General features: G+C 39.7%; 2 protein-coding genes across 5 annotated transcripts; one reads left to right on the forward strand and one right to left on the reverse strand.

Annotated features, from left to right (window-relative positions):
- Positions 1-6,585: 6,585 nt before the first annotated feature.
- Positions 6,586-100,245, reverse strand: IKZF3 (IKAROS family zinc finger 3). Of its 4 annotated transcripts, none has more exons than XM_049860400.1 (8): positions 99,832-100,245; positions 79,296-79,349; positions 74,423-74,521; positions 38,416-38,676; positions 37,354-37,521; positions 35,131-35,247; positions 23,278-23,394; positions 6,586-13,071 (listed from the first exon to the last, which is right to left on the reverse strand). In XM_049860400.1, the coding sequence occupies exons 1-8, from the start codon at positions 99,836-99,838 to the stop codon at positions 12,368-12,370; spliced, it is 1,527 nt and encodes a 508-aa protein (XP_049716357.1). In that variant the 5' UTR covers positions 99,839-100,245; the 3' UTR covers positions 6,586-12,367. The 4 variants fall into 4 exon arrangements, with proteins under 4 accessions (XP_049716357.1, XP_049716356.1, XP_049716358.1 ...); XM_049860399.1 differs by having other exon boundaries at positions 74,423-74,524; XM_049860401.1 differs by lacking the exon at positions 79,296-79,349 and having other exon boundaries at positions 74,423-74,524.
- Positions 100,246-103,808: 3,563 nt separating this feature from the next.
- ZPBP2 (zona pellucida binding protein 2) lies at positions 103,809-110,743 on the forward strand. The gene is made up of 8 exons (XM_049860045.1): positions 103,809-103,998; positions 104,144-104,209; positions 105,370-105,495; positions 106,150-106,311; positions 107,908-108,126; positions 108,694-108,776; positions 109,797-109,977; positions 110,516-110,743. The coding sequence occupies exons 1-8, from the start codon at positions 103,950-103,952 to the stop codon at positions 110,608-110,610; spliced, it is 981 nt and encodes a 326-aa protein (XP_049716002.1). The 5' UTR covers positions 103,809-103,949; the 3' UTR covers positions 110,611-110,743.
- The last annotated feature ends 5,759 nt before the right edge of the window (positions 110,744-116,502 follow it).

Below are 116,502 nucleotides of genomic sequence, written 5' to 3' on the forward strand. Positions count from 1 at the left end.
TTCTAGGTATAGGTGCCCAGGTTCCAGGCTGCGGTGGGAGTTAAGGGGTCAGAATGAGTTGTCTCTTAAGCATATCCAGGAGTTTAGGCTGCACAAGAACGGGACCCAGTGTATCCTCACAGCCTAAGCACCAGGCAGGGATCAAAGCCCTTTTATGTCAATCAGCTAATTGGAATGTCTGTTACAGGTACTGTTCCCATTTTAGAGATGGGGCTCAAAAAGAAAGAGTGACTTACCTGAGGTCACAAGGGGAGTTAGGAAAAGAGGTCAGACAGCCTAGTTTGCTGGTGGTGGAATGCAGCCATTCTCTGCCCTGCCCTTTATTCCCTGCCTTCTCCATTCTCAGTACCGGCCACTGTGAGGGGCCTGGGACACTGGGGGCCCTTAGAGGTGGTGGCTGGTTTGGCTCTGAGCTGGATGTGGATCTGTGATGATGACTCCATTGGCCAGTGCCTGGGAGCCTCTCGGGGGACTGTGTGGTCATTCTTGATGATTGGCTGAGATCTCTGGCTTCTTGGAGGAGAGGAAGCAGCGAAGAACTGAAAATTTGGGGATAAAGGAGCCCTCAGAGTTAGCCTAAAGATTCCCCAGCTCAGAGGATGAGGGAGAAGGCTGCTGCTCCACATCCAAAGGAACTGTAGCATTATTCACAGAGGCCGGACACCAGAAGGGACTGTCAAGGATAGCTGCACTGCTGGATAGTGGCGGCTTGTGGTTAAGAGGATATCTGGGTGGCAGAGAGGCAGGTGCATTGCAGAGAAGGTAGGGGCTGGGGCCTCAGGTATCGTGTTTTCAACAGTACTGGGTTTGATTATAAAAAACGATACATGTTTATTGGAGCCCTGGTGGTGCAGTGGTTAAGAACTCAGCTGCTAACCAAAAGGTCAGCAGTTCAAATCCACCAGCTGTTCCTTGGAAACCCTATGGGGTAGTTCTACTCTGTCCTATAGGGTCACTATGAGTTGGAATCAAATCAATGGCAACAGGTTTTTTTTTTTTAATATACACATATTTATTAAGGAAAATTTCAGGGAAAAAAAAAAAAAAAGATTTTGAAAAAATGGGAATTCCCCATAATCTCCTCACACTGAGGAGGGTCCAGGCACTGAAAGGGTGACGTCAAGGAAGTTCCAGGCACCTGATGGGTGGAGGCTCCCTAAGGCCTCTGACTGTGGCCCAGGCACGGGAACCTTGCCCTACACAGCCTGCTACATGTCATAGACACCAACTTTCAGGGCTAGTATGGCTGGTGTGGGCACTGCAGCCCAGCCCCAAGGCCTGGCACCAGGGCACCTCACAGTCCTTGGCAACACCATGGGCCTTCAGGGTAGGGGCTCTTCAGAAGGTATGGCTGCAGGGTTGGCCTCCTTGCCTGCTCAAGGGTGGAAGGTAGGGAGGGCTGGTACCAACTTTCTGGACCCTGGGAATGGGGGTGAGACATGATTCTAGAGGAACCCACCAAAGTTCCAGCCAGTTACCAATCTCCCTCCTCCCCAGGCATCCTGTTCAATGACATCCAAGTTCAAGGGTGGAGGGGCTCCTGGTGCTGGTCGGAGGGGTCAACAATGAGTCAGTGAGCCCTGCCTGGTTCCTCCCTTCATGCCCAAGTGCCAGGCACCCTGGGAAGGAGGGAGAGAGGGAGGAAGGCAGGGGAGCTCAAGGCCACTGGAAGGATCCTTTCTTCTGAACTGTCCACATAAGCAGTTTTCTAACTCCTTCTTGGAGTCCAAGGGTCATAGGAGGGACCTGGGGCCAGGAGGGATAGGGGTGGGGGGAAATAACCACTTTATTACATGGGGTTTTGGTCTTATGGTGCATTTGGGAAGATTTCCACTACTGAAACACTAGACTGGCCTACCAGACACAAAAGGGGCCCAGAGAAGGCAGGGGTTGATCCAGCTTGCATAGTGGTCAGAGGTCTGTGGCACAACCCACTTTCTTGGCCTGTGCTGCTGGCAGAACCTCAGCTTCTGGGTTTGGGAGGGGAGCTGGGCAGCAGTTTAGGACAGAGGACCCTGAGCCTCCAGCTGGGGCAGGGGTTGGGAGAGGAGACAAGAGAGAATTGAATCCTGGGGAGCTGAATGCCACAGATTGGAGTTCAGAGCCACAGAGAGTGGGGAATCCTGGGGGCTAAGGCTGGTCCCCAGGCGCTCCCAGGATCCCCATAGAGGGGGAGCTGTTGAGAGGTGGCAGTATTTATTACCTGGGCTGCTGAGTAGATCTGTGCTCTACCAGGTTTATCTTGAGGTGCTTTTGTAGGACTGACGGAGGCTGGGAGGCTGAAATCACCTCTTAAAGCCACCAGAGTTGATCCCCCTAGGGTCTTGATGGTGGAGTTGGGCCTGGGTCCTTGGAGCTGGAAGGGACGCTGGATGCGGGACTGAATGGGCCGCCTGCATTGGCACGGACCCAGTGACTGACAGACACATTCGCCAGCATCTACCTGCCCACCCCCTGCGTCCCAAGTCAGATCCTCCAGGATGTGGCAGAGGTGGGCATTCCTACAGGGCAGTGCCCCCATTTTCATGGCCTGTGGGATTCCTTTCTACCCAGCTTTGCCCACCCTGGCCAGCTCTCTTACACCCATCAGCCCCAGATACAGGTTTCCTACCTTCAGGTTCCCTCCTCACCAAGCTGAGCCACCCCAGCCCACACATCTAGGCGACAAGCTCCGAGGGGGCTAGGTGAGTAGGGGGCTAGGTGAGTAGGGGGCTAGGTGAGTAGGGGGCTAGGTGAGTAGGGTGTGACCCACGAGCCGCCAGACGAGGCTGCAGTAGAAGTGAGGTTGTACCTGGGGACCCACCTCCGCATCGCTATGCCTCCACCGCACGTGCGGAAGGTGACTGTGCGCCGGCCGTCCACCCTGCCGCCATCCGAAAAACCGGCCTACGCGTAGGAGGAGCTGGCAAGCGCCGGGTCCACAGAGCTACCTCTGGTTGGTCGGGGCACGCTCCTCGCGCCTCTGCTGCGGGAAGGCCCGCCCGCTTCGCCAGGGGGCGCGCGTCCTGGCCTGGCGCACCTTGAACCCGGTCCCGCGGCGCCGTCGGTCCCAAGGGCCAATGAGTCCACGTGCTCCGCTGCCGGGCGAGTTCTTCGTCGTGTGTGGGTGGGATGCGCAGGAGCCTCCAGAGACTAGGCGGGTGGCGTGAGGTCTGAGCGCCGCATTCAAGCTGCGCGGGGCCTCAAGGTGCGCGGGCCAGGCAGGCCCTGCGAGGGGCGGCCAGCGGGCTCCGCTTCTCGCGTCCCGGCCTCCCAACGGCGCCGAGCCGGCTCAGCCGCGCGGCTGCAGTGACACCCAGCGGCCGCCGTGGGAAGTGCCGGCGCCGCTCGCTCAGCTCCGGGTACTGAGGCCTGCGCGTCTCGAGGTTCCCACTGGTGGTTACGAGCGGGCACCCCCGAGGCGAGGAGGCCGCGCTCCGGAGACTGCCCCGCGGGGCACTTCCCCTTTCCCTCCCCCAGCTTCCTCCCCTGTAGTCGCCTGAGCGCTGGGGGATCCTGCAAGCTTGCAATGCCCGGAAGGGCGGGGCGAGGCGGAGCGACGGCGCTGGGTTGTGACCCCGGCCAGTTTCACTTCTGGATCCCGCTGCGGGTGTAAAGGGAGAGTACCTGGAGGGTAGGGACACGTGGGCAAGCCGAGGTCCAGCGCCCGGGACCCCGAGTGAGCGATGGTCTTTACTCCTAGGGTGTCACACGACCCACACCTTCCTCCATTTTCCACCTCCCCTCCGCATCGGTTCCGCTCCGCTGTCCCCTGGAGCTGCCGCTCCTCCTCAGCAGCAGCCGCCTCCGCTGGGGCTGCCGACCCCCGGAGAGGCCCCGAGCGGCGTGGGCGGCAGGAGGAGCGAGCTGTGAAGCCGCAGGCAGGGGGTTAGGCTGCGGGCTGCTGAGACGCCGAGCTGTTTCTCAGAAGTGCAGCTGCCCCTCCCCTCACACCCCCCTCAACTCCCACCTCACACCGCACCCCTTCCCCCACCCACACTCCCGCCCGGCCTTTGCCGTCTTCTCCCTGGCACCCCAAGCCGGGAATCTGGTGTCTGGGTCTACGCAGAATTATGAGGAGAACCTGAGAGGGCAGAGAGTTCAGACCCAGCCTCAGGGCCCATATTCAAAGCCTCCCACAATTCCACAGGTGAGGGGACAGGAATCTGTCACCTCCCTGCCTCCCCACCTTTGTGGACCAGTACTGGACCGAGATAGAATGGTTAAAAAAAATGGCCACTTGGAAAAATCGTTAGCCACCATCACCCAAGCTCCAGCGCCCCTTCCCCACATTCCTGTTTCTGAAGTTAGACGAGAGGGCTGGAGCAATGGGGTTTGGACCAGGCTTACAGTCCCAGCTGGAAGGAACTTTAGAGATCCTTGACGCCAGGGAAAATTAAGTAAGGCCCAGAGAGGAAAGCAAAGTGCCCACTGTTACCCAGAGAGCGGCAGGGCTGGGATTGGACCCCAGAACTCCAAGTACTCAGCTGGAGTCTCCATCAGGCTGCCTCTTGCTCATTCAGACTTCGGAGCTGGCCTGGATTCACTGGCTCTGTCCATCCATTTTGTCCAAACACACACCACACACACACACACACACACATACACACACACACCCCCTCCCGGAGTCTGGGAGGGGCAGCTAAAGTCTGCGTGTGAGAAGAAGGTGGAGGTGCTGAGAATGTAATTCCAGTGGGGGTGGGATGGGGATTGAGCTGGTGGAAGGACAAGCCTGGGGGAGGAGGCGACATCTGCCCCCCTAGTTCCCATCGCCGCCCCCAGGGCTGTGGTTTATTTGACTAGGCAGCTCTTCTGGGCCAGGGGGCCAGAGGGTTGAGGGGGGAGGTGAGGTGATGGGAAAAGACTGTTCTGGGGCTTCCTGCCCCCTCACTCCTAGGGAAGGGGGGCAGTTTACATCACCCACAGGCCTTCTAACCTCCATTCTTTCCACTGTAGCGCGCTTTCCTAGGGTCTGTGCATGTTATTATGGGGGAAGGTCTGTTATTTTGGGGGAAGGGAGGCAGCTGCCTACTTCACAGGTCAAGACAGAGTTAAAACAAAACCGCAGTGAATTCAACACCCCGTGTCCTTCAGGGACTTTCCATGACACCTTCCTTCCCCCCTCTCCCCCAAGCCAGGGAGTACCTCCCCAGGGGGCCTTCTCACACCAGGTGCAGTGGCTTTTGGCTTTTATGCAAACAACTGTCTGAGCCAGGAATGCTCTGCAGCCAGAACTTGTGGCCTGGGCCTATGTGCTAGCACTCCCTCTGGCCAGTATTCTCAGCCTTCTTAGGGCTCCCACCTCTGCTCTTCTTCAGAATCTTAATTCTAGGGGATGGGAGAAGAGAGAAGGGAGCTAGGTCCTTTTCCTCATGCCTGCACTTGGGTGGCAGTTGCCTGCAGGTGGAGGTTTAGGCCTTTGTGAAGGATCTGGTGTGTTGAGTGATGGGGGAAGGGAGGAGGAGGGTGCAGGTGTGGGTGGCCTCCATTGCCAGGCCCACCACACTCTAAAGCATCAAATTAATTCCCAAGAATTGGGAAAAGAAACTATCCTCAGGATGGAAGGAAGCCCATTCAGCCCTAACCCCAGCACAAGTCATCCACAGAGGCTCTCCCCATTGCTTACTGGCAAAGGGGACAAGTGTCTCCTTATCTCCTTTGTGAGCAGCTTCTGCTTTGGGAAGGGAATGGGACAGGGAAGGCCACATGCCACTCTATCCAAGGCTGAAAACCAACTACCAAAAGGCCATTTTTAAATGCATTTAATGTCAAAATACAAAGTCAGACCCCCATACCCTTCCTCTCTCCGTGTCCTTTGTGTTGAGACTGAAAACTTGCTGGAGATCCTCAGAGCAGCTTGGGTAGCAGTGAAGGGAGGGGGATGAGGAGCCAGCAAAAGCTGCCACCAAACCTGGCCCCACATTTCCTAATGCTTGAAGTTCAGAAACATCCTCCTGCCTCTTCAACAGAAGAGGGGAAAGGCAAGGGAAGGTGAGGTGCTTTGGATGTGGCTGAGCAGAAAGCCAGACCACCTCTTAAAACCTGTTTTCTGACATTTTCAAAGAGAGAACACAAGATATCAGAACAAGGAGAAAGCTGCCCAATCGGTAATGCCACGTTCTTAGGAGTTTCCCCCAACACCCTAGGTTTGGGCCTCCAATTATCTAAAAATTGTATTTAAACGTTCTGCCAACTTGAGTTTCCCCGATGTGGATGAACAAGTCAAGACTTGCCTGGCTTCCAGGAAATCTCTGCTGGGAGGAAGGGAGGATGAAGCTGTGGCTTGGACTGGAGATGCTGTGCTTAGTGCGTGGATCCTGCTAAGTTCAAGCCCCCAAACCCTTAGTGTACTGAGGACCAGTGGAACCAGAATCCCATTCTAGGGGCTGGGGGTCAGCAGTAGCATACCAGTGGCAAACTCAGCAAGGTGTCAGGTGAGATGCTTTATTTAGGTGACAATTCCATTTATCTTGATACTTGGACTTTATGAAATAGCCAGAGGGGCTAAATTAAGACAATATTCCTAGGGGCAGAATGAAACCCTCCCATTCTCTGACAGCAGCAACTACAAATGACAGGCATGAACAATGACTGATTTTAAGCACACCAGTATTTTTTTTATTTTTCACTGTAAAAATCAAATTCTATTAAAAAAAACCAAAATCTTGAAAACTATCAGCAGGGTTGCTTTTGATGCTTTTATGGTTCTGGCAAGGGTGAGCATTGCTACATTTCACAAGCGGTCTTTTTTTTAAAGTCTTTACAGAGGAGTGGGGCACCTGGCGGTGCTCCACATTGTTGGACTTCAGGTAAAATTCCAGAGTCAAGAGAGAAGTTCACTGCAGGTAGGGAAGACATTTCTGAGAACCCAGATAGGAGGGAGTGTGAGGACAGACTGTCAAAACCCTTTGCAAGGGCTCCCTCCCTCACTCCTGGTGGGAAAGCCATCCTGAGCCACAAACCCCTTTCCATTCTCAATGCCTCCCCCACCATTCTGCAGCCGAGGGTCATCCACAGACTACACTTGTGGCGGCTCGGCTCTGGCAGCCAGAAATTAAAAATAAGCTTTGGTTTTTCCAGTAGCCAAAATGATCCCTCACCGAAGCTCACAGACGGAGAGCCTGAACATGCAAAACCACAGTCTGGGTGAAGGGATGTCTGCTTTTCAAATGACCTGCTCATTCTTTGCAACCCACAGTAATTTGGTTTCTGTGAACCCACAGAAGCAGGCCCACCGAAAAAAGCCTTGTCTGCTAACCTGGAAAAGTCCTTGTGTAAATGAGTCACTGGAAATGGGATCAGTCATTTTTACAGCTGCCCCATTTTCCTAACATGTTAAAATATTTGCCCTCAGTCTTTTCAGGAGAGGAAGAAGCAAAGCTGCACTTATATTTGGAATATGAAGTAGCCCCCACAGATGTGTGGTAAAGGATTGGAAAGGAAAAGGTGGGTGGCACTGTGGGGCTGTTCTCCAGGCTTTCTGGAGTGGGGCTGGTGGAGAGATAGATGGTGAGGACCATGTGAGGAAACTTGCTTGGGGGAACTAATGGTTGAAGGCTCATGAGAAGGTGAGGGAGCAAAGCTTTTCTACTTTACTGAAGTGCGATGCCATGAAGTGTCTGTAGCGTGGGGTTAACTTACACTAGTTCCAAGATTCACCACATTCTCTACCCTTATGTATTAAAACAATGTGAAGGCAATTGTGCGGTAGAGATCAGTTGCCTCCAATAACAACTGACTTACAATTATGGTCCTAGTATGGTCTTTGAGTATTTTTCATGTCTTTAAATCTAGACACAGTACACATAGTGGAATATCTGCAATCACCCAATATAATACACTGCCCAAAGTGACATTATCTTGTAGACAAAATTACATAAAAAACCTCACAACATCCTTGGGAGGTAGGTATTGTTATATCCTTACATTTTTAATCCTAACATTAACATTTCAAGAAGCAACTCAATCAATAAATGTGTAAGATAATCCACTATCGAAATAGAGAAAACTTGCATCTAACTGCTTCAAAGTGCAAAAACCTGTTTATCGTACTGATGGCATTGCAGGGTGCAAACTATATATACAGCTTGGGTAAGTCCGAGGTACATCTTGGGTAACTTTATGAGCTCACACAAGTTTATAGCCCACAGGTCTCTTCTAGGTTCTGCTACGTCCACAGTCAGGAGTCCCCAACCCTGGTTCACTTATCATCCTCAGAACTATTCAGTCCTTCAGTCTTAGAGAACACAGTCCTTTTCCTAGAATGGCCCGGATCTAGCCTTTGGGTTCAGGTCAACATTGTCCTCTTTACAGTCACTTAAATCCCAAATTGTTCTAGTTTTCTGAAGCCTGCCCATAGAAATCTTCTGAACTATACTTTTACCACAAAAAATAGCTTCCAATTCTCTAAAAGGTATCACTGTATATCTAATTCTTCTGCTTCTGATGCTATTTTCCAGGACTAAATTTTCACCCCTCTCCTTTCTTTCCTCTTGAGCTCGCAAGTCCTCGTTCTGAGTCTGAATCCTCAGAGAAGTTCAGGCTCTTTTACAAATCTGGAGTGGTCTGGAGTTTCTAAACTTCCCCTAGAGGCCAACATACCTCCTCTCAGTGGGGTACACTTTAAAGTTAGAACTTTAAAGAAACATTTCCATTACAGTCTTATCGTCTGCCCTGGGATGTATATCACAAATACTGCTTTTTCCCTTAAAACATTCTAAACCTCACATTCTTCAGGGGACAAAAAAAAAACCAAAAAACAAAAAACAGGAGAGCATAAGAATAGTGATGTTATTTGTAAAACTCTATGCTCATGAAATTTGTTAACACGGTGTTACAAATGAGTAAAAATTTTGTTTTTAGAAATTTCTCTTTGCAAAAGCAATCTGAGGTCATTTTTATATCTGGGCTAGTCTAAGTATGGACCTAGCAAAATGGTAAGCACCACATTTAAAAGGTGAGAAATTTTGTCACTGAGAAAGAAGCTGAGTCAATAACTGCTCTGACTGGGTAACAAAACATCAGATTAGCTAGCTTATCTCTACCAAAGCAAACGTCTTTTTGGAAGAATGACTTAAATCTAAAGACTGGTGAATTTATTAGTTATCTTTTGTTGTTTCTCTTTTTTTCTGGTGATAGTGGCAGAGGGCCATGGGGAGACACTTTTATTTAGTTCTCTGCCAGTAGGAAGTAAATGTGCAACGATCCAAAAAGTGACAGGGGAACATTTGGTGAGCTGATTTTCTTCCTTTTCCACCCTCATCCCCATTCTGTTACCTTGGCTGCAAGGGATGTTCCAGTGGGTTTGACTGTTCCTCAGATTTTGGCCTCCTGGGTGTGTGGTGGGAGGGCTAGCTAACAAGAGGGCTGATGAGAAAGAAGACGACCTACAGAACTCTGTGTTCAGAGGGACTGAGAAAGTCAATGTGCTACCTGAAGCTGCTACAGGACTTCACTGCCCAACAGGGTCAGATGCTAGCCCTGAATCCACTCTTCTCTGTAGCCATCTTCCTAGGATCCTCTTCCCAGTCCCAGCAAGAGTGGGGAGGAGAGTGGCTATTAATTAGTACAAAGAGTAAGTACAGAAGAAGTGTTTGCCTGTGTGGTGGAAGCCACTGCATACCATCCTGGCTCAATTTTAAGACTTGAGAACATGGAGTTCCATATAGAAACTTTCTTTGGAATGTTTGTGTCCCAATCTAAGCTCAGAATGCTACAATGACAGGGCAGCCTTTGTGAATGGTCGCCCCACTCAGAAAACTGACCTCAGAAGAACGGAAACCACTTAGCAACTCCATTAGTCACAGGAAAAAGGAGGGTTATAGCTACAAAAAGTGTCCCCAGGTTGGTGGGATGGGCCTTAGGTTTACCATTTTGAGATGCAGAGGTTGGTTTCTTCAGCAAAAGTTTTCTACTAATCTAGGAGAAATACTCCCTTCCCCAAGCTTTCTCTCCTACTAATCCCTGCTTCCAAATTCTCTTTCTCTTGACTCTCAAAGAGTCAGCAGGATGTATGATATTTCAAGAATATAATAAGCAGCTCCTCTTTCACAATGGGTATAAGCAATCTGGCATATCTTGGGATCTAGTATTACGGAAATACAGTGATACGCTGAAGACTATGCACCAAAATACATCTAGGCCTTTAGGTGAAATCTCAAACATGTTGGGACTGTTGCCATGGTATCTCATAAAACCTTTTTCCCTGAGACAGACACCATGCTTCAAAGAAGGATAAGCCATTTGTGCAGGCTGAGGTGGAATGTTTTAATTACTGGCAGCACATAAACGAGTTGAGTGTGAGCCTAATGCATAAGCCCTTTAGAAATATCAAGGCAGATACATAAAGCACTAAACTACTGGGAATTTGGGTTTCTTGGCTCTGGTAGAAATATTCACAAAGCTGACTCTAATTTGTAAATTGGGTCCACGAAGTTGTTCCTGGAACAGAATTTATTTTCCCTAACACAAGTTCTGACCCCTGGTGGCACAGTGGTCAAAGGACTAGGCTGCTAACCAAAAGGTTGGCAGTTCGAACCCACCAGCCGTTCCATGGGAGAAAGATAGTAGCAGTCTGCTTCTGTAAAGATTTAGAGCCTTGGAACTCTATGGGGCAGTTCTACTCTGTCCTATAGGGTCACTATGAGGTGGGATCGACTTGACCGTAGTCGGTTTGGAATAAAAGTTCTTAAGAAGGAAAAAAAAAAAAAAAAAAAGGCTTTGGCAAGCGGCTGCAGGTGCCAGTCTGTATGTACACTTTGGGGCAAGCTGAAAATACCTTCCTGTTTTTTGTTCCTCCCCACCATTCTCTTCATATTCACAACTCAATGGTTAAAGGAAAAATCAAACGCACTACCATTTTCACACTAAAGCAATGTGAAACATATAGTCATACACTCTTCTGCTTAATACCCATAAATTAAAAGGTTTAAAAAATAACTTGTGCTTACTGCATGATCACATTAGTTTAAAGCTGGAAGAGATCTTAGCAATCATCTAAATCCAACTCTTATTTTATGGTTGAGGAAACTTATTTTTCAGAGTTAAGAGATTCACCCAAAGTCACAGAGCTAATTAGTGGCAAATATGGAATTAACAGTTTTTGTGACGCCCCCCTCCCCCCCGCCTGCTGCTAATTTTACGATTATCACAGCATTTCTCGTAGATAGCATGTCCCTCATTATTACTAACGGTAAAGATGATCGATACATCTGCAGACCCAAGATCAGACTTTCGAGAATCTTCTTAGAATACAGCAGCTTCATTTAAAATGGGGGAAAATTGTCTGATCAAGGAGAACCTTCAGCAGAGGCGTCCCCTCACCCCATCGTGAAGCTCAGTTATGATCTAACAACACTCATGGCATCTACCCCCAATTCCTCCCCTATGGGGAGGGGGAGACTAAACCACGCCCTTTGAATTATTTGAAAAAAGTCATTGGCAAGTTTGCTTTGGCTCTGTATGCCAGCACTCCATGAAGGAGACCAGGTCCTTTTAGGCAGCTTGTTTTTTCTTCTCCAGTTGGAATGGCTAAACCGTTTCCCCCCTCAGGCCCCTACTCTGTCAATCTTGATCAAAGGAAGTGGATGCCGTCACCCACAGTGAACAACTTTCTAGTTTCAATGACAGTCTATATTTAAGACCACTGGCTCTTCTGGTATAAAACTTCTCCTACAGACATTTGGTTTAACCCAAAGCAGCCTTTAATTGGAGATGGGAGGGTAAAGGGTGGAAGTATAAGTATCATCAGATGACTTGTTCTTTTACCTGTGCATTGACAGCGAATGGATCTGAGGCTTGAAGGATAGGGTCTTCAGCTACCAGTAACAGACACTTATTTTGTGATTGTTCTTTTCCTTAGACTATAATTTGGGATGGGGAGATTATATCACAACCCTTCAGATTTGTGTTAAGTGCAGAAGGGCAAGGCTTCCAGCAAGGTCAGCTGGTCAGCTTTTTGTCTCTGTGGATTTGGGCATTTGACCAAAAGGCTTTTCCACATATGACGGATGTATCTGAGAAAGAATGTCTCATGCAGTATAACTGGAGGACTGTTCTGACTGGCAACAAACTTCAATGGATGCCTGGCCTTTCTATTGCTGCAAGAGGTAATGACCAAATACTTCAATGGCTTTTAAATATCATAAGATTCAAGTCTCTGACGGGAAAACAAAGGTTTCACAAAAGTAATAACATGATTGACTTGCAAACAATTTCTGAATGAAGACAGCGTTTCTCTGGCTGCCCTTGTGAAACTGACCCTTTAGATCCTAAAAATGGTATGGAAAGGAGTTTGGAACTGAGTTAGTTCTGACAGTGATTGTTATGTAGCAGGTATCAGTTCTTAAAAATGATGTTGAATACTCAGGAGCATTCTCTAGGATGATGTTCACTTCAGCATGGCTCTGTGTTCTCCTCTGGCTATGTGAGATGAGAACTCATACCGATCATGGCTTCGATACCCACACATATTACACTCAAAAGGGTCGCGGAAGCCATGGCAACCCATGTGAATAGTGAACATCACATAATCCAGAAACAGGACGCGACAGTGGTCACACCGATACACATCCATCACCTCCCCTTCTTTGTTGATCACTTTGATGGAGTCTCTTGGGCAGATGGGTGGGGGCTTGAGGAGTTCATAAGAGCGGGGGACCTCCTTCAAGAGTGGCATCCCATTGCGAGCCCGAGGAAGGACCATGTGATTTTGCTGGTAAATGTGATTTTGGCGTTCTTCATGGTTGCTGTCAGTGTCCGTGGAGTCGTGGCCACTGTTGTTGGGGGACAGACCTCTCTCAGAAGGCATGTTCTTCTCTGACAGGTGGATGTTCTTCTTCTCCAGGTCCTGGGGGGCACCGTTTGGCATCTCAGCACGGGTGAGGGCAATGGGATACATGCTGCTGATAACTGGAACCATCTCTGAGGTGGGAGCAGGTGGTGTCTGGACTAAGGGGCGCAGGGCTTCAGCGCCAAGATAGCTGATGGCGTTATTGATGGCTTGGTCCATCATTCGGCTCTGTATTATCTCACTCTCCTTCTCATACATATAGCTGGAATTATAGTTGACGTCAAAGCAATGGCGCTTCTCACCTAGAACAGGTGAAAGAAAGGGTTACAAAGGCAGAGACTTTAAAAAATTACTTCCCAGAGTTTTCAAAAAGTGAAGAAGGAAAAAAAAAAAAGCAAAGAAGGATATTTTGCCTTTTCAAGAACACTTATCCCAAGCAGTTCCATATGGTGCTGAAGTCTCAGGAGATGCTGGCTGGTAGCAACACATTTATACAAAATAAATTAAGCCAACAGGCATTAGGTTGGGACCACAAAGTACAGTGTGTCCATTGCACATATCAGAGGGGAACCCTAGAGAAATGAGGAGAAAAAGAAGCAAAGGCATAGTAAGGAGGGGTTTAAAGGGATAAGGGAACTTCCACTGCGTACAGGAGCATGAATGCCTCACACATCGTTCGTGAACTCTTAAAACACAGTCAGCTTCCAACCTCTTATTTTCTGCTTGCTATTTTTTATTTTTTATACTAGATAGCCAGAGGGACGGAAGTGCTACAAAAGTGGGGATTCTCAGTGACTGGCCTCAGCAGGTTTTTAAATAGCTAGAGGTAGAGAAAATAACCCCAAAACTCCAACCTACCACTTGCAAAACACACCAGTCACCAGACTAACAGAGATTTCAGTAAAAGAGCTTCAAATGCAGAAAGTTTTAGAAAAGGTCTCTCGATGAGAGATGATGATCTTTGTCCCTTTCATCATGTATTACTCCTCTTTTGCTTAAAAAATATGTCATCGCTATGTATGTGATCATACAGGTGTGAGATTGGCCATTAGGCCCACCTCACACTTCACTGACTGACAAAAATTTATTTGTGGTCACCCTCTCCTACTTCTTATGTCAAACTGCTGAGAAATGCTGAAAATAGTTTAGCCACCTTCTGGGTGTGTAGGTGTTGTGTGTTAGAAAACAGAGGCTCTCTGGCCACAGGAAAGGCAGGAACGGGTCTGCAGTGATGACAGATGAGCTCCGTGGTGAGTGGCTGGTGGAGAGAAGAGAAAGCATGGAAGATGTATCAAGTGATGCTAAAGTTATTCCTGACGCTTTTTTATTCCCTTCACCTTGGATTCTAGAGATATTTGCTGAACCACATCCTCTTCTACGCCTTTCTAGGCAGGTTGTAGTTCCAAAATTTGTTGCTGCCATACAGTAAAGGGCTCATTAATGAAAACAAACAAATATACAAGAAAACAAGAATAACTCGTTCCTATTTTTGAGGTTTCTCCAACCTAGTGGGAGAGAAATAAGACCTGCATATATACAATTGGAGAAAAATTATATGCTAAAAGTTGTGAATGGGCTGCTTTGCTATATGAAAGCCTTTGCTTTTATTTTAAATTTCACAGTTGAAGCATTTAAGCAGAGTAACATGTCTTTTGTAAAAAGAATTATAAGGCAACATATACAAAAGAGCAAGACAGTTTGGAACAAACTGTATATTTAAGTGTAAGGGAATGCAAAGAAATTCAAGAGTAGTTGAGGTCCCAGACAGAGCTAGAGAAAAATGCAGAACAAAATTCTAGCTCATAAAGAAAGATTAGACTTGCTGGCTTGACAGAGACTGGAGAAACCCTGAGAGTTTGGCCCCCGGACACTTTTTCAGCTCAGTAATGAGGTCACTTCTGAGGTTCACCCTTCAGTGAAAAATGGAACAGGCCCATGGAACAAAACAAGACTAAAGGGGCGCACCAGCCCTGGGGCAGGGACTGGAAGCCAGGAAGGAACAGGAAAGCTCGGTAATAGGGAATCCAGGGTTGAGAAGGAGAGTGTTGACGTGTTGTGGGGTTGTTCACCAATGTCATACAACAATGTGTGTACTGTTTGATGAGAAAACTAGTTTGTTCCATAAACCTTCATCTAGAGTTCAATTAAAAAAAAAAAGAGTAGTTGAGGAAGCGAAAGCATTTTGGGAAAATCTAGATGAACTGATGAGCTGGTCTTGATGAACTGGTTAGGATTTAGATTTTAGACATTCTAATGAGAGAGGGAGAGGCAGTGGTGATTCAGTGGTAGAATCTCGTCTTCCACATTGGAGACCTGTGTTCAGTTTCTAGCCAATGTACCTCATGCGCAGACACCACCCATCTGTCAGTGGGGGCCTGCGTTTTGCTATGACGGCGAACAGGTTTCAGCAGAGCTTCCAGACTAACATGGACTAGGAGGAAAGGTCTGGCTATCAACTTCTGAAAATCAGCCAATGAAAACCCTATGGTTTATAACAGTCTGATCTGCAACCAATCAAGGGGATGGTGCAAGACTGGCAATGTTTCATTTCGTTGTGCGTGGGGTTGCCCTAAGTTGGGGGCTGACTCGACAGCATCTAACAACAGTAAGATTTAGAGAGGAGCATGAATGAAAGCAGAGAGGTGGAAATACACAGAACATGAGCAGGGAAGAGTAAGAGAGTCTGGCTAAGGTTATATCAAGGAGTGTGAAATAAAGTATTTCTAAAACTTCACTTACCCACTTCTTCACATTCTAACATATCCACATGCCAGGGAATTGGGGTCGAGAGCATGAGCTCCAGAATCAGGCTGGGTTTGATGCTAGCTCTACCAGTTACTAAAGGAGTGACCTTGGGCAAGTTACTTAATCTGTCCATTGCCACCAAGTCCTCATATAAAATGGGGATAAAAATCCTATCTACCTTGAGGGATCATTGGAAAGCACTGAGAATTGTGCCTGGCACATAGAAAGCACTTAGTAAATGTCAGGGGTATTTTGTTGTTGTTTAAATCAGCTCACTTTTTTTTTCTGGCTAAGATTAAAAAAAAAAAAATTTAAGGAAACTTTATATCATCAACACAGAAACCAGAATCACTTGCCATAAATAGAAGGTAATTATGAAAAATAAAGACAACAGAGTAATTTATTAAATTCTGATCAGGTACTACCATGAGTAGAAAACTTTTAGACTAAGATCCCCATCTTCCTTGTTAATAACAGAGATTAGCAAGTGTGAAATTAGTGTTAGAAGCAACTAGCATCAAATTAAGTCTTAACCTTTCTCCTTGGTATAATCAGTAAGACTGAAAAAGGACTTTAAAAAAATAATTTTCTTACTATGTGAACCAAGTTTTTTTTAATGTCCTGTGTGCCTCCTGGCAGTCTGCATCCCACATTTTGGGAAACATTGAAAAAAGATAAATATGGTAGGACCGAATAATGGGCATTCTGAATGACCAACCATAGGGTGTGGATTTGAACAAACATGGCCTTGAGCAAAAGAGACTTGTGGTCAAATGTTATTTTCAGGATATTAATGTAACAGCAATGAGTAAAATGGAACAGAACTGACAGAAATTGGAGCCACAGAGACCAGCACCCCCTGCATCCCTACTACCTTAAGGCCATGGTGATAGTTTCCAGATAAATACCTGGGGGAGAGGAAAAATATGCAAAGAGAAACACCCTGCTTTGGCAACTCAACAGTAAGCAACAGAAAAGTAGACCTTTGCCAAAGTAACCAGTGGTTCTTATTCAACTTCTAGATTGGAGACATCTTTGATCAAGACTGTCTGGAAAAATGAGACTGAGAACCTAAAAATCAGCTAACATCACAAACACTCATTCCTCTGAAAAGGCCCAAGAAATGATGAACTTTGGTGTCTTGGTCTTTTCAAGGTTATTGATAGTTTTCAAATGTGACCAGCTGTACTCAACTCCCCAGATACCTAGGACCCGTTTTTATCTTCTCACCTAATGGAGATGGTCCAGAAAGTATCTGGGGTAGGGCAGGCAATCACAAACTGCTTTTACCCTTTCTCCCAAGAGCTTGCTTTACTTAACTAGGCCTACAGTTTCACAGTCTTTACCACCTGCAGCACATGTCAGAAAACAGCTGAATGCTGAAGTTGTCAGAGACAAAACATTAAGAGGAAGATAAACCCCTGGATGAGTGGAAATAGGTGACAAGAGTTCTGTGGTTAGCGCAGAATACTGTTCATTGTTAAGAAGATGGGAGAGCCTTAGAGCTTCACGTGCACACAACCTGCAATCATCAGATCCCCTCATCTCCGAGTTACGGTAACTTGAGCGGTACAGATGATTATCAGTCACCTGTAGACACGATGACTCAATGTGTATGAAACTCAGCAGGGGTAAGCTACAGTAATTGAAAAGCCAAGAGCTCACGTTTCTTTAGTAACACACTCATAAAAAAGGTTAGTCAAACCACAAGAGTGTAACTGCTTCCAAACTTGCACAGAGCCTCTAGTCCAGCTTCTAGTCAAAATCGCACCACATCTTTGAATGATTCACGATACCAGCTGCAGGCTGAATTAGAAGGTTTCTTCCAATGAAAATACAAATGGCAACAGCAAGTCCTAAGTTTAGAAACCAAGACTGCCTGGTTGGTATTCCCTACCTATGATTCTTTTTAAAAGTGTCAATCTCTAGTATCTACACTTTGGTAATTCTAAACTGGCCAACCCCCTGACCTGAATGGCTGCCACATGGTGAGGGCATATGGTTGTTCGCTTCTAACCGCCAAACTGGAAATATAGAATCACAGACCAGAGCTAGAAGGGACCTTAGCTGAGTATGTGGATTCAGATCTCTGCCTTAAGAGTTGGGAGACAGGATCCACCACCCTGTTCCCTTCTGGTCATTATATTTCACAGTACCTACCAAAAAAAAAAAAAAAAAAAAATTTTTTTTTTTTTACCACTGTCTCTGTAGTAACACTACTACTGACAGCTACTTTGTACTGAGCTCCTACTGTATGTCCAGGGCTGTCCCAGCTACTTCATATATTATCTCGTTTTATCATCACATCAGTCCTAAAAGGTGAGAAGTATCATCTCTTAGATGAAGAACCTAAGGCACAAACAGGCTGATCAACTTTCCAAGGTCACCCAGCTGGTAAACAGAGAACAAGGAAGCAATCCAAAGGCCCATATATCTCAGTAAATTTTTGAGCTTAACTGCTGTTTCCCTGCTGCTGCCTTGCCCATGGCTGCACAGCCCCACCACTGAGGTGGCTTCACATTCTCAGCTGGGGTGACTCCCATGAGCAGAGGAAAAAGAGGCTTAGCGGCAGCAACTGTGCTTTGTTCCACATGGACCAGCACATGCATTCAAGGAGTATGATGCAGAGAGTTATTGTGATGTTTATAAAGTGTCTAACAGAGTGCCTGGTATAAGTAAGCAGTCACGAAGTAGTAGATCTATTATTATTATTACAATTTGCATAGCACCATGTCAGATGTTTTGAGGAATACAAACATAAGTTTGCAATTCAATAGGTGAGATGCAGCATTTACACAATTTTATTACAAATTAGTGTCCTTAAGTGCTACATGACGGAACAAAGCATAGAGTAGCCAAGAGAACGGAGAGAAAATTATGGACCACTTCTTAAATATGACACACCTAACCTCGGACAAATGTTCCTCTATTCTTTTCTTTAAAGTCTCCTTGTATTCTGAGAGGTTGTAGTGGTGTTGGTAGTAGTGACAGTCATAGACATAACAAAAAGCAGACTATTAAACTTGAGTGCAGAGGGAGAACAGAACAGAGAGAGAATTCAGCGTATGGGGATGTAAACAATGTGTCCTTAAAAGACCTTTAACAGAGGATGTGAAGGAGGGTATTCCAGACAGAGCACAAAAAGACCAATTACATAGGGGTGGGATAAGTAGTTCACTGTGGCCGAAGTAAAGGATTAGTTCACTGAAACGATGAAATTAAAAAGCTAAGTTGGAGACAGATTGTGGGAGGCTTGGAAAGCCTGACTGACTGGTCTGGATTTTATCTCAATGGGGAGCCAATGAAAGGTTTCTGAAGCGGGGTGTTGGGGGAGGGGGTGATTAGAGCTATAGAAAAATAACACAATTCCAACATTACAGGCACCTTGTTGGGGTTTTCTTTAAGTTCCTTCAAGTCACTTAAGTGCTTTTGTCGCTACATTCACTCTACTTCTCCCATGTATTACGAAGTACTCTTACTGCAAGTCCACACACAAAACAAGCAAACAAAAAAGAAGTCAGGATAATAGGGTAAACGGAGTATCTGATGATCATCACGGCTCTGATCTTATTCTAAATGAGACTAAAATCACTAACACGTCTTCCACTAGGAGTAAAACAGAGGGTAGCCACAGAACAAGAAGCAGGAAGGAAGGGAGAGAAGAGAGAGAGAGCTGTCGGGGCAGTGGTGAGGGAAACTGAGCTGGAGATCATATTTTGTTGCTGCAGAAGCCTTTGTCCTCTGTGAGACACTGCGAAGAGCCATGTGGATGTTATCTGTCCTGAGGAGTTACCAGAAGACAATTCGTTTCTCAAGGAAACATATCCTTGCAGGAGAATGACTGCCTTTCTTCAGGGGGCGTTCTTCCACTAGTTCCCAATGACCAGACTCTTCCCTGTCAAAGCCCGTGTGTGGCACCATAACATGCACGGCTCTAGATGCCTCCTGGGGAAGGAAGGCCTAGATTGCAACACCTTATGGACGCACATTCTGGTCTGGCTCTGTCACATCCTGCTATGTCTCTTCATCTCTCTGGTCCTCCTTCCCTCTTTGGTAAAAGATCTTTGCTATATGGTCTCTAATAGCCCTTCAAGCTCTAAAATGCTATGACTGTAATGCTTAGAGGATTATGGACTTGTGGTCTTTGGGAAGGGGTGGGAGAAAATAATTTTTGCTCTTAGAAACAAGTATTAAAAACTGCTTCCTGTCACTCTGTTAACCAAAGCAGATGATTTCTCATTAGTTACTTCACAGGGAGAACTGATGGTGTTTGCTGAAGTGTCAAAACCTCACTAACATGTTTACCACGAGTGAGTGAGATCTTTTTTCATGTTCTTTTCAACATGAAAACTTCCTTTAATAAAGTAATACACAAGAAAATAAGGAGATGCTATAATAGCTACTTTGGTCTGAATAACACATCTGTTTTTGGGAAAATAATGAAAATCAGGAAATAGAAATACACAGATACAGTCATTTTTCTCCTCCTTCCAGGAGAGAAATCTGGGCTCCATCTTGAGTCAACTGTTTGAAGATGGCCTAGTTAGACATATAGTCAAATACGTTTATACTAGGAGGACAAGATTCAGAGAAAGGAAAACCCCTAAAAGGGTTAAGATGCCAAAAATCAAGTCTTCTTGTCTGAAAAGAACAGCTAAGAAGTATTTTGATGATGTAAAGATGCTGATTTGATGGATGGTGTGTCCGTTTATTTCTTATTTTACAGAAAGTGACAGCACATTTCATGGAGAATTAGACAAAAATTTGTTTTACTTTTCTCCTACTTGGGCAATTTAATTTTACTCTTCCTCTTCAACAGAGGCATGCTCTGTGTTTCTAAATGCATTCAGACTTAATCCAATCCCCCTTCCTCAGTTCATCTCTAATGGAGAAAAATGCTCCTTTTGGTAATACCTCTAGCCTGCCAGGAAAGTAACAAGCTGACCTGATGGTATAATTTCCCTTTACTCTCACAGTTCAAGAGGTCAGGGAAGCCAGGGTTGGTCTGAGTGCTGTGCACAACTGTCAGCAAAGGATTAAAGGGAATGACTCATTCTTCCTTCACACCTCACCCATTGCCATTTCCCTGGCAGCTGAATCTGTTCAGAAACTGGTGTCTTAGAGAGGATTTTAAACACAGGAGAAGAGGGAAAACATTAGCCCTAAATCTTTATATCACTTCATCTCATACCCTGGATAGTGTCACAGATAACTTTCCCTTTCCCGCCCCCCTTGATATTACTATTTCCTATCACAAAGGTTGAGTCAGTTAAATGATTCCAGCAGTTTCTTTTATTAAATGTTCCCCCTCCCCAAAAACATAGATGCAGGATATAAGTTACCACTAGAAGATTAGAACATGGCCTATGAACAAGAATATCACCTATATCATAGAAGCTCTACGACCATTTGGATGTAGTGCCAGCCTAAGCAAAATTTATGAATGTTGAGCAAATACAACTGTATTACAGATTCTCAGGGTTAACATCTTCCTCAAAAAAAAAAAAAACTTTAAAACACATAATATGGTTTATAATAAGCCATATATAATAATAAACAATATCTACACAACTCTGAGAAAAAAGTTACCTGAAGTTCTACACACGGACTTTAGAAACACAAAGTGGTAGCCGCAATTGCTGCCTTAGATTTCTTATTCATCTCACAGACTCGCAGAATGTTAGCGCTGGAAGGGACCTTCCAGATCACTTCATCACCTATCCAGTCTCCTCATTTCACAGATGAGTCAATAGAGGCCCAGAAAGGTTACGTGATTTGTCTAAGCACACACAGTAAAGAAATGACTGAGCTAGAATCGGAACCTGGGTCTTCTGACTTCTGATCCAGGGCTCTTTCAGTCCAGCACTTTTTCTACTGCATGATACCACAATTTACCAAAAAAATTTCCCCCAGTTATTCTGAGCCATGAAGCCCTGAGGTTGCTATCTCAGCTCAAATTATGAACTAACTCTACCGGGGTTCCTGATTCCAGCACAGAGAGAACATGATGGTTGATGAGAGAAATCAGTACCTACAAAATCAGCATCTCTCATGAGTCTGGAAATGGAGGAGCGAAGACTCTCTGGTAGAAATGATAACAAACAAACAGAACAGATCCCCGAGGCCCTGCGGCAAGAGGCAAAATGGCATGGGTTTGGCCACATGAAACGTTGTTTTAAACCCAGGAAAATACCAAAGTGACTTTTATTATATTGAATAGGGCTTCAACTCAACTATAGGTTTAAGGCAGCTGTAAGAACTAGGTACCTTCTCTTATCTGTAGTTCTCTTAGACTAAAATGCACAGACCATAACTCTACTTCTTTCTTTTTTCCTTACCCATCTCTCCCCATGTTCCTAATCTGCTTCAGCCATTTCTAGAGTCAAAACTTTCCCCAAATTAAAACATACTTGCAGCACAGAATAACTATCCAAGCTTTCTTTTGTACTCTAGTCACAACCTCATCACATAAGCAAAGCTCGAAAGATAGAGGGGCAATGTTTTAAGACAGCTTCTTGGAATCACAATCGGTCCACTGTACCTGAACTCTGTCACTACCTGGCCCCCTGACATGTCTCACTGAGGGGAGAGAAGAGGGGAAGGAGGAGGGAATGTGTCTAAACTGAAATGCACCAACCTCAGTCTGACACATTTATTCTTAAAAGTGACTAAAAGTATACAAAAACTTTTCAACTCATAAAAATAAAGAAGCAGAAATAAATACTACATTAATTAGGTAATCCCAAAATATATATGGGCTCTTTCAATCTACTTCTGTGATTCACAGAGAATGTCTGCATGTACAAAATTATCTAGACTAGAATAAAATTTAGTCAGATGTAAAAACCGAGCAAGCACTTAATACCTGTAAAAGTTACTGAAAAGAATAAACAAAAAAGGGCTGAAGTGAAAAACAGCAGCAAGCAGCTTTGGAAAAAGAGACTGATGGGTTTCTAAAATATTAGTGGTGTGGAGGGAGTTCTATCTTTGTTTGATAACGATTTTTGTTCAGTATCACTGACCAACTATCCATTTGTAGCAAAAGTGATGCATTCAATTCAGCTGCCTACTTCAAATATACAAATCTATTTCAATTACCATGATCACATTTATGTAAACATCTGCAAAAGTTTAGAAAAATATCTCTGCCATTCAGCAATCCTAACACTTTAATGAACATAATTATTTCTCAGCCATCTCATTCTGCTGTATCTTTTGACAATGTGAAAACCAGTGGCATAAAAAGTAACTCCAGTAAGACAAATGACTAACTCAAACCTTGTTATTTAAATCTGTTTTCCCAACCACTTTCCCTTAAAGCCAATTCTCAAACTAAACAATACACGGCAATACATTATAAACCATGAAAAAAGTTTGAGCCTGCTAACAGAATCAACTTGTAAAATATAATTACAAAAGATTACAAAAATGCTCTCTCCAAAATCTTACTGGTGTAAATTGCACGCAATGCTCTCATGCAACAGATATCATTCAGAATAAAGAGGAAGATGCAGCATTTTTAGCACCAACTCCATTTAGGAAATTGGACACAAAATACTCCCATCATCTGTAGTTAAGATTTTTTAGTTAATATCTTTTATTCTATTTGCTCTAGTTATCAAAATGAACCATGAAGAACAAAAGCAGACAATGGAAAGCCAATTACCTTATTTAAACAGAGATTAAGCTAGGAAGGGCCTGTCCTGTGTTATCTCATTCAACCTATCTGCTAAGAGCAGCAGGAAAAAGGTTTGTATTCTTACCAATGAACTTCTGAGGCATTGAGCTTTTTCGTTTTGCCACATTGCTTGCTAATCTGTCCAGAACGAGAGCTCTTTCAGTTCCCATCTCTGCTTTGATGTGTCTTGCCTCCACACTTGCTGGTTCGGAAAAATGTAAAAAGAAGAAGGAAAAGAACACGGTAAATAGAAAGAAAAGGAAATAAGGAAAAGCATCAGCGGTCTGATCCACACTCTGCTGTTGTTACCTGTTATTACTGCTCAGAGTCTTCCTTGGGGTACCTACTGTGGTCAGTGAAGCCGGCACAAGGGCACATTCAAATCTTGTAGTCTTATGCTGAGATGGGAAAGCCCGACCCATCCCCAACCAGTACCTTCATTAGCAAGAGGAAGTATTAAATAAACAGCCTGGACGTGGTTGGTTGCAAAAAGATAGATAGATGGGGATCTTCTAACCCCTGATCAGCCTTCTTTCTGATTCTGAGTAACTCTGCGTGTGACACCTGCAGACTGATATAATTCTTCTTAACAACTCTGAAAAAAAGCATGGTGCCCTAGATTTATTGCTCTGTTTATGTTAATAGCACTGTTGAAAATAGATACACTTACCCAGATAGCAAGAAATCTACTCAGTGATTTGTGTACTGAAATTCTCAGTGTTTTCTGATTCCCAGCGTGCTCCTCTCAGTGTCTATCTTTTAAATACTATTTCTCTGGGCTCTGCATTATCTGTTTCATATGCTCTTCACATTTCAAAATTGTCTCAGCTAATATTTCCCTGAGTAACACTTCTGTCTTGAAATTAAAGAACAATCAGTATAATGCAGCTCTATTGTATCTGTAATGAAAAATGTGAATAAAAACTGCCTAGAATAGGGGCTCATTGTCAACACGTGAACAGACCTCTGAATGGTGTAGGCTTGTGGTTCTCAGATCTGGATGAATATCAGAATGACCTGGAGAGCATCTAAGAGATACCTATGCCCAGGCCCCACTTTAAAAAAAAAAGACCAATTAAATTAGGATCTCTGGTTTAGGGGACTGGTCAACAGTATATTCAAGCCTCCTCAGATGATTTTTAAAATGCAGCCAGAACTGAGAACCACTAGAAGAATATATACAAAGAGTGCCCACATAACAATCAACTAAAATAGTATGTTGGGATAAACATAGTATAACTTACCTTGGGACAGCAGGCAGTACCCAACAAGAGTTTATGTCTAAAGTCTAAAGAGATTCTAGCTGCTCAAATATGAGGCTTTAAACTTTAACACATGGTACTACCCTAGATTTCAGGAAACTTTTTTCTGTAAAGGGTCAGATAATAAATGATTTAAACTCTGTGGCACCCATATGGAAGGAGCCCTGGTGGTACAGTGGTTAAGTGCTCGACTGCTAACTGAAAGGTTGGCTGCTTGAACCCATCAGCCACCCCACGAGAGAAAATGTGGCAGTCTGCTTTCAAAAAGATTACAGCCTGGGAAACCTATGGGACAGTTCTACTCTGCCCTACAGGGTCGCTATGAGTCGGAATCAACTTGACAGCAATAGGCTGGACAAACCTCAATGGGAAGGCGTACAACAACAAACCGAATCAAACATATTGTGATGCTATAATTTCTCTCTGCTGTATCATAATCATTTCAGAAGTCCTGGTGGCACGATGGTTAAGTGCATGCCTGCTAACTGATAGGTCAGCAGTTAAAACTCACACTCCATGGGAGAAAAAACCTGGTGATCTGCTCCAGTAAAGATTACAACCTAGGAGACCCTATGGGATGGTTTGACTCTGTCACACTGAGTCACTATGAGTTGGAATTGACTTGACGGCACACAACAACAACAAACTGAAATCAAGTATTCATACATTTCTAATCTGCCCATGGAAGAAGTAATTAAAGTAAATTTAAGAGACCAGAGTAAAAACCAAAACCAGTTGCTGTTGAGTGGACTCTAACTCATGGCAACCCCATGTATGTCAGAGTAGAACTGTGTTCCATAAGGTTTTCAATGGCTAATTTCTGGGAAGTATATTGCCAAGCCTTCCTTCTGAGGCACCTCTGAGTGGACTCGAACTGCCAGCCTTTCTGTTAGCAGCCAAGCAGATTAACTGTTTGCATCACCCAGGGACAAAAACAAGTGATGATTGCAGAATGATTTTTTTTCCCCAAATATAAATACAGATTTGGGACTTGTCAAAATTTATTCTGTATTTGAAGAATATGTTGTGTTTGCTACCTGAAGGGGTTCTACTATACAGAAATAATGTTACAAATTCCATAGTCTCTCAGACTTTTACCGCAAATGGAGATGCCCACAGAGAAGAAAGCTGACCATCCCTGCAGTAAATGCAAGATTGGGAAACACTTCCAAGGCGAGACTACAAACTGTGGCCAGAGTGAGAGAACGAATACCAGTTTAGAAAAGTATTTAATGCAAAGTATTAAATATTTTTCACTTTGTTATTGCGAATTTTTTAATCACTATGCTAGTCATCAAACAATAAATTATAAAGCTCAGCTGTTTATGTTCAGGAATAAAATGAAATCAGGCCTTAAAAATGAATAAGAGGGAAACAGGATGGTGAAAATTACCATATTTTCTAGGCTTAGTGAGATTCTTGTCAAAAATAATTCTATGCTCTAAAGAAATGAGCCCTGGTGGCACAGTGGTTAAGAGCTTGGCTGCTAACCAAAATGCTGACAGTTCGAATCTACCAGCCGCTTCTTGGAAACCCTATGGGGCAGTTCTAGTCTGTCCTAAAGGGTTGCTATGAGTTGCAATCAACTTGACATGTCAACAGGTTTGGTTTTTTTTTTCCCCTGAAGAAAGAAATCAGTCTCCAGTATTTAAGCTATTAATAATACTATCTGTGTAAATCAGAACAATTAAGGGGCTGCATAAGGGGGCTGGGCAACTTTTGGGTTAATGATAAAGTACTGTGACTTTTGTTGACCAACAGCTATAAATTATGGTGACAGGACACTGCTATTTGAAGTGGGTCAAATTCTGTCCAGCCCAGGGATAGGTTTAAACAACCAAACAGGAAACTATTATATATATTATTTCCTTTTACACAAACCACCACCAGATGTGGCACTACTCAGAGCCCTAAGAACATAGAGGTGAAAGACAAAGGCTTGGGATTTAAAATAGGTTCCTGAGGCTTTTATAAAGAGGTTTTTTCTTAGAAGCATGGGAAAAGCTGCTTGCTAAATTTGTTCTTTGACTAGGAAACATTTGTTCTGGTTCAACCAATTTTGAGAGGATGAAATTCAGGTAGGCCTAACCCTCCTCTTTTTTATTATAAAAAAGATTTATAGTGAAATGAGAATGAAAAACAGTGTTTTGGGAATTTTTACTTTTTATATGTGTTTTACCACTATTCTTACTAGTCTCTTGCAGTCACTCCTCAAATGGCTCAATTGTTACCCGGAGGTATGTCCATTCAGTCCCAGGACTTAGCCCAAGCATCATGATGCCAGTCTAGTTTTCCCATTTGTCTCTCAGAAGTCACTGTCTACATTTACTGAAGTCACTACCAATTACAACAAGTAGCCTCCTGAAGACACATAATCAATATCCTCTCCATTTGGGAGGATGCTGAAGCTGAATGCATTGACCTAAATAATGTAATTAGGGCATGCCACTAAATGTCAACCTCTGAGATAACATCACCTTTTATCCTTGGTTACCCACCCAGCTTGTCTTAAAAGTCACTTCCAGACACATCTCACTCTGTAAATCAGTGACCATATTCCTGATATTTAAAAAAATAAAACTCCAGAATGTTTACGGATGGACAGATAATTTGAGGCATGGGTGGAGACTTTCTCATTTCCATATCTCTGGTTAGAATGAAAGAAATCTTCAGAAAGTAGGACTTGCATTCACCCACACCCTCTCCCTGGACCATCAAAAATCACTCAAAATATCAACTCCAAGGTCCCAACCCTCATTATACAGACGAATACGTTCTAGAGATTAAGTACAACTTTACTGAGTTAACTGTGTTTTTCTTTTTTATTGTATTTTAGATGAAGGTTTACAGAACAAATTAGTTTCTCATTGAACAATTAATACACATATTGTTTTCTCACACTGGTTGCCAACCCCATGACATAACACTCTTCCCCTTCTTGACCTTGGGTTACTAGCTCTCCTGTCCCCTCTTGCCTTCTCGTGCTTGCCCCTGGGCTGGTGTGCCCATTTAGTCTCATTTTGTTTTATGTGCATGTCTAATCTTTAGTGGAAGGGTGAACCTCAGAGTGACTTTAGTACTGAGTTAAAAAGGTGTCCAGGGGCCATACTCTTGGAGTTTCTCCAGTTTCGGTCAGACCGGTAAGTTTGTTTTTTTTTTCTGAGTTAGAATTTTGGTCTACATTTTTCTCCAGCTCTGAGACCCTCTACTGTGATCTCTGTCAGAGCAGTCAGTGGTGGTAGCCAGGCACCATCTAGTTGTGCTGGACTCAGTCTGGTGGAGGCTGTGGTACTTGTGGCCCATAACTTATTTGGACTAATCTTTCCCTTGAGTCTTTGGTTTTCTTGATTCTTCCTTGCTCCAGAAGTGGTGGGACCAGTGGAGTATCTTAGATGGCTGCTCACAAACTTTTAAAACCATATGCCACTCACCAAAGCAGGATGCAGAACATTTTCTTTATAAACTATGTTATCCCAATTGAGCTAGATGTCCCCCAAGACCATGGGCCCCAACCCTCAGCCCAGTAATTCGGTCCCTCAGGGAGTTTGGATGTGTCTATAATTGTGTTTTCTAATTGGTTAATTGGACAAAGGTTAAAATTTCTATTGAATATGGTACACTCTCATTTCCTTTCTCTATTTACTAGTCTTTTGTTTCACAATTGTTGGACACCTACTGTGCTATACCATTAATGAGAACCCTTTAAAACACAACAAAATGCTCTGGAGTTAGACAATCTCTTTGGGATTACAGAGGAATTTGGGCAGTACACTGAAAATTAAAAAAAAAAACAAAAAACAAAACGAGGACTACTGATTTTTGGTCTTCTGCTTCAACTTTAGGACTTAATTGTCTATTTATACAAACAGTCTAGACTTGTTATCTTGTCACATCATGTCTCAGAAATATAAGTGGAGGGAAACCAGTTTGGCAAGATAGTAAGGGAACAAGATAATGGGTTTAAATGACGAAAAAGGAAATCCGTTCCTGGGTGGTATTTGGCGGTTTAATGTTGCAAAGAGTGGGTGTGGGGAATATGGGATGATGGCAAGGAACAATTTGCACACTAGGTTCATGAGTGAGCACAGGACCATAGAAGGAATAGGACTGTAATTCTGGGTCAATTTTTCTTATGTCAGTTGCCTGCTATAAAATAGATATACCAATTTTCAATAGCAACGTGATTTTAAAGACATGTTAAAAAAAAATAGGAAGTCACAATTACAGAATAGATTACTACCTTTATTTCCTGCACAAGCCTTAATAGTTTATTGTCTGATTTTGAGTTAACTGTTTCCATGATGCAATTTCTATTTCAAAGTGATTGCTGTTTTAACTATGTAATTGTATTGGGTTGTTTTTGTTCAAAATCTTTCATTAGAGCTTTTTTTTTTTTTTTTTTGAGAATATATATAGCATTATATTCTTGCTTGAAAAAATACTCCTAATCACAAGATTATAAAAGCAATATCTCTTATTTCTCTTCCATTATATTTGGAATTTTTTTTGTGTGTCTAGCTCTTGAATTGCCTGGGAATTTATTTTTGCATATGGGATGACACAGGGATCTGATTTTCTTTCAATGTACAGAGACAATTTCCCCAAAGCCATGTGTTGCATATATTCTGCCCTTTTTCCACGGATTTAAAATGTCTAATTAGTTTTATGTATTAAATTCACATTAAAAAAAAAAACCCGTTGCCGTTTGAGTCGATTCCAACTCATAGTGATCCTACAGGGCAGAGCAGAACTGCTCCATGCGTTTCCAAGGCTGTAAACCTTTACGGAAGCAGACTGCCATGTCTTTCTCCTGCGGAGGAGCTGGTAGGCTAGAAAAACCGACCTTTTGGTTAGCGGCCGAGCTCTTAACCACTGTACCACCAGGGCTCCTTAAATTCACGTATTTATGGGTAATTTCTATTTATTCCTCTCATTTTATTCTCTTCTGTTGATCTAGAGCTATATTCCCTTACCAATACCACACCATTTTTTAAAGCTGTTAAATAACTTTATTTTTTTTTATTGTTACCATAGTCTATTTATTTGTGCTTTAGGTGAATGTTTACAGAGCAAAATAGTTTCCCATTCAGTAGTTGTTCCATGACATTGGTTGCACTCCCCGCAATGTGTCAGCACTCTTCCCATTACCACCCTGAGTTCCCCACTTCCATTCCTCCAGTTTTCCTGCCCCTTCCTGCCATGTAGATGATTATTCTAAGGAGCACTTTCCTCATGTGTGTTATTGTTATTTACAAGCCTATTATTTGGCTGAAAGGTAATCTTTGGGAATGGCTTCAGTTCCAAGTTAGAAGGGTGTCTACGGGCTGTAAGTCTCAGGGGTTACTCTAGTCTTTCTCAGACCAGTAAATCTGGTCTTTTTTATGAATATGTATTTTGTTTATTTTTTTCCCCCCACTCTAACTGGGGCCTTCTATTGTGACCCTGGTCAGAGAGGTTGGTGGTGGTAGTGGGGCACCATCTAGTTCTTCTGGTCTCAGGATGGTGAAGGCTGTAGTTCCTGTGGTCCATTAGTCCTTTGGCTAATTGTTTCATTGAGTCTTTGGTTTTCTTACTCTCTTTTGCTGCAGACAGGAAGAGACCAGTAATTGTACCTTAAATGGCTGCTTGAAAGCTTTTTAGACCCCAGACGCTACTTACCAAAGTAGGATGTAGAATGTTTCCTATGTTATGCCGATTGACCTAGTAACTATCCTTAGAGGTGTTTGGTTATGTCTAGGTTGTTTCCATGACTGTGCCCTCTGTGTGCTCCATTATTTATCTGAATACTTATGCAGCACATACGAATATGTATGTAGAAATATCCACAGCCAAACCCCTATATATGCATGTGGGTGTACTCTCATATGCCCTCCCACACCTATTCAGCATACATATCTACCCATGTGTCTACTCATAAATTACTGCTATTACTGTTGTTGCAGGACTGTGTGCATTATAGTATTTACCTTGGTTGCCTTTTATTCTTGTGCATCTCTCAGTGTCTTCCCTTAATACTACACCATTTTAATTTACAAAACTACATAGTATATCTTATTATTTGGTAGTGTAAGTTCTCAACATTACTTTTTCTTCATTAGATCTTGAAGTGTTAAATGGAGCTCAAATAAGAGCCATTACTTCCTGTCCCTTCTATGGTGTGGTCAGTCAGTAGCTAATGGAGAGTGGAACAAAGGGGTGTTATTGTGCAATAAGAATTGTCTAACAAGAGATTGCTATCAAAGACTGAGGCAGGCTCTAACAAAAAGTTTCATAAAACTGTTGCCTTTTTAAGCAAGTAGAATGAATACTCCCTATGAGATAGTATCAATTTTTAAAAAAGAATAGTCAGTTGGGAAAACAGACTTTTAAAAATATTTGAACTTTTTTTGGTCTGCTACAGTAGCAAAAATGTAAGTTTATTCTGAAATCCTCATGTTCACATTAGCTCAACTGAAACAATGAGAATGAAGATTAATGGGACTGACTCCTAGATTCATAACTACATATAATTATTCAATTACTTTTAAAATCTTGTTATTTCTAGAACTCACTGTCATACAAAAATATGTCCTGTTCCATGTATTCATAATTTGTGTGAAATGAAGCTAAATGAATCTCTGTACCAGCTGTTGGTCCCTTCTAGGATAAGGGTCAAATTAATGAGAAAATGAAGTCCATGATCTATATTCTTTCTTCTTTACATATATATTCCATTAGGATGGCAGAATTGGAATAAGTTTTTTCAATTTTAAATAACATTTTATTGAGTTTTTGGTGAAAATGTGTAACAGCAAATTAGGTCCCATTTGACAATTTCCACATAAATTGTTCAGTGACATTAGTTACATTTATGACAATGTGTCAAGATTCTCTTTGTGTTCAGTTTGCTCCCTTTCCAATACTCTAGTTTCCTGCCCCCTTATCTTCTCATCTTTGCTTTTGAGTAATTGTTGACCTTTTGGTCTCATACTGATGGTTTTTAAGTAGGGCACCAATCTTAAAGGTAATATCCTTTATTTTGTGTACCATTCTGCTATTTCACTAAAAGGTAACCTCAGGGGACAGGCTGACTTCTGGCTTTAAAGAGTGTCTCAGGGCGATAGTCTAAGGGAATTCTCTGTTCTCTACCGTAGAACTGGAATATCTTGATGATGTTACTCATGATGTCTGGTGGTAGAAATATGGACTGAAGTAGCAATATCATATGTGTCTCTACTACACCTCTGTAGTACATCAATAGATCAGGTGCCCATTCCCTTGTTGGCTTGTGAGTTCTTCAAGGATAGCGGCTTAACCTTTACACATTTTTATAAACAGTTCTGACACAGAGCTTGGCACATAAGGTACTCAACAAATGCTATCTGAAAAAAAGAAAACGACCAGCAAGGTCAGAAGTTCTATCACCTAACACCTGCATTCTTTGGCAGACTTACTGCCACTCCAAGGCCATTCCATCCATTCTACTTCCAGAAAGGTCTGCTTCCTGATGGGTGGATGTTTGTCCCGAGGCCTGGCTCTCACACAAGGCTGCACTTCAATTTACAATAAGCCCTTGAATGAATGCTGCATCCACAGTAGCAGTGGAGCACCAACAATTTAAGTTAACGATGAAGGGATAAGATGTACCACTGGTGACGCTATATTGGCCAGGCTCAGGATGAAACACTATGTCCAGACTGGGGGTCCTGGTTTTAGAAGGAAACAGAAATGGAAACCATATAGGAGGCAGTGGTAAAAATTAAAGGATTGGTTTGTACTGGATTAAACACCGTTTTCATTTTGGATTTAAGGAAAAATCATGGGAACTATTTAAAATATAAAAGACAAGAGTAATATATTGGCTGACACGCAGTATTTATACTTGATTGAGCTGTGAATTTACATGTTTTGTAAGCTGAAACTGTTATAACACATTTGCTTCCAAAAAAAACTATAAAAACTTGCTGACTTAGTTAACCCTTTATTTTTTTGCTGAGACTTAGAGTATATTGCACACATCCATCAAACCACCCTATGAAATGCAAATGCATTCAACCTCTGTATTTCAGCATTTCCTCAATCGCCTGAAGATAGCTGAAATATTTCTTTTGATAATTTTCCTAATTTCAAATTCCTGAGGTGAGAAGGCAGTGATAAATCAATAATTTTCACCTTAATATTCAGAGTGTAGTTTACTGATTTTTTTCCTACTTCCAGAAGACTCAAAATACACACATATGTGTTACTATATCTCTTCTGTTAACCAGATAATAGGTAACCTTTAAAAAATATAGTTAATCAAGCCAAAAAGTAGAAACAATCCAATTGTCCATAAACCGATGACTGGATAAACAAAATGTGACACACACACAATATAATATTATTCAGCCATAAAAAGGAATGAAGCACTGATACATGGTACGACATGGATGAACCTTGAAAACATCACTCTAAGTTAAAGAAGCCAAATCAAAGGGTACAATTCCATTTACGTGAAATGTCCAGAATAGGTAAATCCATAGAAACACAAAGTAGATTAGTGGCTGTCAGAGGTTGGGGGAGGGGTAAATGAGGAGTGACTGCTAATAGGAACAGAGTTTCTTTTTGGGGTGATGAAAATATTCCTAAATTAGGTAGTGGTGACAGTTGCACAACTTTGTGACTATACTAAAAATTACTAAATTATATACCTTTAAAAGGTGGATTTTATGGAATGTGAATTATATCTTCATAAATTAAAAATGTAGCTAATCATAAAAAGTAAAGTTCTAGTAGATTTTAAGTAAGTCAAAGAACTTTGATGAGTCTCAATTTCCTCATCTATAAAATGAGGAGGTAGGGTTAGATTAAACATTAATGATTCTATTTGGAATATAATAGACTTTCATAGCTTGGGAATTTCTCACAGGAAGAGCTTTGCCTATTGTCTGAATTATGGAACTGGAAACAAAGATGCCTACTTCTGTGCCTGGTGGTGCAGTGGTTAAGAGCTTGGATGCTAACCAAAACGTTGGCAGTTGGAATCCACCAGCTGCTCCCTGGGAACCCTACGGGGCAGTCCTACTCTGTCCTATAGGATCGCTGTTAGTAGGCATCGACTCCACAGCAGCGGGTTACCTCTGTGCCTGGGGAAGTACTGATTAATTATGTAACCTTAAGCATGTCACAACCCAGTTTTAGGTGGTTTTTTTTTTGAAAGGGAGTAAACATTTCTCTTTAGAAATAAAGAGGAAATCAACTCCTTGATAAAACCAAAGATGCCATCAGGATGAAAAGCAGAAGCAGTGGCAAACCAACTGAATTCAGTTGGCCAGCTCCTAACACCATCAAAAAAAAAAAAAAAAAATAGGCTTATCTAGAACAAAAGTTTCCTCTCACTCAGTACTGGTACAGTTTAACTACTCATGATTTCCACTCCATTTTTCCAGAGTTTCGTATTATTTCTGTCATACTTTTGTAATCTTTCTGTTTGAGAATGATCAAACTTTTCAACTGCAAATACTACTGGCTAACACCAAAATCCCACAAAGATTTTCTACCTATTCTAAATAAGCAACTGGTTCAAGTAACCAAATAAAAATGTCAGACACCCCAAGCTGCAGAGCCAGGCTGCTGGTCAAATGAACAACACAAAGCACTACTGCAGAGATGCCACACAAAAAAGTTGCAGGCTGCTTCAACTAAAGAATAAAAAAGAAATAAAACCACAACTGAGATATATAAAGGCATCTTGTGTTTCAACCAATGCCACTAGGCATCTAATTCAAAACACTGACTATGGAATCCTCAGGGCCAAATATAAGCATCACAATAAATCATATGAGTAGATAAGGATATGATTTTTGGACCCTGTGAAAAGAAAATTCTTGCAGTTTTAAAATCAACTCTGCCCTAGTCTCCTTGCAATCTGTTCCACTCTTGGTCTTTGCCATTTAAGTTAATGGCAACTCTGTTCTTCAAGTCACATCCCACATCAATCTGCCAGGAACTCCTATTGGCTCTACCTTTAAAATATGTATAGAACACTGCTCATCGTCTTTACCACTACCACCTACTCCAAGACACTATTTTCTATTGCTTGAATTACTGTAATGGCCTCCTAACTGGACTCCTTAATTTACAACCTTACCCCAAAACAGCAACTAGAGCAATTTTTTTCAAATGGGAAGTCCAATTGTGTCACCTCTGTGTTTAAAACCCTCCAGAGTGTTCTCATTTCCCTTAAAGTAAAAGCCCAAGTTTTTACAATGCCCTGTAAGTCCTGATAGGATCTGGTTTCCCCTTTCCTCTCTGGCCTCATCTCCTATTATTCACACTGCTTCAGCCACACAGGACTATTTAAATGTCTTCAGACTCAAGCCCCAGGGCCTTTACACTTGCTGTTCCTTAGTTATGTGCAGGACTCATTCTTCATCTCCTTCGATTAAGTCAGCTGAAATGTCACCTTCTCACTGAGGCCTTTTCTGACACACCTTCACCCCCAGTACCTGTTTCATTTTTCTCCACAGCACGTACCCCTTCTAATATAACACATAATTTACTTTGTTTATAATTTGTCTTCCCCCATTAAAATATAAATTCCATGAGAATAGGGTTTTTGTCTTTTTATTTATTATTGTATCCACCACCTACAACAGTACCTAGCAAATGGTAGATGCTTACTAAATGTGTGTGGATTGAGTGCTGCATGAACTCACCAGACTCTCCCAGCTCAGTGCTCTGAAGAAACGTACGGCAGCGCTCTTTGTGCTCCTCAAGGGAACTCCTCTGCTTGTAACTCCTTCCACAAAACTCACATTTGTAGGGTTTCTCAACTACAAGGAGAACACAGGGGTACTCAGTAACCCTCTAGGATTACACAAGTGGCAGACTGAGGCTCTGTGAAAACTGACCTCTAGGAATAAGACTGCTGTGAGAAGCCAGAGTACTTAGATACTTTTGAATCTACATTACTTTTAAATTGAGTAAGCTGAAATAAGGGTATGGTCTACAACTGATTATCAGGCAGAGTATTCTTCTAAAAGATAGCTTCCTATACTAGATGAAAGGATGTGGATTTAGTCATTATCATTTAGTATAGGGTTTCACTCCAGAACAAATCTTGTTTCTTTGGGAAAAAAAAAAAAAGGCCTACTGGCATAGTGGTTAAGCACTCAGTTGCTAACTGAAAGGTCAGTAGTTCAAACCTACCAGCTGCTCCATGGGAGAAAGATGTAGCAGTCTGTTTCCATAAAGATTTACAGCCTTGGAAACCCTATGGGATCGCTATAAGTCGAGATGGACTTGATGGCAGTGGGTTTGGTGTCTTGGGATTTTTTATTCTTCAAGTGGTTTGTGTGGTATAAGAATGAAATAAGGAGGGTCTTCTTATTTTGGGGCATCCATCTGGCTGTAAGAGAAGCTGCAGTTGGTGGGAACGTAGCCATTCAGCTAGAAATTGATGGACTTTTAAGAGCATTGACATACTTGGATAAACCTAGCTCATCCTTACAAATGGCTACAGCAAAGTCTGGACTAAAAAATAAAAATTGAGCTAATTAATTAAGGCTATTGTTTTGGTTGAGTTTATTGTTTGAATAACAGAAATAAGAATAAATTGTAACAATGATTTCGTCTTCATTTCTAAGATAAAGCAAAAATTTCTTCAAAAGTTCATCCATACCATTCAGGCAACCTTTATCATCTCAACTCCTCCAAGTAATATATTGCTCCAAATATGTAAGTAACCACTTCAACTCTCTGCTTCATTTCAGCTGCACAGGGCTCGCCTTCCTGATCTGTTGATAAAATATACCCTATGACCTTGTCAGAGTTTTGGGGACTGAGGTTTTTATTTTCTAATCTACTTGCTCTTCTTAAAACAGACTTCGGGGTTTAATGCACTAAAAGATCCTTAAATGCAGGTTTGCTAGGGAAAAAAATTTTAAGTTTCTGTATAAATTGAAGTCTTCTAGACTCTCTCTTAAAAATGACAACTATTGAGTCTTACTTGAAAAAGGCAATGGAAGGGAGCTATTATAATTTTTTGGACCAAACTCAGCCTTAACTCATTACTTTGAACTCTCCCTGTGGGTTTTATGATCTATCACGGTTGATTATGTTGGGGCTGACTTGTTTAATTCCTTAGTCTCTGAATACCAGTTACTGAGTCTGGGGCTAGGTTTTAGTTAAAGCATTATACGTACACTGACATTAAAAGAAAGCCTTTTTTTTTTTTTTAGAATTAAAATTTTCTCAGATAACATCAAGAACACGAGGTCCCAAATTTGAATGTAAATTCAGTCTTATTTTTCTAGGAGGGAAGTTCTAAATGTTGAAAAAGAAACATTTATTATCTTGTTTGGTCAAAATAAATAGAGTGAAAACATCAAACAGAGCACATAGCTTTTTATGAATTTTTCTTCCAGAAGCTAAAAATAAAAGGTCAATCAAGAGGAAAGTTAGGCTTGAGAAATTTAGCCCAGAATGACCGAAAAGTAACCCTTAAACAATGACTTGGGCCCGGCTTACAGAATTTTCATCAACTACAAACTGCACATCATTTATTTGCCAGTCTTTTGAATGAGGAGTTTTATTGTTTAGGAAAATGACCTTTTAATAAAGATTACTGTAAGAAAATACTGGTGGCTATAAATTCTTTGCAAAAATTATAAAGGCATTTTTACAGGGCTAGCTCTTCCTGTCTGTGTTGTTCTCCAGGGGAGCAAGGATGGTAAGGAGATGATCATCCCCACCGAGCCAGACGGAGAGCAATTAATGCCTTAATGGAAGTATAATTAGCCCTAGAGGTCTCTGCTGTTGTAACCCTTCAGAACAAGAATGACAGATTAAAACCTTCATGCTTAACTCTTTCCAGCTTCCACAATGGGCTCAAGGGACATGCATTTACTAGACATGGAGAGCTCATTTCTCTCACTTACCAGAATGTGTCCTAAGATGACCCGTGAGTGCATCTCTTCTCTGGCATGCGTAGTTGCAGAGGTGACACTTAAAAGGTTTTTCCCCTGTGTGCAGTTTAATGTGGCGGAGGAGGTTACCTTTCTGAGTAAAAGATGCCCCACACTGATTACACTGGAATGGGCGTTCACCTTTAAAAAGGACACAAAGGAGACTTCTGGTCACCAGGCAAGTGGAGGAGTGTATGCACAGATTAGATGCCCATAACCAAAGCTCATTTTTTAGAGTTTGTTCATATTGGGAGCAGTTGAGAGCTGTATTTCAAGGTAGACAAAAGACTTACTTATGGAATCTTCCCTCTAGAAGAGAAAAAGCACCCATTCTAGTAAGGCTATTTTAGGTATTATCTTGTCATGAATCAGAGCAAAGAAACACAGTAACTCTAGAAGTACTTTTAGATGTAAATTTTTATATTATTTAGCATTCGTTTTGAATGTAATATCTGTCTGAAAAAAGATCCACAAACTCAAGTCCTAAAAGACACTGACAGTGAGAAATGTTTCTTTTTCAAGCCTTCATGTTAGACGTTAGATGGAATCTGTTTGGCTCAGTGGGACTGTTGTACTTGTATGTATTTCTATAACCTGCTTGTTCATTTTCTGAAGATAAGTTCTTTAAAACTGGTAACAAAAACTGTATCCTTTCATCTACCAAATTTGAACTCAATACAGTAGAGACCCACTTTTATTAAAAATGTTATGCAAAGGTATATGAAAGATGCCTAAGAAGCAAACCACATAATTCAACTCCTACGTATTAACTGAAGAAAAGCTATTTGGCTGACCTAGAACACTATGCTCTCTACAGTCTTTTTTATTCATAACATTTGCAATATGTTTGCCAAATGCATGGTGACGCAGAAATAAAAACCACTGAATAAACAGAAATGCAGAAAAGGAGCAGTGTCATCTCAATTATAGCAAAAATCAATGGAAGTAATCAAAAGCCCCCAATTTCACCACTTCATTTCTCACATGGCAGCATTAGGACAGTTTTCGGAAGAATGGAAAAAGGAGACTATTTACCAGTATGGCTCCGCTTATGAACCATTAAGACATTGAAGCTAATACAGGATAATCCACAAACATCGCAGTTCATTTTTCCACTGGCTGGCCTACTACTATCATATGAGACAACATGTCTCTCCAACTTAATGTTTTCATATTCATTGTATTCTCTTGAATAGCTGTAAGGAAGTTCAGGCTCTTCCGCATTTCCCATGGGCTCTGGCTTTAAAACATTCTCATCCCTTTCACTGTATTCATCTTTCACTTTCATCGAATCATCTGCAGGGAAGAAAATGCAAAAAAATGAACAATGATTGTTTTTGGAACTATTAAAGCAGCTCAAAGAGCAGAGACATACAACTGACAATTAAATACCAAATGAAGCTAGCATAACACTGTACATCTACACAATGAGAAAGTACCATTAGGATGATCACTCATTAGTTGAATCACAGTCAGAGGAAAACACACATACTCACAATACAGAAAAACAGATGACAGTGTTTTAGGCCATCCAGAAGATTAGAGGTAATAGATTCTTAGCTATAACTGCTCAAAGTGATCATGAAAGACGACGTATTTTGAGCAACCCTTTTCCAGGACTGAGAGAGAAGATAGGTTCTCAGATCTAGTACCTTTTTTGGTGGCTGTAGTTAAAATGCAGGGTGATGTGCTCTTAGGTTTAAAGAAGAAAATAAATACTGTTTAATCCTTCAAACGCACCTAATTTAGGCCACTAAGATTGAGAGTTGAATAGTTCATATGGTTTTTCTGATATAAAGCCACACTCTGCCTCTTCCCCTTCCATATATATGAACTGCTAAAGTATGTCTTATCTCCCTGTCTCTCTTGGATTTGATAAAGACACACTGACTGTAGAGGAAACCATCAGTGCTAGTGAAATACTGTTGAGAAAGATAAACAAACAAACAAAAAAAGCCGATTCTGACTCACAGTGATCCTACAGGACAGAGTAGAACTACTCCGGAAGGTTTCCAAGAAGCATCTGGCGGATTCTAACTACTGTCCTTTTGGTTAGCAGCCGAGCTCTTAACCACTACACCACCAGGGTTCCACCTATATCCAAGCTAAAACAAAAAACCCAAACCAGCTGCCCTCAAGTTGCTTCTGACTTATGGCGACCCCATGTGTGCAGAGTAGAACTTCTCTCCATAGGGGTTTCAAGGCTATGACCTTTTGGAAGCAGATCGCCAGGTGCCTCTAGGTAAATGTGAACCACTAACTTTTCAGTTGAGCACTTAACTGTACCACTCAGGAACTAAACTCGAGACCCTAGCATTGTAGAACTGGATAGGAGCCCAAGTGAGTTGGTTGACCAGATACTATATTAAAAAGAGCTGCAACACTCTGAAGCTGAAGTACACAAGAAATGAAGAAGGTAAATTTAAGTATTAGCACTAGCAAAACCTAAAAATTTGCCCAATGTAATAATGATAAACATTTGTAAGGGACTTTTCATATAAGGTAGTCCTCAATTTACAACGGGGTTCCATTCCAACGTCTCCGTCACAAGTCAGCTCTGACATAAATTGAATATCGCATTTTTTTCCATTACTATTGCCTTTATTATCAGTATCTTTGTAAACCTGATCTTTATTTGTCTTTGGGGTTTGGCATGAGAATGATAACATCAGTAAATTACACACTGCAAATTACATATTACTAACCATAAAATGTAAAAAAACAAACAAAAAGGACGGTCATAAGTGTGATTGTGACTTGAATACGTCACAAGTTGGGGACTACCTGTATACAATGTACTGCATAAAATGCTTACTTTTTCAAACATTGGTTCTTAGAAATTGGAAAGTGTACCTCTCCTGTGAGGAATAATAAAGCAATGGAATTTTAGGGCTGGAGGGGAATTCAGAGATCATTTAATTTAACCCTCTTTTTTTTTTTTTTTTTTCCAGATAAGAAAATTCAGGAGCAGAAATGTTTTAGGCGGTTTATCCAAGGTCACATAGCCAGTGAATGGCAGATGTGTGATTGAATGCTGAACATAACCCTAAACTGTCAATTATTTGAATATGATCTCACACACTAGACATATAAAGTCAAAGAGGCTTCTTGTTAACTATATTCCACACCCTCTCGCCAATGGTGTAGACGTTAAAACCCAAAACACTGAAGGGAGGATGTTTTAAAAAACTACATCCCTTCAAAAAAACGTCAGAAAGTGCTGCTCCTGTTGCCACACAGGAGGAAGTACAACTGCAGCTGTGCCTGGCTTGCTATCTTCAACCCAAGTTTCAATTTTCACTTCTATCAAGGTTACCTTTCATCTATATTAACTGTTTTTGCTTAATAGAGCAAGACAGGAGCATAACCACCAACAGAGAAGCCACTGCTGCAACACCGTTCCACTGCTTCTCAACACAGTTCATGGTTTATAACCTTTTACTCTTTGAATAGCAGAGATGTAGGGATGAAGAATAAGTTCAATATGCTTCAAATGTGCCAATTCTATGTGTTTGGGTTATATATGCATTGATATCGATTTCCTACATGGAAAGAGGTTCATTCTCTGCTTTCTGTGGGCAGGTCTTTGCAGGTTTTCAGATGGGATTTGTTTGCTTAAGTGGTTTTTGTTTTCTTAATTTTTTTTTTTTAAAGAAGGATGCACCTGACACTTGTACCCTCTCCCTTCCTCCATCTCTCCAGCTGTGGGTGATATCCCACCAAAGCTTGAGTGCTCTTCAGTTTGCATGTAGGCGTTTAAAAGAACCTCAACGGAAAACTTCAGCTACTGAAAACCAAAAACAACAGATAGAACAGGCCAACAGAAAAGGATCCTTTTCATTTTGGCTAGAAAATGTTAATATGAACAGGCTTCAGTCACTCTATAGTCAGTGAACATTAAAAACACTAAGATCAATGTGTTGACTCTTTCTGAAAACAGAATACATAGGACAGCTGCTCCTTCCTTCAGGATTTTGCCTTTAGTGGGACTGACCTAGAACTCAGTACTACACTAACCTGGCTCAAGATCACATCCTGGCTTTAGTTCCTCTGGAAGCTGTAGAGCAAGGAAGACAGTATCTGAAACCCAGGGTTCTAAGGGAAACTATAAGGATCATGTGGACAGGGCACTAGGGAAGACATGAGTTCCCTTGGAGTCACTGGATCAAAAGAGTTCCTGGTACATTGGTTTGCCACTGGAGTCTTGCCAGTTTTGGATAAAAGATCTCAATGATCTCCCTGCATAGTTACTGAGGATCAGCAATTCCTTATGGTTTTGGGGAAGGGCTATGTCAGGGTAAACAATTGAATACTGGAATAAATGATATGAGTTAGATTCCCAAGAGATTATTAGGTTTAGTACCTAGCCTCCAAATACGGTCTGCCAAAAACAACCAGGAAAGACAGTAGTCTGTCTTCATGAAGAGATTCATTCCATGTTTTGGGAGGAAGATTTTTTGGAGCAGAGAAAAGGGGAGCATTTTACTTAGTATCCTAGAAAACACTAATAAACATGTCTATTGCCAAACTTATCATCTTTGAACCCAAACTTGTTTATAATTTATGAATTCTTTATATTTACAAATGGCATCTTCCTTCTTTCAGTCTCCAAGTCTTGAAACTGTGAAATCCTTTCTCTTTCAATCTTCACACATTGATTCAGTCTCCAAGACCTACTGAATCTACAAGGATCTCTGAATGCCAACTCCTCTTTTTCACCCCCTTTGCAATTTAGTTGATAGTCTCACTATATTTCACCTAACCTTATCTTCTTTCAACATTCCCTCCTAGACAGACTTACTACAAAGGTAATCTATGCTCGGTCTCTACATCCTCAAAACTGGCTCCAAATTCCCTGTAATCTGCCTTTTGTCTCATAATTCACTTAATCTGCTGTCCTGAAGATCACCAGTAATCTCCTGATTCCTAAGCCCAATGCCATTTTGTATGCCATTCTCCCCAACTTCACTGTAGTGGTTGATGATACTGACCATCCTTGATTCATTTATACTCTTGTTTCTTGAGTGAAACTGTACCTCTTTTCCTTACCTTTCTGATAGCTTCTTTCTAGATCCTTTTCTTCCCTTTGCTGCCTCCTAAATATGTCCTTGACTCTTTTTTAATTTCTTCTAAACCCCCAACTAGCATCTTATATGAATAATTCCCAAATATGTATTTCCAGGTGTAATCTCTCTCCTCCAGTCCTCTATTTCCACAGTCCTCCTTCCAAAGATTCCCAGTAATCTTCCTAGTTACTCAGGCTAGAATCCTTACAGTCATCTTTCCTTCCTCTTGTTTGTATCCCACATTCAATCACCCTTTGGTTCTGTCTTTGCACCTCCTCTCCAATCTGTTTTCCCGCTACACCATTTTACATGTCCGTTATCTTAGTTTGCAGACCCTCAGTACTCTTCCTATGATCCACTGCGGTAGCCTCCACATTGTCCTCCCTGCGTCCATTCTGTCTCCTTTCCAGCTCATCCTGTCCACTACCACCAGGTTTATCTTCCTAAGCTACTCTGGTCATATCATGGCCCTGTCAAAATTCTTTAACATTTTCCAGTGCCTACAGATAACGTCCAAACTCAGAAACAAGAATTTAAAAAGACTTCCATGATCTGGCTCCAACCGATCTGTGTAATGTTGATTTTCGCTTCTTCTAAGTATTCTGTGTTTTTGTTAACATTATTTTCACTACCTAAAAAGTCTTCCCACAACATTGCCACAGGTCTGAATCCTATTACATCTTTTAACGCCAAACTAATATGCCATCACCCCCTCCCCCACTACTCCTTCCCTGATCTCCCCAGCTGGGAAATAGCCTGTCTCTTCTTTTTCTCAGTTACTTATAAACTCACCTTATCTCCCCTACTGACGTGTAAGCTAGCTGAAGGCAGAGCTACACAGGTTTTTTGTTTTAACTCTGCATCCCCTATAACACTGTTTAACCTGTATCTGCAAGATCAGAGAGTGTATGGTTTTAAAATAGAAGTTTTTTGGGTCCTGCCACAGATCTACTAATCTGAGACAGGGACTGGACATACACTTTTAAAAAAAATAGGTTCTTCATGTAAATCTTATACCCAACGGGGTTTGAGAACTGCTGCTTTATAATCTGGTACATTACCCTACATAGTGCATTAATATACCATTGCATTAGCCTTTTACCTGGCCCGCAGTGTATATGACCTCTGTTTTATACTATATCCTACTGCTAGATTAATCATCCTATAGCACCAAAGCCCTTATTCAGAAACTTTCAATGATTTCATTTTGCTTCCAGAATAAAGTCAAAATTCCTTAGCAAGGCATTCAAGGGCTGTCCAGAACCTGCATGGAGACTACCCGATCACCTCATTCTCACTGCTGTTGTTAGTTGTCATTGAACCCTCTCATGGAAACCCCATGTGTGCACAGTAGAACTGCTCCATAAGGTTTTCAAGGCTCTGACCTTTTGCAAGCAAATTCCCAGACCTGTCTTTTGTGGTGCCTGTGTGAGTTTGAACCAACAACCTTGCAGCTAGTAGTTGAGTGCTTAACCATTTGCACCACCCAGGGACTTCTCATTTCTCACTAGGTCACCGTGAATCATCTTTCTTTCTAAACTAGAACCTTGCTACTCAAAGCGAGGTCCTCAGACAGGCAGTACCAGCATTCTCTGGGAACTTGGTAGAAATGCAGACTCTTTAGACCCCAGGCCCCTTCCCAACATTTCTGGACCCCTCCCATCAGCTGCCCCAGCACCCAGGGGACCTGGCCCAGACTCCAGGCCCCTTCCTGCCAGCTCCAGACCTGTCCTGCTGCCTGCCACGGCCCCAAAGAGAGCTGGCCTGGACCCAAGGCCCTGTCCCACAGGCTTGGGACTCCCTCCACAGACTGCAGCAGCCCCATTCCAACCCCCAGCCCAGTTCATGCTGCAGACAAATGACCCACCTCCACCTCTTCCCTTCTTGCTGGACCTACCCTGCTGCACCATAGCTAAGCAGCTGGCCCTGCACACCAGGACAAAGTGGTGAGAACTGTTGTGCCCACCGAGAAGCAAGCAGCAAAGTACATGTGGCCCACCTACCCAGTCATAACCAAAAAAAAAAAAAAAAGGGGGGGGGGCAGTACAAAACAAACCTACAATCAGTAAGTAAAGAAAAAATACCTGAATGTCTCAGAGACAGCAGACAATATCAAAACATAAAAAAAGACAGGACAAGATGGCTCCAGTAAGGAGCCAGAATAAAGCACCAGTTGACCTTCCAGCAGAAGAAAAGGCACTCAAACTACCTGATAGGGAATTGAAAGTCTAATATTCAGGGCTCTCTAAGAGATTAGGAAAGAGATCAAGGAAGATGCAGATAAAATCATGGAAAACCAACCAAAACATAGCAAAAATCAAGGAAAACACAAATAGCACAACAGGAGAATTCCAGAAAATAATACAAGAACAAAACGTCAAAATAGATAAACAATTAGAAATCATATAAAAAGAGCAATTGGAAACCCAAAAGATAAACAACAAAATTTCAGAAATGGACAACACAACAGAAGGTTTTCGGAGCAAATTTGAAACAATGGAAGATAGAATCAGCGAAATTGAAGACAAATCCATGGATGCTACTTTGTAGAAAAATCAGAGAAAAGAATGAAGAAAGCCTAAGAACTATGCAGGATACAATCAAGTGCAAAAATCTGTGCATGATCAGAGTTCCAGAACAGGGGGAGAAAATGGAAAACACAGAGAGGATCACTGAAGATTTGCTGATAGAAAATTTTCCTAACATCATGAAAGATGAAAAGATGACCATCCAAGAAGCTCAATGAACCCCGCATAGGACAGGCCTCAAAAGAAAAGTTGCCAAGACATATCATAAACACAATTGCTAAAACCAAAGACAAAGAAAGAATCATGAAAGTAGGTTGAGAAAAATGAAAAGTCACATACAAAGGGGAGGCAATAAGACTAAGCTCTAATTACTCGACAGAAACCATGCAGGCAAGAAGGTAATGGAAGGATACCTATAAAACCGTGAAAGAAAAAAACTGCCAACCAAGAATAATACATTCTGCAAAACTCTCAAATATAGTGGTGAAATGAGGATATTTCCAGATAAACAGAAATTACGGGAACCTGTAAAAATCAAACCAAACTTACAATTATTATTCAAGGGAGCCCTTCAGTTAGAGAACCAACAACATCAGACAACAACCTGAATCTAGGACACAGATCAGTATCAGCCAATATTGACCTAGGTAATGAACTCTCAAGGATAAAACAAAACTAAAAGATTCAAAACAGGGAACTAGACACGTCAATCTGTAAATGATGACAATGTCAGAATAACAAAAGGAGGAATACATGATATAGATACAGAACTTTCAAATGTAGAGGAACTCAAGGTGATATCAAGTAATAAGAGACTGGTTCAATTTTAGGAAGAAAAGGGTAAATTTCAAGGTAACCACAAAGAAAGTTAACAAAACTACTCATTAAAATAAAGAAGGAAAACAAAGTCTCAGTAAACACAAAATCTACAATAATGAAAAGAAATTTCACAAACAAAAGGGACTCAGCACAGGAAAGCAAGAGGAACAAAGAAAACGTCAGTACCACAAAAAAAGCACTACAAAATGACATCGATAAACTCACACCTATCAATAATCACACTGAATGTAAATGGCTTAAATGCACCCATAGGAAGACAGAGTGCGCTTCACCAGAAGAGTAAAAAGAGAACCTACATGCTGGGAAAAAATTTTTGGCTATGACATATTCGATAAAGGTCTAATCTCTACAATCTATAGGAAAATCCAACACTTCTACAATAAAAAGGCAAATAATCCGATTAAAAAATGAGCAAAGGATATGAATAGACACTTCACCAAAGACATTCGGAGAGCTAACAGACATATGAGGAAATGCTCACAATCACTGGCCATTACAGAAATGCAAATCAAATTTACAATGAGATACCATCTCACCCCAACATTACTGGCATGAATCAAAAAATAACAAATGTTGGAGAGGTTGCGGGGAGATTGGAACTCTTATGCACTGCTGATGGGAATGCAAAATGGTATGACCATTTTGGAAAACAATATGGTGTTTCCTTAAAAAGCTAGAAATAGAAATACCATGTGATCCACCAATCCCACTCCTAGGAATATATCCTAGAGAAAAGCTAGCCATCACATGAATAGATATATGCACACCCATGTTCACTGAAGCATTATTCACAATAGCAAAAAGATGAAAACAACCTAAATGCCCATCAGCAGATGAATGGATAAACAAACTATGCTACATATGCACAACTGAACGCTACGCAACAATGAAGAATCTGAGAAACATCTAACAACATGGATGAATCTGGAGGGCATTATGTTGAGTGAAAAAAGTCAATCACAAAAAGACAAATACTGTATGAGACCACTATTATAAAAACACATGAAAATGTTTCTACACAGAAAGAAACAATCTTTGATGGTTACAAGGGAGGAGAGGGCTAGGGAGGGAAAAACACTAACTAAATAGTAGATAAGTGGTAACTTGGGTAAAGGGTAAGACAGTACACAATATGGGGGAAGTCAGCACAACTCGACCAGGGCAAAGTCATAGAGGCTTCACATCCAATGCCCTGAGAGACCAAGCTACTAGGCTGAGGGCTGGGGACCATGGTCTCGGGGGACATCTACCTCAACTGCTGTAACAGTCTATAAAGAAAATGTTCTACATACAACTGGTCTTAAAAGCCTTCGAGCGGCCATCTAAGATACTTCAACTGGTCCCAGTCTGGCTAGAGCAAAAGAGAATGAATAAGACCAGAGACAGAAGGGAATGATTAATCCAAAGGACTAATGGACTACAACTACCACAATCTCCACCAGACTGAGCCCAGAACAACTAGATGGTGCCTGGTTACTACCACCGACTGCTCTGGCAAGAATCACAGTAGAGGGTCCTGGACAGAGCAGGAGAAAAACGTAGAATGAAATTCAAATTCACACACACACACACACACACACGCACACACAAAAGACCAGGCTTGCTGGTCTGACAGAGACTGGAGAAACCCCAAGAGTATGGCCTCTGAACACCCTTTTAACTCAGTACTGAAGTTCACCCTTCAGCCAAAGATCAGACAGGTCTATAGGGCTAACAATAACACACGAGGGACATGCTTCATAGTTCAATCACGTATACGAGACTAATGGGAACACCAGCCCAAAAGCAGGAAGGGACAGGAAAACTATATGAATGAAAATAGGAAACCTGGGGTGGAGAAGGGGAAAATGTTGACACATTGTGGGGTTGGCAACCAATGTCACAAAATAATCTGTGTATTAACTGTTTAGTAAGAAACTAATTTGCTATGTAAACTTTCACCTAATCATAATTTAAAAAAAAGAAATGCAGACTCTCAGGCCTCACCCCAGACCTATAGGGTCATAATTTGCATTTTAACAAGATCCTCAAGGATTCCTATGCATATTAAAGTCTGAGAAGCACAGCAGCAATCTGACTTGTCATAGTTCTCCAAGTCTCTTTCTCACATCTAAAATGCCCTTCCTTCACATCAAATTATATTCAGACTTCCAGATGCAGTTTAAATGCCACTTTGACCATGCAACCTTCCTTGATACTTTCAACTGAAAAAAATTTCTCCTGTCTGTGCTCTTATACACCTGTCTCATTCTGCTTTATATTTAGCATTACTGTAATTAATCCCTCTAGGTTTACATTTATATGGCCAATATGTTCACAAAATGTTACATGTAAAATCAGTAATATTGTCCTATTGATTTACACTATACATTCAGAGATGTTTCCCTTCATTTTTGGTTGATTTTCAGTTGCCAGTGACTGGCAACACCTGAACTACTTAATAAAGGCAGAAAATTGTAAAGATCTGGTAACAAACACTCGAATATACTTGAGGAACTGTCTCACAGTATCCTGAAGTCTTTTTTAAGCAAATGAGCCTTTTTAATGTGGATAATCCCCTATTTTGGTTTTATAAGTTCCAATCTTCTGAGAATATGTACCAGGTTTCTCAGGGGCACAACTTAGATTGACTCTTAAAAAACTATCAACCCCTGAGGGAGCAGGAGAACAGTGGGATGCAGACCCCAAACTCTCGTAAGACCAGACTTAATGGTCTGACTGAGACTAGAAGGACCCCGGTGGTCATGGCCCCCAGACCTTCTGCTGGCCCAGGACAGGAACCATTCCCAAAGCCAACTCTTCAGACATGGATTGGACTGGACAATGGGTTGGAGAGGGATGCTGGTGAGGAGTGAGCTTCTTGGATCAGGTGGACACTTGAGACTATGTTGGCATCTCCTGCCTGGAGGGGAGATGAGAGGGTGGAGGGGGTTAGAAGCTGGCAAAACGGACAGGAAAAGACAGAGTGGAGGGAGAGAGCGGGCTGTCTCATTAGGGGGAGAGTAATTGGGAGTGTGTAGCAAGGTGTATATGGGTTTTTGTGTAAGAGACTGACTTGATTTGTAAACTTTCACTTAAAGCACAATACACAATAAAAATTATATAAGAAAAAGATTGAGTTAAAACGTAAAAAAAAAAAAAGACTATCAAGAGTCTTCACAGGCTTTAGCAATATTTTTATTTCTTAAGTCAGATGGTGGGTCCATGGATACTTGTTTCTTTATTTTTTAAATTATACATACAATTATATTTGTCTTTTTGTATGTATATTTCCTAATAAAAAATTTTAAAGGCTTCCTTAGTAAATCTGTTATAATTGAAATGAGAAAAGAATATTCTTGTGGAGAAAAGAATATTCCAAACCACAAATTGCTGATAAAGGTAATTGTTATACATTCCCAGAGTGGGGGAAAAAGATGTCTAAATTGAATCTAACCCATAGAAAATAGATTACACAGAAGTTCTCTCTAAAGGAGCTGCTCTGGGGTACAATTGCTCCCATCTTTGTCTATGTTCTGGAGGCCTCTTAGGAAGACGACACTCACTAACATACACACCCCCCAGAGAGAATTTTGTAGGCTGAAGAGAACAAAGGCTTGGCTCATTGGGGCTGATGCACATGGTTTCATTTCCTGGGGTGATGGTTATCACATGAAAGGCTTGCACTCCAGAGTAGACATTTTTGGTTTCACCTGAGACACTGCAAAAACAATGGGCCCTGGAAAGGATCCAACATCTAAATCCTTCAGGGGCAATAGCAGTCTCAGCCAACTGTGCCTCAGTTTGTTTTTACAGGCACATAAAATGCACGGTTGGAGAGAAGAACCTATCAAAGATGGCAAAGAGAACAGGCAACTTGGGTGTCTTGGATGGCATGCTGTTACTAAGAATTTTCCAGTGTAAAAAGGAGATTCTCGATTTCCACCCTCAACTACGAGATTGCAGAATCCAGCTTGAAGGACAAAGTTTGAAGTAATTAGCCTCAAGTTTGCCAGAGATATTCAGAGAAGGGACAAAACCAGGACAGAGGCTGTTAAGCAGGGAAGGCACAAAAGGGGGATGTTGTTCAAGTGTTTTACAAGGATCGGGGGTCAGAACCCTGAAATTCTCAGCACATGCAAAAGTCAACTGGATAACAAAGAAGCTTAATCATCTTAATGTGGCATTTTAATGATGCTACTGATTTGCTATGCCAATTCAGAGATAATGAGGTCCTGATGCTACAGATGTTCAGCCAGGCTAAAGGAAAGGGGTGGGGGGGGGGCTTTTCTAGCATGCCATTTTCTAACTATCCAATTAAACAAATTGGGAAAGCATCTAAACAGTTTACAAGGTTTTGACAGCTATTAATAGGATTTAGAAGCTTGAAGCACCAAAGAGCAAAATAGGAGATATATGTATTGTAGGCATTTAGCCTACAGAGTTTGTTGCTATCACCCAATAAAGCACAAACAGACTAACTAGGACAGTTTTCCTTATAAAATTAATGTCTGTACTCCTTTCCTACAATGGTCTCTTTGTATTTGGAACAAGAACATTAAAACCACGGGTCATTTTCTAATTTATGCTTTTATGTATAAAGTGAAGGAGAAAAATCAATGTTATTTTGAGAACTAAAGAATAAGGAGAAGTTTTAGTATCTGCTAAAGGAGTAAAATTAGAAAGCTTCAATACAAACTAAATTTTTGGTCACTGATTTATAGGATTCATTATGTTTTCTTTTTTTCTCTTCTTTTTAAAATTCAAAATGATTTAAAATTACAATTTTAAAACACCTATCTTAAGATTAGGGGAGAAACCTGGAAAAGGTGAATAAGATCACTAAAAAATATATTTGTATCTCAACATCAGTGATACAAGAGATAGCAGATTTTAATAACATTCAGTTTGCTTAAGTTCCCACTAAAACATATTCTTATCAGACTTTTAAAATTGTCCTTAAAGAATCTAAACTGGTAATTAGTAAATCAAGCCACTTCGTATTTAAGAGCATTGGCATAAAAACATGAAGAAAATTACAGTTGCAAAGAAACTACCCTCAATTTTACTAATGACACTAATCTTTATCTTATTATCTGACTATCAAATAGATCATTCATTGGCATAGTAATAAAAATAACTTTGTTTAATAATTTCAGTGCAATTCATTGTTTCTCCATTAGAACAAGAAAAGATTTATTACTTTTAACAACAGAAATACACTACACATCAGCCGTTAGGTAACCCAACTCAGTTGGGTTAAGCTCCTCAGCTGTAAAGGGGCCAGGTACAATTCTTTAACTAGAGTTGCTATGAGGACTGAAGGACAGACAGGTCATGTGAAGTTCTTTTTAAATTATAAAACAGTATACATTTTTTTGATACAAATACAAAGTATTGTTTCATTTCTGTCCATTGTAACTATTTAGTTTTTCTGTTGATTATTTTTATTTATGTAGTATATTATTTTGTGTTTATATTTCTGAGAAATAACTGCCATCCACTAAAGAAAGAATAATGAATGAGAATACACTTAAAGAGGCTGACGTTTTGGATGTTTAGATGTTCAGAAACATACTGAAGTATGTACTCAGTAAAAATTTCACTTCTAAATCCAAAAGAAAAACTTTCTATTCATTCATAATCCCCTTGCATAGAATATGTACTCTATCTTTTTTAATAGAATTTAATAAAAAAAATTTTAATATCTTAAAATACAATTCTTGAAAAAATTTAAAAATTGTCATCCAAATACAATTAAATTGGCTAAAGACATTCTGACTGTCATAATACCAAACCCAGAACCACATGTAAGGGAAGGAATGTCTTCTACTTCCATGGCATGAATAGTTCTTAAGGAGGCCTGGTGGCACAATGGTTAAGCTGCTAACTGAAAGGCCAGTGGTTGAGCCCACCAGCCACTCTGCAGGAGAAAGATGTGGCAGTCTGGTTCTATAAATATTACAGCCTTGGAAACCTTATGTAGCAGTTCTAGTCTGTCCTATAGAGTCTCTGTCCTGTAGGGTCACTTGGTGCATATAGTATGTTTTGTGTCACATGACAGTTAACATGTTTATTTCCCATAGAAAATAGGAGTATCTTCAAGGCAAGGGCCAGATTTTATTAATATTTGTGTCTCCAGAAGCTGTTAGAGGTCCCAGTTACCACAGATATTGAATGAATGAATGAACAAGTGAGTAAACAAACTCCTTGAGCGGCCCAAGCCAATTTAGTGATAATAACCAGATGAGGCAGGGAAATGAGGAAGCAGTAATTTGCCATAGCACTCCCTAATTTGTCTACAACATTCTGAAGCTGACCCATAGTATACAGAGTTTCTCCTCATGATACATTAGTGACAGGTCCAAGGCCCACAGTGATAAACAGTTCTCCACTTAACTTCTTTGCCCAATCCAGTCTGGCTTCTGTCCCTCCTACCCACCACTTTGGGAAAGGATGCAACTGGCCATTCCTGCTTCTTGAACCTTTTCCCTTAGCATCTATTCTTTCCTGGTTCTGTCCTATCTCACTTATTTCTTTATTTCTTCTGTTTTCTCCCTTTTCTCCATCTTCTAGGTATGAATAATCTCCAAGGGTCTGTTTCTTGAACCTTTTGTCTTTTCACTTTACATACATCCAACTTTTTGTTGCTGATAACTTAAATCTGTATCTTCAGCTGAGACTTTCCTGCTGAGGCCCAGACAGACACTTCCAATCATTTTCTGGATTTCTTAATAGTCATTTCACACTCAACAAGATGCAAACTAGCTCATTACCTCTCTCCTTTGGTCTTTCTTTTTAAATCTACTCCTCCTATAGTATTCCCTGTTTTCCTCCCATATGGTGGCAGTTTGATATCAATGTCTGTATATTATTCTGCTTGTACTCTCAACATTTTGCACTATGCTTGATACACAGTTGAGTGACTACTTACCAAATAAACGGAAGAAAGTCAAAAAAAAGGAGAAAAGGAAGGCAGAAATACACAAGCACTCTACTCTTAGCTTGAACTCCAAAATTAGGGTTAAAAATTACACAGGCCACAGTAGTCAAAACAGCCTCGTACTGGTACAACAACAGATACATGGACAAATGGAACAGAATTGAGAATCCAGACATAAATCTATCCACATATGAGCAGCTGATATTTGACAAAGGCCCCAAAACAGTTAAATGGGGAAAAGACAATCTTTTTAACAAATGGTGCTGGCATAACTGGATATCCATCTGCACAAAAAATGAAACAAGACCCATACCTCACTCCATGCACAAAAACTAACTCAAAATGGATCAAAAACATAATAATAAATATAAAATCTAAAACGATAAAGACCATGGAAGAAAAAATAGGGACAACGTTAGGAGCCCTAAAACATGGCATAAACCGTATAGAAAACATTACGAAGAATGCAGAAGAAAAACTAGATAACTGGGAGCTCCTAAAAATCAAACACCTATGCTCATACAAAGACTTCACCAAAAGGGTAAAAAAAGACTACCTACAGACTGGGAAACAGTTTTTAGTTATGACATTTCTGATCAGCGCCTGATCTCTAAAATCTACATGATACTGCAAAAACTCAACTGCAAAAAGACAAATAACCCAATTAAAAAACGGGCAAGAGATATGAATAGACACTTCACTAAAGAAGACATTCAGGTAGCTAACAGATAGATGAGGAAATGTTCACAATCATTAGCCATTAGAGAAACGAAGACCAAAACTACAATGAGATTTCATCTCACTCCAATAAGGCTGGCATTAATCCAAAAAACACAAAATAAAAAATGTTGGAGAGGCTGTGGAGAGATTGGAACACTTCTGCACTGCTGGTGGGAATGTGAAATGGTATAACCACTTTGCAAATCGATTTGGCACTTCCTTAAAAAGCTAGAAATAGAACTACCATACGATCTGGCAATCCCACTCCTTGGAATATATCTTAGAGAAACAAGGGCTTTTACACAAACAGATACATGCACACCCCTGTTTATTGCAGCACTGTTTACAATAGCAAAAAGATGGAAGCAACCAAGGTGCCCATCAATGGATGAATGGATAAATAAATTATGGTATATTTACACAATGGAATACTACACATCGATAAAGAACAGTGAGGAATCTGTGAAACATTTCATAACATGGAGGAACCTGGAAGGCATTATGCTGAGTGAAATTAGTCAGTTGCAAAAGGACAAATATTGTATAAGACCACTATTATAAGAACTTGAGAAACAGTTTGAACTGAGGAGAAAACATTCTTTTGTGGTTACGAGAGGGGGGAGGGAGGGAGGCAGGGAGAGTGGGGGGGCATTCACTAATTAGATAGTAGGTAAGAACTACTTTAGGTGAAGGGAAAGACAGCACACAATACAGGGGAGGTCAGCACAATTGGACTAAACCAAAAGCAAAGAAGTTTCCAGAATAAACTGAATGGTTCCAAGGCCAGTGTAGCAGGGGCCGGGGTCTGGAGACCATGGTTTCACGGGACATCTAAGTCAATGGGCATAATAAAATCTATTAAGAAAACATCCTGCTTCCCACTTTGAAGAGTGGCATCTGGGGTCTTAAATGCTAGCAAGCAGCCATCTAAGATGGATCAATTGGTCTCAGCCCACCTGGATCAAAGCAGAATGAAGAACACCAAGGACACAAGGCAATTACGAGCCCAAGAGACAGAAAGGGCCACAGGAACCAGAGGCTACATCATCCTGAGACCAGAAGAACTAGATGGTGCCTGGCTAAAACCGATGACTGCCCTGACAGGGAACACAACAGAGAACCCCTGAGGGAGCAGGACAGCAGTGGGATGCAGACCCCAAATTCTTGTAAGACCAGACTTAATGGTCTGACTGAGACTAGAAGGACCCCGGTGGTCATGGCCCCCAGACCTTCTGCTGGCCCAGGACAGGAACCATTCCCAAAGCCAACTCTTCAGACATGGATTGGACTGGACAATGGGTTGGAGAGGGATGCTGGTGAGGAGTGAGCTTCTTGGATCAGGTGGACACTTGAGACTATGTTGGCATCTCCTGCCTGGAGGGGAGATGAGAGGGTGGAGGGGGTTAGAAGCTGGCAAAACGGACAGGAAAAGACAGAGTGGAGGGAGAGAGCGGGCTGTCTCATTAGGGGGAGAGTAATTGGGAGTGTATAGCAAGGTGTATATGGGTTTTTGTGTGAGAGACTGGCTTGATTTGTAAACTTTCACTTAAAACACAATAAAAATTTTTTAAAAATTACACAGGTTGTTTAGGTGACAAGAAAGACAACACACCATACAGGTGAGGTCCACACAACTGGAGTAAACGAAAAGCAAAGAAGTTTCCAAAATAAAATGAATGCTTTGAAGGCCAGAACAGCAGAGGCGGGGGGTTTGGGGACCATGGTTTCAGGGGACATCTAAGACAATGGGCATAATAAAATCTATTAAGAAAACATTCTGCATCCCACCTTGGAAAGAGGCGTCTGGGGTCTTAAATGTTAGCAAGCGGCCATCTAAGATGCATCAATTGGTTTCAACCCACCTGGATCAAAGTAGAATGAAGAACACCAAGGACACAAGGCAATTACGAGCTGAAGAGACAGAAAGTGCCACATAAACCAGAGACTACATCAGTCAGAGACCAGAAGAGGTAGATCGTGCCCGGCTACAAACGATGACTGTCCTGACAGGGAACACAACAGAGAACCCCTGAGGGAGCAGGAGAGCAGTGGGATGCAGACCCCAAATTCTTGTAAAAAGATCAATCTTAATGGTCTGACCAAGACTGGAAGGACCCCGGTGGTCATGGCCCCCAGACCTTCTGCTGGCCCAGGACAGGAACCATTCCCAAAGCCAACTCTTCAGACAGGGATTGGACTGGACAATGGGTTGGAGAGGGATGCTGGTGAGGAGTGAGCTTCTTGGATCAGGTGGACACTTGAGACTATGTTGGCATCTCCTGCCTGGAGGGGAGATGAGAGGGTAGAGGGGGTTAGAAGCTGGTGAAATGGACACAAAAAAGAGAGTGGAGGGAGGGAGTGAGTTGTCTCATTAGGGGGAGAGCAATTGGGAGTACGTGGCAAGGTGTATATAAGTTTTTGTGTGAGAGACTGACTTGATTTGTAAAATCACACAGGTTGCAATTTTGTCTCAGGCTAGCACACTGCGCCAGTGCAGAGGAAAACAAAAAACTGTATTTCTAACTTAAAGTGTATCAACCAGATTCAAAGGGTTTAAAACATTCTTGGAGGAAAAGGAAATGAGTATAAGAATTAAGAATGAGAAGACTCTTGCTCTTTTTAACATTAAATGAATTAAGATAAAATATGTACAACAATGGAATTAGAGCCCTGAGAAATATGAAGAAACACAGCACTGACTTTTCCTAGGTGAATGCACGATGTTAAAAGCACACAATGGAATAAGCTATCTTTTTACCCAAACATGCTCATCCCTGGCAGCTTAACAGCTGCCCAGTAACACACTTCATGGCTACAAGCAAAGAGGTATCCTAGCTCCATCAGAAACTGTGAAGTGAATATTGACTGGCAGAATAAAACTAGGATGGAATCTAGCTAACACATGAGTACACACCACTGCTATTTCAAAAGGCAACTTCTAATGATCATAAATGGAGAGAAAGGTTTCTACCAACACCATTCAAATAGCATCAGAGTGGTGGTAAAGGCTAAGACAGTACACAATGATGGGGAAGCCAGCACAACTTGTACAAGGCAAGGTCATGGAAGCCCCATAGACACATCCAAACTCCCTGAGGGACTGAATGGCTGGGCTGAGGGCTGTACGGACCACGGTCTCAGGGAACTTCTAGCTCAATTGCCATAACATAGTTCATGAAGGAAATGTTCTACATTCTACTCTGGTGAGCAGCGTCTGGAGTCTTAAAAGCCTGTGAGCGGCCATCTAGGATGCTGCACTGGTCTCACTCCTTTGGGAGCAAGGAAGAATGAACAAAACTAAAGATACAAGGAAAAGATTAGTCCAGAGTACTAATGGACCACATCTACCACAGCCTGCACCAAACTGAGTCCAGTACAACTAGATGGTGCCTGGCTACCACCACCAACTGCTCTGACAGGGATCACAATAGAAGGTTCCAGACAGAGCTGGAGAAAAATGTAGAACAAAATTCTAACTCAAAAAGAACGATCAGACTGGCTTGTCTGACAGAGACTGTAGAAACCCTGAGAGTATGGCCCCCAGACACCCTTTCAGCTCAGTAATGAAGTCACTCCTGAGGTTCATCCTTCAGCCAAAGACTGGACAGGCCCATAAAACAAAATGAGACTAAAGGGGCACACCAGCCCAGGGGCAAGGATTAGGAGGCAGAAGGGAACAGGAAAGCTGATAATAGGGAATCCAAGGTTGAAAATGGAGAGTGTTGACATGTCGTGGGATTGTTAACCAATGTCATAGAACAATGTGTGTATTGACTGTTTAATGAGAAACTAGTTTGTTCTGTAAACCTTCATCTAAAGTACAATACAAAATTTAAAAAAATAAATGAATTTCTGTTCTTACAAGCCAAAAAAAAAAAAAAAAAAAAAGGCATCAGAATGGGTATTGATAATTACAGGGAAAGAACTATACGGTATTTTACTGTTAGTTTTGCCCACTGAAAATAGACATGAATGCCTTAAAAAAAAAAAAAAGTTCTGATAAAGAGCATGGGCTTTGGACTAAGACATAACCTAGATTCAAGCTGTACTAACTAGCTGTGTGATCTCAACAAGTCACTTCTCTAAGTTTTTTCGTTTCTGCATTGATGATAATGTCTGCATTACTATAAGAGGATTGTTATAGTAATGAAATTAAGCAAAATGATGCATATAAAGGCCTAGCATAGTGGTCAACCTAATATCTCTATGACCTTGGCTTAGGCAAAGATTACTTACATATGACACCAGAAGCATAATCCATAAATAAAAATAATGATAAAGTATACTTCATCAAGATTTAAAACATTTGTGCCTCAGAAGACACCACGAAGAAAATGAAAAGACAAGGCAAAGACTGTAAGAAAGTATTTGTAAATTATATATCTGATAAAGGACTTCTGTCCAGAATATGTAAAGAATTTTCCAATTTCAAAACTTACCACAAAACGATGATAATCAACACAATGTGGTACTGGCATAAGGAAAGACATACGGATCATTAAAATAAAATTGATAGTCCAGAAACAAAACCTTGTATTTATGGTCAGTTATTTTGACAAAGGCGCCAAGACAATTCAGTGGCGGAAAAGACAGTCTTTTCAACAAATGGTGCTGGGACAACTGAATAGCCACATATCAAAAGATTAAATTTAGATCCTTACCTCACACCAGTCACAAAAATTAACTCAAAATAGATTGCAAACCTAAACATAAGAGTTAAAACTGTAAAACTCAGGACAAAACAGGGGAACATCTTCATGACCTTGGCTTAGGTAAAGATTTCTTAGATGTGAGAAGAAAAAGCATGATTCATAAATGAAAATAACTTATAACTCAATAATAAGGCAATACCCCAATTAAAAAAACAGGTAAAACATTTGAACTGCCATTTCACCAAAGAAGTTGTACAAATGGCCAATAAGCAAATGAAAAGATGCTCAACATTATTAGTCATAACCCACTGCGGTTGAGTTGATTCCGACTCATAGTGACCCTACAGAATAGAGTAAAACTGCCCAATAGGGTTTCTAAGGAACGGTTGGTAGATTTGAACTGCTGACTCTTAACCACTGTGCTACCAGGGCTTCTATTAGTCATTAGAGAAATACAAATTAAAACCACAAGGAGATACCACTTCACACCCCTAGAATGGCTATAATCAAAAAGACAGTAATGAATGTTGGTGAGGTCTCAGAGAAAATGGAACCCTCGTACATTGCTGGTGGAAACGTAAAATGGCGCAGCCACTTTGGAAAACAGTTTGGCAGTGTGGTAGGCAGCCTTCTAAAGTGGCTCCCAATGATCCCTCCCTCCTAGTATTCATACCTTGTATAATGTCTTCCCCTTGAGTGTAGGCTGGACCTATGTGACTTGCTTCTAATTAATAAAAAAAAAATAGAACATGGCAAAAGCGATGGGAAATCACTTCTGTGATTAGGTTATGAAAAGACTGACTTCCAACTTGTTTGAACTCACTCTCTGGTGATTCTTGCGTGCTTTTCTGATAAAGCAAGCTAAAGAGGCCCAGATAGTAGGTAACTGAAGGTGGTTTCTGGTCAGTTTCCAGTGAGGAAATGAGGACCTCTGTTCAACAACCCTCAACGAACTGAATCCTGACAACAACCTCATGAATGAGTTTGAAACCTGATCCTTCCCTTGTCAAGCCTTTAAATGAGACCATAGCCTAGGCCAATACCTTGATTGCAGCCTTGTGAGGGACCCTGAAGCAGAAGACCCAGATAAACTGGGCCCATAATCCTAAGATAATAAATTTGTGCTGTTTTTAAGCCACTAAGGTTTGAGATCCTTAGAAACACTATGGGGCAACCCACTCTGTCCTATAGGGTCGCTGAGTCCAAATCAACTCAATGGCACAGAACAACAATAAAAGGTTTGGGATAATTTATTATGCAGCAATAGATAATTAATATAGTTAGAAAGTTAATGTTGATTTGCCGTACAATCCAGCAATTCCACTCCTACAAAAATGAAAACGTGTGTCCACACAAAGATTTGTACACAAATGTTTATAGCAGCATTACTCCTGAGAGCCCAAAACAGAAACAATACAAATGCCCATCATCTAGTGAATTGATAAACAAAAGTAATATATCAATACAATGGAATACTATTCAGAAATAAAAAGGAACAAACTACTGATAAATAGAACAACACAGATGAACCTTAAAAACATTTTCCTAAGTAAAGAAACCAGAAGCAAAAGGCTACATATTATTCCATTTATATGAAAAGTCGAGAAAAAGCAAATCTATAGACAGAAATCAGATTAGTGGTTGCTGGAAACCCTAGTGGTTAAGAGCTACGGCTGCTAACCAAAAGGTCGGCTGTTCAAATCCACCAGGCGCTCCTTAGAAACTCTATGGGGCAGTTCTACTCTGTCCTGTGCGGTTGCTATGAGTCGGAATTGACTGGAAGGCAATGGGCTTGGGCTTGGCTAGGACTTTCCCTAAGACTGCAAAGTATCTTTTTGAGGTGATGGAAATGTTGTAAAACATGTTAGCAGTTGCACAATTGCATAAATTTGCTAAAAATCACTGAATTGAATATTTAATGGCATGAAAATACCACTCTAAGAATTGTTAAAATCTATAAGGATTAAAAAACCCTAATAACTAGCTACCCTGATACTGATTCTGTCTCAAGAGGGAAGAGTTTCACTACCCATTCACCAACTACTAGAAACGGCATCGTGATAAATTTAGCTTTTAGATTACCATTAATCCCAGAAGACAAAAAAATCATCATAAGAGTACCTTTAATTCCTTTTGTTCATATGCAACTGACTTCATGCCCTCTTCCATGAAATTACTAAGAACAGCTAATTTAGAGAGAGTGGAGGGAGTGGGCTGTCTCATTAGGGGGAGAGCAATTGGGAGTATGTAGCAAGGTGTATATAAGTTTTGTGTGAGAGACTGACTTGATTTGTAAACTTTCACTTAAAGCACAATAAAAATTAAAAATAAATAAATAATTAAAAAACACAAGGTGCATCTGCTACTACATTTGGCAGTAGGAAAGGTGGCTAAAATGATCAACAGTAAAGGAGGTGGCCTGAAAGGACATCTCCTATACTCAGTTATTTTATTGTCAATTTCAGACAAATACCTAAATAACTACTGATTTCTGGTCTCCTTCTAAAATTTTTTTTTTAATTGTGCTAAAATTCATAAAGACCCATGTTTTCTAATTGTACTATCTTTGCCATAGTTCGTGCTTTTATGAACTATACTGTCTCACTTTCTACTCTGTTAATACCTCAACTCTTCTAATAATTTCACATGCTTTGCTATGCTAACCCAATCAAATGCTATGAGACCATTATTATTAATAAGTACTGTCCCTGGCCTACGAGGCAGCAATGGTATAGTAAATGCACACAGGGAAGCCCTCTGAGGGCTCACTCATGGATGTGTGAGTTTAATACTCCCACATACAAAAAAAGAAAGAAAGAATTCTCTCTTCTTTGTAGTCTCAGAGGGAGAACTAGCACAAACTGAAGGGCAAAACAAAACAAAAAAAAACTAAACCCAGTGCCGTGGAGTTGATTCTGACTCATAGTGACCCTATAGCGACCCTACAGGACAGAGTAGAACTGCCCCATAGAGTTTGGGTTAGGACAGGAAAATCAAGCTATATAATTGATGCTGAGTAAAAAAAAATTTTTTTTTTTTTTTAAGGAACAGTCGTATATAAATGCCAGAAATAGTTTAGAGCTCAAGGCAGCGCCGGGAGTTAATAAAGGTGCATTAATTGTGCCCAAATTTTGGTAGATGGGAAATATAGCCATGAGCCTAGGCTGACTTAAGAGAAGTTAATTAATGAAGAGCCTTTCCCATTTTCTCCATGGCTGCTATGATCTTCCTTGAGGAGTAACAAAGGAGAACAAAGGCATGGCTGGGATTTCTACTTCTGCAGACACAGGTGCAGAAAAGGCTGGTTCTAACAAATCTTGTCAATGTCTTTAATGCCACCAGACTGACTAATACAGCGAAATATCTATCAGGATCCCATTTTTACTTATTCAGTTGACAGAATTAACACCCTGGTAAGGTCACAAATTATTTTTAATTATTAAACCTTGGGTCTCCATATGTTACTGTTTAGAGAGCATCATCCACTGCAGAACATAGTTTTCCAGACCATCATTCCTGCAACCTCAAATCTAGATCCAAAATTGCAGTCGGTTAAACCAGACAGCTGAATGAGAAACCATCTGGACCTACCAGTCAGAATGAGAAAGGCCACATGTTAAACCCAGATAATCCTGTTTATTGGTGTCTGAAGGTTATACACCAAGGGTGGGATTACCAGGGTCTGCCTTTAGTCCCAGCTCTGACACCTTCATTCATCTGCTGTGTGTGTGTGTGACACTTTAAAATCTAAAACATTAAAAGTCCTGTGTTGACAGTCACTTCCAAGCGTAATTTTCTGAATTTGAAGCCTGAGTTCTCCGCCAACCTATTGCTGGACTACTAGTCAGGTGCTGGAATGAGCCACGTAACAGAGCTGTCAGGGGTAGATGGTGTGTCAGGGGCAGATGGTGTCTGCTCTTTTTTCAACTGTTTTCAAAATTTCCATCCAGCGTTTTTCTATGGTTGAAGCACCAGCAACTTCTGCCATCAAAGTGGAGAGAAAGGAAAAGGTCTCTGAATCAGCAAGAAATCAAATTAAAAGACTGCCTGAGGCCAAGGTTCAGGGTGGTAACGAACAAAGGGGGATTGTATTTATTCCATGATTTTCCAAAGTCAGTATGTATTATCTATACATACAAGCAGAACTGAGCCAAAACTGTTCATGTTGGAAGCAACAATTCCACAGACCATTACATACGAAACTATTACAAAAACAGCAAAGTCAAAAAGCCTTAATGCTTATATGTTTAGACCAGGGCCTATACATCTTTTTTAGGTTGTGGACCTCTTTGTCAACTGTATGAACGCTACAGACTCTTTGCAGAGAAAAATGCACATATGCTCACAAACACAAAGTTTCACAAAAAAGGTTTATCAAACTCTGAAAGTCTGGTAAGAATCTCCGTGTTAAGCCCATTGCCTTCGAGTCAATTCCAACTCATAGCGGACCTATAGGAGAGAGTAGAACCGCCCCATACAGTTTCCAAGGAGCGCCTGGTGGATTCGAACTGCCAACCTTTTGGTGAGCAGCTGTACCATTTAATCACTACACCACGAGGGTTTCCATCTCTGTGTATGCCTTTAAATAGGTGCAGGCTTAAACTGAAGGTGGCTCTGGTCTATACGTTGCATACTTTATATGACAGAGGCTGGTGGTCTTCAAACTTTTTGCTCAAGTGCCCTTAAAAGAATCTTGAAAAACTATGTCTCCTTCTGATACATAAAAAAAAAATAGTGTGCATTAAGTAGATGCTAAATTGATATCGGCAATATTTCATCCTAAGTTTAAAAATTTTAAAACAAAAGCATTTTTTGTTTACTGTAAATAATGTTTTAAACTGCTATCACACACTTTCAAATGTATCTAATGGAATATAAATACTAGTGATTTTATTTACTCCATCATAAATTTTAAAATATATTTTTTATATCAAAAATTTTCTCCTTGAACTCCTATTTCCATTCACGTTCCCCATATGTTGTTATCCTGATATGCTACTCTTTTATGGTTGAGTCTTCTATTGTTCATTCTACTGTATTTCTCTGCAAAACAACAAAAATATGTATACATAAGAATATAGTTATAAGACATAAAGTAATACTCGTGAAGAGTCTGCTTCTCAGTTCAAGCAGATACATGAGACTAAATGGCCAGCTCCTGCCTGGAAGTGAGATAAGAAGGCAGAAAGAGACAGGAGCTGGTTGAATGGACATGGGAAATCTGGGATGGAAAGGAGGAGTGTGCTGACATATTACAGGCATAGCAACTCGGGTCACGTAACAACGTGTGTATAAATTTTTGTATGAGAAACTAACTTGAGCTGTAAACTTTCACGTAAAGCACAATAAAAAAAAGCCTTGGAAATCCTATGGGACAGTTCTACTCTGTCCTGTATGGTCGCTATGAGTTGGAACAGACTTGATGAAAAAAAAAAGAATATAGGGTCACTATGAGCAGGAATCTACTCGACGGCAGTGAGTTTGGGTTTTTATTTGTATACGTTTAAGAATTAAAAAATGTTACTATCAAGTGTGATGTGTCAAAAAATTTCTTCTGGACTGAGTCATCATTACAAATATTAGCATACAGTTGATTAAAAAATAGATATATTGTAAATCTTGACCAATAATTACTAAATATAAAAGGTAAACTCTATTGGGAATGTACCTCCTAATGAGATGGATGGAGAGGGATACATTTCTGAAAGTCTGATTAAAGGAATCAACTAATTGACTCTTTGGCTGGCATCCTGGAAGTATCTATACTTTAGAGCAAAGAAGTAAGAGTTGGGATGAGTGCATTTCTTTTATAAAGTAGAGAAGGATGATTGTGAAAAGAGAAGTGGGAAAGAAGAATCTCAACTTCAGGAGCCTCTAGGACAGATCAGTTTTAGGAGAGAGAACATATTAAAGTTGAGAACCTGGAAATTAATTTTCTTAAAATGATCCACACCCATATAATCCCTGGGAAGTCCTCCCAGGCCCCAGTCTAAACAGTTTAGGGAACACTGCCACAAAAGACCCCATTGCCCAAGTGTACTCACATGCCCTTCTTCACTTTACTCAACCAACAATTCTTTAGTGAGCATCCGTGAACAATGCAGGGGATGACTGGGGGAATGGATGGTTAGATGAAAAGGCAGAAGGAAAAATGGATAAATATTGAGCACTTATGAAATGCCCAGACATTTGGCATAAAAGAATAATAACATCTAAAAAAGGTTCTTCCCTTGCCTTGTCACCATCTCTTTGGGGAAACTTACAGTAAACACAATGTGCAAGTTTGGACATGACAGGATTGGTGATTGCCTCCAGTGGTCTGCCCCTTCCCCATTCTCAAACAGGATAGAGCTGAAGTTCTTGTTATGGTAGTGGGTAGGAAATAAATGCCTCATAATCATTTGGGACTTTTACAGTTTAACGTTATGGTCAACTGTGTCCAGTATAAACTTCACTGTTGTCACTTCATGCTTTTTGTAACAATACCTACGAAGTGAAAAAATACGTATTTCATTGACTTTACAATAATGTGACCCTCATATTACATAAGGTAAAATTTTGGATCCTACGTACTATGTTGAAGAGATCTCACGCACTCTCATCTTCAACATGATTCTCTAAAAAAATCCAAAAAAAAATTGTTCCTTCTGAACTGCAAAAAAAAAAAAAAAAATGGCCTAGTGAGCAAGGACAGCCCTCAGTCCAATAGTGTGCTGGTAAGTGTTTAATAACCAACTAGAAGTGGAGGGATGGGCTTATTTGTAGAATTTGCTGATTTCAGTGGTATAAATATTCATACCATGCCCGATTTCAAGCTACCAACAGCACAAAGAATTTCTGAAAATTTAACAAGAGGCAATGAATTGGCTCCAGCACACCACTGGGACTCCTCTCTTATCCTTCAGCAGGATGCCTTCATGTGGTTACCAAACTTCACCACCGCACACAATGACCAGGGGCTGGATGCCTGGTTCCAAACTTGGTTTGAGCAGCTGAACTCACTTGGCAAGAGCAGATGCTATGAGAGTTAATGCGTACATATGGGTGTTTCATGAGAACTGTTAAGACAACCAGATTGGAATCTACATTTTATTTTACACTCATTTTACTTCCACTCCAATGAGGCACCACCATATTGTGCCACAGACAAGGAAAGCAAAAAAAAGAAGGATCCACTAAGGACACTGGACAGATCATTTTTCTATCAATCATTATAACTGTCCACTCCACTTTTGCAGATGCCGAATACCTTCCTGTAAGTTCCTTTTAGTTCATCGTGCTACACGACTTGGTTCAAAAAAAAAAAAAAATCCAGAAATGCTTTTTTGTTAAGAAGATTCAAGGAAAGGTGTCTTGGTTTTATCATCGACAAAATTTACCTATTTGACACAGTTGAAGCTGTAAAGCCTCTCTGCCCATTGTGAGCACTTACAGAAATCCCCCGAGTGAACTGCAGCAAAGCATTGCTGATTTTGTAAGATAACCCCTGCATCCCATGAGCGACAGGTCTTGGTCTGGGCTTGAGAGATGTAATATTTTGATAAAAAAGAAAAAAAGGCACTTCCTTTTGAAGCATATATTTGCGTGTGCTGAGCAGAACCGCTGGAACCTCAGTCAGCGCCTAGGCGAGGCTGACACGGTCTCTCCCAGCTCGTTCCAGCCATAAACCCCACCTTCACACATCTAAATGTAGTAGTAATTAGCATCCATAAACCACAAATGTGGCTTGTTTTTTCCTCCCTCTTTCAGAAGTATCAAAGCAGCCTGTACTTCTCATAAGCATAAAAAAGTTGTATGCCTCAAAAGGGATTGAGACTTTGACGTGGAAAGCTACTGATGACTAGCGTTCTCTCTCCCAAGAAGGGAAGAATTATTTTTTCAGTAAATTTTCTAAGTAAAGCTCTTATCTTTAGCTTAAATGTCTGTGCCACACTAAAAACTAAAACCAAACCCGTTGCCGTCGATTCCAACTCACAGTGACCCCATACGACAGAGTAGAACTGCCCCAAAGGGTTTCCAAGGAGTGGCTGGTGGATTCAAACTGCTGATCTTTTGGTTAGCAGCCAAGTTCTTAATCACTGTGCCACCAGGGCTCCAACAGAGAAAATTTAAGGCATTTCAAAAAACTATTATATTCAACATTTCTCATGGAATCAGACAAGGCCCATAGCTCATACAGGACTGAAATAATGAAATAAATCCAGTGATTAATCACTGTTGTACAGCTAATTAAAAATAAATCTACTTCACAATGGGTGTCAGGTATATTTGATATCCAGTTGTGAACAGTCAGAAAATAAAGGGTAAATGTACAACTTATGCAAGGTAAAACAGCTGATGTTGATGGGGACCCAACGTATATTGTGTACTTTTGCTTTGACAGAAGCTCAAGAACAAATGGCTAGTGTAAGCAGAAAGAGGTAGCAGCTATAGGCTGCTAAAACTGGGGGTCAGCAGAGTGTTAAATGCAGGGGATTAGTAGCCAAACTTTATATTCCTTAATTACTCAAAGAGGAAAAATAATGCCACCGGCATATGCATGTAAAATCACAACTTCTGCAAGCTCATAACATATGTGCTCATGGCAGAATCTTTTCTTCCATTTTCTAAGTGGGAAATGGCAAGACGGGGATCCAATTTCAGAGAAAGAGCAAAAAAAAAAAAACCCAAAAAAGGGCTGAGGCAAAAAGCTGTGAGGGTTAATCCTCCCTACTGGGGCTTACTGGATGATATTCCGCCATCTTATGTCTCATCTCTACCTACTTATATCTCTTCGTACACTAATGCTGTACACATGTTACCTGTAGCTCTGATATCCAGAGACTTATTTTACTCTATTCCTCTGAACACAAGCCAGATAACAAGCAATAGGGACATTCTTTTTCATGAGATGTTATGATATTGTTTTAATTTCTGCTTTTGACTTCACAGTATCTCACTGACATTTTAGATCCAATAGGAAGGTCCCAACATCCTTTGTATACAGTAAAGTGCCTATGATACTCTCAGCAATCAGCTGCTTAACAAAAAATGAAGACTTGGGGATTCTCAGGTTATTTGTTACTGCTCAAGATTAGTCTGACAGCAGTTGCAGATGGTCACCACTAAAAAGAAGAGAAATAATAATTGTTCATATGAGTGAACGACCAGGTGGGAAAAGGAACTCTGAACCTCTTCATTTCTTATGCTTTTTAATCTAAGTGGATTATACCACTTCATAGGTAAGTATTTTTAGAAAGATGCAAATGTTGGCTACTAGGGCTTTTTTTCCCAAAAAGTATAAAATTTAACTGGGAGTGAGAGCTTGTCACACATCAAACTTTAGATACATAATTAGGTGCTTAAATAAGTATCAATCGAATAACCTCCAAAAGTTCAGCTCTAGGACTATACTGGGATGTAGAACAAGAGGAATGAGAGCTGTAATGGCGCAAGAGGGCTCCATGGAGGAAATAAACTTGAGTCGATTCAAGTATCTCCAGCGTATTAATCTACTGGATTTAAATTATCAGGAATAATGGGGGGACCAATGAAGTGGTAACACAACATTTAATCTACAAATTCTTATTCTTGTCTAATTAATCTATGTAAGTTGTAGCAGTACAGAGCTATACCAGCTGTTACAGATTGAATTATGTTCCCCCCAAAATATGTGTTGTAAATCCTAACTTCTATGCCTGCAGTTATAATCCCATTTGAGAATGGGTTGTCTTTGTAATGTTAACGAGGCAGGGTTAGGGTAAGGTGTATCTTGAATAGATCTCTTTTGAGATATAAAAGAGATCAAACAAGTGGGCAGAGGAGAGATGGGTAAGATAGATGCCAAGACACACAGAGATCTCCAACGAACCAGAAAGCAGAAACTGAAGAGATAAGGACCTTCCTTCAGAGCCAACAGAAAGAGAAAGCCTTCCCCTGGAGCCAGCACCCTGAATTCAGGCTTCTAGCCTGCTCCCCACAGCCCACTACCCTCGAGTTGATTCTGACTCATAGCGACCCCTGGTTTCCAAGGCTGTAAGTCTCTACGGAAGCAGACTGCCATAGCTTTCTCCTGCAGAGCTGCTGGTGGTTTCAAACCGCTGACCTTTCAGTTAGCAGTCAAGTGCTTTAACCACTGCGCCACAAGGGCTCCTTTCTAGCTTCCTAAACTGTGAGAAAATAAATTTCTATTTGTTAAAGCCACCCATTTGTGGCATTTTCCATTACAGCAGCACTAGATAACTAAGACCCAACTATGTGTGTGTATGTGTCTGCGTATGTGGTAAACAGCTGTTCATATTATGTATTTTTATAACTTTTTTTCATATTTAGTGTTAGACCCCCCAGTGATGCCCTTTTGAAATCGTTATATAAACTCTGTTCCTTTCAAAGAGCAAAAGCTTTCTTAAACCATCATACAATAAATGCATCTACTAGGCCAGGAGTCAGCAAACTATGGCCGGCGGGCCAAATCCAACCTACCATCTGTTTTTGTAAATAAAGTTCTATTGGAACACAGCCACACTGGTTTATGTACCTTCTATGGCTGCTTCTGTACCACAACAGCAGAGCTGAGTAGTTGCAATAGAGACTCTATGGCCCACAGAGTCTAAGATATTTACTATCTGGCCCTACAGAAAAAGTTTGCCAACACCTGCACTAAGCTCCTGGGAATATACTGTAAAAATTAGAACATCTGTGGAGAGGGGAACAAGTGAACTCATGTTTGATGTAATATCTTTTGAAAGTTTTTTTCCAAATATTTTTATATTGTTGTTCAAATAACAACTCTAATTGGTAAAGGCTTCCCCCTACCTCTTAAAAACTAATCTGCCTTTTTCCATAACAGCACATGGGAAAAAACCAAGTTTTTCTATTAGGACCTGAAATTTTTGATAAAACAATTTGGGCAAATCTACTGCAAAAGATGTCTTTACAGTGTTAAAAAACAAAGATGTCATTTTGACGACTAAGGTACACTAAGGTACCCAAGTTATGGTATTTTCAACCATGTCATATGCACACAAAAGCTGGACAATGAAAAAGGAATAATGAAGATTACTGATGCATTCAAACTGTGGTGTTGGCAAAGAATACTAAATATACTGTGGACTGCCAGAAGAATACACAGATCTGTCTTGGAGGAAGTACAGCCAGAACGCTCTTCAGAAGTGAGGATGGCAAGACCCTCTCACTTACTTTGGACATGTCATCAGGAGGGACCAATTGCTGGAGAAAGATATCATGCTTGGGAAAATAGAGGGTCAGTGAAAAAAATGGAGACTGTCAATGAGATGGATTGACACAGTGGCTGCGACTATGGGCTCAAACATAGCAAGTACTATTGTGAAGATGGCATAGGACCAGGCAACATTTTGTTTTGTTATACATAAGGTCTCTATGAGTCGGAGCCAACTCGACAACAACTAACAACAACAAGGAAGCCTATAAAAATATACATGATGCTTTGTTTTTTAAAATACATAAATTAACCATGGTCTCGGGGGACATCTAGCTCAACTGATGTAATACAATTTATAAAGAAAATGTTTTGCATCCTATTTTGGTGAGTAGCATCTGGGGTCTTAAAAGCTTGTGAGCTGCCATCTAAAATACATCTACTGGTCCCACCCTGTCTGGAGCAAAGGAGAATGAAGAAAACCAAAAACACAAGAGAAAGATAAGTCCAAAAGACTAATGGACCATAACTACCACAGCCCTCACCAGACTGAGTCCAGAATAACTAGATGGTGCCTGGCTACCACCACCAACTGCTCTGACAGGGATCACAAAGGAGGGTCCCAGAAGGAGCAAGAGAAAAATGAAGAACAAAATTCAAACTCACAAAAAAAGACCAGACTTACTGGTCTGACAAAGACTGGAGAAACCCCAAGGGTATGGCCTCCAGACACCCTTTTAACTTAGTTCTGAAGTCACTCCTGAAGTTTGCCCTTGAGCCAAAGATTAGACAAGCCTATGACACAAACAATAACACATGTAGTTCAACCATGTACATGAGACTAAATTGGACACATCAGCCCAAAAGCAAATATGAGAAGGTAGGAAGGGACAGGAAAACTAGACAAATGGAAATGGGGAACCCGAGCTCAAGAAGGGGAGAGTGGTGGCAACCAATATCACAAAAAATTTGTGTATTAGTTGTTTAATGAGAAACTAATTTACTCTGTAAACTTTCAACTAAAGCACAATTAAAAAAAAAAACTTTCGTAGCAAAAACTAAGTAATTAAACATGATCACAATGATTCTAAATTTAAAGCATTCTAAGACAGGTCTCAATTTCTAAAACTTTTCAGAGGGTATTAAAAGAATGCTTCCATTTCCTGAACACAACTGAATGCTTCAAAGGCCAGAGTAGCACAAACAGGGGTTTCGGGACCATGGTTTCGGGGGACATCTAGGTCAACTGGCATAATAAAATGTATTAAGAAAATGGTCTACATCCCACTTTGGTGAGAGGTGTCTGGGGTCTTAAACACTAGAAAGTGGCCATCTAAGATGCATCAATTGGTCTCAACCCACTGGAGCAAAGCAGAACGAAGAACACCAAAGACATATGGTAAAGATGAGCCCAAGAGACAGAAAGGGCCACATAAACCAGAGGCTCCATCAGCCTGAGACTGGAATAACTAGATGGTGCCCAGCTACCACCAATCACTGCCCTGACAGGGAACACAGCAGAGATCCCTGATGCAACAGGGGAACAGTGGGACGCAGATCTCAGATTCTTGTAAAAAGACCAGACTTAATGGTCTAACCGAGACTAGAGGGGCTGTGGAGGTCATGGTCCCTGGACCCTTTGTTAGCCCAAGACTGGAACCATTCCCGAAGCCAACTCTTCAGACAGGGACTGGACTGGACTGTAAGACAGATAATGATGCTGGTGAGGAGTGAGCTTCTTGGCTCAAGTAGACACATGAGACTATGTGGGCAACTCCTGTCTGGAGGTGAGATGAGAAGGAAGAGGGAGACAGATCCTGGTTGAACAGACACAGGGAATAAGGGTGGAGAAGAACGTGCTGTCTCATTAGCAGAGCAGCTAGGCGTACATAGCAAGGTGTGTATAACTTTTTGTATGACAGACTCAGTTGATTTGTAAACTTCCACTTACCGCCCAACAAATAAATAATTTTTAAAAAATCGCGAAAAAAAAAATGAATGCTTCCATTAAACTTGAACAGGATAGGAGTTTCTAAAGCATGCTCCAAGTTTTTGGTAATTGTTAGTATATTATAGCTAAATTTCCTCTATCACTTTTAAAAGTATAATCTTCTCTCTAGTCCTAATGTTTCCCCACACTGCATATGGCAGAAGTTATCTTCTTATGCAGTACATACATCTACTATCAAGCAATGCTATTTTTCAATTCCATTATTTTTAAAGGAAGTGGCAGAATTCTTGCCTTCCATGCCAGACACCTGGGTTCAATTCCCAGTCAATGCACCTCATGTACAGCCACCGTTTATCTGTCAGTGGAGGCTTTCGTGTTGCTGTAATGCTGAACAGGTTTCAGCAGAGCTTCTAGACTCTGATGGACTAGGAAGAAAGGCCTGGTGATCTACTTCTGAAAATCAGCCAATGAAATCCCTATGGATCATAATGGCTTAATCCCATTATACATGGGACTGCCATGAGCTGGAGGCCAACTCAATGGCGGCTAAGAACAATCATCACATTTTATTTTTTTGAAAAAGCAGGGGTAGCCTGGTAACCACCTTTTCCAAGGAGTATGATCCAGATTAAGTACCAACTATTTAATAATAAAATAATCAGTCTGGAAGTTAATCATGAAATAATGGAATAATCTTACAAAACCAAAATGAACCTACTCATTTTTTTTTTTTTAAGTCAGGCTTAGAGGAAATAATCATTTCTTCTCTCTTTCCCAAATTATTTGGAATGGTTGATCTTACCTTCTAGTCTCTACCAAGAACTGCATGACATTCATAGTTCCCTAGAAGCTGGGACAAATAATTTCTATACACAGATATCCCATGAATCCACTGATACCTACTTGGAGGTAAGGTAATAGAACGGCATAGACAACCATAACAATTAAAGATGAACTAAGCTGAATGGACCACAGAGATGTAATCTCCCACTTTTCTCCTTGTGTAACACTTCCAGAGCAGGGTCAAGATGCACAGATGGAGTGGTTGAAGGCCTATAATCTGTTGTACGGGTTCCTAGAGAAGTGCGGCACTACCTTGGGTTTTTACAATATTTGTTTTAAATTCCTATAGATGAATGAAAATGATCTGGTTTCTTGTTTGTGTCTGGGTGTTTAGTCTGTTTTTTTCCTTCTTTCCAACTATCTGAAATCATAAACATCATAGGCTACTTCTGAATCCAGAGCAAATTCTAACAGCAAATTACAAATTTCCAGACCAAAGTTGTACAGGGATGATCTACCAGAACTGAGAAACCCTAACTCAGAAAACTGCAAGCCACAGGCACAGTTACCATTTGCCTCATTTTGAGTGCAGCTCCATGGATGTCACCTTCAAGAAGTTGCATGAAGATGGCAGAACACCATATGCCTTTCCTCAGCATAAATGACCACATCCTGTGCCAGGCAGCATTTTTCAGTCTCTGTGGTTAAGAACTGGCACAAATTAACGTATAGCTCGGCAGAGCTGGAATGTTAGTTGAAGCTGTGATTTGAATCAGAAGTTTTAGATACAGAACTCTATTTCTTGGTCTCTTTAAATGTCCCTTCAGAAATTTAAGGCAGAAGAAAAAGATTCTGAGAAATTATTTTCTTTTCTTCCTTTAAGAAACACATATAGCATTATTCACAACAGCTAAAAGGCGGAAACAACTCGAATGTCCATCCACAGATGAATGCATAAACAAATTGTGGTTATATACATACAATGGAATATTATTTGGCCATAAAAGGGAATGAAGTACTGATAAATGCTACAACTTGGATAAACCCTGAAAACATTATACTGAATGAGAGAAGCCAGACGAAAAATTGTCATTTATTGTGTGACATTTATACAAAATACCCATTTATATGAAATATCCAGAAAAAGTCAATCCATAGAGAAAGAAAGCAGACTGGTGATTGCTAGCAGCAGTCGGGGTGGGAAAACGGGGACCAAATGCTTAATGGGTATGAAGTTTCCTTTTGGAATGATGAAAATGTCTTGGAACTAGACAGAGGTGGTAGTTGCAAAACACTCTGAATGCACTAAATGCCACTGAACTGTTCACTTTAAAATGTTTAATTTTATGTTATATGAATCTCACCTTAAAGAAAAAGACACACACATATATATAATTAACCTAGGTCTTTCATTTAGTCATTCAGTTAACAAATATTTATTACACACCTACTAGGGGCCAGGCACTATTCTAGGTGCTGCAAACACCTAGCAGTGAAAAAGACAGACCAAGATCCTGACTTACGAAGGGCCGAGGGAGAGACAATAAGCAGACAAACTCCAAAGTGCCACGCAGAGAATCAGAATAGGGTACTTTGTTGGGATAACATATATAAAGCCTTGAAGGAAAAAAAATCGCCAGCCAAGAATCATATATCCAGCAAAAGTGTCTCTTAAATATGAAGGCAAAATTAGGACATTTCCAGATAAACAGAAGTTTAGGGAATTTGCAAAAACGAAACTAAAACTACAAGAAATACTAAAGGGAGTCCTCTGGTTAGAAAATCAATAACATCAGATAAAAACCCAAGACTAGAACACAGGACAGAGCAACCAGATATCAACCCAGAATAGTATACTGTGTTAAAATAGAGTGACTGGGTGGTCAGGGAAAGCCTCTGAAGGAGTAACATTTAAGATGAGAGCTGAGTGACATTTATAAAGCAATAGCGATTGCATTTATCAACATCAAGATTAAAAGAAAATGTGTGCAAAGTTAACACAAATACAGTGCTCAAAATTATGTATGAATTCACAAAAAAGCCCAGAAGTAAATATTCTATGTTAACAGACTATCTTTGTGTGGTAGGATAGAGGTAAGTTTTTCTTCTTTATTTCTACTTCAATGAAGTTTCTAAACTTTTTATAATGAACATGTATTGTATTACTTTTATAATGGAAAAAAGTAAAACGAACATTATTTTTAAAAATAAAGTTAATATAAGCTTGAACACTGAAGAGGTACCTTAAAAATTTGCCAATATCCTGTAACAGTTATATGCAATTATTTGTAAAATGAACAAAACTGAATCACACTCAACTAAATCCACAAATGTATTTTCCTTGGTGAGTTCTGGTTTCTCTCCAAGTAAGTCTTTACCATATCTCTAACTATTGGTGTTTTTTCTGTACACTGTAGCTCACCTCCTGTATCTTCATCTTCATTAGCCGGGCCTTCTGCACTGTCCACATTTTCTATTTCATGAGGTTTGGTTAAACTGTAGTCATTCAAAATCACCGGATCTTCTAAAACACAAAAAGAGCTTTAACCATGCAGTCAACTTTAAAGGATTTTTATAAACAGGTATCAATTAGATTCTCATTCAATTTTCAGCTTCACATTACCCTATAGGATAGGCAGTATCTCTTTCACATATATCTGAAGTGGAATATTATGTGCAAACTCTTGAGGTTTGGAAATATGCCCAGGTTCATACACCTTTCTAGTAGAAATGATTTCCTTTAATATTTCTTTTACCTGAGTTAAAATGTTTCTGTACTGAAATTTACTCCTCCGGTACTTTTTTCACAATGTTCAATAGGATGCTATTGTTGTTTCCGACTAAGAAGTATTAATGTGTAGTGATAGAAGTACTGAGCCTGAAAATACTGGCATAATCCAATTTGGAAAAGATGCTTTCCTGAGAAGCCTGAATACCAAATACCAAATCCTATTTTCCCCTGGTTCTCATACTTCAAATGTGTTTCTGTGGAAAAGACATTGGCCACCAAGTTCCTTTATTCCTCCGAACACTTATTAAATGGTGACAAGGCTTCACGTAAGAATAAATCGTATCAGAAAAACCATTAATGTAATCCACCACATAAATAAAACAAAAGACAAAAAACACATGATCTTATCAATTGATGCAGAAAAGGCATTTGACAAAGTCCAACTCCCACTTATGATAAAAACTCTCACCAAAATAGGAATTGAAGGAAAATTCCTCAACATAATAAAGGGCATCTATGCAAAGCCAACAGCCAACATCACTCTAAATGGAGAGAACCTGAAAGCACTTCCCTTGAGAATGGGAACCAGACAAGGATGCCCTTTATCACCGCTCTTATTCAACATCGTGCTAGAAGTCCTAGCCAGGGCAAATTAGGCTAGACAAAGAAATAAAAGGCATCCGGATTGGCAAGGAGGAAGTAAAATTATCTCTATTTGCAGATGACATGATCTTATACACAGAAAACCCTAAGGAATCCTCCAGAAAACTACTGAAACTAATAGAAGAGTTTGGCCGAGTCTCAGGTTATAAAATAAACATACAAAAATCACTTGGATTCCTCTACAGCAACAAAAAGAACATCGAAGAGGAAATAACCAAATCAATACCATTCACAGTAGCCCCCAAGAAGATAAAATACTTAGGAATAAATCTTACCAAGGATGTAAAAGACCTATACAAAGAAAACTACAAAGCTCTACTACAAGAAATTCAAAAGGACTTAAGTGGAAAACATACCTTGCTCATGGATAGGAAGACTTAACATAGTAAAAATGTCTATTCCACCAAAAGCCATCTATACATACAATGCACTTCCGATCCAAATTCCAATGTCATTTTTTATGGTGATAGAGAAACAAATCACCAATTTCATATGGAAGGGAAAGAAGCCTCGGATAAGGAAAGCATTACTGAAAAAGAAGAAGAAAGTGGGAGGCCTCACTATACCTGATTTCAGAACCTATTATACAGTCACAGTAGTCAAAACAGCCTGGTACTGGTACAACAACAGGCACATAGACCAATGGAACAGAATTGAGAATCCAAATATAAATCCATCCACGTATGAGCACCTGATATTTGACAAAAGCCCAGTGTCAGTTAATTGGGGAAAAGATAGTCTTTTTAACAAATGGTGCTAGCATAACTGGATATCCATTTGCAAAAAAATGAAATAGGATCCATACCTCACACCATGCATAAAAACTAACTCCAAGTGGATCAAAGACCTAAACATAAAGACTAAAACGATAAAGATCATGGAAGAAAAAATAGGGACAACCCTAGGAGCCCTAATACAAGGCATAAACAGAATACAAAACATTAGCAAAAATGACGAAGAGAAACCCGATAACTGGGAGCTCCTAAAAATCAAACACCTATGCTCATCTAAAGACTTCACCAAAAGAGTAAAAAGACCACCTACAGACTGGGAAAGAATTTTTAGCTATGACATCTCCGACCAGCGCCTTATCTCTAAAATCTGCATGATTCTGTCAAAACTCAACCACAAAAAGACAACCCAATCAAGAAGTGGGCAAAGGATATGAACACACACTTCACTAAAGAATATATTCAGGCAGCTAACAGATACATGAGAAAATGCTCTCGATCATTAGCCATTAGAGAAATGCAGATTAAAACTACGATGAGATTCCATCTTACTCCAACAAGGCTGGCATTAATCCAAAAAACAAAAAATAATAAATGTTGGAGAGGCTGCGGAGAGACTGGAACTCTTATACACTGCTGGTGGGAATGTAAAATGGTACAACCACTTTGGAAATCTATCTGGCGTTATCTTAAACAGTTAGAAATAGAACTACCATACAAAGCAGAAATCCCACTCCTCGGAATATACCCTAGAGAAACAAGAGCCTTCACACAAACAGATATATGCACACCCATGTTTATTGCAGCTCCGTTTACAATAGCAAAAAGCTGGAAGCAACCAAGGTGTCCATCTACGGATAAATCGGTAAATAAATTGTGGTATATTCACACAATGGAATACTACGCATCGATAAAGAACAGTGACGAATCTGTCAAACATTTCATAACATGGAGGAACCTGGAAGGCATTATGCTGAGCGAAATCAGTCAGAGGCAAAAGGACAAATATTGTATAAGACCACTATTATAAGATCTTGAGAAATAGTATAAACTGAGAAGAACACATACTTTTGTGGTTACGAGGGGGGGAGGGAGGGAGGGAGGGAGAGGGTTTTTTTACTGATTAATTAGCTGAAAAGAACTGCTTTAGGTGAAGGGAAGGACAACACTCAATACATGGAAGGTCAGCTCAACTGGACTGGACTGGACCAAAAGCAAAGAAGCTTCCGGGATAAACTGAATACTTCAAAGGTCAGCGGAGCAAGGGCAGGGGTTTGGGAACCATGGTTTAAGGGGACTTCGAAGTCAATTGGCAAAATAATTCTATTATGAAAACATTCTGCATCCCACTTTGAAATGTGGCGTCTGGGGTCTTAAAAGCTAATAAGCGGCCATCTAAGATGCATCAACTGGTCTCAACCCACCTGGAGCAAAGGAGAATGAAGAACACCAAGGTCACACAACAACTAAGAGCCCAAGAGACAGAGAGGGCCACATGAAGCAGAGACCTACATTACCCTGAGAACAGAAGAACTAGTTGGTGCTGGACCACAATCGATGACTGCCCTGGCAGGGAGCACAATAGAGAACCCCTGAGGGAGCAGGAGATAAATGGGATGCAGACCCCAAATTCTCGTAAAAAGACCATACTTAATGGTCTGGATGTGACTAGAGGAATCCCGGTGGGCATGGTCCCCAAACCTTCTGTTGGCACAGGACGGGAACCATCCCCGAAGACAATTCATCAGGCATGAAAGGGACTGGACAGTGGGTGGGAGAGAGATGCTGATGAAGAGTGAGCTAATAATATTAGGTGGACACTTGAGACTGTGTTGGCATCTCCTGTCTGGAGCGGGGATGGGAGGATAGAGAGAGTTGGAGGCTGCCAAAGTTTTCATGAAAGGAGAGATTGGAAGGGCCAACTCATTAGGGGGAGAGCAAGTGGGAGTAAGGAGTAAGATGTATATTAACTTATATGTGACAGACTGACTTGATTTGTAAACGTTCACTTGAAGCTCAATAAAAGTTAATTTAAAAAAAAAAGAATAAATCATAATCTTGTCCTCAAGTAGCTTATAAACTGTAGATGTGGGTAAAAACAAGTACACAACCACAATGCAAGGCAGACTCAGAAAGGGACCAAGGGAAATACAAAGTGCTACTGGGGTTCACAAGAAAGAGTGCAGGCATAATAAAAGCATATGTAAGGAAACAGTAACTTGTTAAAAATCTCTCCCTTTGAATTTGGGCTGGTCTTGGGATTTGCTTTGACCAACAGTAGAAATGTTGTGCCAATTCTGAGCTGTGGTCCCAAGAGGCCTGCATATTTCCAAGTTCTTTCTTGGAAACTTGCTGCCACCATGTGAACATGCCTCGGCTGGCCTGCTGGACAGTAACAGCACATGGTTCAAACACCCTTGTTGTCCTAGCCAACCTGCCCCCTGACAACAGACACATGAGCAAGCCCAGCCAATCTGGGCCAGATCAACAGAGGCATCCAACTGACACACAGACTTGTAAGATATAATAAATAGTTGTAGTTTAAGACAGAGTGCTTGGTGCAGTGGTTAAGAACTCAGCTGCTAACCAAAAGGTAGGCAGTCTGAATCCACCGGCCGCTCCTTGGAAACCCTATGGCGCAGTTCTACTCTCTCCTATAGGGTCACTAGAGTCAGAATCGATGAGACAGCAATGGGCTTTTTGGTTTAAGACATACACACACACAAATACAAAGATGACTATGCAAAAGAGCCCATGTGTTGACTACGAGTCTAAAATATTTACTATTTGGCCCTTTACAGAAAAAGTTTGCTGACCACTGTTCTAGAGTAAAAAAAATGTCTTTCAAATCCAAGCTAATATATTATCCAATAAAAACTGTATGTAAATCAATCAGTTGAAAAAAGTTTCTTTAAATTTTTAAATAATGACCATAATTAGGTGGGGTCTGGTTTGGCTCTATGATGCCAAAGACCTTATATGATCCAAGCTGATGAGTTATTTTTTAATCAGGCAGAGACAATCACATTTGTTTTTGTTTTTCTTCAACATATTCTCATAGCATTTTCTTTGCAATCAAAATAAGAACATTCCTCTTTCTTTGGTATATTCTGTCAAGGTATATTTCAGAAATATACCTTGTTTATAAGCTAAGAAAGACGTGGCACTACCTGTGGGCACAGACTGCTCCTGAGTATTTTTCAGTTCCACATTTGGTTGTAGATCTGAAAAGAAAGGGGTTAAAATATTAACTACTTAAGGCAAATTTTTTCCAATTTAAGCATTCCAAATTTAATAAGGATACCATTTTGAAAACTTTAACAAAATTCCTCTTCAGAGCAGGATTATTCTTTGTCTATATGTTTCCTAGAAGTACCTCTAGGAAAATGAAAGGAATTATCTACATAGCAATGTTATTGTAAGAGCTTTCTGCCTAGAGAAATATCACAGATACCTATTTATATCAAGAACAATGAGCAAAAAATGGGTCCTGCAAGAATTTCAGGGCTCTTTTATTCTTTTTTTTTTTACCACCAGTATTTAATCATGAACATTTTTAAACATAAAGTTAAAAGAATTGTGCAGCAAATACCCACATACTCACCAACTAGGTTCTACAATTAACATTTTGCTATTTTTCCTTTACCACGTATCTATTCATCACTCCATCCATCCATTAACCCATCTTACTTTTTCAAAGTATTTCAAAATCAGTTGCAGTTATCAGTACACTTCACCCTTAACACTTCAGCATACATAGCATTAACTTTAGTATTTGTTTACAGGTTGGTTTTCTCTTGGGTAAAATTTATATACAGGGAAATTGCACAGCTCTTAAATGTACCATTCAATTAATATGCTTTTTTTTCCAATGAGTTTAACATAAGGCATATCCCTGTGTAATGAAAACCCCTATGAAGGTACAGAACATTGTGAGCGGTCATCTAAGACACTCCACTGGTCTCACTCCTTCAGGAACAAGGGAGAATGAAGAAAACTAAAGATACATGGGAAAGATAAGCCCAAAGGACTAATGGAGCACATTTACCACGGCCTCCACCAGGCTGATTCCAGTACAACATCCAGATGGTGTCCGGCTACCACCAGTGACTGCTCTGGCAGGGATCACAATAGAGGGTCCCAGACAGAGCTGGAGAAAAATGTAGAACAAAATTCCAACTCACAAAAAAAGACCAGACTCACCGACCTGACAGGGACTGGAGAAAGCCTGAGAGTATGGCCCCCAGACACCCTTTTAGCTCAGTAATGAAGTCACTCTCAAGGTTCACCCTATAGCCTAAGATTAGACAGGCACATAAAACAAAGATGAAGCTAAAGGGGCACACCAGCCCAGGCGCAAGGACTAGAAGGCAAGAAGGGACAGGAAAGCTGGTAATACGGAATCCAAGGTCGAGGTAATACGAATCCAAGGTCGAGAAAAGAAGGGAGAGTGTTGACACACTATGGGGTTGTTAACCAATGTCATAAAACAATACGTGTACTAACTGTTTAATGAAAAACTAGTTTGTTCTGTAAACCTTCACGTAAAGTACAAAAAAAAAAATACCATCATCCCAGAAAAGTTCCTTCATGCCTCTTCCTAGTCAATCCCCACAAAAATTCCTTGTTTTCATTTTTTTCACCATAGTTTAGCTTATTCTAGAACTTCATAAAAATGGAATCATACAGAGATATGGTATAAATTCTTTTGCTTCCATTTCCTTTCACTCAGTATAATGTTTCAGCTACATCTATGCTATGGTATATAGCAGTAGTTGATTCTGTTTTATTGCAAAGTAGTATTCCACTGTGTGTATATACCAGTTTGTTTATCCATTCTCCTGCTGATGGACACTCAGACGGTTTCAAGTTTTGGCCATCGTGAATAAAGCTGCTATGATCATTCTTTATTATAAAATAATAAACTTTCTATTTTAGAATAGTTTTAGATTAACAGAAAAATTGTGAAGATAGTACAGAGAGTTCCCATATATCTCACACCCAGCTTCCCCTATTATTAACATCTTACATTAGTATGGTACCTTTGTTACAATTAACCAATACTGATGCATTATTATTAACTAAAGTCTGTATTATATTCAGATTTCCTTCATTTTTTACCTAATGTCTTTTTTTCTGCTCTAGGATCCCATCCAGGAATCCATCTAGGATCCCACAAGGATACCACATTACATTTAGTTGTCATATTTCCTTAGGCTCCTCTTGGCTGTGACAGTTTCTCAGACTTTCCTTGTTTTGATGACCTTGACAGTTTCTCAGAGTACTGGTCAGATATTTTATAGAATGTCCCTCAGTTGGCATTTGTTTGATGCTTTTCTCATGATCAGTCAGGGGTATGATCAGTCTTGGACAAGTCTTTCTGTGACCATATGCTTTCGTATCTCTAGGTGTAGAATTGCCAGGTTACAGAACAGAGATACATTTCATTTTAATAGAAAATGCCAGTTCTTCTTCAAAAGTGGTTGTACCATCAAAACCGTGTGAGAGTTCTCCCAGTTGCTTCACATCCTTGTCAATATTCGGTGGTGTCAGATTTTTTAATTAGAACCATTCTGGTGGATGTGTATTGGTATCTCATTCTGGTTTTATTTTGTGTTTCTATGAAAAACCAAGGTGGCACAAACAGTTTGTGCTCAATTGCTAACCTAAAGGTTGGCTGTTCAAACCCACCCAGTGGTAGCACAGAAGATAGGCCTTGAGATCTACTTCTGATAAGATTACAGCCAAGAAAGCCCTATGGAGCAGTTCTACTCTGTTAACATATGGGTCACCATGAATCAGAACCCACTCTATAGGAATGAACAACAATGAAGAACTACTAATACTGAGCATCTTCTCAGGTGCTTATTCATGTACTTTTCATTGTGAAGTGCCTGTTCAAGTCTTCTGCCCATTTTTAAAACTGGTTTGTCTTTTTATTATTTTATAGGAGTTCTTTATATACTAACATTACCAATTCTTTGTCAGATATACATTTCGGTAATATTTTCTCCCAGTCTGTGGTCTGCTTATTTATTTTCTTAACATCATCTTTTGAAAAGAAGTGGTTTTAAATTTGGATGAAATCTATCAATTTTTAAGTGGATATTGCTTTGTTTCTTGTTTAAAAAAACTTTGTCATTCCCAAGTTGTGAAGATATTTCCTACGGTTTCTTCTAGCAGCTTTATAGTTTTAACTTTTATGCTTCTGTCTATAATTCATCTTGAATTAATGTTGTTTAAGAGTGAAGTAGAAGTTGAGGGTTTTTTTTTTTTCCATATGAACAGCCTGTTGTTCCATAATCATTTGTTGACAAGACTGTCCTTTCTCCACCGGACTGCTTTGGTGCTTTTGTCAAAAATCAAATGACTAAAAGTACTGGTCTATTTTGGGGCTCTCTATTCTGTTCCAATGATATAATGCCTATCATTACGTCAGTACCATAATGTCCTGATACTTTGCAGTAAAGTCTTGAAGTCACGTAGCATAAGCCCTCCAACTTTTTATTTCTTTTTCAATATTGCTTTGGCTATTCTAGGTCCTTTGTACTCCCACATAAATTTTAGAATCAGCTTATTTATACAAAAAAAAAAAAAAAAAATGAAGAGATAATGATTGGGACTGCATCAAATACCAAAAAAGTGAGTCCTAACAATATCAGTCTTTCAATCCATACATATGACATCTCTCTCCATTCATTTAGGTCTTCTTTGATTTTTCTCAGCAATGTTTTGCAGTTTTCATGTAGAGGTCTCGCATGCCTTTTGTTAAATTTATTCATAAATATTTTGTTTTATGATATTACTATAAATGGAATTTTAAAAATGTTTGTCTTCTGTTTGCAGCTAGCCTATAAAAATATAATTGATTTTTTACATACTGACCTGTATACTGGGATCTTACTAAATTATTAGTTTTAGTAATTGCTGATGGATTCCTCAGGATTTTCAAGGTAAATAATCATGTCTTCTCAGAACAGAGACAGTTTTACTTCTTCCTTTCCAATCTTAATGCCTTTCATTTCTTTTCTTGCTTTATTGCACTGGCCAGAACTTCTTATACAACTGAATAGAAGTGGTGAGAGTGGGTATCCCTGTCTTGTTTCCAATCTTAGGGGGAAAATGTTCAATATTTCACCATTAATTATAATCTTAACTGTAGATTTTCCACAAAGCCCTTTACATAACCAGAAGGTCCAAGTTCCTTATAACTGTTATCTTTGAGAGGGTTGGTTCAATAGAAGGTAATCTTCCACTACTAGAAATCAAAACTCCTTTGTTCTTTATCTTAATGGTGATCATATACCTGAAGCTGTCCAGGATAGTACTGATTTCAAATAGTTTATACTGTAGGAGATCAAGTGGAAAAGTGGTTAAAGAGTTTGGCTGCTAACCAAAAGATCAGTTGTTCATATCTACCAGCCGTTCCTTGGAACCCTATGGGGCAGTTCTACTCTGTTGTATAGGGTCACTATGAGTCAGAATCGACTCGATGGCAATGGGTTTAGTTTTTTGGTTTGGTATACTGTAATCAGGTCATATTCCATTTTTGGCTTGAAAAATATAGTCACTGTATTATATTCTATCCTAACTAAAAAACGTTAACATGTCAGCCATCAGATGCTAATGTAAAGCATGAGGGCAGGAAAAATACACATAGTTTAAAAATAAGCAAAGGGGCAGCCCAGCATGTCAATGTCCAAGGAGGATGAGAGAAATGTCTGTGCAAGGAATGGGGGCAGCCCAGAGTGAGGTGCTGGAGATCAAGAAGTATGAAGAGCGTGTTCATCTGGGATGGCCAGTCTGAATGAGGTAAAGGGCAGCCCAGGACGGGAAGTTAGAGCCCAATCAGGGTAAGGAGGGTACTCAGGCAGGGGGGTGGCCTGACTTGGAGTGTTGGAGTCTGAGAGAGATGAAGAGTACATCCACTCTAAGGAGCAGCCTAGCATGAGGAGAAAGAGATGGAGCATAGTGAGAACATCTATGCATGGCGGATGGCCTGGTGTGGTGTTTCAAAGCCTAAGTAAAGTAAGGAGGACACCTACATGGAAGAATTAGGAGCTGGCAATATGGATTGTGAGGGTCCACATGGAGTGAGGAGAGCTTCTATGCATGGGAGTGGTTCAGGACAGAGTGTCAGAACTGGAGTGGGTTGGAGGGGGCAAAGTGTCAGAACATCCCAGTTCTGTCCACTGAGAGCACCTGTGAGCAGTGACACTACAACAGCAATAAACACTCCTAGCACCCAGATACTGGCTTCTAAATACCATTCTTCACTTAAAGGAATCAGGCTCCTTACAGAAATAGCTGATTTCAGGGTTTGGGAAGGTAAACTACAAGATGAGCCTGGAACACTGCACTGTGCTGGAAAACAAGGAAGTGCTTACAGAATGAGGAGGACATGTTAAAAGGATACAGAAGTCATCTTGAAGGCGTTTCCACTGGCCAAATCTGGGACAGTTGAGCATCAAAATACAGAATGGTAGTATTCATGAGTCTGTACTGATATTAATAGTAAATAAACTGAAAGTCTGATAACAACTAGGGTATTTAATTTCAAAATGCCTCCCCCAAACTACTTATTAATTATAAAGGTGAAAAGAGTTAACTATACAGCTTTGGTAGACATCACTTTAAGTGATCAAAAGGATCATCGTCAGTAATGGGACAAATGAAAATTATGTGCCACCTGATAATGAAAGGAACACAGCACCACTTCTGTGATATTCTTGCCAAATATGCATAACATGAATCTAATCATGAGGAAATAAACTCTAATTGAGGGATAGTAACTGGTTTATAATCCTCAAAATGTGAAGGTCATGTAAGACCGGGGAATTGTTCCAGATTGAAGAGGAGTAAAGACACACAACAAAATGCAACGTGTGATTCTGAAATGAATCGTCCCACATTAAAGGAGATTACAGAAACAATTGGAGAAAGTTGAATGGGATCTGAGGATTAAATGATAGTAATGTATCGAATGTAATTTCCCGGTTTTGACGGTTGTCCTATGGTTATGCAGAAGGTAGGAAATACACACTAAAATATTCAAGGGTGATGAGGTATTATGTCAGCAACTTATTATTAAAATTTCCAGGAAAAAATAATATTTTATACTGTATTGCAATTTTCTGTAGGCTTGAATTAAAAAAAAAAAAAAAGTTTTAAGCTACCTGTGAAACTTTAACTGTATACTAAAGGGAGTCTTAACAGGAAAAAAAAAAAAAAAGAAAGAAAGAAAACCAGCTCAAAGGCTTTACATGAACAACCTTCACATGGAAACATCTTTTGGTTATTATAAAGATGGCTTTTGATTTGGTGACCTAAAGGCAAACGGTCCTGACTCTCTGAACCTTTTAAACCCTCTGACAATGACATTTAAATAGCTTTCAACAACATTTTTTCAAGTGGCCTTTGTGGATTGTAAATAACACCAGAAGTAAGAGTACAGTTTCTAAGAAAAAAAGATTTTGACTACCCTAGCATTCATAACTCAAAGGAGACATTAAAACAATCTATAATCAGGCTACAAAGATGTTCTTAGGTTCTGAAAAATACTTAAAACACAAGTACAAAACAGATCCAAGCTTTTTTTCCCCCTGTAATTTAAAGACCTTTATAAGAACATGAAGCTTACTCAAAGGTAGTAGGTCAAAGAACTCTCAACTAAAGACCAAAAGAAACTTGTTATGTATTCTTAAGTGTAGCAAAAATGTTTCAGTTTTTAATTAACCTATTTATATGAATGTTTACAAATATATATTTAGCACAATGGTACAATTAGATAAAAGCATTTTCTTATCTCACGTAAAAGCCAAAGTGGCACTCTAGCAGAAACCCTTAGCTAATACTCTTTCATATCATTTGCTCTCCTGTCCTTTCCACAACTAAATAACCCATCTCCTGATATGTTTTAAAGCTTAATTAAATCATTAGTGTTTTTCATGAACACCTTACCTCTTGTATAACAAATCTTGTAAAAGCCATAACTATTCTATTACTCAGGCAGCTGACAAGTTTATTGGTCTACTGACAAAACAGTTAAAAAGTTATTTCTTTTGTAGCTTCCCACAGCATTCTACAAACTCAAAGCTGTACTAGCCATCTCAAATTGTTTTCTAACAGTACTGAAAACCAGCAGTCATCACATGCTGAGAGAGAAATTCATATTTGTTTTTATCCCCTCAGATTCTTTTCACAACAAAAATGCCAAATAAAACAGTTTACTAGTTAGAATTTTTGGTAAGATACCTGGGTTTTCCCCAAAGATTTTAGCATTTCATGTGCTACAAAATGAATGGGGCAGATTACAAACAAAATTAAAACATGGAAATGGCAGGAGTCTGGCTAATTGAGATTTCACCAAAGTTCACATGTTGAATGTTTCATCTATTAGCTCTAATATACATTATCTACTGACAAAACCAAATATTTACATTAGAAACAAAATTTGTAACCATGTTTATAACTCAAATGATTATAAACTTGTCTTTATTTCTGTTACTATTAAATAATTATCATTCAATTAAGAATACCAGCTTACAAAATTCTGCTCTCAGTGTCAGAGATCAGATTTCTACTCACAGGTCTGTTTTCCCAGTAGGAAGTGTGTAGACCCCAAAAGGGAGCAAGATATCAAATCTCAGAATAGAATCTTGTACTAAATTACCAGCTGCAAAAAAAAGGTGTCTCTGAATATTCCTTTTTATCTTCATAACAGTAAACTGACTTCCCCACTCCTTACGCCTCTCTTTCTCTGTCTTTTTTAATAGTTTATCTTATCTAAAACATCCACTTTCGCTTTTAACTGAAAGCTTTGGAAACTGAGGCACTGACTCCTAAAATGTTTTCAGCATAGCAACGTTAACACTTGGGACTATAAAGCTGGTAGAGAAATGTTAGCTGCCATTTCTGAAAGGTCCTTTACCAGTTCTTATCACTACCACATATAATCATTCCTGTAATTCTGTATAATGAAAGATCAGTTGTGTTATATAATGAAAAGTGATTCCTATAACCAATGAAATTAATATATTAGAACTAGAATGGGGATAGCTTGACTAGCTTACTTCTCCTTTCCCTGTCACCTGATGCCTGAATGTCCTCTAATAGTCCCCTAGATGGGTTATACAGCCTCTGCTTAGATATTTTTACACAAATAATGTGTGCACTATATGTTTTCTCTCAACTGTGCAATCCCCTTGTGCATTATTTTCCTAGGTGCCCTATGCACATTATATGTGTATGCCCATTATGTATACGGGCACATTGTTTGCGGGAAAAAATATGGTACTTCCAAAAATACAGAAATTATTCCTTTCCATTTCAGAAAAACTCTAGTGGTTAAAAAGTACACTTCCTTAAATGTGACTGAACTTAAATTTCCTGAAATGACCACTTCAGGTCCTAGTTTGGCATTCTGGGAACACACAGGATAAGTTACTACTTAGATGCTACCACTCAATTCCCTAATCATGATGACAGCTTTCTTCTAAATCCAGTTTTGTACACTTGGGGTCCTCCAAAAATGTGGCATCGAGTACTTAGCCCAGTAGTCCAATGAGATTTCATTTTTTCTCACAGCATTTCTGGAGAATGAACAGTGCAGTGACATTTCTTATTCTCCTCATTTTACAGACAACATCCAAGACACAAAGAATGACAAAAAAAATAATTAAGTCAAGTAATTGCCCAAGTGCACAATGTCACTGTTAACATCAAAAAGAGAAGCAGGATTCACTTCTTGAGTTCCATCTTTGTTTCAGAAAATTTAAATCATGTTTTTAAGTTCTTTCCTATATAGATTATAGATCCTAAAAAGCCAGAACTAGAAGAGATTTTAGACTCAATTTCAAGCACCTCAAGTATTTAACTCTGTGTATCATTGTTGATTGGAAACCCTGATGGCGCAGTGGCTAAGAGTTTGGCTGCTAGCCTAAAGGTCGGCAGTTCAAATCCACCAGGCGCTCCTTGGAAACCCTGTGGGGCAGTTCTACTCTGTCCTATAGGGTCGCTGTCATGGGTTAAATCGTGTCCTCCAAAAATATGTGTCAGCTTGGTTAGGCCATGGTTCCCAGTATTCTGTGGTTGTCCTCCATTTTGTGGCTATAATTTTATGTTAATGAGGATTAGGGTAGGGTAGAAACGCCCTTACTAAGGTCACTTCCCTGATCCAATGTAAAGAGAGTTTCCCTGGAGTGTGGCCTGCACCACCTTTTATCTTACAAGAGATAAAAGGAAAGGGAAGCAAGCAGAGAGTTGGGGATCTCGTACCACCAAGAAAACAGTGCTGGGAACAGAGTCGGTCCTTTGGACCCAGGGTTCCTGCTCAGAGAAGGTCCTAGTCCAGGGGAAGATGATGACAAGGATCTTCCTCTGGAGCCAACAGAGAAAGAAAGCCTTCCGCTGGAGCTGATGCCCTGAATTTGGATTTCCAGCCTACTAGACTGTGAGAAAATAAATTTCTCTTTGTTAAAGCCATCCATTTGTGGTATTTCTGTTATAGCAGCACTAGGTGACTAAGACAGTCTCTATGAGTTGGAATTGACTTGATGGGAAAGGTTTTTTTTTTTTTTTTTTTTACTGTTGGTTGAGGGAAAATGAGATATAAAAACAAAGAGCATGCCTTAAAATAAGAGTAATCCCTCCAATCATGAAAGTATTTCCTTCCTTACTTCCTTGGACGAAGATAAAGGTTAAGAAATATCAAGACTACTTGTCTAAGGAAACCAGATCAAATACAGCCTACACTACCATTCCAATTCTTGCTACCCTACTCTTCTTTATAAAGTATTCCATCTTTTTACCCTAATGTCTAGTCAGGAAATTACAGATTGTGGAGCACAGGCAAATTGCTGACAATTGCAGTTAAAACAACAAATTCAACATCTAGTGTTATTTTCCTTGAAAGGTCAGTTACCTTTTGCAGAAAAATATATTTCCATTTTAACTTGGATATCACATGCCACAAAACGAATACATGAACAGAAAAGGATGAATAGTCATTTCATGCCATTGCAATTAAAAAAAAAAAGCTTATCTAAAATGATTGGTTTCAACATCTTCAAAATAAGAAATCAGTTTTATAAGTGGAAAACACCTAGTTTTTGTTATAAAATAACTGGGATCAAGAACAGAATCAAATTAATTTAAAAAAAAAGAAAAAAAACTTTTTTTTCTTTTTTTGAAGTGGGCCATTAAATGTGAAAGTTAAAACAATCAAACTTCTAGAAGAAAACAAAGCAAAATATTTTCATGATCTTGGAGTAGGCAAAGATTTCTTAAACAGTACCCAAAGAACACTAACCATAAAAAGAAAAAGAAAAAAAAAACTGATACATTAGACTTCATAAAAATTAAAAATTCTATTAATCAAATTAAGGAGCCCTGACAGCACAGTGGTTAAGTGCTTAGCTACTAACCAAAAGGGTGACAGGTTGAACAATCAGCCACTCAGCGGAAGAAAGATGTGGCAGTGTACTTCCGTAAGATTACAGCCTTGAAAACTCCTTGTCAATGGGTTATTAATCAAACTGATTAAGAAAATAAACAACCAAGTTACAGACTATGAGAAAATATCTGCAATACACAACCAACAAAGTACACATTTCCAAAGTAAAAAAAGAATGTCTATAAGATCAATAAGAAAAAAAGCAGTCCAATTAAAAAAAAAAAAAAGAACAGTGGACATAAATAAGTACTTCAGTAAAGAGGATATCCAAATGGTCAATAAACATATGAAAAGGTACTCAACATCACTGCTCATCAGGAAAATGCAAATTAAAAACACAATAAAATGCCATTACTCACCCACCAGAATGGCTACGATTAAAAAGCCTGACAATACTAAGTGTTGACAAGATGTGAACAACTAGACCTCTCACACATTGCTAATGGGAGGGTAAACTGGTCCAACCACTTTGGAAATCTGTTTGGCAGTATGTGTCAAAGTTAAACACACACCTACCATATAACCCAGAAATGCCAGCTCTAGATATATATGTATATATATGCAAGAGAAATGAGTATATATGTTCACGAAAAGACATGTACAAGAATGTTCATAATATAGACAAACACCGGAAACAAATGTCCACCAACAGTAGAAAGAATAAACAAATTGTAGTACGTGTATAAGGTGTGCCTGACCCAAGCCATGATATTTTCAATCACCTCAGATGCATGCGAAAGCTGGACAATGTATAAGGAAGAATGAAGAAGAATTGATGCACTTGAATTACTGTGTCGGCAAAGAATGCTGAACATACCATAGTCTGCCAGAGTAACAAACAGATCTGTCTTTGGAAGAAGTATAGCCAGGATGCTCCTTAGAAGCAAGGATGGTGACACTTCATCTCATATACTTTGGACATGTTATCAGGAGGGACCAGTCCCTGGAGAAGGACATCATGCTTGGCAGATGGTCAGCGAAAAAGAGGAAGACCCTCAATGAGATAGACTGACACAGTGGCTGCAAAAATGGGTTCAAACATGGCAATGACTGTAAGGATGGCGTGGGACGAGGCAGTGTTTCCTTCTGTTGTACGTAGGGTTCCTATGTGTTGGAACCAACTAGACGGCACAATAACAACAGTATGTTTCTATTATATGATAATAAAGTGTGAACTACCAGTAAATGTATCAACATGAATAAAATGGATCTCAAAAATATTGCTGAACAAAAGAAGCCAGACACAAAAAAGCGCACACTGTATGATTCCATTTATATAAAGTTCAAGCACAAGAAAATTAATCTATGATGACAGAAATCAGAATAGTGTTTAGCTTGGGGTGAAGGGAGGTATTAACTAGAAATGGGTACAAGGGAGCTTTCTGGGTGATGGAAATGTTCAATGTCTTGATCTGGAAGCTGTGAATATAGGTAAAAATTAATCAAGCTATACACATGACAGGTGTTACTGTTATTCCTTAATTTTTAAAAAATGTACTGAATACTCAAAATATTCCAAAATATCTAAAATTCTAAACCTTCAAAATGCAATTTTCACAGTCTCTTCCCACTTTTGAAAAAAGTTTGAATTTCAAGGGTTTTTCATAATTCTTCTCTAGAGTCTTTGTAGATTATATCTCTACCAATCATCCACTGAATGGGCTCCAGTTAGCTAAAAAATTCTCAAGAGGAGGAAATCGATTTACACGTCATGTACCAACTACAAAAGAAGATTTTTTTGGTGATAGCTAATTCCCCAATCAAATTTTTCTGAGAATTGAGATTTTAAGATCTGTCTCAATTTTCGTCCTTGTTTTTTTCAATAAACTTAAGCAACAAATAACATGTGTCACTCATTTTTGGAAAACATAAAACAAAAACAAATAAAAAACCTCTCTTGATCTACATCTCCGTTCAGCAACAGCCCCTCTTATTTTTCTGCTTCATTTCATAGGTAAACTTCTGGAAAAAAAAATTGTTAGCATCAATATTTCTACTTCTATTCCCACTTCCGCTTTAACCACTTCGATTTCATTTCTATCCCCACCACTCCACAGAAACCACTTTTGTTAAAGTCAACAACAAATTTTATGTTGCCAAAGCCAACACACACTTTCGTCATCTTACTTGATTTCTTAGCCACACTGAGCACAGCTGACCACCCACTCCTTCATGAAACACTGTCCTCTTTTGAATTCCGTTATACCACACTGCTGGTTTTCCTCCTGTCTCACTGGCCACTCTTTCTCTTTCGCTGACTCCTTCCCCTCTAACTGACTGCTAAATGAGGTATTCCTCAAGGCACAATTCTGAGCCCCCTTCTCTCTCTCTAGGTGATTCCATTCATTGTCATGCCTTTAAATATCATCTATGTGCTGAGGATAACCAAATTTCTCCCTAGCTAAACCTCTTCTTAAGAAGAGAGGCTCACCCACCTTGCCCTTACCATTATTTTCTGTATTTAAAATAACAATTGCCATTGAGTCAATTCAGACCAATGTGTGTCAGGATATAAATATGCTCCATAGGGTTTTCAATGGCTGGGTCTTTTTTTCCCCAGAAGTGGATCACCAGGCCTTTCTTCCAAGGTACCTCTGCACTAGACTTGAACCTTCATCCTTTTGGCTAGCAGTTGAGTGCATTACCTGTAGCACCCTCTCAGGGACTCCAGACACAGGATTAACAGTGGAGAAAACATCTGCCAGTCTGAATCAATAGTTTTCAAAATGTGTTTCATAGAACTCCAGGGTTCCAGAGAGCTGCCACAGGTCTTGTGGCAGGGAGAAGAAAAGTGCCAACAGCTAGGTAGGCCAAGCCATAGGCTCTTGCATCCTTGACTCTCTCAACCAAAACACCACACTTGTATCTGTCCTACATAAAATTTTAGTATAAAAGGGTGTTCCGTTGCTAAAAAAAAAAATTGTCTCACTTTTGGTGTTGCATACTATTTGTTGTTGAACTGTAAGACTGGCAATGGAATACCTCGAGGTCATCATATAATCATTAGGTATCATTGTACAGAGTAGTAGCTTTCTGATCTATTAAGTATATGAATTCTTAATGTCAACTTGTTTAATCATTATTTGTCCTATCGTAGAGTATACCTCCCTCCCCAAATTAGACTACTTATAAAAGTTTTGTTACTCCAGTCACATTTAAAAATTTTTAATATTTTCAGAGAGTTGGCCAAAAAAAGTTTTATTTTGAAGTCATAGCATAAATTTACACACCGATGATCTTCAATACATTACAATTCAGTATTTGATTCATGTGAAATTTGAATGAAATTTAAATAAAGTGAGCCTTTGACTCACATCTGTGGGAGCTGTCTACACTGTATATAAACATATAATCAACTATTAATGAGTACTGTAAGTTGGGGTGAAGTGATTTCTTAACTACAGAGATAAAGGTAGATGATGACAAAAATGATAAGTTGTTAAATATTATAAAAATGAGTTACTTTGTTTTTGGACTGGAGCAATATTGTACATCAGCTATTATGTAACTCTACAACTATAAAGAATGTTTAGAGGTCGGTGAGAGTAATTTTTTTCCATTCATAGAGTCTATACGACTACTATCACAGGAAATTGTTCTGATGTGACAAATATTCTGGTAACAGTTAATAGTCTTTGAAACAAACATCACTTTGGAAATCAACTGCTATTGCTATGAAAAAGAACTTTAAGAATCAAAATATTTGTTGTGAAAGAATGGTTTATTATGGAAACTTCAGCACTTCACTGAAATAAGAAATGTAGCAAAAAAAATTTTTTTTTAATTATAAGTTAGAAAGTGCTATATTATATTGCCCAGAGCAGAGTTAATTTTAGGTTAAAAAAAGATAGTAGTATCCATCCATACCATTACTCATAATTCAAAAACCTCATTTTAGCCAACACTCCAGTTTCTTCTACCAAACCTTTAACAGCACTTTTGACAACCAGCAAAATCAACCAGTTTCAATGTCACTATTTTCCTTCCTCTCTTTACCATAATAGCCAAATGATCAAACACACAGGCAATTCATTCATTAATTTACTCGCTAAATATGACTGTGGTCCTACTATGTGCTGAAGACTAGGCTGAACACTATCATCAATGATAAAAAAGGTCCCTACACTTTGGAACCTGACCATTTAGAAAGGGTAGTAAGTGTACTAATGATCAAGACACGCAAGAAATCTAGTTAACTAATCCTTGGTAATTAAGAGTTAAGAGTAGAAAATATACTCTCGTACTGTTTCATTACTGATATTACTGAAATGTTTTCTATTTCTCTTTTTTTAAAATGCTTCCTTTACAAACCCACAAATAGCCTGAGGTCTTAAGTGTACATTTAATGTATTTTGGAGATGTTAAACGTTCTGTCTTGAAGTTCTTCTTGGCCAAAATTTCAAAAGAAACACACAGACTCCATAGCTACAATAAGAAAAATTTCATCTCTAAGAACACCCATGAATAAATACGAATTTGTGACATGCTGCCAATTCACTGATATAAAAAGTCAGGAGGTAGGCTGATTTTGGAGTCCCTGAGTAGTGCAAACAGTTACATGCCCTTGGCAGCTAACCAAAAGGTTAGAAGTTCCAGTCCACCCAGAGGTGCCTTGGAAGAAAAGCCTGGTGATCTACTCCCCAAAAAATCAGCCACTGAAAACTCTATGAAAAAAACAAAACCCCTATGGAGCACAATTCTATTCTGACACATATATCTCCATGAGTTGGAATAATCTTAACAACAAAGCTGCTTTTAATTATTGACAATGAGTAAAAAAGTATTACTCCATAAATACACTTTATTCTGCTTCATATACACTATTAAATACTTAGCTTTTTAATGCCTCCTAGATTGGGCACATATCCAATATAATATCAACTCCATCTTTTTATTTACCTACATCACTTTGGAGTTCTGGTGGTGCAGTGGTTAAAGAATTTGGCTGCTAACCAAATGGTCAGCAGTTCAAATCCAGCAGCCGCTCGCTCCTTGGAAACCCTATGGGGCAGTTCTACTGTCCTATAGGGTTGCTAAGAGTCGGAATCGACTTGACAGCAACAGGTTTGGTTTTCTGGTTTATACACCACTTTGGACTGTAAAAACTTAAAGTATGGCTGAGGAAATTATCTCGTTTATGATCACTGGGGATTAAAATATTTTGATAGATTATATAGTAATAAAAATTAAGTTATACTGTAATTACTTTTTCATAATTTTATCTTTTTTTAATGATTCAAAATGCCTTTGTTGTTATTAGTTGCTATCAAGTCATTTCTGACTCATGATGACCCCATGTATGCAGAGTAGAGCTGCCCCATAGGGTTTTCAAGGCTGTGACATTCTAGAAATAGATCGATAAGCCTGTACTGTGAGGCGCCTCTGGGTGGGTTCGAACCACCTGCCCTTCAGCTAGTAGTCAAGGGTTTAACCCTTTGCAACACCCAGGGACTCCTCAAAAAGCCTTAGGGTCATCCTTATGATTTCTATTATAAATGTACCAGTTAATGGAAAGTTGTATTTAATAAAGGCAATTTTTATTGTTCTGTCCCATCAAGTAAAAAAAAAAAAAAAATTTTTTTTTTTATTTTATTGTTCTGTCCCATCAAGTCGATGTGAACTCACAGTCCACAGAGCAGACTTTCCCCATAGGGTTTCCTAGACTGAAATCTGAGGAGCTGCTAGTAGGGTCAACCGCCCACCTTTTTTTAGCAGCAAAGCGAAAGGCTAGATAGAAAAAATAGCCCTGGTGGCATGGTGGTTAAAGTGCTCAATTGTTAACCGAAAGGTTGGTGGTTCAAACCCACCAGCTGCTCTGTGGGAGAAAGATGTGGCAGTCTACTTTCAAAAATATTTACAGCCTTGGAAACCCTATCTACTCTATCCTATAGGGTTGCTATGAGTCAGAACTGACTCGACAGCAATGGGTTTGGTTTTGGGTTTAGGTGGCACAAATGGTTCGCACTTAACTATTAACCTAAAGGTCGGCAGTTTGAACCTCCCAGTGGTCCTGTGGAAGAAAGGCCTGACCATCTATTTCCGTTAAGACTGCAGCCAAGAAAATCCTATGGAACAGTTCTACTCTGTAACATGTGGGATCCCCATGAGTCAGAATCGATTCAACAGCAACAGGTTTGGGTTTTTTGGGTTTTTTTCTGAGATAGGAGAATGCACTGTATGTCCTTGTGATGTTTAGGTTTCTTTTCACAATAATAATCCTTAGCACAAAAATATTTATTAAGCACTTACTACAGACAGGTTTCTGTATTAATCACTTAATTCTTATACACGGTCTAGAAATACAGTTTGAGCCAGAAGCCAATTAATATTGGATATCTGATTACCAATAATGTTTCAGTCCTAAATAATTATAAATATACACATTTATGTGTATGAAAAGTTTATAATGATGTATTAAAAAGTTTATGCTAGTTTTATGACACCATCTATATCATCCTGATTGGGAAGGCAAATTTCTGCTATAATTTGATTCATATTTTAATGGACTAGTATCTATTAACTGATGTTAATAGATAAGATTTTACTTTGACAGTCTAGCCAAAAAATCCAATAACATTTTTGTTCTGTAAGATTTCTTTTTCAGTTACACCACTTAAGTACTTTTTAAAAAATTACTGAGTTCTATCAAAGAATTGCTAGCACCAATCTCCTATCCATAGAAATTATTTAAATAAAATGCATCACAAGAAGCATAATGATAATGACTTTTTAGCACTGTTTTCTTAATTGAATGCGACAAACTCAGAGGGCATTCTATGAACGAGGAACTGTTCCTGGCACTAAGGATACAAAAATAAGACAGTCTCTGCCCTCAAAAAGTTTACAGACTAGTGGGGAAGATAAACAACTAAATCAATAAATAATTTCAATACAATGTGGTAGAGTACACATAGAGAGGAGAGCGTTTTAGCCTAGGTGGAGGGAGGTAAGGGACTGGGTAGGGGCAATGGGCAGAAGGCACAAGGGGGAGGCCACCAGGAGAAGGTCATTTGCAGAGCCTTCATGGTGATGATGACTGAGCACAGTCTTAAAAGGCAAGTAGGCATAACCAGGTAAAGAACTGAGTGAAACTTTAGCAAATTTATGGATGTGTGAAATAGCATGCTGGATTATAGGAAACACAAAAGGAATGTTTTAAAATTATGTTCTACCAGGACCCCATGGCCTTTCAGGGGTTTTTCTTAGAACTCCTTTATCATTTCATCCTCCATGTACTGATAATGGAGGGCAAGTAAACTCTACCATCTGGAAGCTCCATCTCTGTTAATCTCAGCCATCCAGAGCACAGTAAGGGACCTAAAAATGAAAAATGGCTACCAAAGAATCCATGTAGTGAGATGCAGAAGCTGACAAGAAGGAGACAAAGCTTGCAAAATAATCTGGGAATATTTAGTACAGGGGCTCTACACAGTTCAAAGGCCCCTGTGAGAATATCTTATAGAATTTATTACCTGATGGTCAGAATAGTGACCCAGGGTCATGAAAATAATGTTGCCTCTTGTATTCCCTGTTCATAAAGCAGGGGCTATAGAATAAATACACTTAGAATGATCTCTGCTCAATACTGTTCAAATAAAAAGGTCTTACATTAACTGAGAAACCTGCCATTACCTATGAAATTCATATTTGTCAACCACCTTATTTCCCAACTATACCAGAGAAGAGAGATATTATTGCAGCACAAATAATAAAATTTGGCAATACATGAGTCTTTGGATAGAAAATATTTAGGGTTACAAGTTGTGTGAAAAGAAAAAAGTTATAGCTTCTGCATCATATGCATTAACTCTTCACTCTTACACGACAAGATTTCTACTTCAAAAGCCTATTTCATCTGACAACTTCACACATAAAAGTCTCAATAAATGTTTGTTGATGAATAAAAAGATGAATGAATGAAAACAAATGACTTTATATGTTTAAGGAATGACTGACTACATAATCACATTTCACAATAAACTGTAACATATTAACTTGACCCACAAATTAGGCAGAAAATAAATGTATTTTCTTGCATTGCAAAGAGAGGTACACTACAGGCCAAATCTCTACTTATTCTAGATTGAGACCAAAATATCAATAAAAAAATACTTTAAATATCAAAGACATGAGCCAGATCAATCAATTCTGTGCAGCTATAATGAACTAGATATTTTACTACATAAAATACTCTGTCCTCGAGGACCTAACATTAGAATAGCTGAACTGGAATTTTTGCATTAAACATACTATATACCATCTACCTCTATGGATCTATGAATCTAATTTAGTCATCAAAACTCACAACTGATCACAGTATAACCCACATTCTATTTCTTTCCATTTATAAAGTCAGTACATTCTGAATTAAATTCTGCAGAAATTTTCATTTCTTTCTTCTTCAGGGAGTCTTCATCCAGGTTTGTCTAAAAGTTTCTATGAGATTAAAAAACCCACTGCCATCGAGTCAACTCCAACTCATAGCGACCCTATAGGACAGAGTAGAACTGTTTCATAGGGTTTCCAAGGCTGTAAATCTTTATGGAAGCAGGTTGCCACATCTTTCTCCCCCAGAGCAGGCTAGTGGGTTCAAACCATCGACCTTTTGATTAGCAGCTGAATGCTTTAACCACTGCAGCACCAGGGCTCGCTATTAGATTAGTATCCTAAATTATGTTATTTAGTTAATATTTCATATTAAATAAATGAATTTGGTAGTGTTAACATTTACAGAGAAACACTCCAATTTCCATGAATTCACATGATCCTGTACATTAGTCTTGAGAAGCAATATGGTTAAAATTAGGAAAAGATAATGTTGGAGTATTGATTCACAGCCTCACAAAAACAAATTCATCAATTCATTTGTAATAAAGTATGAGATGCCTTTTAAAAATTATATCTTTCATAGTATACAGCAATCTTTTTTTTCTCTTTACTCGGCCAATGAATGCTTCACGTTTTACTTCATAAAATGTTCAAAGCATAAATTTTTTAGAGTTATTTCTTACACCCTGATAATTTTTAAAAATGAAAAGCATAGAGAGTTTTTCATGTGAGAAAACGCTTGAAGCGTTAATCAATAATGGTCATTTAAAACTTCTATTTAACGAATACGTACAGTTCACTGGCTTATCACTTGGCATTTTACAGAAAAAAAATGTTTATAGAGGCCAAGGTGGTAAAAATATTTGTATGCATACCCATGTACAAAGTGTGGATTTAGGAGTATAATACTGCACTCAATTATACCGTGAAACAAAAGCCTTACTGTATTTATTATGTGTCCCTGAATATCTAATCATATTTTTTAAAAATCCATATACTCTAGAACTAAAGCTACCCAAGATCAAGGTTCATTGGCAAATAAGTGATCCTTCAATTACGATGAAAGAAAATATTCATGATATTCATCCGTATGTTTTAATCAAAATTAACATTAATTAGTTGATTAGGTATTAGTATCTCACTTATCAATAGAATATTTTTCACACAAATTCTGATTTTCTAAATATCACCACCTCCCCCAACTTGAGATGCATCTGCCATTTTCAAGGTTTCAGACACATTTGATGAAAAGACTATTGACGAGTTTACACCACCAGTGTGAAATTTTAGTTAACCCAAGGAAATACGTACTGAAAATTTTAAGAGAAGCAACGATGGTTTTATGACTTTCAAAATTAATTCAAATAAAACTCTTAATGTGACCCCGACTTTTCCCTCGGGTAAAAAAAGATCATTAGAAGATCGAGTTCCAAGGGAACTGCAAGAGCTAACCACTTGAAAATTTACCTTTCCCTATTTACCTTTCGGAAAAAAAGAGCAGTCACCTTTCATTCAAAACAAGTAACTCAGATTAGCCTAATTCTAATGGACACTGAGGCCTGAAAATGAGCATCCAAAAGAATTCGTTCTTCCACCCCAGGTTTGCTGCCATTTCAGAGACTCCCCATGAGCGCTTTTCCACTGCAGAGTTAAGGTTGACCCCCTCATGTCTAACAACCCCTAAGAGATAAAATTGTGGAGAAGTTACCACTTTCCAAAGTTAGGGTGGCGATGGGGGGGTGCAAATGAGAGCTGTGTGAGAACCGACAAGCTCTGCCCTCTCAAATACCTCATATTTACTTTTGACAAAAGAAATAAATAGAAGCAAAACCGAGATTGATTCAGAAGGAACTCTCTCTCTCTGCTCGGTGCACTGGTCGAGCTTTTCAAAGACCCCTTTGAAAAGAAGCGGGCTGGAGGCTCACCTTCCATGTCGCCGCCGGGCTGGGCTGGGCTGCAGCTACCGCTCTGTCTCCCGGGCCGCTCCACGTGCTCCTGCCGTCGCAGGGACGCCGCGCGCAGCTGGCGGGAGATTCCCGGCGCGGGGAGTCCCCGGGATCCGGCAGCCGCGTCGGCGCAGATTGAGCCGGGCAGGAGCCGACGACCGGCCGGTGCACGGGGTTAGAGCGGCGCTGGCTGGCGGCAGCTTTAAAGGACGCTCACCGCGGAGCTGAGGTTCCGCACCTCCAGCCCCCTTTTGATTGTCAAACCCGAGAACCCCGATAGAATGGAAATGGCGCATCAGTAAACTGTCTCAGATGTCTATTTTAGATGGATAATGGAAGAGAGTAATATTATCACACGTGGAGGGCGGGGGTCTGGGTCGCTTTTTTGCAAGCTTAAGTTCCAAGAGGCTTGTGTTTAATCAAGCAAGATCTGGAATTTTTAATCTTTGTCCAGATTTGGGCATAACAGCCATGAACACAATCAATGAGAACTCACTTCATTCTGAGTATTATTTGTTTTTTGGTTTTTTTCTTCCACTGTTTTTCATTTTACATGATAAAAGTTTTTGTCCAAGTTTTCAGAAAGCTCTAAGATATTTCAAAACGATTCTGGCGCTTTTATCAACTCAACCTCTTCATTTCAGGAAGCAATTGGCTCACTTTTGTTTTCCCTTCTGGGAACTGCTTGGTTTGTTCACCACTACGTACAGAATACTACTCATTCTATTTATGTGTGTTTATTTTCTACTACCCTGCCTTCTTCCAAATAAGATCAGAGACAGCTTACAAAAATACATATGCTGGATCAGAAAAGTAAGTAAAGAAAGCAGAGCTGGGGTGGGGAGGGGGAAGGCAATGGTAAGATAATAAAAATAACTCAAAGATCTTAGTATACAGAGATGTACCAGACAGCATCTTTTTCCAACATCCTCTCTATTTTATAGAGGTAAAGCACACATTTGACTGCACAGAGGACAAAGGGGAAGTGACCACTAACAGTTTTTCAAAAGCAGAACTTTTCTTCACACCCAGGTCTAAAGGACATTGCTCAGGTGATAAAGATACCCAGTGTTAAAGCTGACAATATAGGAACGATTCTCAAAAAGGCCATTGCTACCTTGTTAGAAAATATTGTTAGATTGTGCAAATATATCCGAGAATTAAGGATGGGGTTTTTTTCATCTGCAGATCATATCAGAAGAAAGCAACACTTACCAGTGCATGTTGTAATTGATGAATTTTAGCTTATTTTAAATAATGCCTTGGTACAGGACGTCAACACACAGTTTTTTAAATGAGTGAATAGCTTGCATTGGCTTTGTTTTAACATCATAGCAACACAGTTAACATCTTCATAGCTTGTTTGGGTTGGAGTTCTACAGGATAATATCAATTTCGGAGAAATACTCTAAACATTAGGTCTAATTTTAGTACAGAAAGGGGAAATTTGTTGTTTGTTAGTTTCTAAGAGCAAAAATAGCACATCAAAAGTAACAGAAGAGGAACTGTAAAATTTCACAGGGATGATGTGAGGATGAATAGTTATGTGATTATTAAAAAGTTGTAAAGAGCTTTTATTTTCCATTAGAATTTTTTTAATATACTTAAATAACAGTGGAATGAGTTTTAAAAAACCACTGACATCGAGTTGATTCCAACTCATAGTGTCCTCATAGGACAGCGAAGAACTGCCCCATAGGGTTTCCAAGAAGTGGCTGGTGGATTTGAACTGTCGACCTTTTGGTTAGCAGCTGAGCTTTTAATCACTGCCCACCAGTGGAAAGTGTTACTACTCTTTAAATACCTCACTTGGTATAGAGTATTTCAAGCTCCAGAGAGTGATGCATGAGAAGATAAAAAAGTAGATAGGTTAAATAATTTATGTAGCTACTCCACCCTCAAGGAGGTAGAGTAACTCCCCACTCCTTAAGTGTGGGCTGCACATAGTGACTTCCTTCCAAAGAGTACAGCATGAAAAGGGGGAAAAAAGAGTAACTTTACAGTGGAGAAACCTGACAAATACTATCTCAGCCAGGTGATCAATGTCAATATTAACAGTGATGTCATGTTGATAGTATGTGCCCTTGATGTGAATGGCACTTTCCCTCTGTGGTCTTCCTCCCAGTCTAATCATGATGAAAAATCACACAAACTTCAATAGAGAGGCATTCTACAGAATACCTGACCAGTACTACTCAAAATTGGCGAGATCATCAAATGCAAGAAAACTCTGACAAACTCACGGTCAAGAGGAGCCAGCAGACATGATGACTAAATGTAATGTGGTGTCCTGGGTGGGATTATAGAGCAGAAAAAAAGGACATTAGGTAAAAACTAAGGAAATCTGAATAAAGTATGTACTTTAGTTATTAATAATGTGTCAATATTGGTTCATTAATGTGAGAAATGCACCATACTAATGTATCAGTAATAGGGAAAACTGGGTGTGGGGTATATGGGAACTCCGTACTCTACATTTTTCTGTATATCTAACAGTGTTCTAAAATAAAATTTTAAAAAACTGGATGGGTAACAGGATTATCTACTTTCAACAGACAACTACTACTCATTTGGTCAGGTCTCATAAGATTGGAAGTTTACCACACAGGCTTTACAAGGATCAATTTCTTAGAATAACTAGGAAGCTAATGAAACATACTGTGAACTTAGAATGTACTTTGGGTAAAACTGGAATGACAAGCTTTTAGAGAATGCAGAATATTGCCTAAATTTGTCTTCATTATCATCACCTTAAGAAGAAAACAGTTGAAACTAAACCATGAATCTAGACACGGTAACCCACGATGGATGGATCTGACTCACTGAATCACATTTCAATGCTTATGCCAGATAGATAAAATTAACAATGACTAAAAACGAAATCACTGACAAAGGCTGCTCCTGGACTATCTCAGATAGTCCAAGTACTGACTTGGCTCAAAGGAAATAAAACTGAAAACGCTTGATCTCACCCAAAATAATCATTCTGGCTTAGCCCTGTTTGAACCGTAGGCTGTCTACTTACCATTCTACTCAAAACCACGACTGAGGGTGTCCCTTTGCTAAGAACTAGACAGTTCACTGGGAGTTTCAGGCCACCGAACTAGTAGCCAAGAAGGAATCACTAAAGACAGGGACAGGATCTCTCTTTTGAAGCTCTCTAATCTTCCATCTGCACAGGAAAAGCAGATCCTGGGGTCTTGCCTTTCATTCGAGCCCTTCTTTTAAAGCAAGCTTACTTCACAACCCTAGATATCTTTGCATGGGAGTCTCTCAACATTGTCTCCTACTCGAACTTGAAAATGAAGATTACACGTTCCTCTAGAGTAGGAAGACCCGGAGGCGCCTTGCTAGAGCGCTAGCGGTTCTTCAAGGTCTTGGTTTTATCGGTAGAAGAGTTGTTAGGTAAAAATTGGGTGTGAGAGTTTGAAAAGTATCGGGCACAGTTTCAGACAGTTCATGAGACGAGGGGCATATGAAAATTCCCACGCAGAACACTGCTTCATGTGAGGAGGAAATTCTCACAAGCTTCTTCCCTCCTCAAGCCTAATGTAATTGCATCCCCTGCCCCGCCGTACTTGGAACTCACGGTGTTCCTCTTGTGGTTCCCTCTGTCCCTTACACTAAAGCAGTCCCTGAAACGCGAAGCCTTCGATGAGTTTAATGTTTTTGTCCCTCAGAGAACTAAAAACCCACTCACAGACCTAAACGCCGAGAGCACAGGAAAATGGCGCCAGACCCGAGGCGCGAAGCGCCCTACGACGGCAGCAGCGTGGACGCAAGGGGGCGGGGCAGCCGCTTCCCGAGCACTCACCTAGAGCCTGTCAGTCCTGTCCGAGCCCCGCCCCCGCGCGTGAGCCTCCCCTGACCCGCGGGCGACCTCGCCCTCGCGCGCGCCGCCGCTGAGCGCGAGCCCTCGTAGCACGCATGCGCTCTCCAGCGCGTCTGCTCCCGCGGTAGCGATGGGCGGGTAGGGGAGCTGGTCCCGGCAGTTTGCTCAGCTCTGTGGTGGAGAGATGGGGAGGTGCTGGGCCCGGGCTGAGGGAGGAAGGCGCCCACCCCTCGACGCCTCCCGGGACGCCAGCCCCTGAGCCAGGATGCGAGCGTGGGTCCTACTCTTCGCGGTGCTCTGGTACCTCACAGGAGGTGGGGCTCCTCCCGCCCGGCCCCCAGGCCTCTCCCCTCTTCCCGCTGTTCCCGGTCCTGCCTCCTCCGCTTCGCCCCGACCTGCCCCATTCTGAACCCTGGCTCCTCTTCTACCTAAAAAGTCAGTGGTTTCTTTCCTCCGCAGTTGGATGGCAGCGTTCTGCCTTACACAATAAGAAAGGCTTCATTTATGGCACGCCAGGACACCCAGGTAATAAGGACCTCTTCACACGCAGAGCCTATTGGAAGAGCCCAGGGTGCCATGGATCTGCTAAGGTTCTTCCCGCCGAGGGAGAGGGAGCGAACATTTTCTGAACACCTACTCTGTCCTCGGCCGTTCATGAAGGTTGCCTCGTGTCATCCTCTCGGCGACCCTCCGCCTTAGGTGTATCACCTTGCCTAAAACCGCACAGCTCGTAAGGAGCTCGAGTTCATTCCAGATCTTTCTCTGATGCCACCTTACTTCCAGGTTTCTTTGCTGCTTTGCAAAGTGTGAGGCCAAGTTCAGAGGAGAGATTCCCAGGGCTGGAAGTCCCTCTGGAACGGCGTTGCCCCTCCGCTTATTAACTGGAAGAACTCTTTATCTTTTAAGGCTTCCCTCAAATGTCGTTCATCACTCAAGTGAAACTTTCCCACACTCCACACGGAAAATTAGTCACTCAGCTGTGCTCCTAGGTAACCGAGCCAGTTCATAGCATTTGTCGTGATTGAGATCCCTCCATATTTGATTCCTCCACTAGATCGTAGGACGGTGTCTTTACATGCTCATTCTGGCATTCAGTAGGCTTGAAAATTAGTATCTTGTGGGACTGCATTGATTCCAAGCGTACTATTGTTGTTTCCACCAAATCTGAAACAGAATAGGTTATTGCAGAAGATGGTTACAGTCTTCTAGTATGCCCCCACATAGACTTAATTATTGTTTTAGACAGGAAATTTATAGTTAAGGTCCCCATGGGGATGACAATGGTCATCTTTAAAATAGTTTTGCAACCAACAAGTCCATGTCTTTTTCTTACCAACTTTAAATTGACTCCACTAATCCTTGAAAAAATTATGATTCCAGTGAGTTCTGAATCTGTACGTTGAAGTGAACTTCTAAATGTATCATGTACATTTTTATAAACAAAATTAAAACTATAATTTCAGCAAAAAGAAAAGTAGCATGGTTCTTTAGCAGTCCAGAGTTTTTAAAACTTGCTATGAGAAGCAAAAATTACTTTAGACTATCATTCTAAATGACATATAGCTGATTTTTAAAGTAGTGAAATTCAAAGAACCAGAGCATCTCTGGGGAAAAAAAAAATGGTAGGAAGTGTATTTCTTAATTTTGTTATGTAGTGTACTTACACATTATTTATTTTGTCACAGTGAAAATATATGTAAAATTACATCAAAACAGTCCAATCCTTGTCTGTATGGATCCTGAAAGTGCTAAAAAAGAAACAGTGGATCCCACCTATGTATGGATTGGACCTAATGAAAATAAATTAACAGGTAAATTATTTGATTTTTTATATCTTCATTTTTAATGATGTGAAATTTTTTAAATAAAGTGCTTTAGCTTATTAGAAGGAACAAATTGAAAATTAATTTTAGCTGAGTTTCACTTGCTCCATGCTTAGACAAATCATGTTACGTCTTGATCTGGGCTTTAATTTTCTCTTCAGCAAAAACAGACATGGTCATTTTTACCTGCTTCCCAAAGTTGTTCAAAGTTTTTATAAAAACCTATAATTTATTCTTGTAGCACCTGTAATAGGAGATGAGATATCTAATATGTAATTTTCATGATGCTAGAAGAGTGTCTTGGAATATAAGCATTATTAATTAATTTCTGTCTTATTGTGAAGAAATTGTATAGCACTACCAGGCAGTGTAATCGCATCTCCTGAATTACTAGCATAAACAGTCAAGACTAGATGCCAAGAAATGAATTAAAGAAAACCGATATATATTTCAAAAGTGTACTTATCTCATGTGGTTTTCCATATAGTAATATGACAGAATTAAAATTTTGTTGGATTCTTGAAGTTAAAATAGTCCATTAATTTATTTTTATTTTTGTATTACATTGTAACTACATGTTTACTAAATAATACTTGAATTGTTATAAATTAAATTACCAAGCTGTTTACAATATCTGTTTAGGAAACAATCGAATAAATATAACTAACACAGGAAAGCTGATGGTGAAAGATTTTCTGGAGCCTTTGTCTGGACCTTACACATGTACTTTTTCTTATAAATCTGTCAAAGCAGAAACTCAAGAGGAAAAGACAATAAAGAAGAGATATGAATTTATAATGTTTGGTAAGAATATAAGCACATTTTAATTAGTACATTTAGTTTGGATCAGAATTAAATGTATAGTTTCTTCATTTAGTGAAAATGAGTCTGTTATATAAAATCATTATGACTCTTGGAGTATTTTGGGTGTATTTGACCAGGTAAACTCTTAAACTGACAATAAGATGAAAAACCAAAACCAAAGCCATTACTGTCAAGTCAATTCCGACTCATAGTGACACTGTAGGACAGCAGAACTGCCCCAGGTTTCCAAGGCTGTAAATCTTTGTGGACGCATGTTGCCACGTCTTTCTCCCATGGAGCGGCTAGCGGTTAGTGAGTTTGAACCACCAACCTTTTGGTTAGTAACTGAATGCTTAACCACTGCATCACCAGGGCTCCTTGGCATCAAGATTAAAAAAAAAAAAAAATGAAACCCGTTGCCGTCAAGTCGATTCCGACTCATAGCGACTGTATAGGTCAGAGTAGAACTGCCCCATAGGATTTCCAATGAGTGGCTGGTGGATTTGAACTACTGACCTTTTGTAGCAGCCATGGCTCTTAACCACTGTGCCACCACAGCTCATATTATAGTACCAAAAGCCAAAACCAAACCCATTGCTGTCTGACTCATAGCGACCTTACAGGACAGAGTAGAATGCCCCATAGGGTTTCCAAGGCTGTAACCTTTACAGAAGCAGCCTGGGAAATCTTTCTCCCAAGGAGCAGCTGGTGGATCTGAACTGATGATCTTTCAGTTAGCTGCCACGCACTTAACCACTGCACCACCAGAGCTCCAATGTTTAATTAAAAAAACCCAAACCAAACCCACTGCCATCCAGTCAATTCCAATTCATGACGACCCCATAGGACAGAATAAAACTGCCCTATAGAGTTTCCAAGACTGTAGTTCTTACAGAAACAGACAGCCCCATCCTTCTCCCACAGAGCCACTGGTGGTTTCGAATTGCTAACCTTTAGGTTAACAATCAATTGCTTTAAACACTGTGCTACTATGAGTTGAAATTGACTTGGCAACAGGTTTTTTTTTTTTTAATTAAACATCAAAGGAGCCCTGGTGGCACGGTGGTTAAAGCACTCTGCTGCTAAATGAAAGATTGGCAGTTGGTAACCACAAGCAGCTCCTTGGGAAAAACATGTGGCAGTCTGCTTCCGTAGAGATTTACAGCCTTGGAAACCCTGTGGAGTCGCTATAAGTCAGAATCGACTCAATGGCAGTGAGTCAATGTTTAATAGGCCGTGTTTAATTCTATAAAAGCAAATTAATGATCTTTTTCACTGGACTTGCTGACAGCAATGACACTTTCTGCAAATTAACACCCTTGCATCTTTTTTTTTTTTGACACTGTTAACTTTTACCTATAAAGCCAACCTATAGAAACCATATCTCCTCTTGTACTGAATAGGTAATGTATCAGATGAAAATAATATTTTTTATTACAGTTACTAGTTCTATGTATTTTTGTAAAGATAATCTGATAAAGCATTTTATTAGGTAAGTTTCTATGATGAGATTTAATATTATATGTTATTTGAAAGTTGGTAGAAGTTATACTAGGCGCAATTGTTTTTATTCTCATCTCTTTTTTTTTTTCTAAGCGTATCGGGAGCCTGATTATTCATATCAGATGGCCGTACGTTTTACCACAAAGTCTTGCGTAGGAAGATATAATGATCTACTTTTTAGAGTGCTGAAGAAAATCTTGGATAATTTAATTTCGGATTTGACGTCCCACGTCATAGAACCATCATATAAATGCCATCTTGTTAAAATTCCAAAACATGGCCTCATACATGAGCTTTTCATAGCCTTTCAAGGTAGAAGTATTTTAAAATATTTCTTTAACTTTATGAGTAGCTTAGTCTTAAACCATTGTAGATTACAAAATTAATTACCACATTAATATGAGATATCTTTTAAGTAGTAGGTCTTAAATGTTTATTAAGCACTAAAATGTATTGTTGGTCTTAGCCTGGTTATGGTTTTAAAAATTAACACTAATTGTTTACCTTCAAATATAATGTTGCTTGTCTCTTAGAAGTCAACATCATTTTATAGAATATAGTTTTTAACTATGTAATAAAAAATAGTTCATTATAATTTCTTACAGAATTTTAAGTTTTGTTTTTGAGAACTTAGTAAAAGGGAGAAACCTAAAAAGTTATTTCTATTTACTTTAAAGCATTGTAGTTACTTCATTAGCCCCCAGATGGAGTAAAATCATAATGTATAAATTATTTCAGTCGTGCACCTTACTTCATTACTAGGATTAGATAAATGCCTGCGCATATGCACACTGAATTCAGAGTTTACAACTTTATTGAAATGTTTAGAACATTTTAGAATCTCTTTGTCAACCTGTCATTTTTTTTTTTCCTCTCCAGTTAATCCTTTTGCTCCGGGGTGGAAAGCTGCATGCAACCAGTCTGTTGACTGTGAAGATAACACTAATCATAATATCCTCCAGGTAAGAATTTCAGTGTAAGGGGAAACTATTTGAATAGTCAATAAAGGGATTTTAAATTTTTTATATTAAAAACCTTAAAAAATCTGTTCCCCCAAGTTGTGAATATTGATCAATAACAAGATATTTCTAACCAAGTAGATTTAAATTGTTCTTTTAAAAAAAAAAAAAAAACTTAAATATAAAGCATTGTTGGTTTTTGCTTTCAGCCTTTTAAACTGAGTTTGTGAGATTCATGGCTATTTCAAGATGTGTTATTTTGGAAGAATAATCTGGGATATTATATAACTCTCCCAGGTTAAAATAGTATCTATTGTATTTATGACCAAAGGATGAATACCCAGTCTTTGTTCCCCAGATGGCGGTTGGACCACAGCTTGAAGAACATCCTTTCAATCATGTCATCCTAGGTTAAACCTAAGGGTCCTCCAGAATCGGTTCTTCCAAACGTGTACTGGTCATAGCAGTCGTTCTCTCGTCCGCCACCCTCAGAGGCGGAGGCCATAGTCTGGAAGACCCCTTCTCTCCTGGGCTAGCTCCTGAGCCCATACCGTTAATGCTGTGTACGGCTCGTGGGTAGCTCTCAGTTAATGCCAGTTGTTAAACTCTATAATCAAAAAAATAAAACAATTTACATAACTAGTTTGAAATGCTGATTAGAGAAAAGTCTAGGTTTCTATTTTCCTTGGCTCTTTTCTCTTGACAATCATATGTGTTTAGAAATAATGAGCTCCTAGTTATCTACATATGAAATAAAAAGAAACAGGTGTGTTGTAAATAACTCAAGGCAAGTTTTTTTTTTTTTTTAATTTCAGTTTAGTTTTTCTTAACCAGTGTGCATGTGAATTGCCAATAATTGATATAGTCAAGACTAGGCTAATTTTAGTATTAATACACAACTCTTCAGGAGTGTTGTGTAAAGCATGGCATGCTTATAGTGCATTTCATTGCCCCTGATCCAGAAAGAGAAATTTGGTTCATGTTTTAGTGATTATACATCTCTCTGGTATTTTTAAATCTTAGGCAAGAGATCGGATAGAAGAATTTTTTCGGAGCCAAGCATATATTTTCTACCATGACCTTAATAAAACCCTACCAGCTATGCATTTTATAGACCACAGTTTTCAAGTAGTACGTATGGATAGCTGTCGTCCAGGTTTTGGAAAAAATGAAGCTATGCACAGTAATTGCGCTAGCTGCTGCGGTAATTATAAAATATAAATATCTAAATGTTTAAATGATATATTCAGAAGAATAGTTGAGTAATTCACTTAGGATAATTAAATTGAATCTTTACAGTGATTCTCTTACAAAAAATCAAAGCCCGCATTTCTGTATATAATTATGTTAATTTATATTAATTCTTCCCAATGTGCTAACTGTATTACAAAACGTTTCTATAGTGTTCTGACTTAAGCTACTATTCTGTGAAAAAAAAAACAGAGTGATCTTACCTGGAAAACAGAATGAAATAGAAACTCATAAATGGGGTACTCAGAAGATACTGTATAATGCTGACCTAAAGAAAAAAAGAGGATTTTAACTTTTTCCTCTGTTTTTAAGATCATCAGACTACAAAGTTTGAAACTCACAGATAACTGCCCACAGTTTAGTTGGCTAAACATGACTCAGTATAATGTAGATATAGAAGTGAAGAGATATTGAAGACAGATTTATACCATTGATATAAAGCACCTCTAACTGGAATTATTATAACCTCCTCCATGTGTTTTCCTCTACAGTGGTTTGTAGTCCTGGGACTTTTAGTCCTGATGTTGATGTTACTTGTCAGACCTGCGTTTCCATCCATTTCTATGGAGCTAAATCTTGCCCGTAAACTTCAGACAAAAAACACTATGAAGAGTAGAGGTGAAAGCCCTGTTACTTGCTTGTGGAAGTGGAAGATAGAAGATGATTTGTTCATATCCCAAAGCATCATAGAAGCATCATAGATAGCTTCATTCAGTAAGACCAGTAAGACCAAAACAATGGAAAACATACATTTTAGAAACTTTAAAAAATAGTTGATGTGGCATTTCTAAGAGGGCATTTAGTCCAATATCTCCAGTGTACAAAGGAAAGTGTAAGTATTAGTGGATGATTTTTAATGAGATACGTTTTGTTGTTAACAAACAGAATCTAACTATTGCTCTATACTTAAGACTATATTAAGGTCAAGAAGAGTAGCAAAATATAATAAAAACTTTATGCTTTCCATATATTAATTTGCTTGAAATCACTCTTATGTAATGTATATTACCTTTGTAATTAGAACCAAAGAAAGTTATTTGTTTTGGTCATTTTGTTTTTAGGTTTTGTTTTTTTTTTTAATAATTAAATAGAATTTATTTTTTAGTAGTTTTTAGATTTACAGAATAACTGAGCAAATAGTACATAGAGTTCCATATACCTACCCCAGTCCTACACTCTCATTCCTCCTGCACACACACACAATTATCTTGCATTAGTGTGGTACACTTGTTACAAGGAATGAACCAATATCAATATATTATTATTAACTATAGTTTATATTAAGATTCATTCTTTGTGTGTTCTAGTGCTTTGGGCTTTAACAAATGCACAATGACATGTATCCACCATTACAGTTTCTTGTCAAAGAGTGAATATTTTGTGTTTTTCCTTATAAACTACCAGTATTTTAATGCAAAAATCTCAAATTCATATGTGTGTATTTGTATCTTCATGTAAAACTGCAACACCTTTGTAAAAGAATTGTATCTAACTTTTGAATTTGTGTGTTTTTGAGCATCTTTCATAAGCATTTATTGTTAATTGTAGGCATTAGAATAATGCTAATAGTTGTCCTAATGTAATTAACCTATGGTCTTGCTGTGGATAGATTTTTTCAGGAAACATCTTTTTTATACTTCATTCCATTTACTGATGTAATATCTTTGCAAAGATTTCTACAAGTTACCTTCGGTATGGCTGCTGAACCATGAAAGCATCTTAAAAAAACAATTATTCATCCTTTCTGATACAAAACAAATGTCTATACTATAATCAAAACTAATAATGTGGGATGGGAGAGTCTTCTGTCCAGATTCATTGAGCCCCTCAGGCCTGAGATAGGGAAAAAAAAAAAAAAAAAAGCAACATTTGTTTTGGGATAAATTTGGGGCTTTGTTTTTATTTTTTCTCTTTTACTTATTTTTTAAGTATCTGTTTTTCCTTCTTTCTGATTTATTAATTCTGTGTGTGTGTATGTGTGTGTTTAGGTAAGAAAGGGAATATTAGAAAATACAATTCAGTTGTATCTATTACAGCTGTTGAAAGTAGAGGCTTAGAAGACAGGAGGGAAGGGAAGTAAGAAGGGAAAAGGGAGCCAAACAAGGAAGAGACCTAGGCTCCATAAACATTGTAGCAGCTACCCATTGCTTATAGAATAAAGCATGTATTCTCATTTGAAGTGATATTTCCCCCAAGGAGATGAAAACTGGTTCAGGGGAGTGGGTCTTAACTATTACAATGGTTTGTGGTTCTCCAAAGAGCCACAATACATAAACTGATATACATTATATCTGTGGTATTAAAATTTAATGGGGATGGAAGCTATTGGGGGGCAAAAGTCTAAAAAGACTCCTAAAAGTGGGGGGGGGGGGGTAGAGATTAAAAAAAAGTTGAGAAAAACTAGAATAAAGAGTGAAACTCTAAAATTGGCGTTCAAGGCCTTCTATGATTTGGTTTCAGTGAACCTTTTCAGCCTTGACTCCTAGCATTTCTACACTGGGTGACAGATTGGACTAAGTTTCCAAGATCTCTTCCAGTTCTAAGAATCTTTTCTCAGTTTGAACCCCTTACTCTATCAGATGAATCTTGCTCTCTTCTAGACAGACCAGGCTCATTCCTCATACGTAGAATACCCTTTCCTCTTAACTCCACTTCTTCAGAGCATTTGATTCTACTTTAAAAGCTTTCCACTTCCACCTACATGAATCACTTCTTTAAATTTATTCCCACGTCCCTCACCCCCACTAATTTTAGTACCTAATCACACTTTTGTTATCATTTAAATTTTTGAACTTTTTTTCCTGATTTGTAAAATTAAGGGATCTGTAATATGTACACAGATCAAGAGGCAGTCACTCGAACAGAACAAGGGGATACTGCATAGCTTTAAGTCAGGAAAGGCGTGATTTGTGTGTCAGGGTTGTATCCTTTCACCATACGTATTCAATCTGTATGCTGAGCAAATAATCTGAGAAGCTGGACTATATGAAGAAGAACGGGGCATCAGGATTGGAGGAAGAATCGTTAACAACCTGCATTATACAGATGACACAACCTTGCTTGCTGGAAGAAGAGGACTTGAAGCACCTTCTGATGAAGATCAAAGACTACAACCTTCAGTATGGATTACACCTCACATAAAGAAAACAAAAATCCTCACAACTGGACCAATAAGCAGCATAATGATAAACAGAGAAGAAATTGAAGTTGTCCAGGATTTCATTTTACTTGAATCCACAATCAACACCCACGAAAACAGCAGCCAAGAAATCAAAAGACGTGTTGTATTGGGCAAATCTGCCACAAAAGACCTCTTTAAAGGGTTGAAAAACAAAGATGTCACCTTGAAGACCAAGGTGCACCTTACCTAAGCCAAGGTGTTTTCAGTTGCCTCATATGCTTGCGAAAGCTGGACGATGAATAAGGAAGACCGAAGAATTGATGCCTTTAAATTGTGGTGCTGGTGAAGAATATTGAATATACCACGGACTGCCAGAAGAACCAACTAATCTGTCTTGGAAGAAGTACAACCAGAATGCTCCTTAGAAGCAAGGATGATGAGACTACGTCTCACATACTTTGGACATGTCATCAGGAGAGATCAGTCCCTGGAGAACGACATCATTCTTGGTAAAGTAGAGAGTTATCAAAAAAGAGGAAGACCCTCAATGAGATGGATTGACACAGTGGCTGCAACAGTGGGCTCAGGCATGACAACGATTATGAAGATGGTGCGGGACAGGGCAGTGTTTTGTTCTGTTGCGCGTAGGGTCACTATGAGTGGGAACCAACTCAATGGCACCTAACAACAACAACAACATCTCTTCTGAATCCCCTGTGCAAATGGTTAAGCGCTCGACTACTAGCTGAAAGGTTAGCTATTCGAACATGCCCAGCAGCGCCTTTGGAAACAGGCCTCGTGATCTGCTTCCAAAAGGTCAACGGCCTTGAAAACCCTATGGAGTAGTTCTACACTGCATACATGAGGTCGCCATGAATTGGAATCATCTCGATGGCGACCGACTACAAACAGCAACAACAGTATCTTTTCCAGCAGTGAATCTAAATTTAATGCCTTTTCTATCTTCTGTATCCTTTTTTGCCTCCTTTCCCCATTAGATAATAAACTCCTTATGAGCAGGAACATCCTCATACTGCCTTTGAATCCCACACATTGTTATGCATAGAATAGGTGTAATAATGGAAGTAATTAAATTGAGTCTGCATTTAGAAGTAGACTTTTGGCTACCCTCTGCTTGTTGTTATTTTGAACTTTGAGAATATTTGCCCCTGATACATTGATTCACACTCTCCACAGTTTTTTTGGCTTATTGGTCCAATGGCATATGGAGCCCAAAATGTCCAGGTGGCAATTTCATCTTCAATTTTAGGGAAGGTCATTGTTGTATCCCCTGCTGGATGTATCTCCCCTTGGAGACAAAGATCTCCAAACCAGCAGAACTCAAAGTTGCCCGGATAGGAAGCAGAAATTCTGTTAAGTTAGCCACCATCTAAGATGCATCAATTGGTCTCAACCCACTGGGAGCAAAGGAGAATGAAGAACACCAAAGACACAAGGTAATTATGAGCCCAAGAGGCAGAAAGGGCCACATAAACCAGAGACTACATTAGCCTGAGACCAGAAGAACTAGATGGTGCCCGACTACAACCAATGACTGTCCTGACAGGGAACACAACAAGAACACCTGAGGGAGTAGGAGAGCAGTGGGATGCAGACTCCAAATTCTCATAAAAAAACCAGACTTAATGGTCTGACTGAGACTAGAATGACCCCAGAGGTCATGGTCCCCAGACCTTCTGTTAGCCCAAACAAAACAGGAACCATTCCCAAAGCCAACTCTTCAGACAGGGATTAGACTGGACTGTGGGATAGACGATACTGGTGAAGAGTGAGCTTGAATTAAGTAGACTCATGAGACTATGTTGACATATCCTGTCTGAAGGGGAGATGAGAGAGTGGACGGGGTCAGGAGCTGGCCGAATGGACCCAAAAAAAGAGAGTGGAGGGAAGGAGTGTGCTGTCTCATTAGGGGGAGAGCAATTAGGAGTATATAGCAAGGTGTTTGTAAATTTTTGTATGAGAGTCCGACTTGATTTGTAAACTTTCACTTAAAGCACAATAAAAATAAAAAAATAAAGTACAATTAAAAAAATAAAATAAAAATTCTGCAAGTGGGTTATTACGTAAAATAGTGAGAGGATCCATTCCCTTTCCACCCTTTGATTCCTGGACAGTCCTGGCTGTGAGGGAGACAGCATCACATATATGTCTCTGATGCGAAGAATATACTGCATCCTGTAAAACAGAACCCCATCTTTTTAGGGTGTGGTCTCCAAACTGACACTGTAACTGAGGATTTTAGGAAGCCATTCCACCTTTCACTTAAGCCAGTTGTTTCTGGGTGAGGGGGTATGTGATAAGACCATTTAATTCCATGGTTATGATTCCCATTGCTTCACTTCCTTTGCTATCAAATGAGTTCCTTGATCAGACACAATGCTGCATGAAAGCCATGTTGGTGGATAAGGCAGTCCACAAGTCCGCGAGTGATAGTGTTGGCAAAATCACGAGCAGAAAAATCAAATCCACATGCAAAATATGTGTCTTTGCCATTGAGGATGAATTTCTGTCTGTTGTTTGGACAGTTTTATTCCATCAGCATAAAAAAAATTAGGTGCACTGGTTAATGAATATAAGGTTATCCTGAGGTAGATTAACACACAATTCTCTTTGACACACATAGTGCCATGGATTGAATTATGTCCCCCCAAAAATGTGTATATTACCTTGGTTAGGCCATGATTCCCAGTATTCTGTGGTTGTCCTCCATTTTGTGATTGTAATTTTATGTTAAAGAGGATTAGGGTAAGATTGTAACACCCTTACCAGGTCACATTCCTGATCCAGTATTAAAGGAGTTTCCCTGGGGTGTGGAGTGCACCACCTTTTAACTCTGGAGAGATGAAAGGGAAGCAAGCAGAGAGTGGGGACTTCATACCACCAAGAAAGCAACACTGGGAGCAGAGCGCATCCTTTGGACCACGGGTCCCTGTACCTGAGAAGCTTCTCCATTCAGGGAAGGTTGATGACAAGGAATCTTCCTCCAGAGTCAGCAGAGAGACAAAGCTGTCTTTTGGACCTGACACCCTGAATTTAGACTTGTAACCTACTAGACTATGAGAGAATAAATTTCTCTTTGTTAAAGCCATCCACTTGTGGTATTTTTGTTATAACAGCACTAGATGACTATGACACATACCATGTCTCATTTTGAAACAGCAGAATTTTACAAAAGTGAGAAACAGCATAAACATTTTAATGATAGAATTCTAATGGGGAATTTCTGTTCCCTCAAGGACTAAACATCCCCTCTTGAACGTAAAATTACAACCAGAATCATCCTAGAGAGAGACATGCCTAGGAAATTCAAGGGGAAAAGCAGCATGTGCCCCGAAA

Source organism: Elephas maximus, chromosome 19 (genome assembly GCF_024166365.1).
Source record: "Elephas maximus indicus isolate mEleMax1 chromosome 19, mEleMax1 primary haplotype, whole genome shotgun sequence".
Classification (NCBI taxonomy): Eukaryota; Metazoa; Chordata; class Mammalia; order Proboscidea; family Elephantidae; genus Elephas; species Elephas maximus.

Bases quoted from the DNA above. Each gene is read 5' to 3' on its own strand.
- IKZF3 (XM_049860399.1), bottom strand. The intron at 35,248-37,353 runs GTAAGTGAGAGA...TTCTCCTTGTAG, and splicing joins TCATCTTAGGACACATTCTG to TTGAGAAACCCTACAAATGT. The intron at 23,395-35,130 runs GTGAGTTCATGC...TTTCCGAACCAG, and splicing joins CACTGAGCTGGGAGAGTCTG to CAAGTGTGGAGGCAAGACAC.
- ZPBP2 (XM_049860045.1), top strand. From the start codon at position 103,950: ATGCGAGCGTGGGTCCTACTCTTCGCGGTGCTCTGGTACCTCACAGGA. The intron at 106,312-107,907 runs GTAAGAATATAA...TTTTTTTCTAAG, and splicing joins ATATGAATTTATAATGTTTG to CGTATCGGGAGCCTGATTAT. The intron at 108,127-108,693 runs GTAGAAGTATTT...TTTCCTCTCCAG, and splicing joins GCTTTTCATAGCCTTTCAAG to TTAATCCTTTTGCTCCGGGG.